The sequence below is a fragment of the Trachypithecus francoisi genome, unplaced genomic scaffold (assembly GCF_009764315.1).
Source record: "Trachypithecus francoisi isolate TF-2019V2 unplaced genomic scaffold, Tfra_2.0 Lachesis_group11, whole genome shotgun sequence".
Classification (NCBI taxonomy): domain Eukaryota; kingdom Metazoa; phylum Chordata; class Mammalia; order Primates; family Cercopithecidae; genus Trachypithecus; species Trachypithecus francoisi.
Genome location: NW_022681456.1, coordinates 1,374,623 through 1,517,224, shown reverse-complemented (window position 1 = coordinate 1,517,224; position 142,602 = coordinate 1,374,623). Strand labels below are relative to the sequence as shown.

The 142,602-nt window shown below is 48.6% G+C and overlaps 1 protein-coding gene and 1 non-coding gene across 6 annotated transcripts; one reads left to right on the top strand and one right to left on the bottom strand.

Moving 5' to 3' along the window:
* The first annotated feature begins 27,866 nt into the window (after positions 1–27,866).
* SFSWAP (splicing factor SWAP) lies at positions 27,867–126,673 on the top strand. 5 transcript variants are annotated; one of them, XM_033220082.1, is made up of 18 exons: positions 27,868–28,238; positions 30,852–31,021; positions 31,600–31,731; positions 37,791–37,876; positions 44,064–44,289; positions 45,599–45,711; positions 47,257–47,392; positions 72,574–72,814; positions 73,815–73,946; positions 74,838–74,931; positions 76,558–76,729; positions 84,530–84,760; positions 86,186–86,376; positions 98,718–98,983; positions 113,382–113,507; positions 124,023–124,196; positions 125,963–126,035; positions 126,360–126,673. In XM_033220082.1, exons 1-18 carry the CDS (start codon positions 28,021–28,023, stop codon positions 126,423–126,425), a joined length of 2,847 nt encoding a protein of 948 aa, XP_033075973.1. In that variant the 5' UTR covers positions 27,868–28,020; the 3' UTR covers positions 126,426–126,673. The 5 variants fall into 5 exon arrangements, 4 of the variants coding, with proteins under 4 accessions (XP_033075974.1, XP_033075975.1, XP_033075973.1 ...); XM_033220085.1 differs by having other exon boundaries at positions 27,871–28,238; positions 30,852–30,974; XR_004439484.1 differs by lacking the exons at positions 125,963–126,035; positions 126,360–126,673 and adding an exon at positions 124,462–124,949 and having other exon boundaries at positions 27,867–28,238; positions 124,023–124,301.
* Positions 126,674–140,622: 13,949 nt separating this feature from the next.
* Positions 140,623–140,728, bottom strand: LOC117091181. The gene has a single exon (XR_004440298.1). It is a non-coding gene; the product is annotated as a U6 spliceosomal RNA (small nuclear RNA).
* Positions 140,729–142,602: the final 1,874 nt, after the last annotated feature.

Genomic DNA, 142,602 nt, shown 5'->3' with positions numbered 1-142,602 from the left:
AGTCCAGCTGAGCTGGTGGGAGCTGGGTCACTGGGGAGCGGCCCCCAGCCTTGACTCTGACAGCCAACTGTGGCCGGGTGCGCCTGGGGCTGCCCGGACTTCTGGTTCTCCAGGAGGAGGTGGAAATCCAGGTTTTACCTGGAACATCCCGACTTTGATCTACTGGCAACAGACTCAGAATTTCACAGGACGACATATGGACCACATGGAGTGTCCCAGGCTGGGTGGAGCCCCCGCCCCACTGGCTTTCTCAGGACTAATGGTGGCAGCAGCTCACAGCCCTGAGGCAGGAGCCATCCATGCTCAGAGTTTTAAGCACTTTTTCTCATTTTGTGCTCCCTGGGAAGTGCAATTTAGAGGTGTTGGAAACCAACAGAATGGCTGACCTTAGGGGATTGGCCCAAGGTCACCTGGGCTCAGGGGCGGGGCCGGGATGGACTCTCCTGGACTCTGTGCTGCAGCTCCCCCAGCCCCTGCACTTCACTGGCTCCCTGCCTATTCATTCATAATGCTAATAATTATTAGCGTAGTCATCATCATTATCAGAAGCCACTGCTTCTTGCTGGAAGGTCTGAGGCTGTGCAGGGAGGAGAGAGAGGCCTCTGTCTTCCTCCCTTCCCCACCCGCCTCCCCTGGAGAGTAGGGAATGGAACAAAGTGTCCCTGGGACTGACTTGCACCTGCTCAGAAGCTGGGGATGAGCTTAAAACTTTCCTTGAGGAGCTTGAACCCGAACTTGTCCTGCCACGGTCAGCAAGGGGACCCTGCTGTCCACACCTCTGGGGACCCGTCCACACAGGCATCTTTCTCTCTGTTCCAGGGGGGCCGACACCCTGGGCCTCTCCTCTGGGGTCTCTCGCCACTTGGAGGAGAGGTGGGCTCGCCGCGAGCTCCCATCAGCCGCTGCTTTTGCTGGGCTGCCTGTGCCTTCCCTCTGAAGTTACAATTCACATTCATGGTGTCTGTGCACATTCCTGGTTCCAATGTCTTCTGCAGAAACTCCTCACCCTGTAGTCTCCCTGCCTTGCTATGCTGTGTTAGTGATCACCCACAACGACGGTGACAGGTTGCATTAAAGTCATGAAGAGCAGAGCTCCTTGTGAGTGGGTCCAGGATGCTCCACTTGGCCGGTGGATGGAGCAGCCACAGTGCAGGACTTCTGGGGACAGCTGTCTCTTCTCTCAAGGTCCTGGCTCAGTCTGGCTGCTGGATGCCCCATTTTCCAGTGTGTGTCCCCAAGGGGCCTCTTCCAGGACTGTCCCAGATGAGAAGGCCTCCTGGGCCTCTCCTCCCTGCTCCCCAGGGCGACTGCGAGCTCCGTGGGGCCCAGGACGGCCCCACAGGTTTCCCCGCAGAGAACTGGGCAGAGACGGACCTCCACAGGCACCCTGGGCCCCTGACCATTTGACGCTGCTCACTCTTCTCCAGACACTCATCCGACCTGAAGTCACGGGTGCTGGTGCCATGGCGACTGGTGCATAGCAACCCACACATTCTCCACGCCAGGGCAGGCGGCTTCATTGCTCTTAGGCTGGGTTAGTGACGGCAGCACCCGGGACAGTCACTGTCGAAGCCGCCTGGAACACAGGGCCTGATCGTCCAGGAGCAGCCATGAGAGGACAGCCCCGAGCTCTGCACAGAGGACATGAGGTCACACATGGAGACACGATGGCACCAGTGTCCCAGCTCTGCACAGAGGACATGAGGTCACACGTGGAGACACGATGGCACCAGTGTCCCGAGCTCTGCACAGAGGACATGAGGTCACACGTGGAGACATGATGGCACCAGTGTCCCAGCTCTGCACAGAGGACATACAGTTACATGAGGGGACACGATGGCACCCACACCCCGAACTCCGTACAGAGGACACACGCGTCACACATGGGAACACAATGTCACACATGCCCCATCTGTGATCACTGTCACCTCCCAGGCATGGCCTCACTGAGGACAACAGAGTGGCCTGGGAGGAACGTGCAGTCACGTCTGCACAGCCCGTGTGGCTGGCGGCCGGCACATGGGGTAGGTCAGGTGAGAGTCACCGTGGGACGCAAACCCCACAGGCCCCCCAGACCCAATCCCCAATCACATAGAACAAGCATGTGTCCCGGATGAGCCAACCGTGCTCTCCCCACTCGGGATGTGGCTGCCCCGCAGGGGTGGGTCCCAGGGGCTGACTTGAGTTGACCAGACAGACTCTGGAGCAGGGCAGCAGCTCCGTGCTGGATGGAGTTCAGGGTTTGGTTGGAAGAAGCGGGAGCCAAGAGATGACACTGGGAAGGGGGCTCCTGGGAGGGGCCGATGAGAGGGAGAGAAGCGGGAGGACACGTATTGCTGGGGTCCAGGAGCAGGGTCCTCACGGGACGCAGGTGGCCAGCTGGGTCAGGAGCAGGAGGTGGGGCGGCAGCTGAGGGGCCTCTGCTGTGGATGATGGGGGCCAAGGAAGAAGAAGGGAAACGTGGAGGGAAGCAGAGGTCAGTGTTGAACCCTGAGCAGGGGGTGGAGGCCAGGGAGGGGCAGGAGAGGTGGGTCTCATGGGAGGAAAAGGAAAGGGGAGGGGGAGGTGCGGGGTCTGGACTGTGGGACGTGGGCTGAGGGGCGGGAGCGTAGGGAGGGGACGCAGGGGTGCCTGACCTGGAGCTCCGTCCCTCCAGCTGGCCGGGCAACGGGGCTCCAGAACCCACCTCCTGCGTGTGTCTCAGGGCGGCTTTGCAGCAGCGGGGGAGATTTAGGATCGGGAAAAAGGGAAGATTCACAGCGGAGCTTCAAAACAATCAACAGAAACGTCCTGGGTGGGGTGAACAGCAGCTCCCAAGCCCACGTGGTTGTCTTATAGTAGCATTGCCCGTCATGACCCAGAGCTGTGATGTGTCCACGCCGTCTTCACAGGACTGCGTCCTTCACCCTCACGAGGCAATCATGTCAACACGACAGTCATCTGCATTTTACAGCTGGGTAAACTGAGGCCAGAGCCGCACGGCTGTGGTGTGGAATCCAGGCGCAGGCCTGCCTGACCTGGAGCGGAGCTCTTGCCTCTGACGGCTCACCTGGGCTCAGTCCCCGAGACACGGGTCGCGCGGCACCTGCCAGGGCTTCTGGGTTGAGATGGTTGCAGTGGGCACCAGGTCGGGGCGTCCTGCCCGCCTCTCCCAGGAAGCTCCAGCCCCCTTTCCCGAATCCCAGCCTGCAGGGCTTCCCTTCCAGACGCAGGCGCCCCGTTCGCGAAGCTGGGAGCAGCGCCGCCCGGCCCAGGCCCGTCTTGGTCTCTGCACCACGCTGTCAATCACAAGCAGGAAAACGGCCTCAGCATCAATCCCGGGCAATACACTGTGGCGGACGCACTGCAGGACACATCGGGGCCTGTCCGTCTCGGCTCTGGGGTTGGGGTCCTGAGTGATGGAGCAGACGGAAGCCCCCTCGGGAGTCCAGCGGCCTGGGTCGTTGCGACTGAAGTCCTCACGGATGAAAACACTGAAGTTTTCACTCAGGTGGGAAACAGACAAGGGCTTTCAGCCTTTCGTCTGCTGCGTGTGCCTGACGCACGCGGTCAGGTGTGCAGCAGACACGCTCCTGGGGGCTGACGGGACTCTGACCAGCCCAGAAAGGGTCCCTGGGGGAGTGAACAGAGACGGCAGCCCCTGAACACCAGGACGGACGGCTCTGCTGGGAAGGACCCGCCCCGCGGACACGAGGCCCCTCCCCAGCCCCGCCCCTCCCTCCCATGACGCTCTTGGCTCTCCCTGTGGGGCTGCCCCCCCCACATCCAGTCCCTGTGGGCCGGGTGGGGCCCTCGCCTTGCCATACACGTGAATCACGCGATCAGGGCGCATAGTAAAGGCCCAGCCTCCCGAGGACAGCACTCTGTGGGGTGGGGGTCACATGACCCCATCAGGGCCAAGCAGAGCAAGATCAGGACCACTGCAGAAGCTATTGGGGAAGGCGTGTGCTGCTTCCTCAGCACAGGTGAGCTGGGAGGTGCCTCAGCATTGATGGGGTCACAGTCAGAGGGGATTCTGGGGCTCCCAGGGGACAGCTTGTGGGACCTGAGATGGAAACAACACAGGAGGGAAGAGCTAAGGGCCAGAGAGAGTGCAGGAGAGAGCAGGGGGGAGAGAAAGAGAGCGAGAGCAAGAGAGAGAGCAGGAGAGAGGAGAGAGCAGGAGAGAAAGAGAAAAAAAGAGGCCGGGCGCGGTGGCTCATGCCTGTAATCCCAGCACTTTGGGAGGCCAAGGTGGGAGGATCACGAGGTCAGGAGATTGAGACCATCCTGGCTAACACGGTGAAACCCCGTCTCTACTAAAAATACAAAAAAAAAAAAAAAAAAAATTAGCTGGGCGCGGTGGCAGGCGCCTATAGTCCCAGCTACTTGAGAGGCTGAGGCAGGAGAATGGTGTGAACCCCGGAGGCGGAGCTGGCAGTGAGCGGAGAACGCACCACTGCACTCCAGCCTGGGAGAGAGAGCAAGACTGTCTCAAAAAAAAAAAAAAAAAAGAGAGAGAGCAGAGAGCAGGGAAGAGAGAGAGAAAGAGGGAGACCAGGAGAGAGAGAGAGAGAGCAAGGAAGAGCGGGGGAGAGACAGAGACAGAAACAGAGATGGAGCGATAGAGAGAGAGATGTCTCTAGAGGCCAGAATGCAGCCAAACCTGAAACCAGCTAGAATAACCTAGATTTCCTCACTATGTGAGCCAACACATTCCCAGGCATCTGCTGATTGGCATCAGGGTTTCTGATGCTTCGCAGAGAATTGCCCCCAGCTATTCACCCTCTCCTGACTGTGGACGGCCAAGCCAGGCATTTGTCCTGCCAGCTGTGACCCCAGCCCTCCTCTCTGGTGACACAGCGAGTTTGAATGCAGCAAAGGTGAAGTCACCCACCATCAATTACTCTAATGACCTTTCATTTATTAAAAAGTAAAACATTCCCAATCTGTGGCACTTGGGTATTTAGAAAAACATTACTTGTCACACCAAGAAAACCGCGGTGACACTATGGTGTGCTTCAGCGCTGTGGGGAAGAGCGGAGTGAACCCGGCTCTAGTGCTGGGCTCTGGTGCTGCCCGAGTGTGTTCTCACCACACGTCCTTGTCTTCTTCTCCGGGGAGAGCCCTGACTTCTCCAAGGGAGCCACATGCCCCTCTATCCTGCTGGTTAAGACATAAATGTCCCTGCTGCACCCGGGGCTGCCTCCATGGTAATGATGACGCCGGAACCTCGGGTGAGGGAGGGAGGCTCGGAAGGGCCTGTGTCTCGAAGCCTGGACCTCGCGGCGCCCTGCCTGTGGGTTAGTTTCTGCATCAGTTGCTGATGTCCGTCTCTGGCACTTCCCACCAAGGGCCTGAACCTGCACACCTGGGCTCAGTCCCCGAGACGCGGGTCACCCGGCACCTGCCAGGGCTTCTGGGTTGAGATGGTTGCAGTGGACACCAGGAGAGTTGTGGGTGATGATCGAGAACTGCCCAAGAACAATCTTAATCACACACTAAGAGCCTTGTCATTGAAAGAGGGTGACATCAGGTGGGAGTTCCCTTCCCCTCCCTGGGAAGGGATCGTGGAGCTCACTTGTGGGTGCTGGATCCTCGTGGCCTCCTCTGCTTCTAAAGGATGGGGGAGGCAGGAGAACAGGTGGGGCCCAGGCTGGGGTGGAAGGAAGGTGGAACAGACCCCATGACCTCCAGTGGGGATGGGGCAAGGGAAGAGGTGGGGCCCAGACTGGAGGAGGAGGAAGGTGGAGCAGACCCCATGGCTACCAGGGGATGGGGCAGGTGGCTCTGGGATCCCCACTCCCCCAGGCAGCCCCTGGACTAACACAGTCGAGGGGGTAGGGGGGGAAGGTGAGAAGGGGGAGGGGAGGGGAGAAGCGGGAGGGGAGGGGAGAAGGGGGAGGGGGGAGAGGAGAGGAGAGGAGAGGAGAGGAGGCCAGGCTCTGCAATCACTCACCCTCTTGTTTTCCACCCTTCCACCACAGGATGACCACACCAGAGGCCAGTGCCATGTGCATGGAGCCTCCAGAAACATAAGCAGAAGAAATGTCTCGTCTTTATAAATTACCATCTGTGATATTCTGTTACAGCAGCAGAGAACAGCCTAAGACACTCCATTTCTACTAACGGGCATTTGATGCAACAGCCGTCCTGAAAATTCATGGAGAAAGTCTGCTCCAAAACCAAATTTCTGCTCTGTAACATCTGTCTTTGGAGAATCTCATATAAATAAGGAATGAGGTGCAGATGTCAAAAGACAGTGGGTTCTGACCAGTGTCATTCCAAATGGAGAGGGGTGATAAACGCCCATTAGAATTCAAATAAAATATGAACTTCAGAGAAAGGGAAAATGTGATGTGACCCTGCACGCTCAGCTGAACGTGGTAGAAACTGTCCTGTAGAGAAATGGAACAGGGATAAAAAAAAGTCACTTTCGTTCATTTGCATGTATATATATTATAATTCATTTCCAGACATGAAAGTAAGACTGAGATTTCAGCTGCTGAATGATACATCTTGATTCTTGCATACAGAGGACTCAGAAACTTTCCCCCAAAGGCCTAAATAATGATGTCCAGCCTTATTTTTCCTTCGACATACCTCACACACAAATGAGGATGGGCCATCCTTTCTGGAACTCTGTCCCCAGGACATGCGGTGAAAGCCACAGATAAAGAACCAGGCTGAATAGCCAAGGGTGTGCAAAAGTGTAGGCTTGTGATTCAATTGTGCAGCCATGGAGAAGGACAGAGCCAGGGCAGCCGACAGCACCATTCCCTCTGGGCAGCACCACCAGCAGGGACCACTCTCACCATCTTTACTAGAGACAGGGATTGAGGCTCTGCATGGCGACTTCAAGGAGCACAGAATGGAAAAAGGAGCAGTCACTTTAGAGTGGAGAAACCCGGCAACCAGGCTCAGCCAGGAATCAAGGTCAATGTCAGCCATGATGTCCGATCCATGACAGGGGCCCTCAATACACCGTGAGAGACAGCCACCTTAGCTCTGTACACCCCAGGCGAATCAGGAGCAAAGCACTGGACAAATCCCAATGGAGCGACCATGCACGGAACACCTGGCCAGTCCTCCTCACAACTGTCAAGGTCATCAAAGCAAGGAAAGTCTGAGAAACGGTCACAGCCAAGAGCAGCCCAAGGAGACACAATGACTGAATGTCACATGGGATCCTGGGTGGGAGCCTGGGATAGTAAAAGGACATTGGGGAAACTAATAAAGTGTGACTGAAGTGTGGGCATGGGTTAAGAGTGATGTATCCATGCAAACTCATTAACTGTGACGAATGTACCGTGGTAATGAAAGAGGTTAGTGACGGGGAAATGGGACAGGAGCTGCAAGGACTCGGTACAGTCTTCACACCTTCTCAGAAAACCTAAAGAAAGCCAAGCTAAACTAGGAAAAGTTTCTTTTAAAACATAGGAAACAGTGGGTGCTGAGGCTGCAGAATCAGAGATGAAGAGCTGTAACCCTAAAAGCTTATTTCCCAGCTGAAATCAAATGTTTTACAAAAGAGGACACTGGGGCTGGTAGGGCTGGCATTTCCCCACCACGGCCAAAGTGCTTTCACCAGAGGACAGTGTCTGTCTGTGTGCACTGGGCTCTAGGGCCTTTTCAGTTTTTTTAGTTTTTTGCTTTTATGTCCCCAAAATAAGACATGCCTGTAGTTTAAAAGTGTAGAGTATAAAATACACAGTGGGGAGGAAAAGAAGTTTCTTCTTTGTCATTTTGGCCACAGTGTCTCCATGTTAGCCCTCAAAGGCTGCCGCAGTCACCTGCTCTAAAAGGTCTTTCCAAAGATAGTTTCCGCCGGGCATGGTGGTGTGTGCCTGTAACCCCTGCGTCTTGGAAGGCCAAGGTAGGAGGATCTCTTGAGCCCGGGAGGTCAAGGCTGCAGTGAGCCATGATCATACCACTGCACTCCAGCCTGGGAGACAGAGCTAGACTGTCCCAAAAAAAAAAAAAAAAAAAAATCAAAGATAGTCTATACAGGAACAAGTGCACGGGACCTTACAGAACCCTCATTTTTTTTTTTTTTTTTTTTTTGAGACAGACTCTGGCTCTGTCGCCCAGGCTGGAGTGCAGTGGCCAGATCTCAGCTCACTGCAAGCTCCGCCTCCCGGGTTCCCATCATTCTCCTGCCTCAGCCTCCCTAGTAGCTGGGACTACAGGCTCCCGCCACCGCACCCGGCTAGTTTTTTGTATTTTTTTAGTAGAGACGGGGTTTCACCGTATTAGCCAGGATGGTCTCGATCTCCTGACCTCGTGATCCGCCCGTCTCGGCCTCCCAAAGTGCTGGGATTACAGGCTTGAGCCACCGCGCCCGGCCTAACCCTCATTATTTTTAATGACTTCAGCCTGTGCTACTGTATAGAGGCCTCATAATTTGTTTAAGCAATTCGCTATCAACAGACATTTATCTTAGTCTTTTATCACAAATCACGCCGTAATGATATCTTCATTCAGACGTCCTTGCACACATTACAGCATTATTTTTAATGCCTGCTTGATATGCGATGAGAATGATGTACAATAACTTACATAAGGCATCCTCTATTTTAAACGTCTAGATTGTCTCCAATGTTTTCCACCATTACAAACAATGCTGTTACAATATAAATCTTCACACACACCTCTGATTGCTTTTCTTGGATGAATTTCTAGAAGGAAGTGCTGAGTGAAAACATTTTCACTTTAAGGTTGCTTCCAGTCCTTTTAAGAGGGCTGAGTCTGGGCTGTTCGCATGGTGGGGTGGGGAGGCGCCAAAGAAAGGGCAGGAGAAGGGTCTTGCGAAAGAGGGGAACGCCAAGCCGCTCTCCAGGGTCGGGGAGGGGAGGGCGGGTGCCCGGGAACCTGCTGGTTGTCCTCTCACAGTCCAGCTGGGCCCCATTTGGGGTCTTTTCCCTCACTTTTCAGGGTGGTGCCAGACACCAGAATTCCTAGAGCTTTGGCTGTTGTCAAGGAAGAAATGTCCGCAGAGGCTTCTTCTTTTTTATTTTTTTTGAGACAGAGTCTCGCTCTGTGGCCCAGGCTGGAGTGCAGTGGCTGGATCTCAGCTCACTGCAAGCTCCGCCTCCCGGGTTCATGCCATTCTCCTGCCTCAGCCTCCCGAGTAGCTGGGACTACAGGCGCCCGCCACCTCGCCCAGCTAGTTTTTTGTGTTTTTAGTAGAGACGGGGTTTCACCGTGTTAGCCAGGATGGTCTCGATCTCCTGACCTCGTGATCCGCCCGTCTCGGCCTCCCAAAGTGCTGGCTGCAGAGGCTTCTTTAAAGAGAACCCCCATATACTTGGGAGATGCAGTGACGCATCTGACCCCGCCGAGGAGGGGGCACCGACCTGCATCACTGAAGGTCGGCCTGAGGTGAGTTGGACCCAACACCTGCAGCTCAGGCCCTTGGGAGTGTCCTCCAGCTCTGGTGTGTGCGAAGCAGCACTGCCTGCACGATTCCACCAATGGCTTTCATCTCCACCTGCCCCAGTGGCACACACCGGATCTCAGCTCCCCCAGGCACGGCAGCTGAATCCCAGGGTCTATGATGTGCTGCAGAGGCGGGGAGGCGGACAGGAGGCCACCAGATCCCTGACGTCACCTGCCCATCCAGGACAGGAAAGGACATCATCGTGCAAGGGGCCTCCGTGGGGTGTGCTGGAGTTGCCCTGTGAGCTTGCAGAGCCAGTCATTAGAGCTCTGGGAGTGCACGAGCCGGGCGTTCAATGCTGCCTTTATCAGAATTGCATCAGATAAACTTACCATGAAGTAAACTCTATTAAAGCAAGGGTAATAGTTACAAGCCCTCAGCTCCCAGTTATTTTACTACTGTTGCAGTTAGCTGTTGAGTCTGTGGTGGCAGCGCCATGCGGTAGAGACCACCAGCATCTCCCCCAGCTCCACCCTCAGGGGCATTAGAGTGCAGTGGGAGGTCAGCCCTGGGCAGTGTTTGCACCACAGAAATTGGCAGATGCCACATATCCAGGCTGCTTTCTTTAGTTTACCTGAAGAGCTGGCTGTTACACACCTGCCCACGTCCACAGAGCCTCCGTTGTCCGTTGGGGTGGGGGCTCTGTGGGGTCACTTCTGCCCATCTCCCCGGGGCTCCTTCCCTCCAGAGGATCACTTGGCCTCCCTCTGCCACTCTTGGGGCATAGAATGACTTGCACTTGAGCCTGGGGGGCTCAGCCAGACACTCTCTGCCTGCACACTCAGCCTTCAGCTCCTTCCGGGTCTCGCTCCCTCCCTGGCCCTCCCCAGGGCTGAGTCCAGGTCCTCGCTGCTCTGATGCCCCTTGAGCCTCGCGGGGTATCCCCTTCCTCCTGCCTCCTGCAGGGCTCACACCAGGCAGCCAAGGCAGCCTCTGTCATGTGTCTTCCAGGGGCCCCTCACTCTGCAATACCACACTCCCCACCACGCACACCTCCCCATACTTGGAGAATCTCCTGGGTCCCAGCTGGGGCTGATTTCCCAGGAGCTGGAAGAGGGACCCCATGGGGCTAAGACCCAGACTCTGAGGGCCCCACACAGGAGGATGATGCAGTGAGGCTGGCCAGGGGTGGGCTGGGCTGAGCAGGCAGGAGTCCGGAGCTGCCTGCACTGTTGGTAGAAGTGTGGCTGCTGGGGGCAAACTGGAGGCCACCAGTGCTCTGTCATTCCACCGTAGGCAGGTGTGTGCAAGTCTACCCCAAAGTCTGAGGAAGCTGGCTGAAGAAAGAGGCCGACATGTTCAGTTTCTTTAAAAGAAACATCTAATAGTGACTTACGAACAGAAGCCAGGTCTGTGTCTCAGACGACAGCGAGACGAGATGGTGGATCCCTGTCCCATTACTCCCAGACCCAGGGCTCATAGACCATAGAGAGGGGTGACTCAGAAGAGACAACTGAAGGATGGTAACCTTAAGACTGTTTGATCCAGTGGCAGGATTTAGAGTAAGTACCTGCTCCTACACAAGGAACAATCAATAAACTGGAAATGTTAGAGGCCTTCCCAGAACAGGGGTTAATCAGAAGCCAACATGGCAGATTCATGTCCAACATGGAGCTGCTTTGACCTCCACAGCCCTCCAGTCTCACTGCCTCCCCCTACAGCCCCTAAGGCAGGGTCCAAGAGGGGTTTGCAGAGACCATGCCCCATGGTCACAGGCCAGCAGAGGACAGTCCCCAGCTGAGACACCACAGCCCAAAAACACACATGCCTACCTTATGGTCCTACATCCAGGGGAGAGACCAGGGGCCCACTGACCTGCCCGCCCTGCAGCAGACACACCCCCTTGAGGTTTCTGATCCCAGGACTGGGAAGTGAGGAGGGGGCACCTGCTGAAACCCTTTGACAATGACAGTAGGTGAGGCAGAACAGGACAGAGCAGGGCAGAAAGGATGCTGTAAAAAGGCCGTGCAGAGAGTCCACGGCCTGCACAAGGGAGCCCGTGCACAGAGGCTGCACACGGGCTGCAAACACAGGCTGCAAACAGAGGCTGCACAATGGAAGCTGCACAGAGAGGCTGCACACAAAAGCTGCACACAAAGACTTCTCACAGAAGCCGCACAGAAGCTGCACATAGAGGCTGCATACAGAGGCTTTACACGGAAGCTGCACACAGCTGCCCGTGCCTGGGGAGAGCCAATGAAGCCTCCACTGCGAGGGTGAGTGAAATAGTCCCTTCCCCGTGGAAGTCATTCCTACAAAGAGTGCCCGCTCCCTGCACGCAGACGGGATCATCGGAAGGGGCTGTGGGGCTTTTCCCAGTCTAAGTGCTGAGCTCTCCGTGGTCTCCTTGCCAGAGCTGGTTGCTTTAAACACAATTCTGTTGGTTCAAATCACGTTTTAAAATAATTGGAACAGAGATTGCAAAGTAGTGGCCTAGCAGGAAGGTATGTTTTCTTTGGGCTGCTATTCCAACCTTTTTCTTAATGGGGGATTTCACATAAAAATCCATACTCTGAGCTTCTCCTCAGGCATCCCCAGCTGGTGCTCCTGCAGGGTGCAACTGGTGCACCCACCCTGACTCTCACCACCTCCATCTCTGCAGCAGCCTCACCTACAGGCCTGGCCCCTGGCGGCACCTGAGCTTAACACTTCTGGTGTACGGAAAACACTGCGCTGGGACTCTTGAAGAATCAGGCTGTCTTCAGAAAGATGCAAACATTTTGAGGTTCAGAAAAGTGGAGGTTGAATGCAGAGCAGGCTGAATCGGGAACTCGGTTGCCAAGACCACCTGTTCCTCGTGGAAGGAAATCATGACGGAGTCGGGCTTGATGTCTTAGGGAAAGAAAACCCTTTCCCCCTTCGCTTCTGCCTCTGACATGGAAAAACATCTTCGGTGTGGGAAAGGATGTCCCTGAGTAACAAGGGCAGTTAGATGCCACCTTCCCAACATGGTCCTTTCACTCTGTTCAACCCACCACAAAGATGTAACTTGGCAACAGCAGTAAATACTGCATGGCCTCACACCAATTCCACAAGTCGCCAGGGTGCCCGCATACACGTGATTACACATGTGCCTAAGTTAAATCCCCCCCAATAGAGATTCCGAATGCTTTTGCAATGGTGTCGGCCACAGAGCTAGCACTAAACACCTTGGCTCACTTGTCCTGTGGTCGCCACTCCCTACCCCTGGTGTCCCTCCCTGGCCCTTGCCCCTTCCCTGGTCCTGGTTTCCAATCTTGACACTCACCTCTTCCTCCATCCCTTCTCGCTTCACTAGCCTAAAGACGACAACGTTGGCCACACTGATTAGCAACAGGGTCCCCCGGTGTGGCCCCCACGTGTGAAAATGCCCACGGTGCAGGTGCCTGTAATCCCAGCTACTTAGGAGGCAGAGACAGAAAAATCACTTGAACCCAGGAGATGGAGGCTGAAGTGAGCCAAGATCGCACCACTGCTCTCCAGCCTGGGCAACAAAAGCAAAACTCCATCTTAAAAAAAAAAAAAGACATGTGCGCACAAGCTCACAGCAGCACTATTTACAACTGCCCTAAAGTAAAATTACTCAAATGCCCACAGGCTACTAAATAAACGATGGTGCTGTCATAATGGGCCATTATTCAGCAATGAGAATGAATAAACTAGAAATAACTGTTAACCCAACAGGAAGAAACTGAGGCAAAATTAATACAAGTAGAGAGTTTATTTGGGCTAAACCTGAGGATTGTGGCCCAGGAGCACACATTCAAGTTTCCCGAATATACACTCTGATTAGCAACCATTACAAGTGGATTTTTAAAGGCAAAAGGGAACAAGGAGTGGGCTGATAAAAAGTTATATCAAGAATTATCTGGCCAGGCACAGTGGCTCATGCCTGTAATCCCAACACTTTGGGAGGCCGAGGCAGGTGGATCACCTGAGCTCAGGAGTTCAAGACAAGCCTGGGCAACATGGCGAAATCCTGCCTCTACAAAAAACTAGCTGGGCGTGGTGGCCCATGCCTATAATCCCAGCTACTCGGGAGGCTGAGGAAGGAGAATCGCTTGAACCTAGTAGGTAGAGGTTGCAGTGAGCCGAGATCGCACCACTGCACTCCAGCCTGGTGACAGCGAGACTCTGTCTCAAAAAAAGGAAAAAAGAATTCTCATTAGTCTACAGAAATAACATTGATTAGTGATTGGCTGTACCATGTCACAAGGTAGGGTGTGGGTCACAGTGTCCAGTGTGACGTTACTAGGTTAATTTACAGCTACTTGTGGCAACAGCCCACAGTTTGAAGAGTCGAGTACACAGTTCAAAGCAGGGAGGAGCATGTGGCTGCCACTCATTCTACGGTCTCTCTGGGAGTGATCATTAGAGGGACTTGCATTCCCCAGCCTAAAGTTCTTTACTTTTCTCATAACATACCATAATTTGGGAAAATCTCACAAATGTAAGTAAAAGACAACAGATTTAGAAGCATGTATACTATGTAATTCCATTTACATAAAATATAAAAACAGGCAAAATCAACTGACCATGGTAAAAGTCAGGGTAATAGTTACCTTTAAGAAAAAAATTAATCAGCATATCAGGTAATCAGCATATCAGGTAATCAGCATATCAGGATATATGAAAAGTCCATAACGTTGTTGTTGTTGTTTGTTTGTTTTGGAGACAGGGTCTCGCTCTGTCACCCAGGCTGGAGTGCAGTGGTGTGATCTCGGCTCACTGCAACCTCCAACTCCCAGGTTCAAGCAATTCTCCTGCCTCAGCCTCTCGAGTAGCCGGGATTATAGGCATGCGCCATTCGGATAATTTTTTGTATTTTTAGCAGAGACGGGGTTTTGCCATGTTGCCCAGGCTGGTCTCGAACTTCTGATCTCAGGTGATCTGCCCGCCTCAGCCTCCCAAAGTGCTGCGATTATAGGTGTCAGCCATCTCTCCCACAAGTCCATAGCTTTTAAATGGGTAAAAGATTTTATTTTATTTTTTTTTTATTTTTTTATTTTTTTGAGACGGAGTCTCGCTCTGCCGCAGGCTGGAGTGCAGTGGCGGGTCTCAGCTCACTGCAAGCTCCGCCTCCCGGGTTTACGCCATTCTCCTGCCTCAGCCTCCCAAGCAGCTGGGACTACAGGCGCCCGCCATGTCGCCGGCTAGTTTTTTTTTGTATTTTTAGTAGAGACGGGGTTTCACCATGTTAGCCAGGATGGTCTCGATCTCCTGACCTCGTGATCCGCCCGTCTCGGCCTCCCAAAGTGCTGGGATTACAGGCTGAGCCACCGCGCCCGGCCTAAATGGGTAAAAGATTTTAATAGACACTTTGCTGCAGAATATATCTGGATGGCTAATGACCACAGGACAAGATGCTCAACATCATCAGTCATTAGAGAAACGCAAACTAACACCACAGAGAGACACATAGCCACTAGAATGGCTACAGACCCAAGGACTGCCCACACCAAGTGGTGGTGGAGATGGCATGTGTTACAGCCAGCTGGAAAACAGTTTGGCTGTGTCTCAGAAGCTTCAGCATGGAGCTGCCGTACACATGGATTTCCCATCGCTGCTGTAACAACTGAAAACCATACAGCTTTGCTTTCTTCCCATTCGGAAGGACAGAAGTTCACAATGAAGACTCAGGTGCTGGCAGGGCTGGTTCCATCCAGAAGCTCTAGGGCAGGGGTCCCCAACCCCCGGGCCACAGACCGGTACCAGGCCTTTTAGGAACCAGGCTGCACAGCAGGAGGTGAGTGGCGGGCAAGCAAAGCTTCGTCTGTATTTACAGCCGCTCCCTGTCAATCACATTACCGTCTGAGCTCTGCCTCCTGTCGGATCAGCGGCATTAGATTGTCACAGGAGGCCGGGCGCGGTGTCTCATGCCTCTAATCCCAGCACTTAGAGAGGCTGAGGCAGGCGGATAACCTGAGGTCAGGAGTTCAAGACCAGCCTGGCCAACATGGTGAAACCCTGTCTCTACTAAAAATACAAAAATTAGGCAGGTGTGGTGGCCCATGCCTGTAATCCCACCTACTTGGGAGGCTGAGGCAGGAGAATCGCTGGAACCCGGAAGGCGGAGGTTGCAGTGAGCCGAGATCACGCCATTGCACTACAGCCTGTGCAACAGCATGAGACTCTGTCTCAAAAAAATTTAAAAAAAAAAGATGATCACAGGAGCATGAACCCTACTGCGAACTGCACACACAAGGGATCTGGGTTGTGAGCTCCCTATGGGAATCTAATGCCTGGTGATCCGTCACTGCTCCCATCACTCCCAGATAGGACCATCTACCTGCAGGGAAACGAGCTCAGGGCTCCCACTGATTCTACATTGTGGTGAGTTGTATAATTATTTCATTATATATGACCATATAATCATAGAAATAAAGTACACAATAAATGTAATGCACTTGAATCATCCTGAAACCATCCCTACCCCCATCCGTGGAAGAAAAGTCTTCCACAAAACCAGTTCCTGGTCCCAGAAAGGTTGGGACCACTGGTCTAGGGGAGAGTGCATTTCTGGCCTCTTCCAGCTCCCAGAGGTCACCCCGCAGCACTCCAACCTCCACTTCTGTATTCGCATCATTTTCTCCCAACACAGACACTCCTGCCTCCCTCTCATTAGCACCCATGTGATTATATTGGACACATACGAAGAATCCAGAATCATCTCCCATCTCAAGACCCTCAGCCACATCTGCAAGGTCCCTTCTGAGTGAATTCAGAGTGAATGTGTGTATTCTGGTTCACTAACGAGGCTAACAAGGAAAAGATGAAATGAGAATTCAAGACAGTAGAAGACGAAAGACAGTCCATGATCAACTGCCGATGGATTGTACAAATAGAACCGCATTCCTTCTTCTTAGTCCCACAGAGCACATCAGGCTCGAATGTTTCCAACCCCAAATGTATCATCATGACTCAACTGAGATTAAATAGTTCATGAATGGTGCTGCAGAGTTAAACTGGAATATAATGCCAATTAGTGAGAGAAATGATGACTGGGGACAATGTGGTGAGGAGTGAAATAGACACAGCTGCATTTTTAAAGGGCAAACTTGTGCAGTCAGTAAGGGAAGGGAGTGAGAACAGAGTCTCCGGCACAACTGGCTGAGTTAAACATCAAGGTCAATCGATTGATCTAGCCAGGGTACTGTTATCAGGAGTAAAAATTGCCAGTTATACATCTGAGTCAAGCCTTGGCCCAAGTGGGAAAGAAATATAAAGCTGTTTTCAAAAAGGCTTCATCATAACTGTTTACAAGCTTTCACTCTGAACACTGGATTTCAAAGAAACTTAGAAGAAAGGCTATAGGTGAAGAAACATGTTAGCTGTGAAACAGCCCAGGAAAATGGGAAAACTGGAGATGGTGCTACTCGTTTTGTCATCATGAAAGCAATAATCCCAAGAAACTTAAATACATAGGTTTTGGGGTTTACTGTGGGGCTTGACATCCATGGAGGGATGGACCCTGCAGGCCACTTTGCTATGCAGCTGTGACATGATTCCAAGCACATCGTGTGCTACATGAGTGGAACATGCTTTGCTGTGATGAGAAAATGGAGAATAAGCCCCAGCCCCACGAAGATCTTACATCACACCTTGTCAGACCACGTATGTGACTACTGGACCCGAAAACACATACACATCCATAATTTCAACAGACACATTGACAGCTCAGGCTGTGGCCGGGCTACTCTGTCAGCCTCTGATCTGTGCTTTGAAGCCTCGTCCACAAGCAACACCACTCACTAGTGTCAAGGGACCTGGAGAGTCACCCCAGATCTCTGCTGTGCTGGTCAAACCATCTCTTCCAAGAACTTCTCATAGAAAGGTACACCTCAAACTTCAGTTAGACTCTACATCCCCAGCAGCCTGCTTCCACCCTAAGCAACTGGACTTTAATAACTGAACCCTAACAAAATGTACCTCATCTGTTGAGTGTATTCCCTGAGAGATTTGTTCTCACCATCCTCCCCATCTTTGAGCATTGTGAAAAAAGGAGTCTCTTTGTGTAGCAATCACACCATGTGATTTGTGAAATCACACTTTGATCATGGCCTTCTTTTAACCACACAAAACACATACACATGGGTCAGAAGATGGTTGACTAGAAGCCCCTTGTGCTTGTCCCCTTGTGGAGAGAGCCAGAACAATGAACACACAACGGCATCGGAATGAAAGTAACTGAGAGAGAGCAAGCGGTAGAGTGCACCAGAAGAGTCCCAGAAACACTGGTGAGCACAGAAACTCAGGATGGCCGCATCGGGAAGGAAATGCTGGGCCTCCACCACCCTACCCCCAACTGGGACCAGCTGGGACCCACGAGGAGCTCCTCCCTGGGGTGGGGAGGAAAGCAAGAGGACCCCAGCAGCCCCCACCACCACCATGGACACCCACACCACTGGGGTCGCTATAGTCCCCACAGGCACCAAGCTCAGCAGAGGGAGCTGCCTGGAGTCTACGTGGCTGTGATCCCCCAGAGAAGGAAGCAACACGGTGCCCACCCTCATGGCCCACATGGCTACGGTGCTCCACCTTCTTGGAACTGGAAGCATGGCTGGAGTGTGTCATGGTCTGGAACAATAAGGGTGGCTCCCGTGGAACCACCCCAGCCCAATGGCCCAACATCCCCAAGCAGAACTGGAGCAGCTGTTATAGCCTTCCCGTGGGGCCACGCAGATGTGAAGCCACTCTGCCTACCCCTCCCTCTACCCCTTTGGGCCGGAGCTGAGAAGTGCCCTACATCCCAGGAAACAGGGCCTGGGCTGCCCAGAGCAGCCACGCTCCCCAGGCCTGAGGCAAAACAGCACAATGCTTCCTGAGGAGTCAGTGCCCTGGCCAAGCTGAACAGCTTCACATCCCGGAGCAGAGCTGAGATGGTGTTCCACATTCCAAGGAAACAGCAGTAGCTGAGCAGAGACACCCACCCTACAGACCAAACAACTTTAGTACCTGCTTCCCTGGAGCTAGACTAGCACTCTAGAGTCTCAGCAGCTGAGACAGCCCTCTACCTGGGAAGTGGAGGCATTGCTGTGTTATTCCCTACCCCTCAAGGGCCCAAATGACAACCTTATACCACCATTCTGGGGTCCTTGCCACCTCTGCACCTGGCCTCCCAGAGTCTGGGGTACTGCCAAGCCTCACCATCCCAGAGTCTAGAGTCACTACCACCTGGTGCCTCATCCCCTGGGACCCAAGTTGCCACTGAGCCCTATTGGCTGAGGTTATCGAATTGCAGTCATGCCCTGATCCTGAGGCCCAAACCCCAGGACAACCCTTCTTCCCCAGAGTTGGGCCAGTGCTGTGTCCTGTCCCCCAGGGGTAGAATCACAGCTACAACCCAGGCCCCAGGCCGGAGCTGCCAGGGAGTGTCTCAGAGTCACAGATCTATGGGCCACCAACATCGAACCCTGCCACAAAGAATGAACCTAGACACCAAAACCCAGGTGCCACAATAGGCTTATGAGACCCTGAGCCTAGGACCCTGGATTCATAGCTGCTGCAAGCATCTGCACCTGGAACCCAGCACCACTGGAGCTGCTTATAGGCCATGTCAGACTGACATCAAGAGAGATGCCCTGACATGAGTCCCCTACTGTGGGGAAAACAGGAATAGGAGGACTCCAAAAGCCTTTGATACCAAGCACATTAACAACCTATGCTGGTACCACTGCTCCCACAAACGTCTACAGCCTAGACAACTGAGGCACCTACAGTTACTGCTGACATTCAACACAGCTGAAGAAGCTGAGTGGGGACTATATCACTGCACTTATCTGGAAACAGAGTCACCACATCCTTTTTAACCAGCACGTTAAAACCAACCCAACTGCATGTGAACGTCTTTCTCTATGCAAGGCACTCTCAAAATCTGGAGGAGGCGGTTTTTCCACCAGATGCACAGACATCAATGCGGGGCATGAGAAACATGAAAAAGCAAGGAAATACGGGATCTAACAACTCTCTAGCAGCAGACCGAAATGAAAAGAAGATCAACAAATTGCTAGAAAAGGAATTCAAAATAATGATCTGAAGGAAACTCAACAATATACAAGAAAATACAGATAGACAATCCACCAAAATCAGGAAAACAATTCAGGATATGAACAAGAAATTCCAGAAAGTGATAGAAATCATAGAAAAAAAACCCAACTGAACAGAAATCCAGCAGCTGATGAATTCAATGAATAAAATAAAAACACAATAGAAAGCTTCAACAGCAGACCTGATCAAGCAGAAGAAAGAATTTCTGACTATGAAGATAGGTCATTTGAAATTACCTAGCAGAGGAAAAAAAAGAAGAATGAAAAATATTTAAAAACCTGTAAGACATGGGATACTATTACACAGTGCCTCACGCCTGTAATCCTATCACTTTGGGAGGACAAGGCAGGTGGATCACATGAGCCCAGAAGTTCAAGACCAGCCTGGGCAACATGGTGAATCCTCATCTCTACCAAAAATAATAATAATAATAATAATAATACACATACACACACACACACACACACAGAATTAGCGGGGCACTGTGGCATGTGCCTGCAATCCCAGCTACTCAGGAAGCTGAGGTCAGAGGATCACCTGAGCCTGGGAGGTCGAGGCTGCAGTAAGCTGAGATCGCCTCCAGCCTGGGTGACAGAGTAAAACCCTGTCTCAAAAGAATAAATAAAATAAAATGAATAAATAAAAATAAAAACATCAAGAGAAAAGCATCAAGTCACATATAAGGGAATCCCCACTAGACTAACAGCAGATTTCTTTGCAGAAATCTTACAGGCCAGATCCAGAGAACAGGATGATATATTTAAAGTGCTGAAAGAAAAAAAAAAACTTGTCAACCAACAATACTATATCCAGCAAAGCTATCCTTCAGGAATGAGAGAGAAATAAAGTATTTTGCAGACAAGCAAAAACTGAGGAAATGCATGACCACTAGAACAGCTTTATAAGAAATGATTGAGGGAGTCCTACATCTGGAAGTGAAAAGATAATCATCACTATTGTGAAAACATGCAAAAGTATAAAATTCGCTGGTAGACCAGATACACAAAGGAGAAATACAAAAGAAGAAAAACTTGGTTGGGCAGGGTGGTTCACACCTATAGTCCCAGCACTTTGGGAGGCCGAGGAAGGCAAATTGCTTGAGCCCAGTAGTTTGAGAGCATCCTGGGCAACATGGTGAAATCCCATCTCTACAAAAAATACAAAATTAACCGGGTGTGGTGGTGCATGCCTGTGGTCCCAGCTACCCAGGAGGCTGAGACAGGAGATTCGCTTGAGCCTGAGAAGTTGAGGCTGCAGTGAGCCATGGGCATGACACTGTACTCAGCCTGGGCAACAGAGTGAGACCCTGTCTCAAAAAAAAAGAAAGAATAAAAACTTGCTACTATAGAAATACACCAAACCAAAATAATACAAAAGAAGCAAGGAAGACAGGCACAAAGGATACATAAAACACCCAGAAAACAGTCAAAAAATGATAGAACTAAGTCCTTGCATATTAATAATAACCTTGAATTAAAACACGTTAAATTCTCCCACTAAAAAGACATAGACTGGCTGAAAGGATTATTTTTTTAAAATGACAAAACTATACGCTACGAACAAGAAATTCACTACACCCGGCCGGGCGCGGTGGCTCACGCCTGTAATCCCAGCACTTTGGGAGGCCGAGGCGGGCGAATCACAAGGTCAGGAGATCGAGACCACGGTGAAACCCCATCTCTACTAAAAATACAAAAAAAAATTAGCCGGGCGAGGTGGCGGGCGCCTGTAGTCCCAGCTACTCAGGAGGCTGAGGCAGGAGAATGGCTTGAACCCAGGAGGCGGAGCTTGCAGTGAGCTGAGATCCCGCCACTGCACTCCAGCCTGGGCGACAGAGCGAGACCCTGTCTCAAAAAAAAAAAAAAAAAAGAAATTCACTACACCCATAAAGACACATATAGACTGGAAGTGAAGGGATAGAAGATATTCCACGCAAACGAAAATCAAAAGCAAGCAGGATTAGCTGTATTGATATCAGATAAAACAGACTCTAAAGCAAAAATTGTAAAAAGAGACAAGGTCATTATGTTATAATAAAAGGATCAATTCAGCAAGAGGATATAATAAATATATATGCACGCAACACTAAAGCATCCAGATACATAAATACCAAGTATTATCAGATCTAAAGGGAGAGATGGACTCCAATACAGTAACAGTTGGGGACTTTAACACCCCACTCATAGCACTGGACAAGTCATTTAGACAGAAAATAACAAAGAAACATTAGATTTAAACTGTGCTTTATGCCAAATGGACCTAACAGACATTTATAGAATCTTTCATCTAACAGCTGAAGATTACATTTTCTTTTCATCAGTCCATGGAACATTCTCCAGGATAAAATTCTCCATCAACAAGTGAATGGATAAAGAACATGTGGTGTATATATACACAACGGAATTCCATTTAGCCACAAAAAAGGAATAAAGTTCTGGGCTGGGCACGGTGGCTCACACCTGTAATCCCAGCACTTGGGAGGCCGAGGCGGGCGAATCACAAGGTCAGGAGATCGAGACCATCCTGGCTAACACGGTGAAACCCCGTCTCTACTAAAAATACAAAAAAAATTAGCCGGGCGAGGTGGCGGGCGCCTGTAGTCCCAGCTACTCAGGAGGCTGAGGCAGGAGAATGGCTTGAACCCGGGAGGCGGAGCTTGCAGTGAGCTGAGATCCCGCCACTGCACTCCAGCCTGGGCGACAGAGCGAGACCCTGTCTCAAAAAAAAAAAAAAAAAGAAATTCACTACACCCATAAAGACACATATAGACTGGAAGTGAAGGGATAGAAGATATTCCACGCAAACGAAAATCAAAAGCAAGCAGGATTAGCTGTATTGATATCAGATAAAACAGACTCTAAAGCAAAAATTGTAAAAAGAGACAAGGTCATTATGTTATAATAAAAGGATCAATTCAGCAAGAGGATATAATAAATATATATGCACGCAACACTAAAGCATCCAGATACATAAATACCAAGTATTATCAGATCTAAAGGGAGAGATGGACTCCAATACAGTAACAGTTGGGGACTTTAACACCCCACTCATAGCACTGGACAAGTCATTTAGACAGAAAATAACAAAGAAACATTAGATTTAAACTGTGCTTTATGCCAAATGGACCTAACAGACATTTATAGAATCTTTCATCTAACAGCTGAAGATTACATTTTCTTTTCATCAGTCCATGGAACATTCTCCAGGATAAAATTCTCCATCAACAAGTGAATGGATAAAGAACATGTGGTGTATATATACACAACGGAATTCCATTTAGCCACAAAAAAGGAATAAAGTTCTGGGCTGGGCACGGTGGCTCACACCTGTAATCCCAGCACTTTGGGAGGCTGAGGCAGGTGGATCACCTGAGGTCGGGAGTTCAAGACCAGCCTGACCAACCTGGAGAAACCCTGTCTCTACTAAAAATACAAAATTAGCCAGCTGTGGTGGCTTATGCCTATAATCTCAGCTCCTCGGGAGGCTGAGGCAGGAGAATCGCTTGAACCCGGGAAGCGGAGGTTGCCGGGAGGCAGAGGTTGCCGTGAGCTGATATCGTGTCACTGCATTCCAGCCTGGGCAACAAGAGTAAAACTCTATGTAAAAAAAAAAAGAAGAAAGAAAGAAAGTTCTGTCATACCAGCAACATGGATGACCTTGGAGGTTATCAAGAGAAATAAGTCAGGCACAGAAAGATAAATTTTGTATGTTCTCACTCATATGTGGAGGCTAAAAAACTTGATCTTATAAAAGTAGAGAGTAAAATAGTGGCTGGGAAGTGTCAGGAGTAGGGGGCATAGCCAAAGGTTGATTAACAAATACAACACTAGTCAGCCAGGCACAGTGGCTCACACCTGTAATCCCAGCACTTTGGGAGGCTGAGGCAGGCAGATCACAAGGTCAAGAGAACAAGACCATCCTGGCCAACATGGTGAAACCCCACCTCTACTAAAAATACAATAATTAGCTGGGCATGGTGGCATGCGCCTGTAGCCCCAGCTACTCGGGAGGTTGAGGCGGAAGAATCGCTTGAAGCCGGGAGGCAGAGGTTGCAGTGAGACAAGATGGTGCCTGGGCGACAGAGCGAGACTCTGTCTCAGGTAAATAAATAAATAAATAAAAACAAATAAAAAAACAAATACAAAAGTACATCTAGTTAGGAGGGATGAGTCTAGTGTTCCATAGCATTGCAGGGTGACTATAATTAACAATTTATAGTATATTTCAAATAGCTAAACTAGCAGATTTTGAATGTTCTCAGCACAAAGAAATGATAAATGTTTGAGGCAACAGATAAGCTAATTATCCTGATTTGATCATTACACATTGTATACACACAATGGAAATATCACACTGTATTCATAAATATGTACAATTATTATGTGGCAACTTAAAATAATTTTACAAAACACACATTTGCATGTTGATTCTTAGGTTTTTACAGTTCTTTAATCTTACTTATTTACCTGGTTTTTTTTGAGACAAGGTCTTCACAGGGTCTTGCTTTGTCGCCCAGGCTAGAGTGCAGTGGCACAATCACAGCTCACTGCAGCCTCGACCTTCCAGGCTCAAACGATCCTAAATTTCACCTTTTGACGTACACAGCCTAATTTTATTAGATTTTAATGTAAAGTCTCCACCCTGAAGTGAACGTGGGACCATGTAACATAAATGTTCGTTTGCCACACATCCTCACAAGCCCCTTTCATGAATATTCATACTTCCTCCTATAACCTGTGAAATATGTATGTTTAGCCAACCTGTTTATCATAAAAGTCCTGTCCCACCCTTCTTCCTTCAAAGTGCCTCCTTTCTGTCTCAGCCAGAGGGTCTGCTTCCCAGGCTGTGGGTTGCAACCCTTCTCAAAAATAAAGTTCTCCTTTCCAAATTTAAGATATTGTGATCTCTTTACTTTGACACAGGAGATTTCCCTAGCCATTTTTTAGTCCATCCCTGAAAGACTGAACGGTTAGATCTTTGATATCTTTTTCAAGTACCTCCCATTTGGCCTCAGCCATCCATTTACAAGTATCACCAGTCCCAGTATCACATGAATAAATTGGGAAAGATCAAGGAACCATGGATCATATACTCCATGAGAATTTTTTACCTCTGAGAAAATTTCTGGGGGCTTTCCTTTGAAACCTTTTACTATTGCTCTGAACTCAAAAGATTTTTGAACAAGGCATAACAGTAATTAAAGAAGCAGACTTATTGATCTGAGGGCCTAACTATATAAGGCATTTGTTTAGCTTTCTTTTTGTCTTTGGGGTAGGAAGGTAACTGAGATAAGAAGTTAGGAGATTCTGAGTAGGCAGAGAAGGATAGAAAGACAGAAGGTACAGTGAGTTCAATCCACCAAAATACAAGTTTTTTCTCGTAAATTAGCTGCTTAAGTTTTTCATTTGCTTTTTGTAAGAAGTCATTTAGAAAGGCAATTTTTGGTTCATTTAACCTTTTAGAAGTCTCTGCATGTCAATCAAAATACATCCTGTTGTTTCTGAGCTGTTTTTTATCCTTTCTTAATATTTTATTTTATTCCTTTCAGACTTAGTCCTGCAAAGATCCTTTCTTTTCTAATGCCTTGCAAGTGAACAATTTTATCTAGGTTAAAACTTCCTCACTTTGACCACTGCTAACTCTTAGATAACCTTTGGTAGGTTCACCCACTTCTCTGCAAAAGTGCAGACTCTGGGTTGATAGGTTCTTACATATGAAATTGGCTGGAGTTCCAGGTGGAGGAGTTTCAGACTCCTTGGATCCAAATGAAGGCATCATTCCGTGTATTCTCATACCCTTTCCAACCATAAGCCTCCTACTGGACTCAGTCCTGTTCCCATAGGCCTTGTACTGGATCCAGTCCCAGTTTCTGTCATAACTTCTGGACCCAGCTCAGACAAAAAATGCTCAAATAAACTTTAAGAATTTTTTTTTTTTTTTTTTTTTTTGAGACGGAGTCTTGCCCTGTCGCCCAAGCTGGAGTGCAGTGGCCGGATCTCAGCTCACTGCAAGCTCCGCCTCCCGGGTTCACGACATTCTCCTGCCTCAGCCTCCCGTGTAGCTGGGACTACAGGCGCCCGCCACCTCGCCCGGCTAGTTTAAGAATTTGACACAAATTGTAGAGTTTGTATCCAAGCAGGGCCTACAAGTGGCAGCCTCCAAATGTGCAGTGAGAAGCCGTGAGCACTAACGGCTCCGTGTGTGAAGCAGAACCACTGGGCACTGGTTACCAGCCTGTTCTGAATTATCATAAGCAACAATTTACATGCCGTGCATTTCGGACCTATAGACAAGTGGTAGGGACGAAGGTTAGGACTCACTGTGAGGCAATCCCCCCAAAGCTCAGAAAGCTACCCAGGTGGATAAAGTCTCCACTGCACATTCCTCACTTACACCACAGATAAGAGATCGCAAAGAGCGGCCCACCCAGATGACACACCGCGTGTCACATGAATCACTGGGCTAAAGTGCTGATGGACCTTCTATTTCCAGGGGAGAACTGGAACAGAGCCTGGGCTACTTCGGCCAGTCCCTCCCTATCTCAGGATGTTGCATCCCAGCATGTTATGCAGTTACTTTTGAAAACTACAAAGCAAAAGGAGGGAGAACTGGGTAGGCCCAAGGCTATCCAGAAAACCGTCCTGCGCAATGAAGCACCTACATCCGTTTAGTCACTGTTCCCAGAGGTCATCACTGAGGGGATGGGGGGGCCTTCAGACCCCATTTCTGACACCAGAACTGTTAAAAGAAAAACTTTACACAAAACCAATTCAAGTTTATTTGAACAAAAAAACAATTCACAAACCAGGCAGCATGCAGAAACAGAAGAGGTTCAGAGAGTTCCACTCAGCAGCATCAGCAGCAAGTTTTTATAGACCCAACATGGAAAGAGAGAAATTACTTGATTGGGTTTTGGTTTGCTTGCACAGGAGCTGGTGCTACAGAGTTGATCTCAAGCTAATGGCCTCCTTATTTGCTTTAGCACCCCACACCTAAACCCAAGGGAAAGCTTGAAGGGAGCCCAGCACCCCAACAAACGAGTATATGCCTGGGGGCAACCAACAGTGTTTTTACCAAGTAACCATGACACGTACATCTTCCTCAGCAGTGGCAGAGCAGTCTTGTAGAGTCAGATAGAAGACGATGGCCTGGCCATGCATGCTTAGCTGCTGGCAAAGCTCATTCTACAGGTATTAAACGGTATTTGGCTCACAGTGTGCCAAGCACCATTCTAGGCACTGAGGATGCTAAGGTGACCCCCAACAATGTCCCTGATCTCTTAAAGCTAATTCTAGTGGGATGCTGAACACAGGATGTAACCTAAGGTGGTGATGAGTGGTACACACACAAATCGGAAGGCACAAGTTAGCCACCAGGGAGGGGAAACTCCAGACAACGTAGACACATAAGGCCAGGTGGAGAAATGGATGACTGAGTTAAACTCGGTTGCGGAGCCTGACAAATGAAAACACAGAAGCATGACCCAGTCAGGGGAAACCACAACAGAAGACTTTTGGTGGGAACTGCCTGTTTGTTAATTTCCAAAAGTCAGTTAAGGTTCATACACATTATCTCATTTCAACACCACTTGTAGAAAGATGCCATTTTTATGGAAAGGGGATCTGAGGCCCAAAAAGGAGATTATCTGTCATCGTTCTCCAGTCAAGGGCAAAGATGGGGATATCCCATCCTAAGATTTTGCACTCCAGCCCCTTTGACCTGAAATTACTGAGCTAAAAGGGACCGAAAGATCCTAAAGGAACCACCGATGGAAAAACTGCGGCCCAGGAGGAAACACACCAAGCAAAATCGCACCGTATCCGGGTGACCAGTCTCCAGACCCGCCAGACCACCTCCCCGCGACACGGGTCTCAGGTCTCCGAAATCTCGCCACCCGCGTGGCATCTGCGGCGCAGGGTCCTCTGCTGCCTCGGAAACCTTCAAAGGTGGGCGGGTGGGGGGCCAAGTCCCCCTAGGGATGAAGAAGGAAACGGGGCCAAGGAAAAGGACATCGCCGCCCTGGGCAGAGCACGCATGGCCCCAGCGACCCGGACATGGTGAGGGGCGCGGCAGCCCGGGCTGGACCCGAGGCCTCCACACGCGCGGCAGGCGGCAGCCACCCACAAGGGCTCGCCCAAGGCCTAGGGCGCGCGAGGCCCCTCCCTCCGACTCCGTCGCCGCCAGACTGGCCGCAGCGGAAGCCGGCACTCGATCCCACGCCGCGCTTTCGTCACGTTCCTGACGGCTGCCCGATAAAACGAACATTAAAATTGCACTTTGCACTGAATACAGCAGCACCTATTGTGGCGGCGCATCTGAATGCGAAAATTAACGCCAAAATATTTCCTAGCGGCCAAAAGAGCTTTGAGCCATGGCGAATCTGCCTGTCCGCTCGCCGGAAATGCGGGCCCTCCTGCCGGAAGCTGTCCCTCCACCATTTTGTGGCCCGCTATGGCGGCGGTGTTGAGGTTGGGTTCGGGTTGCGGGGCATTTGACTGAAGGGGTAGGCCAAGTGGAGGTATCAGGGACGTCGCGCGGCACAGAAGAGGACCAGCCTGGACGCCGGGGACGCTGTCATGTACGGCGCGGGCGGGGGCCGCGCCAAACCCGAGAGGAAAAGTGGCGCGAAGGAGGAGGCCGGGCCAGGCGGTGCCGGCGGTGGGGGCAGCCGAGTGGAGCTCTTGGTTTTCGGCTATGCCTGCAAGCTGTTCCGGGACGACGAGCGGGCCCTGGCTCAGGAACAGGGACAGCACCTCATCCCCTGGATGGGGGACCACAAGATCCTCATCGACAGGTCGGTTCCTCCTCCCACCCGTCGATCCTCCCCTTCCCTCACCCGCTTGATCTCGTCTGATGTTGACTTGACTGCAAGGACTGCAGAGGGTTTTCTGGAGCCAGCGGGGATCTGGGGGACACCCCCTCCCCTGTCCCCACCTCCTGCTGGTGTTCTGGTGGGGAGGGGGACGGTGAAACCTGCCCTAAGGCACTGGCTGGAATTGCGTGCCGCGTCCGTCTCCGGGGGAGATCGTCTTTGGTCCCGCAGCCCCCTCGACCCCTCACCCTGTCGCTGGGCTGCAGTTGGCGATTCCGCGCGGTGAAAGCTGCCAGTGCCGGGGGGTCTCTTTCTGAGCGCACCTGGGCCAGCCACCCGGCGATGCCATGGGGTCGTGCGCTGCTTTTCTACTCGCCGCGCTCCCACTGCTCGGTGTACTGGGAGGGTAGCCTGGGAGGCGTGCCTTTATTCTTCCGAACCGCCGCTCACTGAGACCGTGGCTAGAAGTCTCTTTTGGACCCTGTGAGTTAGCCTTAACCTGTTACGACCCCAGCGCCCTCAGTGGAGCGCCGGTCCTTTAACGGCATGACGTTTGACTTCCTGGTGATAATCCGACGAGTTCGACCGATTGAGGTAGTGAGCGAAGTTGCCCGTCAGTTGGCGGCCAATTGACTTCGTGCGGACCCTGGCCTTGCCCTTGGAAGAGATAGTGTTCTTAGGGCTGGTTTCACTGTCTCTTAAAACCAAAGGGTGGAGCTGGGATAGAGATGCGTTGTTTCTTTTCAAATCAAACCTGCTTTAGGTCGTCACTCGAGGGTGTCTAGCCGTTATGGGCAGTGGGGCCTGGGATTAGGGATTTCTGAAGGCGTTTGATTTGAAAAGGATGACATTACATGATGTAGGTGGTTTGCTCCCCTCTTTTTTTCCCATTTTTTCAACCCCCCTTCCCCTCGTCTCTGGGTTTTGGGGTTGTTGTGGGGTGGTTTTTTTTCTTTTTTGCCTGTTCGGCTACTTCTGGGGCCCGGACTGAAAAGCTAACCATGACCAACCATTAAACTGTGGAATAGTCTCTCCACGTGAAGAAAGCCTATCGTTTGAGACCATTAAAACTGGATTCTTCAAAGCCCTGGAACATGACCGTAGGGATGACCTCTGAGCTGGCCAGAATGGACACATTAATGACCAAATAGGCCTTTTTCCATTCCTGACGTTACTTGGAATTAGAGCTAGAAAACAAGAACTGGTGAAGGGGAGGGCCGCGGAATCAGATCATGTCTGGATCTGATGGCTCCGTGCTCTGCTCAAGCCTTCTGTGCCTTCACACCATGGTTTATATTGAATGTGTCACCTGAGTTATCAGGCTTGCTTTTCCAAAGTGTCACTTGTGATATTTATCATTAAAGTTTGGTAAGCAATGAAGTCTGAGCTCTTTGTACAGTTTTCCTGTCATTCTGTACATGATTTGAGTTAGGTCTTCCAAAACTGGTGGGGAGCAAACGCCGCACATGTACATGTATAATATTTTTAATAATAATCTACATTTGTAAGTTAAGGAGGTTTACATCAAAGTCCAATTAATTTTGAAATTTAATGAAATGCAGTAACCTGACTACCCTGGAATTTTGGGCCTTTTTCTTGTAAATGTCTTTTTTGGTCTACATTAATATTTTTGGTTCCCATTACAAAAGTCAGCATTTAAAAAATAAGCAGACTTTTGTTTGTTTCTCTACGTTTGTTTTTGAAACCCTAAATCTGAGTGTTTTAGGTAAAATTCACTAACTCACTCATTTATTATCTGACAGTTTTACACGTTGACAGCATCCTCATTGGATCCTTTATGTTCAAAAAGCATAGCAGAAAGTGCTCCCATTGTTTGTTTGGCTAAATGACTGATAGGTCCATGCAAGAGAAACGTGGAAGTGTCTTCATGTATGTCACTTCCTGCAGGTATAAAGTTCAGAAAGAAATATTGATACCGTATCTTCTAATAGTTTTGCTCTGTTGCCAGTGAACCTCCTTAAACTGCATGTATATGTCACTGTTCCGATGTATGTGTGTCTCTCTATCACGTAACCCAGCACTTATTTCCTCAGCCAAGTGGCTAGGGGGCGAGCCTAGCCAAGATTTTACCTCCAATGGACGCAAGTTTCTTTGGTGAAGATCTCTCCTGAGAGTTCGGGACTAGCAGAAAGAAGCGAGGAAATTTCGACCGTTTGGTTCTTACGGATAGGTATTTATGTATTTGGTTTGTGTGAATGTAAGCTATGATATTTAACTTTTCAGAAAAAAATGATAATTTTTTGCAAGTGGCATTGAATGGTTGACCAAACCATAATGGTAAGAACTGCCAGTGAAGTGGATACCATTTTTCCTAATAATGGATTGTTTGCCTTTAGTTATAAATGTTATCTTACTGTGGAAAGGAATTTAGACTTTGTTAAGATAACTTGAGTTTAAAAGTAGGTGAGATATGACTATCCAAATTAAATATAAACCTGGGAAGAGTTTTTATACTTGTTTTAATATTTTTATTTATTTTAATCGGTAAGTATGTGTGTATATATATAAAAAACACACACACACGCCAGTCTAGACGTTAATTTCCTTTTGTTGACCAGCTTGTTCACATTACAGATATGATGGACGTGGTCACCTGCATGACCTTTCTGAGTACGATGCTGAGTATTCCACGTGGAACAGAGATTATCAGCTGTCTGAAGAGGAGGCGCGAATAGAGGCCCTGTGTGATGAAGAGAGGTATTTAGCCTTGCATACGGACTTGCTTGAGGAGGAGGCAAGGCAAGGTACTGCTCAAGACAAACTTACTTCAGCAACAAACTTTTTAAAATTTTTAAGTATTTAAAAATTTACTCCCATTCATTTTTTTATACTCACTCTTTCTGATATTATCTTGACAGTACCCAGTGGATTGGAAAAACAGGAGTCTTTGCGTTCTGAGAGGACCTCAGGATAGTTTATAAATAGAGCCACAAAGAATTTTCCCAGCTTTTGAGGGCAGACTGGGATTTGAAAAAAACAAAAACCAAACTCTTTAACTGTTCTTCTTTAACAGTATCGTATAAATAAAATTGATGTTCTTGTCTTTGCCGTAACAATCTTTAATACAGTTCTTAATCCCAAGATTTTCTCAGCAGGAAGAAATTTTCCACAAAAGACGTGTATTCAGCTGTCTGTGGGTAAACATGTACTGATAAAAGTACATATTGATAGATATAAAGTGTGAATTTTAAAAAATATTTTACCTCAAAAGGAGGTTGTAAAAAGTATGTTGTATGCTTTACTGATAGCTACAACTTTAGAAATAAAAGTTTTTCTCAGTAATTTTCTATTTTTGTTGATAAAATTCTCATTTTTATTCAAGAGGAAGAATACAAGCGATTGAGTGAAGCACTAGCAGAGGATGGGAGCTACAATGCCGTGGGGTTCACTTACGGTAGCGACTATTATGACCCGTCAGAGCCGACGGAGGAGGAGGAGCCTTCCAAACAGAGAGGTGAGCGGGAAGCTGCCTGGACTGCTGGTGTGGGGCTCCATGTGTACACACAGGCTGCATGCACCATGGTCAAGTCTGCAGAACACATCTCTGGCACTCATGATAACACCGCTATGACCACAGGAGAAAACGGGAGTAAGTGGTATTCCTTCTTTTGGTAAAGCAAAGTTAAAAACTAGAACAGGAATGATTAGTGGAGGTAGAAAGTGAATGCATTGGATCATTTATTTCTCATTGATTCGGGTAACAGAATTACTCACTCCAGATTATTTGTTTCTATATTGTTAACGTGTTCATTAACATCCTCAGGGACTCATTCTTCAGGCAGTGAAAGAATAGGTGTGAGCTGGGATACATTAACCTCACCGCCCTCTCACTAATCTGCTTCTCCATATCCCTCCACAACTGAGACAGTGACACATGCCCAGTGGAAGGACACAGTAAGTGAGTTACTACTCCCCGGAAAACAACACAGCTCTCTGGTAGCCTTGGTGCCACCTAGGACATATACTTATCACAGTATTTTAAATTAAAGAATTGGAATTTATGCTTTTGTGGATTAACATGGGAAACTTTGAATATAAAAAATAGTGCTGCTGAAAAACCTGGGCTCATGTGGTGTAGACACAAATATCCTTAATCACTTCAGTAAGCGTTGAGAGCTCCACTACCACAGCACTGCATCATGGTCAGTCATTAGTTACCAATAATGGTAACATGAACCTGACACATTAAAGATGGATCACTATATTCAGGATGTTCTGTTTAAAAAGAAGGAGAACGTTAACTTAGAAACTGATTCAAACGTTTAGTAAAGTGGAATTACATCAAATGGAGATTTAGTTTTAGAGCTAATTTAATCTGTTATTCGGAACTTCATTGGTTTCTCCTTAAGTAACACTTTTTTGTTATCTTTTTAAATTTTTTTATTATAAAATACACAATAATTTTTAAAAAGAGATGGGGTCTCACTGTGTTGCCCAAGCTAGTCTCAAACTCCTGAGCTCAAGTGATCCTACTGCCTTGGCCTCCAAAGCACTGGGATTCCAGGCGTGAGCCACCACGTCCAGCCAAGTAACACATCTTTTAACAAGTGTGAAGCAATTATAGCATTTTAGTAGTAAAGCAAAATGATGTCTGCCACTCCGTGCTGTAACTGCACTAGGGTTCTACCCATCGGCACTCTGGAATGATAGAATGTGGGGCAAACACACACACAGGCTTTCCTTTTGCCCTGCCTTTAGTCCTGCTCCTTACTTTGTGGGCACAAGAATTACTGTTGCACAGCTCTATTTTATGAGCTTTTAGAGAAACTTTCAAGTGTAATTGTAATTATACCGAGTTAAAGGCTAGTTAAGGTACTTAAGACTTTTTGCATTAACTTTCAAACCTACCCATCCCTCAGAAGTTACGATGCACTGGAAATGTTCTATCAGGTCTAAAAAGTAAACACCCATTTATTTATCCAGCATAAGCTCTCCTTCCTAGGGTTCTGGATAGTTGTGATTTCGTTGTCTTATCTCTAAGCCACACACATGAGTTCGACTTTCTATCTGTGGTGTTTTTATCAGAAGGAGGGAATAGATACTATAACCACTTCACAAATAAAGAGTTGAAATACAGTCAGCTTATCGGGTCCACATCTGTGGATTCAACCAACCACAGATCTAAAATATTGGAAAGAAAATAAACAAGTAAAGTTTTATTGGAACACAGCAATGCTCATTTGTTTACATATTGTCTGTTGCCACTTCCGCACTTCAACAGCAGAGTTGAAGAAATGAAACAGACCATATGGCCCACAAAACCAAAAATATTTATTGATACTGGCCAGGCGCGGTGGCTCAAGCCTGTAATCCCAGCACTTTGGGAGGCCGAGGCGGGCGGATCACGAGGTCAGGAGATCGAGACCATGGTGAAACCCCGTCTCTACCAAAAATACAAAAAATTAGCCGGGCGCGGTGGCAGGCGCCTGTAGTCCCAGCTACTCAGGAGGCTGAGGCAGGAGAATGGCGTGAACCCGGGAGGCGGAGCTTGCAGTGAGCCGAGATCGGGCCACTGCACTCCAGCCTGGGCGACAGAGCGAGACTCTGCCTCAAAAAAAAAAAAAAAAATATTTATTGATACTGGCCAGGCGCGGTGGCTCAAGCCTGTAATCCCAGCACTTTGGGAGGCCGAGACGGGCGGACCACAAGGTCAGGAGTTCGAGACCATCCTGGCTAACACGGTGAAACCCTGTCTCTACTAAAAAATACAAAAAAAGCTAGCCGGGCGAGGTGGCTGGCGCCTGTAGTCCCAGCTACTTGGGAGGCTGAGGCAGGAGAATGGCGTAAACCCGGGGGGGCGGAGCTTGCAGTGAGCTGAGATCCAGCCACTGCACTCCAGCCCGGGCGACAAAGCGAGACTCCGTCTCAAAAAATATATATATATATATATAATTTATTGATACTATCTGGCATTTTATAGAGTTTGTCAGCCCCGGTTCTCGCTGGTGGACCGTTGTCTCGATGTAATTATTGGGCTAAATAGTGTTCAGTTTGTTACGATTACTGAATTTTGAGAACTTCAGCATGACTTAGTTTATCTTCTGAGTATTAGTTTGCTTTCCCCTTAAGATAAAATTCTCTTTAGTATTTTACAATGTTACTTCTTTTCTTTCTGTAATCATGTTCTCAGAACATTACCTTATATGCTGATTAATTTCCTTAGTGGAAATTGGGCCCACATAAAACTTAGAGCTTGACGTTTTATGTTTAACTTGCATTAATGTAAGTGAAACACCTAACACACACACACGCACACGCACATGCGCACGCGCGCACACACACACACACGTGCACATTGTGATAGAATCCAATACCACTAACAGCCACATTGAGTGTCACATTCTGTTAAAATACTTTTTTTTCCTGAGCCGTCAGTATGTCTACATATGTCTTGATTTTCAAAATTACTCTATTGTATTGTTTGTTAGTATTTTAAAGCCTTGTGATACTAGCCAAAAGCATTTGATGGTGCCTCCATCTCTGCCATCTTTACTATTTTCAGTCAAGTTTCTATCCTTTAGATGTTCATAATTTTTCATCATTATTCTATATCCATTTTTTTCCTCTTTTTTAGGGGAATAATGGGGCGGGGACAGGCCCTCACTGCTATATATCCATTTTTTAAACAAAAGATTATTTGAATTTATTTAAATCTGAGTTTTTATTGCAATGGTTGGTTTTTATTTTGTGCTACTAAAGCTGGGTTTTTTTGTAAATAAAGGTATATATAAGAATAGAACAAATCTGTTTAATCCATCCATCCCAAAAGGCTATTTCAATTAAAATGCCTTTATTTTTGTGAATAACTTAACATTAAGGAAAGGCTTTTTGCCTAGACAATGTTTTAATCATTTTTTTCATTTTAGGAAAATGTAGTAAAAGTTGTATTTTTAAATTTATTTTATTTTATTTTTTTGAGACAGAGTCTCGCTCTGTCACCCAGGCTGGAGTGCAGTGGTGCGATCTCAGCTCACTGCAACCTCTGCCTCCTGAGTTCAAGCAATTCTTATGCCTTAGCCTCCCGAATAGCTGGGATTGCAGGCGCCCGCCACCACACCTGGCTAAGTTTTCTATTTTTAGTAGAGAGAGGGTTTCACCATGTTGGCCAGACTGGTCTCAAACTCCTGACCTCAAGTGATCCACCTGCCTCGGCCTCCCAAAGTTCTGGGATTACAGGCATGAGCCACCGTGCCCAGCCTTACTTATTTTTTTTAAGGCAGTCTACCTTGGAATATAAAAAGTTGCATTTTTAAACACACACTCCTGCCTCATTCCCAAAGAGATTTTGAGAAAAAGGAAACATCTGCTGCTTGGCATTTTACCAATAGAAAATCGCTGCAGACCAGTGTTTCTGGTATTTTCTAATCTTACTGTGTCATTTGGTTACTGAAGCTGAACGACAGGGTTACTAATTACAGGGAGCTTTTTAAAAAGCAGTAGTAAATCTCTGCCCTCTCATTCATCTCTGATTCATTGATTGATCGATCGATTGAATTTTGAGACAGAGTCTCGCTCTGTGGCCCAGGCTGGAGTGCAGTGGTACAATCTCAGCTCACTGCAACCTCTACCTCCTGGATTCAAGCAGTTCTCCTGCCTCAGCCTCCCAAGTAGCTAGGATTACAGGCATGTGCCACCATGCCGGGCTAATTTTTTGTATTTTTAGTAGAGAAAAGGTTTCACCATGTTGGCCAGCCTGGTTTCGAACTCCTGACCTCAAGTGATCCACCTGTCTCGGCCTCCCAGAGTGCTGGGTTACAGGTGTGAGCCACCGCACCCGGCTTCGTCTCTGATTTTTGAAAGAACAGGGGACTCAAACAGAAATGGATGGGACAGTGTTAAATAACTGTAACTTAATGGGGGTTGTAATCAACTTGTATCTGGTCAGACTGGAATACCCAAGTTTTTATATACCAGGAAACCTGCTTAAAATTCCTCCTTGGTTTCACAGAATGAGGCTTGACAGGAGATCTTTGCAAATTATTGATCGCTTCAAGAGCCTTTACTGTGTATGATAGAAACATTTATTTTGATGAAGATTTAAGGTTTATTTCTTTAATATCATCTGTTTTGAAATAAGAACCTCAGTAGATCATTGAAATCCTTTAAAAAGTTAGCTTTTTAAAGTTTGCTGTGATATTTTTGTACATTTCAGTGTGTCTTTTTAAACTGGTAATCATCTGAGTTATTGAGATGTACTTAGAGTACCTTAGAATACAAAAAGATAATGTGTAGTACCTTGTCTACCACGTAGTAGACAAATATTTGTGTGTTTTTTTTTTTTTTTTTTTTTTTTTTTTTTTGGAGACGAAGTCTCGCTCTGTCGCCCAGGCTGGAGTGCAGTGGCCGGATCTCAGCTCACTGCAAGCTCCGCCTCCTGGGTTTACGCCATTCTCCCTCTCCTGCCTCAGCCTCCCGAGTAGCTAGGACTACAGGCGCCCGCCACCTCGCCCGGCTAGTTTTTTGTATTTTTTTAGTAGAGACGGGGTTTCACCGTGTTAGCCAGGATGGTCTCGATCTCCTGACCTCGTGATCCGCCCGTCTCGGCCTCCCAAAGTGCTGGGATTACAGGCTTGAGCCACCGCACCCGGCCAGTATTTGTTAAGTGAATGGTTAATGAATAAACAAATGGAAAAATAATTGATTATTTGTGAAAGAGGTAATTTGCTTGGGTGGAGGAATCTTGACAGTTACACCCAGGTAGTTTACAATTCAAAGATGAAAATCAGTTATCTAGGAATTGATTACCTTGTGTTGTGTCATGCTGCCAGGAATCCACAGAAATAATTGGAGAAAAATCTTAGCGATACCAATTAAATACTTACATACATACCTGAAAGAGATGTGGAGGGGAAAAGGAACATGGACTGAGCATCTGCTAAGTGCGGGGGATTATGGTAGAGATGTTCAGGTGGGCTATCTCACCTGAGCCCCACTTGGCCCTGAGAGTAGATGCGATGACTTCACAGCCTGTGAGGAAATAGAGAACAGCAGAATCCTGGAGCTAACAAGTGGCAGGGCAGGAGTTTAACTACAGTTACCCTTGACCACAGGTTTGAATTGCATAGGTCCGCTTATATGATGATTTTTTTCAGCCATACAGGGATCAGATTGAGGGATGTGAGACCCGCATATATGGAGGGTCAGCTTCTTTGTATATGTGGGTTCAAATGGACCAAAAGCGGAATTCGAGCACGTGTGGATTTTGGTGTCCGCAGGGGTCCTAGAACCCTGTGTATACCAAGGGAATGCCGTGCAGTCTGACCCTAGACACACTCCTTCTGCTGCACCATACCTCCCTGCCGCAACTGCCCCTGCCACCCCCCGCCCTGCCTCATTTGGAATTTTGTAAAGTGAGTTTCACTTGCGTTGTAAGTAGAAGAGAAAGCTGAAAATGACTTCTAGAAGTAAAACAGAAGGTCAAGAAGCAGGGACAGCCAGTCACATGCTTCCGTCTTGCTGCAGGTGCCTTCCTCCCTGCATTGTTCTGAATTTTTAAATTTTCTTTTTATGCAGAAAAAAATGAGGCTGAAAATTTAGAGGAAAATGAAGAGCCCTTCGTTGCCCCCTTAGGATTGAGCGTCCCGTCTGACGTGGAGCTGGTATGTGTCCTTCACGAGCACTAGTTGTCATCATTATTAATTATCCTGATTCAGTCCTGCTTGTGGGAAAGCTCAATGATGATTACAGCTGCTTTTGAGGCATGTAATGCTTTAAAATGGTTTGTGAGTTAATGGGTAAAAAGATCACACCCTCCTTATTTTCCTCAAAGAAAAAGGGAAGACTTAGAGCAACATTTGAACTAGACTGGAGCATTAGGGACTTGAGGACTTGGGTGTGCTTCAGCGGCCATGTAGTTGAATCCCCAAGTCAGAATCAGTGGCGAGTGGGCTGTTACCCACACATAGATCCAAAAGCACTCTTGCTCAGGACAGCGTTGATTTCAGTAACGTTGCTTTGTTCTGGCTTTTTAAAGTGTGATTTTTGGGGGCACTTCACGTTACATTTTCTTGGCAGTTTTCTGTGTTGTGATTAGGTCCCTGTGGCATCTCCATGTGCAGGCTGCCCTTCCACTGATGAAGGGGAATTCTACCCTGGTTTTCCTCATCTGAGGGCTTAGCAGCTGGTTACTGTCTGTTCAGCATTGACCTTTCCTGCTATTTCTGTTATGTCACATTAAATTAAGTTATAACAGGTGTTAAAGCCCAAACCAGGATTTTTTCCTTTTTTTCTGAATATCCATTGAGGGAGTTCCACATTCTAGTCACGTACTAAGCTGCTTTTTGCATATTAATCTTATTTAATGCTAACAGTCCTGTAAGTGAGCTGCTGTTTACTCTCCCTCTTGTGCCGATAAAGAAACAGAGACTTAGGAACGTCAAGAATTTAGCTAATAAATGGCAACTGGGAACCGTGGTCTTAACTATGATGCCATCTTCAGTCACCATGCTTTATGGGATTTTTATATGTTTACTAGGGAAGTTGAAAATCTTTTCTGTTGCGTGTGTATACTTGGGAAGAACTCTTAAGTGTTCGTGCCTAGCAGGAAGTTTTTTCTTGGACATTTTCGTAACTGGATTGCAAGTGGCATAGACGCAGGCATTCTCGATTCTTTTGTGTCCCACATCCTGAATCACCTGCACGGCAGATGCCAGGAAAGCTCGGCACAGAAAGAGCATCTCTCACCTCCCACTGCGATCACTTGCTGCCAGTCTCATTGAGTTCAGCGTGAATTTGATGGTTCTTACCCTTCATTATGTGATGAAGGGCAATGTAAAAATAGCCCTTTTAATTCCTGCCTCCAACACTTTCCTTCTCTTCCCTTATTCATTTACATATCCTCTCTCTCTCTTTTATTCCTGCAAATATGGGTAAAATAACTTTTTGGATTTTGCCTAGTGTAATTACTACTTGTATTGGTAGTAATTTCTCGCATGGCTATAAAAAAATCCCTGAGACTGGGTAATTTATAAAGAAGAGGGTTAATTGGCTCACGGTTCTGCAGACTGTACAGGAAGCCGGGCAGCATCTGCTTCTGGGGAGGCCTCAGGGAGCTTTAACTCATGGCGGAAGGTGAGGAGGGAGCAGGCATGTCTTAGCATGTCCAGAGCAGCAGGGAGGCAGGGAGGTGCTACATGCTTTCAAATGACCAGATCTCACCACAGCTCATTCACTGTCTGTCAGGGGAGCAGCCCTGAGGAGATGGTGTGAAACTGCTCATGAAGGATCCACCCCATGATCCATTCATCTCCCACCAGGCCCCACCTCCAACACTGGGCATGACAATTCGACAGGAGATTTGGGTGGGGACCTAGATCCAAACTCTATTACTACATCTGTGTCTTTCTCCATTTCTAGTATTGATGATTTTGCTATAGTTAAAGCTGAAATTACCCAAAGAGTTGATATCCTGAGACTTGTATTAATATATTTTCCATGTATTAGTATATGTCGTATTCCTGTTGGTTCTGAAATATGTTTATTATGCATGACACATTAACGTGAAGCTTTAAAAATCGGTTACTCCATTTTTATTAAATGCTAAGTGCTGCATCTAATATTTAATGCTAAAAAGTTTATGTGAAGTTGACTCTATGAAATTTTGTTTTTAGTGTTAAAGATTTTTAAAATTTTTATTCAAATTTAAATATAGAGGTACAATAGAATTTTGTTGCCTTAATTCCTATGAAAATATTTAATAGCTCTGTGTTCTCAGCCAAACTAAGCATCACTAAGCTCTTGATAGTCTGCCAGATCAAACACACTTGTCACTCATTGGAGAGCAAAGTAAGTCTTAGTGTGTAGCAACTTGCGATCTTATCATTAGAGTTTCTCCTAATGATATTATGAAAAGGCCTCTTGAATGTTGTTTTGACTGTGTGGAAACCGAGTGCTTGGTTGAGTCTCTCATCTGCATCTTTCATTTACTTTGTGGTAGTATCAGTATTTCCTTCTCATAAATATTATGATTTTCTGGCAGTAATTCATGGTGTAAATTATACACTATGGTGTCCATGTTGGTGCAGAAAATGCAGAAAACAGAAGTGTCTGAATTATAAGGTGTTTTGGTGACTAGGCCTCAGAATTGTTGAGTTGTGGTTAAGTAGACTACTGGTGCCTCAGGGGCAGGACATGGTTTGACTCACTGATGAGGTTGGAGTGACTGGGAAAAACAGCAGGTACTTTAGGAGGTTCTTGGTTTTTAAACTAACTTGATTTAGAACCTAATGATGACAGGATCCATGAGGCTTTTGGATGAAGAGTAAGAAGTAGTTAGAAATTATAGCACCCCAGGCTGGGAATAGTCACTCATACCTGTAATCCCAGCCCTTTGGGAGGCTAAGGTGGGAGGATCACTTGAGGCCAGGAGTTCGAGACTAGCATGGGCAACATAGTGAGATCCCATCTCTACAAACAAGTAAAAATAACAGGCCAGTGTGGTGGCGCATGCCTGTAGTCCCAGACCTGTTAGGGTATGGTTCCAAGGGAAGTGGGCTTGCTCCAACACACGTTACGGACAGAAGAAAAGCAGGGAAGGATTTGATAGTTGCTGTTATGTGCAACGTTTACTCTGTTAATGAATAATAACATAGAACCAGCCTTTATGGAGCACTTACTCTGTACCAGACACTGTACTAAGTGCTTCTTCAGGCGTATCTCTCAGTTAATACTCAAAGTAACTCTACAGGCCAGGTGCAGTGGCTCACGTCTGTGATCCCAGCACTTTGGGAGGCTGACGTGGGAGAATCGCTTGAGCCCAGGAGTTCAAGACCAGTCTGGGCAACATGGTGAAACTCCGCCTCTACAAAAAAGAAAAAAAGTTAGTCAGGCATGGTGGCACATGCCTGTAGTCCCAGCTCCTCAGGAGGCCGAGGTGGGAGGATGGTTTGAGCCCTGGAGGTGGAGGTTGTAGTGAGCTGATACGGTACTGCTGCACTCCAGCCTAGACAACAGAGCCAGATCCTGTCTCAAAAAAATAAAAATACAAAAATAACTCTACGAAGCAGATACAGTTGTTTCCAGATGTTAAGGTTTAGAACGTTAAGAGTAACTGCCCTAAGTTAGATATGTGAGAGTAAGGCCTGGGGTTCCAGCCAAGGGACCGACTGCAGAGCGCTGAACCACTGAAGTTAAGCTTTATCAAATCTGTGCAGATTAGAGTGTTATTTCATCATAATTTAGGTACTGTATTGTCACGGAAGGTGGGTGGGGAGGGAAAAAATGTTGATTTATTCTTGAATTGCTGTGGAGTGATTGGCCTTTTGTTTGGATTCGTAAGGACTCTTGACATCTGATGAGCAGTAACTCTTGGTCCCCAGTGTGTCTTCCAGGTGTTTTCTCCCCACGCTTTGTCTTGTAAGTGATTGTACGACTCTCTGTGCAGAATTTAAGTATAGAGTGATATATGTTCCTCTATTCCTTATGGCTTCAGAATTTTAAAGCTTATTTTGGAAGACTTTTCCCACTCGCAAGAGTTTGAAAATCTTTTCCTATATTTACTGCTAGTACTTCTGTATTTGTTTTTGTTTTGTTTTTGTTTTTGTTTTTGTTTTTTTGAGACGGAGTCTTGCTGTGTTGCCCAGGCTGCAGGGCAGTGGCGTGATCTCGGCTCACTGCAAGCTCCGCCTCCCGGGTTCACGCCATTCTCCTGCCTCAGCCTCCTGAGTAGCTGGGACTACAGGCGCCCGCCACCTCGCCCGGCTAATTTTTTGTGTTTTTAGTAGAGACAGGGTTTCACCATGTTAGCCAGGATGGTCTTCATCTCTTGACCTCGTGATCCGCCCGCCTCAGCCTCCCAAAGTGCTGGGATTACAGTTGTGAGCCACCGGGCCTGGCCGTACTTCTGTATTTGTATTTTTGCCTTTGAATTTTGACTCAATCTGATACTTATTTAGGGCTCTGGGCAAAGCAGGTATTTGATTTTTTTCTCCCCTAATCCCGTGAGGAGAGGGCTGGTCCTGCTGCCCATGGGGTTCCTTGCTAATTTCCCTGTCTTCGTGTCATGCCACCTCCTTCCTGGTTCCCCGATGGGTCTGAGCTCAAACCTTTTCCAAGGCTGTTGGGAAACCGTACATTTGTGTGGGTTTTCTGACCTGTAGATACCTCTCTCCCGTTTCCCATGCCTCCTCTGGAGTTTAAATTCACATTAATGGAATTTCCAGGGAGGGGGAGAGGAGGTGTTAGACCCTTTCTGGAGCTCCATCAGCTTCCTTAAACAGAAGGCTTCCCCACTGGATTTAAATTCGAAAAACAGTTTTCCTTTTCTCAGGCCATTGTAACATATGCATATTTATATGTTGACTGTATTTTTTAAATCTCATTGTGTAGTAGGAATGATCATGATATTCTTAAATGGAAAATGATTTACCTAAAGTCTGCATAATAAAGAAAGTAAAGAATTGCTTTTTCCAAACCAGGTACTTTTTAATCTCATTCAGTGTTGGTAGCCAACCTTGAAATATGTTCATAAGATGCTTTGTTTTTTGTAAAATTACCTACACGTTGCTTTTTAACCATGGTAGTAGTAATATTATATAACAAATAGGCCGACTTTTAAGAAATTTTAGATCAACAAGTTGGTTTGGTCAATAAAGCCTCAACTGGGAACATCATATTTTCCTTTAAGGGTGGTTATTATGAAGTGATCATTAATTATTGATGTGTTTATGGAATATTTTGTTTTAACAATGAATAGCCAAAGCTACTGAAAATCCAAGTCATGATCCATATGCACACAATGGGCCTTTAACATGGAATTTAAATTATTTGGGGATTAATAAATAACTCTAATTGTAGACATTTATCCTTTTTAAGTGTGAAGGATGTTATTAGTTCAAAAATTAAATTAGAGAACTAAGCCATTTATATTTTATGAAGGATGAAGCCCTGAATTCTTAACCATCCATTTTTTATGAGAATAATTGCCAGTTTTATTTGCAAGTAATTTCCTAGTGTTAATCTCTTTGTTGATATGAAAAGTATTTTAGATGTGTGGCTTTCAGCCTTTGGTCTAACAAGATCCTTTTGGGGGCAGGAAATGCTAAGAGCATGAGGGTGGTCGAAGTGACTCCTTAGCAGCACATGAAAGGATGAGGGAGGGCTTTGATGCTGGGAAGAAAGTCACCTGGAGTGTCTGGAGTGTCCTATCTGCTCTGGCCAGACAACACCTAGGTGGTCTTCAGCTTGGGATACTGCTTTTAAGTGGGAATGGCAGTGAGCCAGGAACTGTGCAGAGGCTGAGGAGAAGGGCTCAGGTGCAGAAGACAAGACATGGTATATGTACTCTTGTGGCTTTTGTTGGATGTCCAGAGGGCTGTTTTTTAAGAGGGAGCCTCCAAGCTGTGAGAACTAGTCCCCGCTAAGAAAAAGGAAAGAGCAGTGATTCTGATTATTGAGAACCATGGAATGTGTATCGTCTCCCTAGAAAAATGGTTGTTTGTAAAATTTGCATACACAAAGGATTCACAAACCCCCTGAATTCCATCATAGAACCAAACTTAAAGACCCCTGATATATAGAAAAATGTTGACTTGGTGCAAAAAGAGGTTGCCTCCCATGGGTCTGTACCACGGTGGGGTGGCCTGCCTCAGCTGGCGAGTTTTCTCCCCTGCAAAATCCTGATGAGATTTGGAGATGAGGAGTCTGAACAGCCTTGGCTCTTCCAGCGTCAAGTCTCGTATCTCTTAAAGTTGACAGTAAAGCTAGAGTCATTTCTTTGTTTTAATGAAATCATGTGGCCGGTGGACAAGAGCACAAATGGGTGATGTGAATATGTGTGTTTTCCCATAGCCACCAACTGCTAAAATGCACGCCATCATCGAGCGCACGGCCAGCTTCGTGTGCAGGCAGGGAGCGCAGTTTGAGATCATGCTGAAGGCCAAGCAGGCCCGGAACTCCCAGTTCGACTTCCTACGCTTCGACCACTACCTCAACCCCTACTATAAGTTCATCCAGAAAGCCATGAAAGAGGGACGTTACACCGTCCTGGCGGAAAACAAAAGTGATGAGAAAAAAAGTAGGTCCCACTGCGTCTGTTCCATCCAGACTTTGGGCCTCTGTTGTGGGGGTGGCAGGCAGGGAGTGGTTCTGGGAAAAGTTTGAAGACATACGTTCTTACAGATGCATGGTTGAAAGCCAGACTTGAATTTCTAGAATGTGTCTGAAATCCTGCAGCGAAGGCGTGGTCGTTACCCCTGCTGGTGGACCTTTATTAAATCCTTGGTTAATAGTTTATAGATAAATGAAATATAATGAAATATTGATGCTATCAGAACATAATCATCTGGGTGGGAAATTTTTGCCCTCATTTTGCCCACTTAACGTTTCAGAGAGAAAACAGTTATACCCTCTCTTGGATTATTCATGTACCACAGTGTTCAGGGCTGTATAGCTCAATTATATATGGCCACAAAAGTGAAAATTTTACTTGGATTATCTATTTTAAGCTATTACTTTTATAACAGTGTCTCTATTTTGGAGTTCTTACTACAAAAGCCAGTTAGCTGTATTTTGAATAAAGATGGTATTTTGACAAGTCTATTCACATATGTGTGTGTATATACACACACACACACACATATCTTCCATTGAATTTTTTTTTTTTAATTAGAGACAGAGTCTCACTTTTGTTGCCCAGGCTGGAGTGCAGTGGCACAAGCACGATCTTTGCTCACTACAACCTCTGCCTCCTGGGTTCAAGCAATTCTCATGCCTCAGCCTCCCGAGTAGCTGGGATCGTGGGCACGTGCCACCACGCCCAGCTAATTTTTGTATTTTTAGTGGAGACAGGGTTTCACCATGTTGGCCAGGCTGGTCTCGAACTCCTGACCTCAGGTGGTCCGTCCGCCTCAGCCTCCCAAAGTGCTGGGATTACAGGCGTAAGCCACTGTGCCTGGCCCTTCCACTGAATTTTGTTTTCTTCAGCCAAAATAAGTTTCAAATCAGTTGTGTAAATCTTAATGCAGATCTCATCTTCAGGTTTGTTGTAGTTTATTTCTGTTGCTGTTATTTTACTTTTCATAAATTAGTACAATTTTTGCCCTTTTTTAAAAAAGAAAAAAAAAAGAAAGAAAAAAGCATACAGAGCCCCAGACCAGCTGGTGTTCAGTGTTGGCAGGAGTCACCAAATGGCCAAAGGTCGCAGTCCTTTCTAGCTGGCCTTCGTCTCAACAACTTGGGTGACTCTAGGGAAAAGTTACGAATAGTGTTTTTTGGACAGATAACCAAGAAGCTCTACCTTTGGCTGCTTCTAATTTTTTGCATAATTAATTTGTGCTTCTTTTCTCACCAAACACCAAAATCTTGAAATGTGATTTTGATTTCAGAATCAGGAGTCAGCTCTGACAATGAAGATGATGATGATGAAGAAGATGGGAATTACCTGCATCCCTCTCTCTTTGCCTCCAAGAAGTGTAACCGCCTTGAAGAGCTGATGAAGGTTTTTATCTCATTGTTGAACTATATTTTTTATGCCACCACAAAACTGCTAACGTAATTTTGGAAAATTTGAAGCATGTCATTCTTGTGTGTTACAGTTGTATCTTATTTTATCATCATTGAGGTGTGATGCATTTTTGTTTTTAGCTGGGTGACAAAGCATCTGCTTCTTTGGTTTCTTACCTATCTAATAAAATTCATGAGCATTTGCTCATGATAATTTTATCATTTCATTACAGTTTTACTCTCTGAGATACTTAGAATAAGTAGAGTGTTAGTTAAGACTTGGAAATTGTTCTGTTGTCCGGGTGCGGTGGCTCACACATGTAATCCCAGCACTTTGGGAGGCTGAGGCGGGTGGATCACCTAAGGTCAGGAGTTCAAGACCAGCCTGGCCAGCATAGCAAAACCCCATCGCTACTAAAAATACAAAAATTAGCCAGGCATGGTGGGTGCACTTGTAATCCCAGCTACTCAGGAGGCTGAGGCATGAGAATTGCTTGAACCTGGGAGGTGGAGGTTGCAATGAGCCAAGATCACACTACTGCACTCAAACCTGGGAGATGGAGTGAGACTGTGTCTCAAAAAGAAAAAAAAGAAAATTGGCCGGGCGCGGTGGCTCAAGCCTGTAATCCCAGCACTTTGGGAGGCCGAGACGGGCGGATCACGAGGTCAGGAGATCGAGACCATCCTGGCTAACACGGTGAAACCCCGTCTCTACTAAAAAATACAAAACTAGCCGGGCGAGGTGGCGGGCGCCTGTAGTCCCAGCTACTCGGGAGGCTGAGGCAGGAGAATGGCGTGAACCCGGGAGGCGGAGCTTGCAGTGAGCTGAGATCTGGCCACTGCACTCCAGCCCGGGCGACAGAGCGAGACTCCGTCTCAAAAAAAAAAAAAAAAAAAAAAAAAAAAAAAAAGAAAATTGTTTAGTTGTGATTTCATCGTAGGATTAGATTTTATAGGATTAGAATATATGCATCTTCAAGTCCTCTGTTACCGTCATAGATTGTTTTTAAATAAATGTTTCCACTTCTAATTCTCCTCTCATCTGTGTGAAGAAACCACTCAGCAGTATCTTGTGGTTAATTCACACCACTCTGCCATTTGCGACATGAAAAACAGGAGTCTACTAGAGTTAAGCGTCTAATTTCAGCAGTTGTGCAGTGTGGGTGACCTGTTGTGGGAATGACTGCTGATTGATTTGACTGGAAAAGCTGTTGGTGATTAAAAATCAGAAACTCCTATAAGGAAAAACAGTTTGAAGTTTTGCATGGGGTTTAATTGGTGTCAAACTGGACTTAGTTGTTCACCTGTCCTTTTCTTGATAGTTATTTTGGAAATTGAAACCCTGTGTTTACTCAGTTCCTCTGAGACAGCCAGCTGGGGCATTTGGCCACAACTAGTTAGGACCTACATGGGTGCATGCGTGTGTGTGTGTTTTTTCTGAGGCATGTACACTGTGTCCTAGAGGTGAGCGTTTTGTAGCAGAAGAGTTCCATGTGGTTCGGAATACTGAATGCTAAGGCTGTGTCTTCTCTGTTTTCAGCCCTTGAAGGTGGTGGACCCAGATCATCCCCTTGCAGCGCTTGTTCGTAAGGCGCAGGCTGACAGCTCCACTCCCACCCCACACAACGCAGATGGTGTGCCTGTGCAGCCCTCCCAGGTGGAGTACACGGCAGACTGTGAGTACTCACTGTGTGTATCCTGACCTGTGTTCAGCTGCCTGTGACAGAGCCAGCTGCAGGGCTCTAAACCCCAAGTGTTCTGTCCTCCAAGTGTAGCAAGTTTGGAAGCAGGCAGCCCAGAGCCAGCGCGTGCCCCAAGGGGGAGTGCCATGAGGCTTTCCTTTGCTTGGCCCCGTGTCAGCAAGATGGCTGCCCTGTTCCAGCATTAGTTCTGCATTCCAGGAAGGACTGGCAAATGTAGTTGGCTGCCTCTTCTTTCTTTTATTTTTTTTTTTTTGAGACAGTTTCACTCTGTTGCCCAGGCTGAGGGATGCAAGCATGATTCACTGCATCCTTACCTCCCAGACTCAAACGATCTCCCCACCTCACTCTCCCTATTAGGTGGGACTACAGGCACTATAACTCTGGGCTAATTTTGATTTTTTGATAGGGATGGGGTCTTACTGTGTTGCCCAGGCTGGTCTCGAGCTCCTAGGCTTAAGCAATCCTCCTGCCTTGGCCTCCAAAAGTGCTAGGATTACAGGCGCAAGTCGCTGCTCCTGGTCCTGGCTCTGCCCTTCTTTAAATATCTCCCCCCAAGCCATACCTAGTGGCTTTCCTTACCTCTCAGTGGCTAGCGTGGTGTCCCGTGGTCTCCCCACCTGCAGCAGAGGCTGGGCAGTGGGGCCTCCGTTAAACACATTGCTGCCCTAAACAAAGTCAAATGCTGTTAAGAACAGGGAGAATGGGAGACACATAGTTTTGTCTAACACAGTTGCTTTCTTTAAAAAGGCCACGGCAGGCCAGGCATGGTGGCTGGTGCCTGTAATCCCAACACTTTGGGAGGCTGAGGTGGGAGGATCACTTAAGCGCAGGAGTTTGAGACCAGCCTGGACAACATACTAAAACCCCATCTCGACAACAAATAAAAAAAGTAGCTGGGCATGGTGGTCTGATCTGCTTGGGAGGCTGACGCAAGAGGATGGCTTGGCCCCAGGAGGTCAAGGCCGCAGGGAGCTGTGATTACACTGCCGTACTCCAGCCTGGGCGATAGAGCAGTACCCTGTCTCCAAAAAAAAGCCTTACAGTGTAAGACAGCATATTATATGCATATGTAAAGGAATTACATTTCTTTTTCTCGCTGATTGCAATTATTTTATGGTATTAATCGAAGGTAAGTCTTGAAGGTCCATGCAGGAGATCATTTGAAAGTGTTTGGCCTTGGTTCCAGCGTCATGTCTTTTTGTAATTGTTTATTCAGAGGTTAAATACAGAATGAGGAAGCTTTAGCAGAACCGAGGAACCACCTGCTGAGTCTGCTTCCCAGGCACATGTGGTGCCCTGACTCCATGTGTAAAGCTTATATTCTTCGGTTCAGCCAGAGATGAGTTGTTAAAACATGAGCTCCTCTTTATTTGGGACAATCTTTTGTAAACATCACAGCTGTGTTCTTCGCTTTTCCCTTTTAGCACTGGCATATACTAAACGTTTTTAGACTTTAAAAAATTAGTTATTTGAGTGAACTTTCTGCATGTGTCCCCCCAAAAAACCTTTAAAGCTGAGATTATCTTTAAATGATTAAATCAAGTCATATCAAATTTCATTGAATATTTATATCAAAGATCATCTCTACTGCTACAGAGGTGCGTGTTGAATGGTGTAGGCAGCCAGCTACTGAGGTGCTCTGTAGATCACTCCTAACGCCCAGTCCTCACTGCATGGATTTTTGGATAGACGACCGCACACCTTTAAGTCCTGAGCCCCACTTGGCAGCCTATGAAGCTCCTGCCCTGGCATCATGGGGCGCTGTGCTCTGCCTGGGATGCCTGCCCACTGAGGGACTATCCCTCTGCTTCCTCCTTCCTTTTTCCAAGCCTGCCGTTGAGTTTGCTTGAGCCACATGCATTGTCCGTGCACGTCCACTAGATCCCTGAAGCTGTTGCAAAGCAGAGGACTAGAAATTCAGGGCGGGCTGACCTTGATTATTTGCCGTGTTAATCACTAGTAGAAGAACAGCTATGTGCAGACCCCGCAGGGCCAGGCAGGATGGTGGAGCTGGCTGATAGTGGCCGTTCTGTGACACACAGCATCCCCTGGTCTAGTGGGAACGTGATCTGAACCAAGGCATGCTGGGGCCGCATTGTGAGCTGTCTGGGTCAGAAGGCTGGGCACATTCCCAAGGGTTCACCGCAGGGTGACCAGAGCCCACACACCTTGGTTTCTCCCCACCTGCTGTTGGCTCCCAAGACCACTGAGGAGCCATGACAGCCTCTGCAGGAGCCCCGGACTTCCTCTGTTCAGGCCCCCGACTACCACCACCCTGGGTACTGACGGCACCCCACCCCATCCTCCCAACTGCAGGTGCTCTAGTAGAGGGCGCCCTCTCCTGCCCCTCCATACAGTACAGTTGTTTTGAAACATTATCTCCCCTCAACACAGCGAGAGTAGTGGACACACACATGTGAGAGTAAGGCGGCTGGGTGCCTGGAGGCTGGGGAAAGCATGCGTGTCTGATGTTAGGGTCTGTGGGTTTTAGACACATGCTCCTGCATCAGCCATACGGGTCAGAGCCCTTAGCACAGCGCCTACAGCCTCCTCCATGAGCACTCGGGACCACTACCACAGCCCCACCCATCTTGGATCTGAGGGCTCAGAAGGTGGGGGAGGTGTCCTCATCCAGTTTCCAAGAAGAGCCAAGAGCTAGCACTTTGGCTCTAAATCACTGTAAAACCCAGCAGAAATCAGTACAAACCTGTACTCAGGCGCTCAGCCTTATGGGATGAGTGGCTGTGGCGTGGCAGTAGTAGGGTCCTCCAGCACCATGCAAGCCCGGGCTGTGTGGCTGCTGCGGAATCTGCAAAGGTTCCAGGGTGCCTCACTGACACATGCCTCCCTGCCCGCCATCTTCCTCTGCTACCCTTTGAGTATCTTGTTCTGCCTGCCTCATGCTTCTGTGTGCTGTTGAAGTTTCGTGGATGAAAGTCCCTCATGACCTTGTCTTCACCTTCCTGGGTTTTCAGTGAAGTTGTTGCGGAATTTGGGGTCCTGTGTGGTGGGTTGTTGGCAGTTGCAGGTGGAGACAGCAGTCATTGCTTTACCCAGGTTTGTCATGATTAGGGAACTACCTGTAATTCATGGACTGACTACTCTGTGGTTATTGGTTTGTAATCAGTCATTGGTAACAGCATTTATTTACAAATACAGTTCAAATAGAGGGAACACTGGTCATAGTTTTTGGGTTGAGTTCCGTCATGCTAAAGTTCAAGATAATATTTTTACATTCATTATATGTAGTTAGTTTCCAAAAGTATTAATGCAGTGGGATCTCAACTATGCTTAAAATAATAAACTGAAGAGAGCTGTGCAAAAAATACTATGAGGCTCAGAGCTACCTCTCAGATTGGCATTTGGTTGATTTTTTTTCTCTGCATACTTTTTTCATTTTCCTAACGTTTTTGGGTATGCATTGCTATTTTACTTTTTTTTTTTTTTTTTTTGAGATGGAGTCTCTGTCACCCAGGCTGGAGTGCAGTGGTGCAATCTCGGCTCGCTGCAACCTCCATCTCCTGGGTTCAAGCAAGTCTCCTGCCTCAGCCTCCCAAGTAGCTGGGATCACAGGCACTCGTCACTACACCCTGCTAATTTTTGTGCTTTTAGTAGAGACGGGGTTTCACCATGTTGTCCAGGGGGGTCTCAAACTCCTGACCTTAGGGGATCCGCCGGCCTCAGCCTCCCAAAGTGCTGGGATTACAAGCTGAGCCACTGCACCCAGCCATGTGGCCATTATACTTAAGAAACAAGGTAAAATACAAAGTTCATAGAATAACTGTAGTGTTTGAAATGCCGTGACAGTGAGGACAAGAGCAGCCTGTGCCTTGACCTGAGTTTGTGGCAAGCCCAGGCCTGTACAGATCTCCCGAAGTTGCTTCTCAGGCCTCTGAGCTGCTTGAAGAAAAGACCTGAACTCATGGGCTGTGTCTGACGAGCCTTTGTGAATGTAGTGTATGAAGTTGGTGGACTGTTTTGAAATTCCTGCTTCAGCCAGCACAGGGGAAGGTTTGAGGGGCCCCTTTCTGTCTTGGGCCCACCCAGCCCTGCTCAGGAGAGCTTGAGAAGCAGGTCTGCGGGTTATGCTGCCCTTGGCTGCTCTCGGCTTGCTCCTCGTCTCCCCCTGATGTACCCAGTGTGTTCATAGAAGTGCTGTCCCACGGGGTTTCGTATACAGCCTGTTATTCCTGTATCTCTAATGTGTGATTTTCCATGTTCTGGGCATGCATGGGTTTGTTTATTAAACAGCCAGCTTTCTACAGAGAAGGCACAACCGTCAGAGGCATTAAAGTAATTTTCAGAAGAGGACTTAAACTGTGGGCTTTGCACTTGGGGAAATAGTAGGATACTGGAGAGAAAGCTATCTGGAAAATTACTAACATTACTGATAACATTTTGGGAGACTCGCAGCTGGGGCAAACCTGAGGCCCCGTGGGGTCTGGAAAGGGGTGGGGCTAGTGTCCGTCGAGCACGTCAGCTTCCACAGCACCCAGTTACTTTTCCCGAGGACAGAGGAACTGCGTGTGAGGGAGGAGGCGTGGTTTAAAGCCTGCAGAGACTCATGCCCCACGATGAAAGCAGAGCTCTGTGACCCGCGTTTCAAACCACTGCCAACTGTGGACACCAAAGACAAGACAAAGGACGTTTTGGCCGTAGACTTGAAACATCAGCTCTATGAGAGTGGGCTGGGGATGGCGCGGTCTCCCTGAGACTTACCGGGAAGGTGCGTAGCGTCAGGAGCTCCTCACCCTGCCCTGCGAGAACTTTCTTGTGTGCATCTCTGCCATCTCCTCCTCCCATTCCTGACCTGTGGAGCCAGGAGTGGACTGGCAGGCCTATAAGGTGCCTTTCACATTGAGGGTCTTAGGATTTTCAGTCCAGCTTTGCAAGGAGCGGCAGTTTGTCGTTTGTAGGAGAAAATTTCACCATCATAAAGCACAGCATGCATCCTGAGATCCAGGCAGGGCCCTGCCTGCACTGCCCCAGTGCTCAGAGGGCCACAGGAGCAGGGCTTTCTCCTCGCCTCTGAGCGGTGGAGCCGAGGCTGGAGGTGGGCGCAGCTCCGTGTTCTCGGGAGATTTCTTCGCTGTGTTTCTTGGAGGCTCACAGACTGCAGCCGTATTCTTGGGGAGAGGAAGAGGCCTGTCACAGCGTCTGTGACAGCCCAGAAGGAAACAGCAGTCCATACAGTCTCCTCATGACAGGGACAGAGGACCCCGCCCTGGGGTCACAGGCTTGGTGAGGTAGGGGGACAGGCAGGGGTGGGCCCTGAGGTGTGCAGAATGTGTGTTCCGGCTTGTCTTCCTGCCACAGCGCAGTAGCCCTCCCAGGCCTTGATCCTGGCACCTGCCCCTCCACTCCCCATGCAGCTTCATCCTCCAGGGCATGGTCTCCAGATGACTTACCTCCTAGATACAAACAAGACCCTAAACACACACATGGGAGCAGCTCAGCGCCCTGTGCGTGGCTTGCCACCACCATTCAGGAACTTTGCTCCTGTCCTAGGTGAGTGCCCACCATGTGGCACTGAGGCCCGACAGCTCAGGGGACAGTGACACCTGCAGCAGAGGCTGGGGAAGCTCAGAGCCTCTGCCATGGTGGACACCAGGTGGCTCCTGGCACAGAGAGCATGTTCATCGCTGGCTCCTGCCGCCCTTGAGGACTTGAAGGCTGATGTTGGGCTGGGTGTGGCTCGTACATAGGACAGGCCACACGCTGGGTTCCTGTTTTTCCCACCACTTAGAATACAAAGTTACAGACTTTGGGTTCTTAGAAAGACAAGAATGAGTGTCTGGGCTAGCCATGATCTAAGCCAAGAGGACTTTAAAATGAATGTGCAGGGGAAATGAGAAGAGGACTTACGATCAAACAGAGAGTGACTAGGAGGTCAGAGAGGCAGCCACCCCGCCCCACCCACTCCCCGCTTATAAGCTGGGGCCCCGTTGTTGTGTTACCACACTTCTGTTGTAGAGCCTATTACGGTTTTGAGTTACACAGTCGTGTGTGCTTGTGCATGTGTGAATGCCCTGTGGACCTGGAGGTCTGTGAGGCAAAGGCTGGGACTGTCTTACTGGCCAGCATGCTCCCTACACCTCGATCCAAAGGGCCACGGGGACCCCAGGAACATTCACCGAGTAACTTCAGAAAAGTGAAGAGCAGGAGTTCCAAAAGCACCTGGTGCTTCCTGGGAGAAATCACCTGCACAGGTACCTTGGATCCAACTGACATGTGAGATGAACGAGCTCTCTGTCCGTGCGCACGTGTATGCACACATGTACGCTGAGGAGCAGGCATTCAGACATGACGAAGCTGCTGCCGCAGCCGCAGATACCACCTCAGCTGGCATGGCGCATGGGGGCGGGGTGGGGCAGTGAGGGGGCCTGCTCCGAGAGACGGACAGGTCAGGCCGGAAGCGACTGTCCATGAAGGTGACGCTCATACCATAACTTGAGCAGCGAGCTGTTGCCACACAGTCACAAAAGTGGGAGGCAGCAGTGGAGCCGCGTGGCCACAGGCACTCGGACTCTCCAGAGAGCTAGCGAGAGGCTTTCCTGGCTGGAAGCAGTGACGAGTATTTGGGTTTGAGGGACAAAGGAAACTTGAAAATGACAAAACTGAAAAATCAAGTCCCCACAACCTCCCCGAGCAAAGAAAGCCGTCGTAGCCATGGGCTGTGCCTCATTCCTGCACGCCCGCGACGGAATATTTGTGCGCGCTTTCCCGGGACAGCCTTTGCAGTCGGGCTTTGCTGTGGCTGGATGACGCTGAGCCCTTTGCTTTGCTTCTCTAGGCCTCAGTTTTCCCATTTGTACCATGAGGGTATTAATTTAAATAGCAGAAGCACTCTATCGTATTCTGAATGGGACACCAGTTAATTCTGGAATGTTTGGGAGGTTTCCCATTGCTCCTGTGAGCCCCAGGGAGAGTTTGAGAAACAAATGATAGAGGGTCGACATGATCATAAAGTGTTATGCGGCCACCCAGGGTCTCTCGAGCCTCGTAGTTGGCGCTTTAAGCAAAATAGGCGGTTAAAACAGGTCTACACATGCTGTGTGTGGACCCAAACCATGAACATATGCTGGGCCTCAGCTCGTGCTGTTCCCTTGGTCTTGGCGTCCTGTGGTCCTCACATGAGCTGCACCCAGCCAGCAGAGCCCTGACCTCCAGTCTGAGTTTCTGTAAAGTGATGCTGGACTTACAGTAGTTCAAGGACTTGATGGTTACTTCTCCCTCCTCAAGTTGCACTGTGGCTTTTTATTAAAGCAGGTGACTTTTTGTCCATCTTCTCCAAAGTATTCAGCTTCATTTTCACAGAAATGATCATTCTCATCTCTCACTCAAGTTTTACGTTTGCATAAATTTTCATCAAACGTAATTACGGTAAGTTTAACTGGAAAAAATAAGAGAAAGACTCTAATGTTAAAAGCAAAAAGGCCCAGGCTTCTGAAGAGACGCCCCTTCTACCCTGGTGTTTGTCATGGCACCGGCCAACCCAGCAAGATGAAGCTGTCAGTCCAGCCAGGAAGCTTCTGCATGTGTCTCAAACCAGGCGGCACCAGCACAGAAATCCACAGGCCCTGCAGTGGGAAGGGATGGATGAGTCCCCAGAAACAGATCCAAATAAAAATAAGGACGGAGAAAAGGAAATACCAAGCTAACAGGAAGGGATGTTCTAAGACATGAAGAGCTATTTGGAAAACATCACATTAAAGCCTCACTTTTACCCAGTACCAGAGTCACTTCCAGATGTAAATGCCAGTTGTGGAAATTCTTAGGAAAGGAAGGATGCTTCAGCAGAATGAAGAATCATCTATTTTCAGTCCGCAGTTATGTTCAACTAATTTTTAAAAATTTGAGGGAAAAAAAAAAAGCCTGTATGTCTAAACAGCTTTTACAATCAAATAGGAAAAAATTGTGATAGTCCAGTAGAAGAATGATCTTCAGTGTGAGTAAATCACAGAGGTAAAAATGCCCGTACAGTTTTACAGGCTCACCCTCACTGTCTCTCACAGACATTGTGTCTGTCGACCGCAGAGCCTGAAATCCGTAGTGACCACCACTCCCGCGCTTTGGTTCAGCTCAGCTGCAGCGAATGTGTTACGATGGGAGGCTTCGTATTACAGTAGAAAGGAGCGCACTCACAGGCACACAGAACACTCTGCAGGTCTAAGACTTAGGAGAAGACGAGGATTTCTAGGCTGTTAGAATGCTATTTTGTATATGCAAGTTTGGGTACCTTAATAATAGAGATTAAGTAAATGCAGAGGAAACCTACAATGACGTGCCATTTTTCAGCTGTCACTTAAGCAGAGAAAGAAAAGATGACAGACATTTATTCTTGTTGGGGGTGTAGATTTGTACCAGCGATGTGGTACATGTGGAGGGGCAGCGGGCAATCGGTCTAAAACACACAGGCCTCCAACCCCGGATGTCTGCTCTCATTTACTAACGTGTGGGTGAACATGGCTATGTAGCCACTAGATATTCATCAGAGTACGATTTTAGTAGTAGCAAAAGCCTGAGACGACCACGTCCTCGGTGGAGGACTAATGGAGTCCCTCTGGTGCACTCTCGCAGTGGGCTGCAGGGTTCTGGGGGGTGAGCCAGGACCCGAGTATAGCAGGGCTGCCCGCCGGAATGCCTCTTCCTGAGGATGGAGACGAGGTGACTCAAGGGGAAGGCAGCACGAGGTGGTCTGTTCACGTCAGAAGGGGAGGGAAGTGTCTGTACGTGCTTCTGTATCAGCACCTAAAAGGACAAGTAAGAAGGACCAGTGACCAGCACAGAGAGGGGAACTGGAAGGATGAGGTTGCAGTCTCACCTGCCCGTTTGTGCTGCTTGAATATTTTCAGCGTGACTCGTCACCTCAAAACATGCAGATTGACATGGTGCTTATTTTGAGACTAAACTAGTATCCTGAATTAATTCCTTACAATTCTGTACTTTAATAATACGTGCTTTTGTAATTTTGAGGTGTTTCATCTGCTCATTGTATTTAGTTCAGGCGGAAGCAGTCCCTGTAACATCCTTTTCCCCGTGAAGACTTGCATGCCCAGTACTGCTGTGTCTCGCGGGCGCTGTTGGGTCACTAAGCTTTTCTGGCTTTCATATGGCCTGGTGTTTAATAATTACCTTAGGATATACTTGGTCATTCTTTCTTATTTACTTCCTACTGATAGAGATTTTCCTACATTTTGGCAGCCTGGGAAGAAAAGCATCTATTTTTTTCCTTAAAGTCCAGCAGAATTTTACATATATATATGTATATAAAATGGTTTTTCTAGAAGCTCATTAAATATGGATGTGTAAAACTAACAATTTATTTCATGTATTAATTCGCCTGACAATGAACCACTTTTCATGCTCTTTATTTTGCATTACTTAGTTGTCTCCTGCTATTTACCTATAAATCCTTACAGAAGAGTATAAATAATAAAATTAATTATGCAGGCGGCAGTAATAGTGAAATACTGCCCACTGTGATAGCCTATGGTTTTTTAAGTAAAGTGCCAACTCAGTTTTTCTTAATATTTATTCTATAAATATCCACAGTGAAATTAAACCATTGCACTTGGCTACTATAGATACTTTCTAGCTTGGTCCTGGTTTTTTAAATGTGTCTTTGCTGTTAATGGTATATTTTTTCTGCAAATCATGACCTTGAAGTTCTTATTTTCCAAACTCATTTTTAAAAATGGTTTTATTGTATGTCAAGAGAAGAAGAAAGAAGCAAAAATATTACCCAAGATTCCACCATCCAGAAATAGCCATTAGTGAACATCATTAGCAAAGTGGAAAAGACTGAGGTAATCGTGCTAAATAAAAAGGAAAGAAAGAAGCTTGTTATCTGTGGAACACAAAGATCATCTTTATGCACGAATATCAATTAAAATGTTGGCTGTGTCTCTAGAAATACTTACGTTAAAGTGAAAATAAACTTAATTTTACTTAAACAGAAGAGCCTGCTATCTAAAAGTGAAGTAACTGTGGAACTTTGGATGAAAATTTCCTTTATGCCTAAAGAATTCAGTTCTGAAAAAAGGTCAGGAGAACATTGAGAGGTTGTCGTTGTAGATGTTTTTTAAAGCTGTATATTTTTCCTGATTTTTGTTAAGAGTTTTTCAACTTTTTCTTTGCATTTAATATCTATCGAACATCTTTGTATAACAGTGCATTAGATCTCTCTTTCCTCACTGTAGCAGCTGCCTAGTATCCTATCGTATAGATTTATTATGAAATAGCCCTCCATTAATTGGTAATTTGATAATGTATGATTTCCAGTTATTTCTGCTTTTTGAATACTGTAATGAACACTTAGTTTTGGGGGTTTTTTTTGTTTTTTTGGTTTTTTTTTTTTTTTTTTTTTTTGAAACAGAGTCTCATTCTTTCGCCTAGGCTGGGGTGCAGTAGCGTGATCTTGACTCACTGCAGCCTCAACCTCCCAGTCTCAAGCTATCCTCCCACCTCAGCCTCCTGAGTGGCTGGGACCACAGGCATGTGCCACCACACCTGGCTGATTTTTTAGATGAATTTTCTAGAGGGTCTTGCTATGTTGCCCAGGCTGATCTTAAACTCCTGGGCTTAAGTGATCCACCCACCTTGGCCTCCCAAAGTGCTGGGATTACAGGCATGAGCCACTGTGCCCTGCCAATTACTTACTGCTTTTAAGCACTAACACGGTATAATCCTATATGCAAGATAAAAATCTTAGAAAATAAACAGCTAGTTCAAAAAGTATATGCATTTGTTCAAAGGATTACCAGTGACCGAGCAGTTGCCTTCTGAAACATTGTGCCGTGTGTATTGCTGCATTGTCACCACAGGGATATGAGAGCTGCTTAGTTGTGTAGCCATTTAAAATGTAAGATTGATTTGAATATGCTGATACAGAAATATATTGAAGAGTGAATAGGACAGTTAATATGTTATATATATGACTTTGACTTTGGTTCCTTTATAGAAATATTCTTATATTATGAGAGTTTATAAATAGTATTTGCGTTCTGTTATTCCTCAGTTGCTTTTTTTTTTGAGATGGAGTCTCGCTCTGTCGCCCAGGCTGGAGTGCAATGGCACGATCTAGGCTCACTGCAAGCTCCGCCTCCTGGGTTCACACCATTCTCCTGCCTCAGCCTCCCAAGCAGCTGGGACTACAGGCTCCCAGCACCATGCCCAGCTAATTTTTTGTATTTTTATTAGAGACGAGGTTTCACTGTGCTAGCCAGGATGGTCTTGATCTCCTGACCTCGTGATCTCCCCGCCTTGGCCTCCCAAAGTGCTGGGATTACAGGCGTGAGCCACCATGCCTGGCCCCCAGTTGCTTAATTTTAGTTTTATGGTTGACTGGATTTGTTTTTTCCCCATAGCTTCTCCTTTTGAGTTATTTATTCAATTCATCTTTTCTTGGTCATTTGAATTTCATAAACAAGTACGTTTTTACAAGGGCTATAGTTCATGAATTTCTGCCTCTTGAAAAATACCTGTGTTTGACCTTTATGTGAACAGGACAGCTTGTCTGGGTATAAAACTCTCAGGTAATGCTGTGGGCCTCTCGGGTGTCTGGGAACTGGCATCTGATGCCGTTTCCACGGCACGGCAGGGTGGCCCAGGGCGGCTGGGTGGGTCATGACTGCTTATTTGGGTTTGTTCATTGGTTGGTTTGCATTCATTGCTCCTGTGCTGCTCTCTGAGTTTTTTCATGCTTGAACATCTTTCTCGGCTGCCTTGTAACATAAAGAGCAATTTGCAGGGAATGATGCACCGAGTCGCTTGCCTGGAATTCAGAAGTGGAACTGAACGCTGCTGTGGAAAGGGCGAGGCCAGCCCTGTGTTCCGCACCCTGCTCTGGGAGGCAGATGCTCTTTCTGACCCAACATCTGAGGAAGTCTCACTTTGCCCTTAAATTTTATTAATTTGATTTCCCATTTTTCAGGGACTATATTGTACACCTTTCAGTCAAAGATTCAGTTCTCATTTCCGGGTAGCTCCTTTCTGTTGTGCCTCGAGCACCTTTCCTGTCCCATGCATTGGTGCCTCTGCTTGAAGGACGCAGCCTCTTGGTTCGAGTCACCTTTCTTCTGTGTTTCTCTTTGGCACTCAGCAGGACTGTGTCCGTCTTCCCTGTCAGCGACTTTTTTCAGCCATGTCTATTTATTCCTTGTAGTTTAAATTCCATTGGTTCTGCAATGGTGTTGTTTGGATGCTTGGCTGGTTTTCTACGCTTTCCAGCAAAGCTCCATAGCCTTTCTGTATAAAGGTGCATGTCTTCAGCCCTGCAGCTGCCCAGCCTGTATGCAACCCCTGCTCTGTCCCGGGTGTGGAGGCAGCTGCAGGGGGTCGTAGACCCGTGTGTGTGGCAGGGCTTCACTGAAGCTTCATTGAGGGATATGAGGGTTTTCACTTTTTTTGTTGTTGTTTTTTCTTTTTTTTTTTTTTTTTTTTTTTTGAGATGGAGTCTCACTCTGTCTCCCAAGCTGAAGTGCAGTGGCACGATCTCAGCTCACTGCAACCTCCACCTCCCGGGTTCAAGCAGTTCTCTGCCTCAGCCTCTCGAGTAGCTGGGATTACAGGCGCCTGCCACCACACCCAGCTAATTTTTGTATTTATAGAGTAGAGATGGGGTTTCACTGTCTTGGCCAGGCTGGGAACTCCTGACCTCATGACCCACCCGCCTCAGCCCCTCAGAGTGCTGGGATTACAGGCATGAGCTACCGTGCCTCGCCTAGCGTTTTAATTTCATGTAATTTTGACATCATAAAATATTATTCTTTTGTTTGTATTTTTTCCAACCATTTAAATATGTAAAAACCAGGCCAGCCGTAGTGACTCACATCTATAGTCCCAGCACTTTGGGAGGCCAAGGTGAGTGGATCTCTTGAGCTCAGGAGGTCAAGACCAGGCTGGGCAACACAGTGAGACTGTCTCTACAAAAAAATTTAAATATTAGGTGACCATAATGGCACACACCTGTGGTCCCGGCTGCTGGGGAAAGTGAGGTGTGAGGGTTGGCAGCAGGGAGGGCATTGAGGAGTTCCAGGCTGCAGGGAGCAGTGGTTGTGCCACTGTGCTCCAGCCTGGGTGACAGAGCGAGACCCTGTCTGTCTCAAAAGAGAAAAAAGCCAGTAAATACCATTCTGCTGATGGCTGTACAGGAACAGGGAGGGCGCCTGCTGGACCCTGCCTCACAGCCTCCCCCTCTATTGCATGTGGTTGTGTTACCTTATTTTTGTGGCTTTGTTGAATTCCTGTTTTCCCAGATTCATCTGTGGCTCAGAGAGCTCAGAGGTTCCTCGGGTTACATGCTTCTTCAGCCTGAGTTGCCATTCACATGCCATGCTGTTTCCCTCTGCTGCTTTTCCTGGGGGCGTGTGCGGGGTCTCATGCCATCTGGCGCTCCTCCTTCCCTGGTGTGGGAGCCTGTGTGTTCTTGGTATGGGTGGATTCTCCTTGATGCTCTCTCACCTTCTCTTAGCTCCTTTGTCTTCCCTTCCAACAGCCTTCTTGGGAAGACCTGTCCTCTGCTGTCTTCTGTGAGATTCTAAAAATGTCCTAGAGTGGATTTCCTTCCCCCAGTGAGGGACCCGCAGGGAGAGGCGTTCCTGAGTATCACAGCATGTCTGTCAGGCAGGGCCTCCAGTCCACAAGCCCCCTTCTCCTCACCGGCAGGATCCCCACTGCAGGTCAATGGCATTTCTGCCTGCTTCTCTCCGTGGTGGGGCCCAGGTCCCACTTCACCCACTTGCTGTCTGTACCCACAACTATTTTTATGTAAGAAGTCTTCAAAACCTCAATATAGCATTAAAAATGGAAAACTTTTTACTTTGAGGGTCACTGATGAAAATGGTAAGTAATGTTTAGAGACAGGCCTTTTTTTTTTCTAGAGGAAAGTTTTATTTGCCAAAAAGAGGTGACTTTTAAGCACAGTGGGCTAAAATTCCAAATAACTGGTTAAATGCCCAAAACAGATTCATTTTGGTAGTTTCCCAACTTGACAAATGGAATAATCTTGCATCACTACAGAATTCATTCGGGTTTCCCAAATCCAATTCAGTGATGTCAAAACGAGTCTTCGCTTGTTGGGGGACTTTTTTTTTTTTAAGATACTAGGTCGTCTGAAAGTTGCAACAGAATACAGTGTGGTTGTGATGGACTGCATGTTAAGTGTTGATTTTCTCAAGTAGGTCTTGGCATATAAGAACCCATTAACAGATCATTGGCAACCATTCTGTTTTGTGATACGGATAGCCTTATGGTTTATATTAGTCTGTTTTCACACTGCTGATAAAGACATACCCGAGACTGAGAAGAAGAGGTTTAATGGACTTACAGTTCCACACGGCTGGGGAGGCCTCACAATCATGACAGAAGGCAAGGAGGAGCAAGTCATGTCTTAACATGGATGGTGGCTGGCAAAGAGTTTGCGCAGAGAAACTCATGTTTTTAAAACTATCAGATGTCATAAAACTCTAGGACAAGAATAACGCAGGAAAGACCTGCCCCCATAATTCACTCACTTCCCACCAGTTTCCTCCCACAGTATGTGGAATAGTGGGTATTAAAATTCAGATTGAGATTTGGGTGGGGACACAGCCAAACCATATCATTACCCCCTCCCTGACCCCTCCGAATTCTCACATCCTCACATTTCAAAAGCAGTCACGCCTTCCCAGCAGTCCCCTAAAGTCTTCACTCATTTCAGCATTAACTCAGAAGTCCACAGTCCAACATCTCACCTGAAACAAGACAAGTCCCTTCTGCCTGTCAGCCTATCAAATCAAAAGCAAGTTAGTTGTTTCCTAAATACAGTGGGGGTACAGGCATTGAGTAAATACAACCATCCATATGGGAGAAATTGGCCAAAACAAAGGGGCTGCACAGGCCCTGTACAAGTCCAAAATCTAACAAGGCTGTCAAATCGTAAAACCCCAAAATGACCTTTGACTCCATGTCTCACATCCAGGTCACGCTGATGCAAGAGGTGGGTTCCCATGGTCTTGGGCAGCTCCACCCCTGTGGTTCTGCAGGGTACAGCCTCCCTCCCAGCTGCTTTCACAGGCTGGTGTTGAGTGTCTGTGGCTTTTCCAGGCACATGGTGCAAGCTGTTGGTGGATCTACCATTCTAGGGTCTGGAGGATGGTGGCCCTCTTCTCACGGCTGCACTAGGCAGTACCCCAATAGGAACTCTCTTTGGGGGCTCCAACCCCACATTTCCCCTCCACACTGCCCTAGCGGAGGTTCTCCATGAGGGCGCTGCCCCTGCGGCAAACTTCTGCCTAGGCATCCAGGCATTTCCATACGTCCTTTGAAATCTAGACAGAGGTTCCCAAACCTCAGTTCTTGACTTCTGTGCACTCGCAGGCTCACCACATGGAAGCTGCCAAAGCTTAGGGCTTCCACCCTCTTGAAGCCACAGTCCGAGCTATGCATTGGCCCCTTTTAGTCATAGCTAGAGCAGCTGGGACACAGGGTACCAAGTCCCTTGGCAGCACACAGCACAGGGACCCGGGGCCTGGACCACGAAATCATTTTTTCCTCCTAGGCCTCCAGGCCTGTGATGGGAGGGGCTGCCGTGGAGACCTCTGACGTGTCCTAGAGACGTTTTCCGCGTTGTCTTGGGGATTCACATTTGGCTCCTGGTTACTTATGCAAATTCCTGCAGCCAGCCTGAATTTCTCCCCAGAAAATGGGATTTTCTTTTCTATTGTCAGACTACAAATTTTCTAGACCTTTATGCTCTGTTTCCTTATAAAACTGAATGCCTTTAACAGCACCCAAGTCACCTCTCGAGTGCTTTGCTGCTTAGAAATTTCTTTCACCAGATACCCTAAATTATCTCTCTCAAGTTTAAAGTTCCACACATCTCTAGGGCAGGGGCAGAATGCCACCAATGTCTTTGCCAAAACATAACAAGTCACCTTTGCCCTAGTTCCCAACAAGTTCCACATCTCCATCTCAGACCACCTCAGCCTGGACCTTATTGTTCCTATCACTGTCAGCATTTTGGGCAAAGCCATTCAACAAATATCTGGGAAGTTCCAAACTTTCCCGTTTTCTTCTGAGCCCTCCAAACTGTTCCAACCTCTGCCTCTTACCCAGTTTCAAAGTCACTTCCACATTTTGGGGTTATCTTTTCAGCAGTCCCCCACTTCTGGTAACAAATTACTGTATTAGTCCATTTTCACACTGCTGATAAAGACATACCTGAGACTGTAGAGAAAAAGAGGTTTCGGCCGGGCGCGGTGGCTCATGTCATCCCAGCACTTTGGGAGGCCGAGACGGGCGGATCATGAGGAGATCGAGACCATCCTGGCTAACATGGTGAAACCCTGTCTCTACTAAAAAATACAAAAAACTAGCCAGGCCAGGTGGCGGGCGCCTGTAGTCCCAGCTACTCGGGAGGCTGAGGCAGGAGAATGGCGTAAACCCGGGAGGCGGAGCTTGCAGTGAGCTGAGATCCGGCCACTGCACTCCAGCCTGGGCGACAGAGCCAGACTCCGTCTCAAAAAAAAAAAAGAAGAAGAAAAAAGAAAAAGAGGTTTAATGGACTTCACAGTTCCACATGGCTGGGGAGGCCTCACAATCATGGCAGAAGGCAAGGAGGAACAAGTTATATCTTCCGTGGATGGCGGCAAGCAAAGAGAGCCTGTACAGGGAAACTCCTGTTTTTGAAACTGTCAGATCTTGTGGGACTCATTCATTAACACGACAACAGCGCAGGAAAGACCCACCCCCATAATTCTGTCACCTCCCATCGGGCTCCTCCCACGACACATGGGAATTGTGCTAGTTACAAATCAAGATGAGATCTGGGTGGGGGCACGGCCAAACCATATCACTGTTTTATCTCAGTTGGAAAATATTTGGACACAATGTGTGATGAGCCAAATAATAAATGCTTTTAAGTATTTGGGAGTATGGGAAGGAAGTCATATTTTCTTAAAAACTGTGGGCTTACATCTTAAGGAGTTTTTGGTTTGTTTTACTATTTTTATTCTTGCAATATGAGATTTATGTTATAGAGAGCTAATAGGTAACCACCCTGCCTAAAACAAACAGTTGCCAGAAGGGGTCTTTTAGGAATTCTTGAAAATTATCTGACTTCAGGAGATGAAGTCAGAAGTCTTGAGAATGGAGATAACTGAGTAGAAAAGAGAAACTTGCAGAAGGAGAAAGAGTTTCTCAGCCCTGTTTTCTCTCATTCACTTCTAGAAGACCTTGAAGGTTTCTAACATCCCCTGGGTGTATTGGGCACTTTCCTCACTCTTGAGAATGCAGAATTCAGTAATAAAAACAATTATTCTTGAATTGTGTTGTCAATGCCTGACATTTCCATGCATAGAATTTGAACCTCTCCTGGGGTGCAGGTATTCACTGTGACTAAGGCAGCACTCTAACCGCAAGCAGAGTAAAAGTCTCAAATCAAGCAGGCTGCCACAGTCTGAAGGAACTAAAAATACCTCTTTCAGGGATCTGCATCTTCAGATGGTAATAAAACTTTTAGTAAGGCCTTTTTTTTTTTTTTGTCAAAAAAAAAAGTATTGTAGAATTTTACATTAAATAGTGGAATTGCCATGAAAACAATGTATTCTGACATTGATCCAGCAGCCGAATAAGCCTGCAGGGAACAGTGGCTCTTGGCAGTGGGTCAGGCTTTGGGCTTCAGAGCAGGCGGCTACCTGGCTCACCAGCACTGCTAGGGTTAATCCGCTCTCAGTGGTGTCCTCCTAGAATCCAGCTTGAAAATTAAATGGAAATAAACGAACATCGGTTATGGTCTGGGAAATTTACTGCATATTGCATGTTCTGTATGGCACACTAATACATGTACATGCATAGTATTACAGATGACTGCATATATTGGTGAACCATTAGCCTGAATTGGAGAGATCTCAGGTGAGTATTGGGAACGTGCACATCATCTTCGCAATGCAGCCCACTCTGTATATCTGAGAAGTCAGTGTGCGTGTGGACAAAGAACGGAAGGGAATGCAGGCAAGTCCAGATCACCCTTGAAAGGCAGTTCTCAGATGGAGCTGTGCTGACTTCCTTGCTGAGGACCTACAGCGCTGTTGTAGTGTAGACTCATGTAATGGTGCCATCTTTTAAGCAGGTCTTGACTTTTGATGCCTCATTTGCTGCTGCTAGATCCAGGTGCAGCCAGCTTCTCTGGTGTGTGGGTTGTTTGTTTGCAGTGTGCATTTGGTGAAATTGACAGCTGGGTTTCTGTGTCCCCCCCGGACCATCGGTGTTCTGTGCCTGTGGCCAGTACTTTTCTGTGACTTGTCTTTCTTTCCTGTGTTCGTTCCTGTTACTATTGTTAGTATGTTTACTTCTGTATTTTGCTGGAGCACATCCTGCAGTAGTTTGCCAAGGAAGGGTACATAGGAACACAAAGTTTTTTAAATTCTTGGATATCTGAAAATGCCTTAATGTTGCCCTCCCATTTGACAGCTAAAGTTTGGAAGGACCTTGAATTGCTGGATGGGTATGTCTTTCCCTAAGAATGTGGGTGCTGGGTGCCACCATCTGCAGTAGCCTTTATTGCCATGGAGAAGCTCATGCCGGCCAGATGCGGTGGCTCACGCCTGTAATCCCAGCACTTTGGGAAGCTGAGGCTGGCGGATCACGAGGTCAGGGGATTGAGACCATCCTGGCTAACACGGTGAAACCCCATCTCTACTAAAAATATAAAAAATTAGCCAGGTATGGTGGCAGGCGCCTGTAGTCCCAGCTGCTGGGGAGGCTGAGGCAAGAGAATGGCATCAGCCTGGGAGGCGAAGCTTGCAGTGAGCCGAGATTGCACCACTGCACTCCAGCCTGGGCAACAGAGCGAGGCTCCATCTAAAAAAAAAAAAAGCTCATGCCATGCTCATTCCCGTTCTCTGCTGTGTAACTTGTACAGGCATTGAGGGATTTGCATCATGCTCTGCCATGCCAGGAACACAGGGGACAAAGCTGCTTCTGCCGTGGAGCCTGTGTTCTGGAGGCAGAGCCAGACAGTGACAGTGGACACATGACCAAGAGCGATGGAGAAAGTGGCCGTGACAAGGGGACCAGGGTTCTGGGGAGGCCAGCAGTGCTGGCATCATGGGTCGGGGAGGCCTCCTGTGACCAGAGACCAGAGGAAGTGCAGGTGAGCCCAGCAATGACCATGTGCAGGGTCGGGGATGGGACAGCAACGGGACATGAGGTGGGAGAAGCGGGCAAGTAGGTTTGCAGGAGGGCTTCCCAGACAAGGGACTTAGCTTGACCCTGGTTGAGAGAGGTCACCGTGGGAGGGATTCAGGCAGAAACTGTGGAGGCAAGGGCGGAAAACCCCAGGGCAGGCAGCCACCAAGAGGCTGTGCACGTGGAGGGCAGGAGGTGCTGGAGCTGGAGGGCAGGACGCAGAGCTGAATCGCGGGGCATCAGCCGTGGGGTCTGACAGATGAACTGGATGGATGAGGGGTGTGGCCACCTCCTGTGTGGAGGGACTGCAGAAAAGAAGCATAGGAGAAATCAGGGGCTCTGTTCTGGACACATTCAACTTGAAATATGGATGAGATGTCCCAGTGGGAACATTGAGTAGGTGGTTAACGCACAAGCTCAAGTTCAGCTCAGGGCTGGAGATGTGAATTCTGCCGCCATCAAGTATAAATAGAATTTAAAGCCATTGAACTTAGAAGAGTCCCTGTCAACAGGATTTAGAGATCCAGGAAAGGAGATAGAGGCATGGCCAGTGCTGAGGAAGAGCCTGGGGCTGTGGGAGCAGCGAGGCCACCATCTGGCTCTGGATGCCTGGAGAGCCGGGAGACAGGAAGGCTGGCTTGTTGCTGTCTCTCAGATATGCTCAGCTAGTGACATTTGCCTGGCTAAAACACAGGGGCTTACTCAGGTGTGTTTTTTCAGAATATCTATACTTATCTCCATAGAACTCTTAACTATTTTAATTCTTTTTTTTTTTTTTTTTGGAGGCAGTTTGTCTCTGATCTCAGCTGACTGCAGCCTCCCTCTCCCGGGTTCAAGTGATTCTCCTGCCACAGCCTCCCAAGTAGCTAATTTTTTTGTGTCTTTTAGTAGAGATGGGGTTTCACCACGTTGGCCAGGCTGGTCTGGAACTCCTGGCCTCAAGTGATCCCTGCACCTTGGCCTCCCCAAGTGCTGGGATTTCAGGCGTGAGCCACCCTAGCCAGCCTATTTTCATTCTTTTTTTTTTTTTTTTTTTTTTTTTTGAGACGGAGTCTCGCTCTGTCGCCCGGGCTGGAGTGCAGTGGTCAGATCTCAGCTCACTGCAAGCTCCGCCTCCCAGGTTTATGCCATTCTCCTGCCTCAGCCTCCCGAGTAGCTGGGACTACAGGTGCCCGCCACCTCGCCCGGCTAGTTTTTTGTATTTTTTAGTAGAGACGGGGTTTCACCATGTTAGCCAGGATGGTCTCCATCTCCTGACCTCGTGATCCGCCCATCTCGGCCTCCCAAAGTGCTGGGATGACAGGCTTGAGCCACCGCGCCCGGCCCTGTTTTCATTCTTAATACACACATTGTTCATCCTCCCTGACTTAGTTCTTCCAGAAAGGTGGTTGCTTACCAGTCTCCTCCTCTCTAAGAACCTTCTCAGCACAGGAGTTCTGTTCTGTCTGTTGAATTTACACGAGATTAAGATCATGCAGAGATACCAGGAAACTGGCTCTGGTTTTTGCAAGAAGCCAGTTGAATAGAGGGGCCTTGGGAGATAATTAGGCAGATTTCTCTGACCTGTGTTAAGTAGCGCTGCTCGTTTCAGAGGAGGCAGCATTGGGGAAGAAGGACTTACAAATGTGCTTCCTGCTTTTAAGCAGCTTGGTTCTCATCATACAACTACACTTGCCTTTAGGGACTGTGTAGGTACCTGTTGGAATTTCTTTCTTGGATTTATTTGGAGTAGGCTTTCGTAGTACTCATAGTGTTTATTAGAGTAACATTACATCAGCATTTAACTTACTTTAAAACCTAGTCCTCTTTTGGGAAATTCAATATAAAATCCTGAGAACAGCAACAAACCTAACAAGATATATGTGGTCCCAGCTTACTGAGGGTTCAACTTGATGATGGGGCAAATGCAATTTGCATTCAGTAGAGCATCAGTAAATTACTTGAGATGCTAAAAACTTTATTATAAAATAGGCTTCGTGATAGATGATTTCATCCAGCCATCAGCTACTGTAGGTGCCCTGAGCACATTTAAGGCAGGTGAGGCTGTGCCATGATGTTTGGTAGGTTACAGGTGGATTCAGTGCATTTTCCATTTCACGGTGTTGTCAGTGTGTGGTGAGGTTGTTGGGAAGTAGCCTCACGATAAGCCCAGGAGATTCCCTGCATGTCGTGGCAGCCTGAGGACAGCAGGAGCCCCTTGGCACGCTGTGCCCGCCCCCATTTATGACTAGTGATGGCACAGTTATTGTAAAACTGATGTGACTTTTGCCAGCCCAGACTTCAGTTTGTAGACTACAGCCCAGCTTGTAGATTCTAATTCTGTTCTCACCCTATTCTAGTCCAGAAATTCTTCAAGTTTAGTGTTCATGAGAATTGCTGTATACAACATACAAGGGGCTGTGTACAAAATCCCTATGTCCTGTAGTTGCTAGTCAGTTTAGAGGGCTTCAGTCCAGTTAAAGGGTTCTGTGAGCTGTGTGGTGCTGCCACTGTGTGGGGCATGTGTCAAGCAGCTTCATGGTCACCGCAGGATATTTTAGCACTGAGGCATTTTAGAAGCAGCCCAGGCCGTGCCACCAGCTGGCATGAACTCACTCATTAAACACTTACTGAGGGCCTGCTCATGCCAGGAGCTGTACAAACTGCTGAGGTTTTGTGGTCACTATTTGGAGATGTGGAGTCCTTGGGGCCATAGCTGCACCCCAGTCCTGGTGGCGCAGGAGTCGCCTTAGGGCATTGTGCATGGGGTCCCACGTGAGGTCCCACATGAGCCCAGAGCAAAGGGCCCCTGTGTCTGCCAAGGAGGCAGAGGCTTCCCAAAAGAGGTGGCACTGGAGATAAGCTGAAAAGGTGCCTCTCGTGGCAGGCAGAGACCCTGTGAGGCCGTGCCAAGGACAGAGACCTGGGGACCAGAAACCAGGGCAAGGGGCGGGCTGGGCAAGCGGCAGAAGCCCTTCAGGAGACTGGCCTTGGGCTGCTCCAGATGCCTTGTGCCCGTCCTGCCTCCCACCAGAGCCATAGCATCTGGGGAAGGATGGATCTGATGTCCTCCCTCAGATCTTCACATCCCTGACACCCTACAAAATGGGAATCTGGGAGAGGCAACCAAAGAGCAGTGTAGCGGAATTCATGAACCCCTGCGGCGCTGGTTCCCGGGCCGCCTCGGAGCATGGCAGTGCCACAGGACACGCCCCGCGTTCCACCGTCTGCCAACAGATGAGTGTTTTCATCTCATTGAACAGCACATACTTTATTTCTCTTGGAGTCCTTTTGAGAAACAGGACGGTTTTCAAATTTGATTAAAACTTTGGAGAGAACCACAGGGAAGAGGTCACAGCAGCAGTGGCTAGTAGCAGCCTGGCTCACAGAGGCTGCATGTATCTCGGCTTCACAGCTCTGCTTCATAAGAATCTCCTGGGTCTGGGTCAAGAGTGTGCCCAGGGCACGGCCAGCCTGGGTGGGTTTGCGTGGAGCCTCTGAAGCCAGTTGTGGGCCCAGGCGAGGACGTCCCTGGCGGTGTTTGCAGATTTGGGATTTGTTTCCTTTTCACACCTAGAGACAGCCTTTTTTCCTTTTTGTGAGCTCAGCTCAGGGCTTCACTCCATTGCCCAGGCTGGAGCGTGGTGGTGCCATCACACCTCACTGCATCCCCGAACTCGGGCTCCAGCCATTCTCCTGCCACAGCGTCCCAGGTAACTGGGACGATAGGTGTGTACCATGCCCAGCTAGTTTATTTTATTTTTTGGAGTTGGGGTCTGATGATATTGCCCAGGCCTGAAGCATCCTCCCACCTCAGCCTCCCAAAGTGCCAGGATTATAAATGTGAACCACTGCACCCAGCCTAAATTTTTCATTATATTTTAGCCAACTTTTTGACGTTTGTAGTGGATGAGTCTCTGAGTAGTCTGCCATTTTGCCAGCACTGCTATTTTTTTTTAACACTTTGTTTTTATTTAACAAGATGGAATGTTCAGGAAGGTCATATAGTCTAACAGTCTGTGGGTTCTTTTAAAGAAATGGCGCTTAGCTTTGAAAATAACTTCTTCATCTCTGTTGTGTTCCAGGGTGATTGCACTTTACACAGTTACATAAAGAATGCAGGTATCAGGTTGGAGTTGCATAATATGTACTGCTAAGTGAAATAATTATAAACTGTTTTGTTTTGTTTGTTTTTATGAATTCAGATCCCTTCCTTTGTAGCCCCAGTTTAAAACATATTTGGGCTTCTTTTTAGGGATGAGACTGACTGTCCAGGGCAGAACATGGGGTTTCCGTCCTTCCTGCTGAGGTGTGAGGCTTGAGACCTGACAGTAGCCAGTCAGTAGTGGGGTCGGTTCCGCCCAGCCCTCCCCAGAGCCAAGCACACAGTGGGCTGCGCTGTCTCCCCTCGAGTGCTGGCTTCACCCTGGCCCATACATAGTAGCCTGATGGCTCCAGCAGGGAGTGGATAGAAGCAGCAGCTCCCCTCTTCCAGGGATGACGTTGTCTCTTACAGAAGCATGTGCTTATATTTGGATTCCTGATTTTGATAGGAAAGCCTGTGTTGGACTATCAGGTCAGTTCGTCAGTCCAGCACATACTCTGTGCTCAGTGCAGAGGCTACAGAGACAGTGAAGACAGGACCTGCCCCTACAGGAGCCTCAGAGACGGTGCCTGCCCTGCTGTAGCCTCGTCCCATTGACCTCCAAGGGTTTCATCCCTGCCCCCGGCCTTTTCTCAGAGATGGTACTCAGATATTTCTGTGTAGACAATAACGTGGAGTACATTGAGCCCACTTATCTTGTTTTGAAAATTTGGAGTATTGCTGTTTCTGTGTCCTGGTGGTTGGTATGTAACATGGAGCTAGAGAGCGACGGTTTAGGAGTTCATTATGTATAATTAATTTAAATAAGTCATTAGCAGCTGGAGAATATGCCTACAGATTGGAATTATGCTGCCTTGCCAATCTAAGATGGAAAGGTCAAGAGAGTCTAAGTTGTACTTCTGAAATGTTTCTCTGCGTAGCATACATTACTGGAAACCATGGTTAAGCTTTCACTGTTTTTCAGTGTTATCGTTTTAAGGTGAATTAATTGAAAATGAAGATAAAAGTTCTTAATTAGAAAAATATTTTTGCCATCTCCTAATAAAGAGGAAATTAAATCTGTGTGTAGTCAGAATTACTTGCTTATCTACAATAGGACTGGAAATTAAATTTCATAAGTAATCGTTGAATCTTGTGTGATTCATGGTTCTGAACATTTAGCCCCAAAAAGGATAAATGTGCAGGATTTTTAATTGTGAAGACGGCGTGCCATTGCCCTACAGATACCTGCATGTGTGCATAGAATAGGTGGGAAGATGGCGTACATCACTGTCTGTGATGGAAAGGGCCAGACACAGCCTCAGTGAGCCTGGGAACTTTTATTTACTGAATAAATTCCCGCATAGCATGTGTTGCTGGGGCCGGGGCCTGACGCCGGGGTTGCCAGGAGCACCTGCCTTACCGAGGGGGTGGTTTCCGGATTAACGTGTGAATGGAGGGAGCAGCGTGCCTGGAGAATGAAAGCTGATGTCAGTGCAGGGAGCTAGCCAGAGGCATTTCCTCACATGTGCATATAGGAGCATAGGTGGCCTTGGTGGGCCATGTGAACAAAGGGATGACTGGTTGCCGCTAGAGAGGAGACTGTTCCAAACCTGCATATTTTGAAGTTAAGGAGAACATTAATTTGTCTAGAGAATATTCACGTCTGGTGGCTTTGAACGTCCTCATGCCGTTCCCTTTCCATCTGTCTTTGGATGTGTATTGTGGCTTTGCCTGGTTCTTTTAAATTGCGTATTGCACAGACATTTTTGTATCAGAAAAATCTAGAAAACGGCATGGTTGGAAGTGAGCAGAAGCAAGGCTGCATCTTGCCGGGGGACGGGCTCTTGTGACTGTGTTGTGGACTCACGGACCAGTCTGTCGCTGGCCACGCTCACTCCCGGGCAATGTGTCTCCACAGCGACCGTGGCAGCCATGTATTACAGCTACTACATGCTACCGGATGGCACTTACTGCCTGGCGCCGCCCCCTCCCGGAATCGACGTGGCCACTTACTACAGCACCCTTCCTGCTGGTGTGACCGTGTCTAACTCCCCTGGAGTGACGACCACTGCCCCACCACCTCCCGGGACCACGCCACCGCCGCCCCCAACCACGGCAGAGACAAGCAGCGGGGCCACCTCCACAACCACCACCACAAGGTAGGCACAGCGTCCGCCGGCGCCTGCTGTGTGGGTCACTTAGCACTGCAGTCACTGGAGCCGTCTGTGTCTCCATGGGGGGCTTGTAATCTGGATCACATACAGGGGTCCCCATTATCTGAGTAGTTATTATTCCAAATCCCCAAGTTACAAAGTTGATAGGAAAACAGAAATGGTCGTAGCACAAACTTTTTAGCGTTGAAGTTAAACCTCTTATAAAGTTGAGTTCATTTCATGTCGCACGCGGATCCCAGATCTCCAGCATCTGTTCTTGCGCCTTGTGTCAGAGTCTCCGTTGAGCTGTGCTAGGCAAAATCAGTATGCAGTGAAACTGCAGTTGTTCGCAAAACATGCAGGTTCGCCAAGTTGAGGAAGGTGATGTTGGGGTGCTTCATGAGTCTCTCCCAAGCTGTTGGCCATTGCGGGGGCCTGGCAGCTACTTTGGTTAACCTGTGAAGCCATCGGCAGAGCCCTAGCTTCTCCAACAGCGAGGGCCCCCCGTGTTCGTGGGATAAGTAGGAGACAGGCGCTTTACCAGAGGGCCTGGAGTGCCCCACCTTGAAAGGAGGCTCTTGGGAAATGTAATGAAACATGGGAGTTTCTGTAAAAACGACTCTTTCTGGTCATGCTGAGCAGATCAAACAGGAAATGAAGGAAGCTGAATCATGCTTGCTGATTTTTTTTTTAATATAACAGCAACAACAAAAAAAACTTACTCTTGGTTATTTCTAAGAATTAGCTTGTGATTAGGGAGAAATGTTAATTAGTAGGAAAAATGCACCTTTTATCACTAAAATCCCCATTTTCACTCTTGACAATAATCTTGTCTAGTTGACTTTAGTTTCTGTCGTATGCATCATCTTCAACAAGAGCCTCCCCTATACACTGTTTGTAACTCACATGTCTCTGGACATCTGAGGCGGTGAGGACCTCCGAGCAGCCAGGACTGAGCTTGGCGAGCCCCTGAGGCCCAGGGCCCTCACAGACTCTTCTCCCACAGTGCACTTGCCCCCGTGGCCGCCATCATCCCCCCGCCCCCCGATGTCCAGCCTGTGATTGACAAGCTAGCCGAGTATGTCGCCAGGAACGGCCTGAAGTTCGAGACCAGTGTTCGTGCCAAGAATGATCAAAGGTCAGAAGAAGAATTTTATATGTTAGGTATATGGCATTTGGGGATTTTGTTTAGCCTTTTTTTAAAAATGTAGGTACAGAATGAATTTTTTTTTTTATGTATTTTTAATCCTTTTCTTGGCTCAAATGTCTTTTTTGAGATGGAATCTCACTGTGTCACCCAGGCTGGAGTGCAGTGGCGTGATCTCGGCTCACTGCAACCTTTACCTCCTGGGCCTAAACAATTCTCCTATCTCAGCCTCCCGAGTAGCTGGGACTACAGGCGCGCACCACCACGCCTAGCTAATTTTTGTATTTTAGTAGAGATGGGGTTTCACTGTGTTGGCCAGGCTGGTCTCAAACTCCTGACCTCAAGTGATCCACTTGCCTCGGCCTTCCAAAGTGCTAGGATTACAGGCATGAGCCACCACACCCAACCAATGTCTTTAGATAAATACATTTTTTAATTGGAATACATTTTTTAATTGGCTTGTTAAATTGCTTAGACTTGGGGTGGTGTTTTTAAATTATGTTACCTGTTTTTTGTTTGTTTCATTTTTTAAGTAAGAATTTTGAAGCTACCTAAAATAAAAGCCTTTAATTCATGGTTTTCAAGAATCTGCCTTAAAAATCTAGACGCAAACCCTTCTTTTTAAAAACCAAGTAATGTCCCATGCCTCAGTGCTAGTAAAGCCTAAAAATATGTTGTCAGTTTGCAGTGTGACCTGTGTAACCCCGGGCAAGCGATTTCGACCCCTTGTGTGCCGTCTCCCTCGTCTATGAGTAGCTGTAATAGTAACCACCTTGTAGGGTTGTGGAGATTACACAGTAAAGAGCTAGGAGAACAGGGCCTGTTGTTACGTCAGTGTGCTTATCTTGGTAAATGACCCAGTTTCTTTCTCTTTCTGCTCAGATTTGAATTCCTGCAGCCATGGCACCAGTATAATGCCTATTATGAGTTTAAGAAGCAGTTCTTCCTCCAGAAAGAAGGAGGCGATAGCACGCAGGTACGTGTCTGAACACAGGGAGGCTGTGAAGCTGTTACAAGTGGCTCTGCCTTCCGGATCAGAAGTCACTTTCTGTTTATTCTCCTACAGGTGAAAGGGCTAGGTGATTCTTCACCTTTCTTTAATGTATGTCTGGCATACTCCATCTTTCACGTCCCCCTTAGCTCTGGAACTTGATCTGTTGAAAGCATCTGCCCACATTCACAGTATTGATGATTGTTTGTCCAGCACATTCTTTTTTTTTTTTTTTTTTGAGACGGAGTCTCACTCTATTGCCCAGGCTGGAGAGCAGTGGCCGGATCTCAGCTCACTGCAAGCTCCGCCTCCCGGGTTCACACCATTCTCCTGCCTCAGCCTCCCAAGTAGCTGGGACTACAGGCGCCCGCCACCTTGCCCGGCTAGTTTTTTTGTATTTTTTAGTAGAGACGGGGTTTCACCATGTTAGCCAGGATGGTCTTGATCTCCTGACCTCGTGATCCACCCGTCTCGGCCTCCCAAAGTGCTGGGATTACAGGCTTGAGCCACCGCCCCCGGCCTGTCCAGCACATTCTAAACAAACAAAAAAAATCCTGCTCCTTCAGCTGTTCGATGTTTTGGCTGTCTACAGTTTTTAGCTACATTTCCTGACAGCCGGGTACCCTTCTTCTGTGTGTTAACATGTATGAAATATATAAAATGTGGCCAGGTGTGGTGGCTCATGCCCGTAATCCTAGTACTTTGGGAGGCTGAGGCAAGCGGATCATGAGGTCAGGAGATCGAGACCATCCTGGCTAACATGGTGAAACCCTGTCTCTGCTAAAAATACAAAAAATTAGCCAGGCATGGCAGCGGGCGCCTGCAGTCCCAGCTACTCTGGAGGCTGAGGCAGGAGAATGGCATGGACCCCGGGGGGCGGAGCTTGCAGTGAGCAGAGATCACGCCACCACACTCCAGCCTGGGCAACAGAGTGAGACTCTGTCTCAAAAAAATAAAAATAAAAAAAATATATATATATATGTGGGCGCCTCATACCTGGCCAGCTGGTGCTGGGGGTGTCCTGCAGCACAGCCTCTGCCTCCTCCTGCACGCCCTTCCCCCTCACCAGGTCCCTGGTGTGGTGCTGGTGCCCTTGGAAGTGCTTTTTGTCCCACAGCCCCATCTTCTGCCTTTGCTCTGCTCTTCTCAGTTATACAGACACCCTGACATTTTTGTAAAGCCAGTTTTGGTGAAGAGATCACATGGACCTTGCTTCTCAGGAGATTTCTTCAGACCTTTATCTCCGATGGCATGGCCCACACTGAAAGAAACTGACTCCTCTGTAGGTGATGGGGATAATTTGGTATTTTTAAAGAATTCTCAGTAATCAGCGTCCAAAGAAAAGGTACCGAAGATTGGTTCCCAAGGCAGTATTAGGGCTTCAAAGAGTATAGTGTTTTTTCAGACAGGAGGAAATCTGTTCCTCTTTGATACATTCTGTTGTAAGAAAAAATAGCAGATCTGGATTTGGAAGTCTGTTCCCAGTGCTGCTTGGGCAGTAATGTACAATTGCCATTGTCCAGTGAAACATACATACTGTATACATCTCTCTTTCTTGAAAATGTCTGTATAATTTATTGCTGACAGTTTATAGTGACGTTTCATCTCTAGGCTGTGTCCGCACCAGAAGAGGCTCCCACAGACTCTGCTCCTGAGAAGCCGAGTGACACTGGGGAGGACGGCGCGCCTGAAGACACGACCGAGGTGGGAGCACGGGCAGGCTCAGGCGGGAAGAAGGAGGCGTCGTCCAGTAAGACCGTCCCGGACGGGAAGCTGGTGAAAGGTATGCTGCCACTTGCATGTTGGCCTTGCACGTTCCACCGTAAGTCGGCAAGCGCAGGATCCTCGGCGACCTCACCTGCAGGCTGGGTTGGGGTTGGAGGCCCCCGCGGGTTCTGCGCGAAACCTCCGCCTTCTGCGCTGCGGCGTGCTTGCCTAGCGTGGCACTGGAGGTAACGTGGGTGTGAGCACCCCTTAGGTATGTGTCTAACAGTCTGTTCCGTGTACTGGACGATTGCAGAAAGTTTCAAATAATCCTTCGTACTCCCTGGGACTTCTGAAGCTGTTTATTTGCAAACTGTTGTACCAGTGAAATTCACTTATTTATTTGTCAAAGCAGGTTCCTTGAGAATCTCTGCCAGGCGATACTTCGCTCACTCGATTTCAGTTACTTTATTATGTTCTTGGAGGGAGACTTTCATGTCGCAGGACACACATGCACGTAAAAATAAAAAGCCAGTGCAATTAAAAAGCAGACAGAAGCAAAGGCCAGAGCAGGCCCCGTAGCCAGGAACCTCATGGAAGCCCGTGTGGAGCAGCAGTGGGCTCCCCCCGCGGGAGGGAGGTTCTGTGGAGGAGAGGCGTTCACCTGGTATTGCGAGAGGAACGGGAGGCACCGAGGCAGGGGCGCAGCCCTAGGCAGGAGCCCCGTGGTGCGAGCTGCCCGGCCCTGTGCTGAGATGTGGTAGGTAGTCAGCAGTGACTGGGGGGGTAGCTGGTGAAGGAGCCTTCGCCATCTTGTCCAGGCGTGCCCTGTGGGGGAGGGGCCAGCACATCTGACAGGTTTTAGGTCAGCAGAATAACCTTTATCCAGTCTGGTGACTTTGTGATGCAGTTAAGCTACTGGAGTGACTTCAGAGATTTCTGGTTGCATTGGTGGCCTGGAATGGAGTGTGACAGGTGTGGCAGTGAGGTGAGGTGACAACTGCTGGGTCAGAAGGAAAGGCAGAGTGGAGAGGAGAGATTGAGGAAGTAGGCTGGGGTGGTAAGAGGACCATCCTTTGCATAAAGATGCCTTGCTGTATGAGAATGGTGATCATTCAGCAAAACCAAATCCGTGCGGATGAACTGCTAACTAGGCAATTCACTATGTGTGTCTTTGGGCCTCTCATTCCGGGAGGTTACCTGAACACAAATGATCCATCTCTCACCCTTCCCGGCCACCCGCAGACTCTCATTGGAATAACAAAGGATTGTAATAAGTAGAGGATGAAAATGGTTATTGCTCTAGAAAGCAGGGGGGAGGTACTGTCTGTATGTCAGGGTAAGGCAGCACACCTGGAGCTCACAGAGAAGTGCCCTTGAGACTCAGGGCAGTGACCCCAGGGGAGTCGACCGTCAGCCACAGAGGGACGGTCAGGAGGCTGGAACAAGCTGGGAGCATCCCAGAGGCAGCAGTACCTCATCGCTTCTCACACCCCAGAAAGAAACCACAGCCCGAACCTGCCTCCTGCCCCAGGGTTTGTAAGCACAGGGAAGGTGCCTGACACAGCCAGCTATGGAGCGTGGAGAGGGGTTGTGAGCCCAGGGAAGGCGCCTGACCCCTGCCAGCTGTGGGGCTCGCAGAGGAGCAGCCCTGCGCACAAGGCTGCTGCCAACCAGCATGGCCTTCTCCACACCTCCCTGATTGTCCTGGCACCTGGCAGACAAAACAGCACACCCAGAAGTTTCCCGTCTCCATCCTCCCAAGCCTGAGACACTTGAACAGAGATCTACTCAGTATCTGACAAAACTCATGCTAACTCTCAGTTCTCAAAAGCACAGGCCAGCCTCTCTTTGAATAGATGCGGAGACAGAAATGTCATTGCGCCCACAGAGATTCCGAAGTTCGGGAGACACAGCTGAGCCTCCAGGCATATGGGCATCTCTGAAACAGACTTCTGTGTAACAGGAGAAAAATCTTTAAGTCTCTAATTTGTATTCTACAAAACTGAAAATATTATAAAACTTGCGCTACTTATAATCAGACGTGGAAAAGATTGCTTAGAAATAAATTGCTGTGGAGTGTGGTGGCTCACGCCCATAATCCCAGCACACTGAGAGGCCAGGGCAGGCAGATCGCTTGAGTCCAAGAGTTCGAGACCAGCCTGGGCAACATGACAAAACCCCGTCTCTGCTAAAATTACAAAAATGTAGCCAGGCATGGTGGCGCATGCCTGTAGCACCAGCTCCTCACAGAGGCTGTGAAGTGGGAGAATCACTTAAGCCTGGGAGGTAGAAACCAGCCTGCACGATATCATGAGGCCATGTCTCTACAAAAAAATTGAATTAGCCAGGCTTGGTGGCACACGTCTGTGCTCCCAGCTACTTGGAGGCTAAGATGGGAGGATTGTTTGAGCCTGGGAGACGGAGGTTGCAGTGAGCCAAGACCACACTACTGCGTTCCAGCGTGTGTGACAGAGGAAAAAAATTATAGGTATCTTTAAAGTATATGAAGAACATATATTCAAATTTGAATGAACTTGAAAATCAGTGAAAAATACTGTTTTCTAAGAAAACATGAGTTGCTGAAATTATTTCATAGATAAGGAACCGACATAGATCTATAGACCTGAAAGAATTTTGAAAATAATTGGTTAGTGAAATACCTCTAAACCCAGGCAGTCAGCCGAGACAAATTAAAGGTCAAGTTAATTCACCCTCAAGAAATAGAATGCCTACATCATTATAGCCACTCCAGAGCATTAAGAAAGATGGAAAAGAATGAAGCTCTCAAAGCGTGGCAATCTGTAGACCACGATCACTTACAAGTATAGATGTTAAGATATGAAACTGAATTCAGCTATGTATGAAAATAGTAATAAGTTATGAGCAAGTAGGATTGTTCCGGGAATCCCAGTGTGTCACAAAATGAGAAGATCTTCTAGTATAGTTTATCATATTAACAGATGAATGGCTTTCTCAGATGCCGAGAAAGCAGCAACATTCTCTCACGTTTTTATGATGAAACTTCTTTAGTATAACAGTAATTGATGTGGAAAAACAGGCTCTCCGTTTTGAAAAATAATAAGACATCACATATTTGACAACCATAATTCCATATAAATCCAGTATTTAAATGTAAAAAATAAAACTAGAAAAGTAGAAAAATATAAAGATAATTTTTTGAAATAATTTTGGAGCTGGAAAGAAGTGTCTAAGAACTGAAGCCGTAAATCATGGGGAAAGATTAGTAGGTCTAATGGGGGCTTGGCCTGAATAAAGTTAAAAGAGAAATACAGAAATGGCAGTAATTGCTAACACATAAAAATAAAGGTTAACATCCTTACTATAGAAAGAGCTTTTATAAATCAATAAGAAAAGAGAGTCACTGACCTAGAGAAATAGACAAAGGACATGAAAAGATGGTTCCAAAAAGAAGAAAAATCAGGCGGGGCGCGGTGGCTCAAGCCTGTAATCCCAGCACTTTGGGAGGCCGAGGCGGGCGGATCACGAGGTCAGGAGATCGAGACCATCCTGGCTAACACGGTGAAACCCCGTCTCTACTAAAAATACAAAAAACTAGCCGGGCGAGGTGGCGGGCGCCTGTAGTCCCAGCTACTCGGGAGGCTGAGGCAGGAGAATGGCGTGAACCCAGGAGGCGGAGCTTGCAGTGAGCTGAGATCCGGCCACTGCACTCCAGCCTGGGTGACAGAGCGAGACTCCGTCTCAAAAAAAAAAAAAGGAAGAAAAATCGATGGCCAGTAAATATATTTTTTCAATGTATCCTCATTAACAGATTTTTTATTTTTTGCCTCTCAAATTGATAAAGTTTTAAAAAAGTAACAATGATAGGCTGTGGGCAGTGGGAGTACTGTTTTTGAAGGAACAATGATAGAGAGGCTGTGGGCAGTGGGAGTACTGATTTTGAAGTGTAAGTTGATACAACCCAGTAATATGGACTGAATTTTAAATGAAAATGACCTTCTACTCCTAGAAACGTGTTTTACCAAGATGTCTATACATGGATATTCATTGTAGGGCATGTTTGTTTTTTAAAATAAAAAAAAAAAAACTTGGAAGCAGTTATGGTAAATTGTGAATTGGCATGTCCATACTACTTTTTGCTGTCTAAGTGGTCTGAGTTGACACGGAAACATGTCTACACAGTAAAGAAAGGAGTTGCTGGGGCCAGATGCAGTGGCTCATGCTGTAATCCCAGCACTTTGGGAGGCCGAAGGGGGCAGATCACGAAGTCAGGAGTTTGAGACCAGCCTGGCCAACATGGTGAAACCCTGTCTCTGCTAAAAATACAAAAATCAGCCAGGTGTGGTGGCAGGCACCTGTAATCCCAGCTAATTGGGAGGCTGAGGCAGGAGAATCGCTTGAAACTGTAGGGTGGAGGTTGCAGTGAGCCTAGATCGCGCCACTGCACTCCAGCCTGGGTGGAAGCGCGAAACTCCATCTCAAATAAAAAAAAAAAAAGGAGTTGCTTATTAAGTGAAAATAGCAGGTTATGAAACGAGGAGCTGTGCCCCTGGTTTTCACCCGTGCACCATTGTACACTTCGGCCGAGGATCCACCGATGATGTTCAGATGATTTTTTTCCGTATTGGGATTGCCGTTGATCTTTTCGCTCACATGTTTTCCAAATTTCCCATGGAAAATGTATATTACTTTTGAAGTCAGAAGTTAGCAGTAAGAGTTGTTAGCTAAAAAGCAGAAACCCATTTGCTGCGGAAGATGGAGGGTCACTCGGGTGCCCAATGCCATGTCAGCCGTGCGTCTGTCCCCGCTGGGTCCCGTCCTCTACCACCTGGGAGATAGTGGACTGTCATCGCCTGAATGCAAATCATAGTGAGTGGTGTGCAGGAAAGAGGGTGGGCAGCCCTGTCTGAGGAGGCATCGTAGGGGCTGATCCTTGAAGGGTGTGAAAGGGACAGGAGAAGAGCAGGCAGCTCTCAGGCAGAGGGCAGGCCAGCAGCAGAGGTGAGGGGCAGTGCAAACGTGGATCTATGGCCCCGGCCTCGCAGGGACATGGTAGCCGGGAAGGAGCTGGGTTTGTTTGGAATGCAGTGTGAGGCCACTCGCTGAAGCAGTAGGACATGCCTTCCATGTGCTGCCATCCAAGTGCTATCATGTGATCTGCAAGGAGGATGCTAGGCAGAAGCAACAATTTTGTGATTGAAAAATTCCACATAAAGAAGTAATTCCTGATTCCCTGCCCTGACCTGAGGTACCATGAGAAACTTACTTCATCTTTTCACCCTCTGTTTTCCCATCTGTAAAATGGGAAGCCTCTCGGTGTCCGTCCTGTGGAGCTGTAAAGGCTGAGTAAGGGAGGCCTGTGGGCCGTGTGCCATAGGCCACTCTTAGTGTGAGTAGCTGTGGTTTTGGCTTTGTGTTTGGTGTGTATATATACTAGCTTTAAAATGTCTACTTGAGAGGCCAGACAAGGTGGATCACCTGAGGTCAGGAGTTGGAGACCAGCCTGGCCAACATGGTGAAACCCATCTCTACTAAAAATACAAAAAATTAGCTGAGCATGGTGGCGAGCTCCTGTAATGCCAGCTACTCGGAAGGCTGAGGCAGGAGGATCGCTTGGAACCTGGGAGGCAGAGGTTGCAGTGAGCTGAGATCGTGCCTTTGCACTTCAGCCTGGGCGACAGAGTGAGACTCCGTCTCAAAAAAGCAAAAAAATGTCTACTTGAGGCTGGGCACAGTTGCTCATGCTTGTAATCCCAGGACTTCAGGAGGCTCAGGCAGGAGGATTGCTTGAGACCAGGAAGTCAAGACTGCAATAAGCTATGATTGCACCACTGCACTGCAGGCTGGGCAATACAGTGAAACCCTGTCTCAAAAAAAATTAAGAAAATAAAATGTAAAATGAAATAAGCATCACTAGAAAGTGTTCCAGAAGTTTCATCTTAATACTCTTATTTGTTGATTGCATATTTTTCTAATTTGGGGAGATGGTTTGGAAATAATTGTTATTAAATCATTTTGTGATATGTTTTAGTCTAGCCCCTTGTTTGTTTTGTTCTGTCTTTTGTTTTTCAAGACAGAATCTCACTCTGTCGCCCAGGCGGAGTAGTGCAGTGGTGTGATCTCAGCCCACTGTAACCTCTGCCTCCCAGGTTCAAGTGATTCTCCCGTCTCAGCCTCCCAAGTAGCTGGGATTACAGGCACCCGCCACCGCACCCAGCTAATTTGTATATTTTTAGTAGAGACAGGATTTCACAATGTTGACCAGGATGGTCTTGAACTCCTAACCTTGTGATCCACCCGCCTCAGCCTCCCAAAGTGCTGGAATTACAGGCATGAGCCACTGTGCCCGGCCAGTTTTTTTCTTTCTTATGGAAAATCTCAAACGTGTGGAAACAGAATATCACATAATGACCACTCATGCCCCACACACGCGCTCATCATCTGGCTTCAGCTGCCGGCCCTGCTCCTTTTTATTTTGACATTATAAAATACTGCTCTGCCGGTATTAGTATCTTGGTGTGTGCCCTGTCCCTTGAGGCAGTTGCTGATGAAAAGTGGTTATATTTCAGAGGGTCCGGGCTGTCACATACATAACTGTCTACTTCACATCACACACGGGTGTTTGAAGCTGTAAAATGCTAAAGCAAGAGGACCTCCTCCGGGGGCCAGCCAGGTGGCCCACCGTGTGCCGAAGAGGCGGCATCACAAACATAAGTTGCAGCCCTTCCAGAAGCTGCCTCTCAGTCACCTGGTTTGTGGTGCACTTAGCATCCCCTTCATTGTGGGTTACTTGAATATTCTTCATAAATAACAACTAATGGTTTTTTAAAATACTGTATCTTACTGCAGCCAGTTAGCTCTTGTCAAGAGCCATTTATCACAGCATCTGAAAGAGAAAGGGACTCTGTGTTCATTGAGTGGTGGGGCAGGGAAGAAGATTTTTTTCTTCAGGGCCTCCATATTTCCCTTAAATTAAACTGTCTGGATATTCTAGGAGGAGGGATTGCTTCTAAATTTTTGTTACGCTGGGTTTGAAATTTTCTTACAGGTATGGAAAATGGTCTAACATAATGCCTGTCACAAAGTAGGTAAAAATGTTTGCTGAATAAAGGCATGGATTCTGTAATTTTTGCTTTGTAAGAAAAGGCTATTTTATGTCATGGGGAATTTTTGAAAGAGACCTGTTGATAGTGGAGTCACATCATATGCCTCCTGAAGCAAATTTAGATATATGCTGAGCCGTGAGCTTTTTTTTTTTTTTTTTTTAAAGAAAAGTGAGGCCGGGCACAGTGGCTCACGCCTGTAATCCCAGCGCTTTGGGAGGCCGAGGCGGGTGGATCACAAGGCCAGGATATCAAGACCATCCTGGCTAACACGGTGAAACCCCGTCTCTACTAAAAAAACAAAAATTTAGCCGGGCGTGGTGGCGGGCGCCTGTAGTCCCAGCTACTCGGGAGGCTGAGGCAGGAGAATCGCTTGAACCTAGAGGGTAGAGGTTGCAGTGAGCCGAGATGGTGCCACTGCACTCCAGCCTGGGCAACAGAGTGAGTCTCCATCTCAAAAACAAAAAAAGAGAGAGAGAGCGAAATGACAAGAATTGGCCATTTAAAATTGCAGGTGACTGGCCCTGGCATCAGCAAGTGTGCCCTTGCCATGCAGTCCCCAGTCAGTGCCGTTCTCACAGCACAGTTCAGGGGCTTGCCCCAGCCCCGCGCCGTGCAGTGCATGTCTGTCCAGGTCTGCTTTGATGGCACGGCGTCCCCACCAGAGACCCTGTGTATGATGTGGCTCCATGCTGGTCATCCCCTTCCCAGCAGCCTATGCTCAGGTGGGTAGCAGGGCCTGCAAAGATTTCCACTCTGTAACATGTATCATAATTCTCACCTTTCCTCAATAGCTTCCTTTGCTCCAATAAGCTTTGCAATCAAGGCCAAAGAAAATGATCTGCTTCCCCTGGAAAAAAATCGTGTTAAGCTAGATGATGACAGTGATGATGATGAAGAAAGCAAAGAAGGCCAAGAAAGTTCTAGTAGTGCTGCAAACACTAACCCAGCAGTTGCCCCACCCTGTGTAGTTGTTGAGGAGAAGAAGCCTCAACTTACCCAGGAGGAGCTAGAAGCAAAGCAAGGTTTGTTGATAGCTTTTAAACTTCTTGAAAGAAAGGAAATACATAAATATAAGATTTATCTGCTAAGCCAAAAAATCTCGAGGCTGCCAACTAGAATCTGAAGCCTTTGGAAATCAGACCCATTTGGGAGTTGTGTAACGTGTCTGAGGTTTTGAAACGTTCTCTGTTAGAGGAATGAGCTCTGCTCTTCACTGAACCTCAAATGCAGTGCCGTTGGCAGTTTGTTTTCGAAGAAACTGAGTTGGCCGTCTTAGCCCTCATGCGCCACAGTGGAATGCATTAACGGAGGCTCACTTTGCGCTTGGCTGGCAGCCCCAGGGTCAAAGGCTCAGCCTTGCTTCCCAGCTCAGGAACCAAACTAGGAGATGCCCTTTCGTGAGGCTGCCTCCCGACAGAACCATTGGGCCCTTGAAGGTGGTGTGTACCCAGCTGGTTTTCGGGCTGCAGCTCATCTTCATGGGCCACAGCCAGCAGCATGGGGACAGCATATAGTCTTCCCATCCTGACTCCAAAATAAATTCTGTTCTGCATTAAAGCAGTCAAATAATGGTTGCTGCATTGTGGTTGTTACCTATTCTAACTGATTTTCTTAAATTGCTTTTCCTATGCACACACATTCAGATCAAGCAACATTTAAAAGAGGCCAATTTTCAGGCCGGGTGTGATGGCTCCTGCCTGTCATCCCAGCACTTTGGGAGGCTGAGGTGGGTGGATCACCTGAGGTCAGGAGTTAGAGACCAGCCTGGCCAACATGGTGAGACCCCGTCTCTACTAAAAACACAAAATTAGCCAGGCATGGTGGCGCACGCCTATAATCCCAGCTACTTGGGAGGCTGAGGCAGGAGAATCGCTTGAACCCAGGAGGCAGAAGTTGCAATGAGCCGAGATCGCGCCATTGCACTCCAGCCTGGGCAGCAAGAGCAAAACTCTGTCTCCAAAAAAAAAAAAAAAAAAAAAAAAAAAAAAGGCCATTTTTCAACCACAATCCACCATCAAGAACTTCCATTGTGCTGTGGTGTTCTCCCTAAGCAAACTTGTACTCATGCCTGTACATCTGAATCTGTACTTCCTGTGTGTAAACTAACCAACTGTCGGACCATTTGGAATAAAACACTTCTCATAGAGTATTCATTGCCTGGTGTGAATATTTTGGATATATGTTGAGAGCCATTCTGAGGTTTTCATTATTCCAGCTTTCGTTAGTATAGAGTCTCTCTCATCAGCCTTCTAACTCTAAAAGTAAAATATCCAGAAAAAGGCACGTTATAAACTAATTCTTTCAAAATTTGATTTGTCTGATGTATGTACCTATTCAGAAATTTTAACTGACTGCATCGTATGACGCTTTTGCAACCTGTGAAAATTAAGATGAGATAAAATACTGCTTGCTCTAAACTTCTCTTTTTTCTTTGTTTATTCCTTAAGCAAAGCAAAAGCTGGAAGATCGCCTCGCAGCTGCTGCCCGGGAAAAGCTGGCCCAGGCGTCTAAGGAGTCAAAAGAGAAACAGCTTCAAGCAGAACGTAAAAGGAAAGCGGCATTATTTTTACAGACCCTCAAAAATCCTCTGCCGGAAGCAGAAGCTGGGAAAATTGAGGAGAGTCCTTTCAGTGTTGAGGTATAGTAAAGAAATCCCACACTGGTATTTGCAGGGCTGTGTGGTACGTAGAAGCAGGGAGGATGTGTCTCCCTCCAGCTGCCCTAGTCTCTGGCCTGAGTGAGGGATGTGAGCCCCCAGCTCTTCCTTCCTGTGTGGGTTGGCTGGCTTTTGCTTTATAGCTGTGAATCTAAGAATTTGACAAGAGTTTCCCCCGTAAGTGCACGTTCACATAAACAGCAAATACTGCCTGCGATTTCGGGGGGGCCTCTGCTTCACGGCTGCCCTTAGGGGCGGGCAGGAGGGCCTGGGGAGTCACTCCCATGGGTCCTGCTGGGGAAATGTGGTGGACACACTTCCCTGGAGCCCCGCCTCTGCGACAGCACCAGTACTGAGCTCACACTTAGGGCAGAAATCCTTTTGCCACAGTCTGTATCAATGTCAGCACTTTAATTAAAGAGAAAAAGGAAGAGGGAGTTAAGAGAACAGACTCCGGGAGTACGTGGCTCCTTCCTCAGTGGTGTGAGCAGGGATATGGCCTTACGTGGGGGTTGTCACATGGCTGCCTTACAAGTCTCCTGCACCAAGGGAAGGTGCTCAGAACAGAGGCCTTCAGTAGACACTGGCTCCTGTGCCGGGGGATTGCTCACATGGGTGTCTGAGACCAGAGGCCTTCAGGAAACACTGATGCCTTCAGCAGCAGCAGTACAATAATTAATCATATTCAGCAAAAACGCTGCTTTTTTTTTTTTTTTAGTCACATCAATTTAGAATCTTTTAAGTTTAATTTTAGATTTTTTATAGCAGTTCTGTCTCTGAATTTCATTTTGTATTTAAACTACAAGAATATCCAGAAATTCTTTGGGGAGTTTGGGAGCATTTTGGAGACATAACTCTTTTAAAGTAAGAAAGATAATAGAGTAGGACACATCCTTTGAGGATTAAAGGAGGATTGTCTTTGTGTCAATAAACTGTGACAAAACTGGGCATTTTAATAATTAGTCCTATAATTGTAGATGAATTAAAAGCTGACTTAACATTTGAACTATAATATTAGAATAGGTTTAGATCTACAATTAGACAATAGCTAAAAAGTTGTGGTTTTATGTTATTTCAAGAGCACTTAAAAAATCTTTTTATAAAATCTTTCTCAACCTAATCTCTCTCCTAAAAAAAAATGAATGAACACAGGAACAGAAAATCAGACACCACATGTTCTCACTTATAAGTGGCAGCTAAACACTGAGGGCGCATGGACACAGAGAAGGGAACAGCAGACAGGAGGGCCCCATTGAGTGGGGAGGGAGGCAGTGAGGAAGGTGAAGATGAAAAACCTCCCTGTTAGCTACTGTGCTCACTGCCTGGGTGATGAAATAAATAAAAGTTGGAAAGAATAAAAAAGGTAGTAACTCCGGGAATTTTACTTTTTGAAAAGTTTTCGGCCGGGCGCGGTGGCTCAAGCCTGTAATCCCAGCACTTTGGGAGGCCGAGACGGGCGGATCACGAGGTCAGGAGATCGAGACCATCCTGGCTAACACGGTGAAACCCCGTCTCTACTAAAAAAATACAAAAAAAAAACTAGCCGGGCGAGGTGGCGGGCGCCTGTAGTCCCAGCTACTCGGGAGGCTGAGGCAGGAGAATGGCGTAAACCCGGGAGGCGGAGCTTGCAGTGAGCTGAGATCCGGCCACTGCACTCCAGCCCGGGCTAGAGCGAGACTCCGTCTCAAAAAAAAAAAAAAGAAAAGTTTTCAAACCTTCAAAAAATTGGAAAGAATGGAAAGATGCCCCCAGTGCCCAGGCAATTGCATGTGCATGCTCACTCATCTGTATGTGGGCACGTTGACCCACGCGTGCTCGCCCTCTCTGAGAGTCGTTCGCAGACGTGGTGACCGCTCTACCCTGAATACCCATGAAGGGGCTTCTCCCGGGAGACAGTGCCGCACGCAGAGTGCCCGCCGATGGCACGTCACTTCCTTGCAGGCCGCAGTCACATTGCTCAGAGTGCCCGCCGATGGCACAGCACTTCCTTGCAGGCCGCAGTCACATTGCTCCAAGTGGCACCACATGGCTTTTGTAGCTCTTTTCTTCCCATAGTATAGAATGAGCCTTTCACTTTCATTATGCTGACATTTCTAAGAGTCCAGGACCATTATTCAAAACTGATTCTCTGCTTGAAGTCACTCCGCTTGTTTTTCTGTGGAAACAACATTCTGGGCTCAGACTTTTGAAATGATGCGGAAGGCTGAATCAGCTTTCCTGTTTGGGGAGTCAGTCTGAAATCCCCTCACATCTGGCAGGAGGCCTCAGAAATAATATGAGCAGGGAGGGGAGAGTTAGATAAGAGGAGCAGAGAAGATGAGTCTGTGTGACCCTGTCGAGTCCCCGAGTGCCACAGGGTGGGCTCCTGCCCCTGATTCCTGAGTGCTCGGGCCACCCACTGTAGCCTCAGCTCCACAGGTCAGTGGTGCCCAGTCTTCTGAGCTGTTCAACTTGCCAGTCCCAGAAATGAACATTTTCAGGGAAGATGGGAACCCCCAGCAGCCCCGCAGGACACCATCTCACAGCCTTTCCACAGCTTTTCAGAGTCGGGGCTGCCTCCTGGCTCCTCACTTCAGCCAGTTATGGCAAAAGGATCTGTGGTCATTCCTTAGCTTTAATAGGATTTCTTGGCTGGGTGTAATGACTCACACCTGTAATCCCAGCTCTTTGAGAGGCCAAGGCAGGTGGATCGCCTGAGGGCCAGCAGTTCGAGCTTAGCCTGTCCAACATGGTGAAACCTCATCTCTACTAAAAATACAAAAAATTAGCTGGGCATAGTGGCGCATGCCTGTAACCCCGGCTACTCGGGAGGCTGAGGCAGGAGAATCTCTTGAACCTGGCAGGCAGAGGTTGCAGCGAGCCATGATCGGCCACTGTACTCCAGCCTGGGCAACAGAGCGAGACTCCATCTCCAAAAAAAAGGATGGCCAGGCATGGTGGCTCACGCCTGTAATCCCAGCACTTTGGGAGGCCAAGGCTGGTGAATCACAAGGTCAGGAGATTGAGACCATCCTGTCCTACATGTTAAAACTCCGTCCCTACTAAAATACAAAAAATTAGCCAGGCATGGTGTTGCGCGCCTGTAGTCCCAGCTACTCCAGATACTGAGGCAGGGGAATCGCTTGAACCCGGGAGATGGAGGTTGCAGTGAGTTGAGATCACGCCACTGTGCTCCAGCCTGGTGATAGAACAAGACTTTGTCTCAAAAAAAAAAAAAAGATATTCTGCAGCAATAAGGGGATGAAATACACAACAACAAAAATGATCATGAGGACGCTTGTAGCCACACAGAAAATGCTTCTGATGTGATAAGCAAGAGAAGCACAATATAAAATACATCCACTTCTGTGATTACAGCCATGAAAATATGCATGTGGCAAGAAGGGAAGGGAATTTAAGAAAGTAAGGAACCTGTTACAGTGGCGTATGGGTTATCATGTTTTGATATCATTTGTGCAGTGGATAAAGGGGTTCATCGAAAGACATTCGTGAGAATACTTTAACCAATTATATTACATGACTGTATCTGTATGTTGTAATAAAATTTCCAGTGAAATTCAGTCACAACTGTAATTTATCACTAACCCAGTTTTTCCCAGTCTGCTGTAGTTCCACATCACAGCAACCAGAATTATTTCCTTATAAACACAAGATACGTTACAGCTTAGGCCTTTGTCCTGTTTATTTATTTTATTTTATTTATTTGTTTTTTTGAGACGGAGTCTCACTCTGTCACCCAGGCTGGAGTGCAGTGGTACAGTCTCAGCTCACTGCAACCTCTGCCTCCTGGGTTCACGCCATTCTCCTGCCTCAGCCTCCTGAGTAGCTGGGACTACAGGCTCCCGCCACCCCGCCCGGCTAATTTTTTTGTATTTTTAGTAGAGACGAGGTTTCATCATGTTAGCCAAGATGGTCTCGATCTGTCCTATTTATTTTTATACGTACATTTCTCTCACCTCTCCTGTTTGCAAGCATTGGTTTTTGAATCTATAGAACATAGAAACGAGTGTTTAAATCACTAGAATGCTCTCCTGGATATATGTGTGTGTGTGTGTGTGTGTGTGTGTGTGTGTGCAGATTACAGCTACCAAGCCATTTCAACAAAAGTGTAATGGTTGTAGCAGATGATGATAAATGTCTTTAATTGCTTCTGAAACAAAAATACTTGTAATTAAATTGGCAGTTGTCGTAAATAAAATTCAAACTCAAAAATATTTTTAGCCTAAAACAACTTCTGGGACAGGTTACCCTGCACTAAGTATTCTAGCATCTACTTTACTCACTGATGTTGAGACATTTGACCCAGCTATGTAGTTGTGAAACTCTCGGAGTCCAGGAGGACTTGAGACAAAACCATGTTTGGCCACTGCACACCCTGGGTGAGGGAGCCAGCGTGGCTGAGGGCGCATCAGCACCAGGAGGCTCATGGCACCCCCAGGTCTGTTGGAGCCATGGCTAGCTCGGGCTGACTCTGCAGGGTGGCATGAGGACACTCCCTTATACAAGGCCTGGCGTAACATGGCAGGAATTTTACTGTCACCTTAAAGTTAACTAAAAACAGCCACAGTGCAGCTGTGTGCCTGAAGGACAGTCACTTCCCTGTCTTTACTTTGCTTTTTATAAAACTGATGTATACATATGATTTTTAAAGTTCAAATGCTACAGAAAGGTATAAAAGAGAAAAGGTCCTTTCCTTCTTGTGTATTTTTTTTAATTCCTGTGAAAATGGCACTTTTTAAAATTCCTCTCAACTCTCTCCCTTCTGTAGTTTGAGTTTTTAACATAAAGGTTACCATTTTACCTTTTTTAACTGTGCCGTTTATGCTGGCATTAAGTGTATTCACACTGTGCAACCGTTACCACCCATCCATTCCCAGAATGTCCATCTTCTAAAACCAAAACTCTTTAGCCATTAAATAGTAACTCCCCACTCTCCCCTCCCCCAGCCCTGACACCCACCTGCTTTCAGCCTCTGAACGGGACGCCTGGGGACCGCGTGTGAGCGGAATTCTGCGGTGTCTGTGCTTCTGTGCCTGGCTGACTTCACCTAGCGTGGTGTCCTCCGGTCCAGCCATGCGGCAGCCGCATTGGACCCGCTTCCTTTTTGCGGTTGAATGATGCTCCGTCGTGTGTATGCCCCCCTTTGTTTCCTGTGAATCCTTGAGGGGAAAAGCTCAATTCGATTCATGTATGTAGAGATGTAAAACCTCACAGTTACAGGATCGTACCCTACGTATTTTTCTGACATCATCTTTCACTTACAGTAGAGATCCTTCTGTTATCAATGCTTACAGTAGTGTTTGGTGTGTTACAGGCACTTGGTAGATATTTATTGACCGAATGACTGTAAGTAGTTTAATCACCCGCTCTGTGTGTGCCCCTCCCCTGCTGTGGAAAATGTGAGCCACGTCTCAGGTCTGTCTTTGTGAACAATGCCGATCACCCGATCTGTGTCCTGTGTCTTGTGTACTCCAGTGAGTGCACTCATGGGGGAAATCCTCACCATGGAATTCCTTTTTTAATTTGAGATACTGCTCAGTTGACCTCTGAAGGGATTGTAGCAGTTTTATTTGCCCCATGGAGTCTGAGAACTGTTTCTTCATGCCCCTGTCGGCATTGGTTACCATCAGCCTTTTGGTGGGAAAGCAGCATCTGCTTTAACTTACATATTTAATGATAAGTAATAGTGAGTCACTTTGCTAATGTCTTTTTTTTTTTTTTTTTTTTTTTTTTTTTTGAGACGGAGTCTCACTCTGTCGCCCAGGCTAGAGTGCGGTGGCGCGATCTCAGCTCAGTTGGCTCACTGCAACCTCTGCCTGCCGGATTCAAGTTATTCTCCTGCCTCAGCCTCCCCAGTAGCTGGGGCTCTAGGCGGGTGCCACCACGCCCAGCTAGTTTTTGTATTTTTAGTAGAGACAGGGTTTTACCATGTTGGCCAGGATGGTCTCGATCTCTTGACCTTGTGATCCACCCGCCTCAGCTTCTCAAAGTGCTGGGATTACAGGCCTGAGCCACTGCGCCCGGCCACTTTGCTGATGTTTCTTGGCATTGTCTGCTGCCTTTTGAACTGACTTTCCCTTAGCCTGGGCCTGTGTTTCTTCCGGGCCCAGGAAGGGCCCTTTCTTTGTCTGTGCTGCTTCATGTCAGCTGTTTGTCATCAGTGTCACAAACTTTTTTTGCTCTGGTACGTTTTTGACCTGCCACACTTGGAATTAATTTCAGTTTGAGGAGCATGTCACTAGATGCAACACATTCACTAAGTCATACATCTTTTCCTCAGTGACTCACAGAGCCTTCTTTAAGACGTGCTGAATTCCCATTTGTACTCGATCTTTCTGCGTATGTGTTCCTGTTCAGTCCCCTTGATCGTTAGGAGAGGTGATTTTACGTATTCAGATACAGTTGTAAATGATGTCCTAAAGTGTGCCTATTGGCATGGAAAGATATTGGCAGTACTCTAAATTTTTCAAGTGGAGTATAAAATTTATAAAAGCATATGCAAAAATAGTGCCTGTAAACCTGCATATGAGACTGGAGAGTTCCCTCAACCCCTTCCCAGGACTCGCAAAGGGGGTGGCTCGTTTACTCGGCCACCACTCAATCTCTTACAGGAGGGACCACATGAACGGACAGGTGCGGAAACCAGAGCAAAGGAACGCTCCTGTCTAGCGGGAGCAGGCTTGGCGCTGGCCTCACAGCATCCTCCAAGCACATTACAATGCTCTTTTAGCTTTGCCGTCCAGGAGGGGGTGTCTCTGACCCCTGGAGCCCCAGAAAGCGTGTGTTACAGTCAGCGTTGAGTGTTAATCAGCTCTGGAGGGCCAGGGTGACAGCCTTTACACCCTGCCCTCTTGGTACCTGAGTTCTTGTCCAGCGTCCAGCAAGAATCAGGTCACATGAACAAATTAAAGGATGATGAATGTGGAGGACTTTACTGAGCTGTGGAAGTGGTCTCAGCAGAAAGGGAAGCTGAGAAGGGGTTACAGCAGGAAGATAATTTTCCCCTGGAGTCTGGCCATCCTCAGCCAACTCCTCTCCGACATCCAGCTGCTTCGTATCCTCTCTTCGCTCAGACGCATCTCTCTTCTGTGTGTGTCCCCTGAGTCTGGAGTCTGGAGTTCTTATGGGCACAGGATAGGGGGCAGAACAGGCCAAAAGGCAACATTCAGGCGGGAAAACAGGGATAGTTCTCACTCTGGGCCATGGGTCCAGGCTTGAGTGTGAAGCCCTCGCCAGTATTTCCCTGCCTCCTGTCCATATCACATATATTCTCTCTTCATTCCTAGTGTGTGTTCTTAACCCAGGATGGAGAGAGGCAGAAGTCTTCATTGAGCCCCTTTTGTCAAGCAGTCATTTACATACTAGCAACAGGTTACAGGATGATTTCTTGGATTCCACAAATTGTTTTCTTTTTCTTTTTTGAGAGAGTCTCACTGTGTCGCCCAAGCTAGAATGCAGTGGTACCATCACAGCTCACTGCAGCCTTGACCTCCCGGCCTGAAGCAGTCCTCCTACCTCAGCCTTCAAAGTAGCTGGGACTTAATATGCACTTGCCAGCACGCCCAGCTAAATGTTTTTTGTATTTTTGGTAGAGATGGGATTTTGCTATATTGCCCAGACGGGTCTTGAACTCCTGGCCTCAAGCAGTTCTCCCGCCTTGGCCTCTCAAGATGCTAGGATGACAGGCATGAGCCACTGCACCCAGCCCATAGATGTCTTCAAGTTACAGATCCTGCCAAGTTTACGATTCCAGTAAGAGTTTGACAAGGAAATAGGAACTGAAACCCGCCTATGTTTGCTGAATCTGCTGTGTGCTAGGTGCTGAGGCACTTTGGGATATGCATTAGAAGCTTGCTTGTTCACCAGTGACCGTGACAGCATTTGAGCTGTTGCTGTTCACACATGGGCATTTCCATCAGGACAGCACAGCCAGGAGGAGAGTGGCAGCTCCGGGACCTAGGGCTCAGGCAAGGCCTTGAGGAGCTCACAGAATACTGAGGACCCACGAGGACCAAAGACCCACAAGTGGTAAAGGACAGGTGGCCCCACTCAGGAAGACACGTTCTCAGGCAGAACGGGTATGACAATGGGAGGCCCGTTGTAGAGAGCCTGGGACGCCAGAATAAGTGAGCATGAGCCCGAGAGCTGCATTTCCGCTGAAAGAGTGTGGCTGCGGGGCAGGGGGTGCTGGAGCAGAGTGGGGGCAGGGGTGGGAGGACGCACCTGGCCAGGAGACGGTAGGGCAGTGGGGCTGGGTGGAGGGATGGAGAGGACGCTTTAGTGTTCGCCATCCGTCCGTGGGATTGGCCCATTTCATAGTTAATGTAACGCCCTTCAGAAATAAGATTTCTTTTATTTTCCAATACAATCAGATACACAGTCGGTCTGCTTTTGAGCAATTGGTTTTGCCACAGTAGGAAATAATAGTTGCTAGTTCGTGTGCTAGTTTGTTGCCAAATACTTCATTGTGATAAAGGGGGACTAATCAATGTTGTTTTCCAATGTTACGAAAGTGGCAGGCAGTCAGCTTTTAATGCTCTCATAAATGACCATTTTTCAGAAGTTCTTTGCTTTGTCCTCGACTCTACCTGAACCAACGTATTGTCTGCCCCCCTACACTCAAACATGACTTCGCGTTTGATCATTTTTGCTGGAATATTAAAATTGCATCTCAAAGGCAGCTGTGGTTTCTGGGAAGCTGTGTTTGGCATCAGTCCTTGTGCACTTTTAGCACTTGAAGCTGGAAAAAGTGGCAATCCAGTCAGTCCTTTTTGTAATTATTATAAGAAAGAGGAGTGGATGTGGTAGCTCACACTTGTAAACCCAGCACTTTGGGAGGCTGAGGCAGGAGGATTGCTTGAACCTGGGAGTTTGAGACCAGCCTGGGCAACATAGTGAGACTCCATCTCTACAAAACATAAACAAAAAATTCGCCAGGTGCGGTGGTGCACAGCTACTTGGGAGGCTGAGGTGGGAGGATCACTTGAGCCCAAGAGGTGGAGGTTGCAGTGAGCTGAGATGGCAGCACTACATTCTAGCCTGAGCAATAACAGACTGAGACCCTGTCTCGAAAAAAATGAATAAAAATAAATAAAGGTTACATCCATGTAACCTTTTTTTTTTTTTTTTTTTTTTTTTTTTTTTTTTTTTTTTTTGAGACAGAGTCTTGCTCTGTCGCCCAGGCTGGAGTGCAGTGGCCAGATCTCAGCTCACTGCAAGCTCCGCCTCCCGGGTTTAGGCCATTCTCCTGCCTCAGCCTCCCGAGTAGCTGGGACTACAGGCGCCCGCCACCTCGCCCGGCTAGTTTTTTGTATTTTTTTAGTAGAGACGGGGTTTCACCGTGTTAGCCAGGATGGTCTCGATCTCCTGACCTCGTGATCCGCCCGTCTCGGCCTCCCAAAGTGCTGGTATTACAGGCTTGAGCCACCGCACCCGGCCAAGTATTATTAAAGACAGGCATTAGTTAGGATAAAGAAAAAAAAAAAAATTTAGAGGTTCAAATCATTGGCAGTAAAAATAGGAGTAGAAACTCAGCTGGAGAGTTGACTCCTCGCACTCCTATTTGTCTTGACTATGCCCCAGATGGCGTCTCGCGCCCGTTTGGTTTTGTCTTTCACAGACGTTTGCCAGGGACCGGGTTTTTCCATCTCCCCTGTTTTAACGCCGTGTGTTATCAGTCACACGCCAAAATAGTGCAGTGATTTTGTGAGAGGGAGTAAATGAGGAGAGTTCTTCACCAGAAAAAGACAGCAAAGACGTGTTTCCCTTCCTTCTCGCCACAGAACAGACTCCTCACTCGAGGGTGGAGTGTGTGTCTCAACTCTCCTCTGCAGCTTTCTCTTTGTTTTCCTGGGGAAATCCCAGACCTTATTAAAAGGACCTGCAGCAGCTCTGACGTCCCCAAACACTCACAGGTGCCCGTGCTGAGGTTCCCAGTGGCGTCTTTCATCCCTGGGGCTGACTTGCTTTCTCCTGGTTTAGAGTCCATGGATATTGGAATTTTTTTAGTGCCTCAGCTGATTTCTCTGGTCCCACCCAGGGCTCACCTCAGAGGATGTGCTCAGCTCACAAACCTTTGTTCTTTGCTGTTTGCAGAATGGAAGCCCTGTCAGTGTGTATGGGAGAGGCCACAGCTGGGATGTTGAGCCTCTGAAGTTGTAAAGCTTAGTGGCTTTTATTTATTGTCTTTTTAATTTAAAGGATCATTTAGCATTGCTTATGGGCAAATCCTGACTAATGCCAGAGTGGAGTGGGTGTTCTTGGATATAGAGCTTGGTTTCTCATTGGACGTTTGTGTGTTAGAATTATGTAAGCAATAAAATATTTTAGCTGAGTGCGGTGGTTCACGCCTGTAATCTCAGCATTTTGGGAGGCTGAGGCGTGCAGATCACTTGAGGTCAGGAGTTTGAGACCAGCCTGGCCAAAATAGCAAAATCCTTTCTCTACTAAAAATACAAACAAAAAAAAAAAATTAGCTGGACATGATGGCATATGCCTGTAATCCCACCTACTCAGGAGGCTGGGGCACGAGAATCACTTGAGGCCGGGAGGCGGAGGTTGTGGTGAGCTGAGATCACGCCACTGCACTCCAGCCCGGTGACAGAGCAAGACTCTGCCTCAAAACAAACCAAAAAACAATAAAGTATTTAAAAGTTAGACCTGAAAAATATTGTTACACTTACAGAATTTCAAATGAGAAAGACCTTTTTGATAAGAACTCTCCCACAGTAAAATGGACTTTTTTTACCAAAGTGTTCCTGGAGATAATTTAGGCAGAGCCGTGAAGATGAACTTGGTAGTGGTGAACTTGGCAGCAGCCAAATGGGAGGGCCATCAGATCCCGAATTCATCCCTGCCCTCCTGCCTGCAGCACGCTCACAACCAGGGAGGGGCATTAGAGAGCATGGTGTAAACGGAAACAGCAAGGAGGCTGAAGAGAGGACTGGGAAATCACAGTGCCATCATAAAGCAGCCAGCTCGAGTGGAATCTCATCTTAAATTGGGGCCTGCCCCACCAGGGCTCCACTGAATTGCTTTTGATCTCAAAACCAAAGTAAGAAGCATAACTGTAGAAGAATCATTTCTACAGTGTTTGTTTTCCCTCAGCCAGTTGGCCTTGCCACGGCAGACCTAGGGAGAGGAAAGAAGGAAGGGAAGCCCCCTTAGCACTTTGCCTTTCACAGACGCCGTCCTGCACACCCTGTGCCATCCGCACACTGTGCCACAGGCTGGGCTGGAGCTCTCTCCCTGGGGAGCAGCTGGGGGCAGCCTGGGAGACTAGGTCCCACCCCAGCACCTAACCTGAATTTCTTTGAGGCACTAAATGATGAATTGCAGATTTTTTCACTGTGTCTAAAGGTGTGAAATGTTTAATGGCTGTAGTTTAAAATTCACTTAATGTGAACTGAGGAGAGAGTGAGCTTTCTGGGGAAGAGGGCCAGGCTGCAGGCCCACACTGTTGAAGGGTGCTGTCTCCTGACCTGGTTCCGATGCGCTGTGGTGGAACTGTGTCAGGATGCATTGAAGATTCGTATGCTCTTCTGCATGTATGTGACACTCAGATGGAGAGGTTTTAAAACATCAAAGGGGAACCTAGACCTTCTTTAAGAATTATTGTCAGAGTAGTGCAGAGATTCATTTAAAAACCTAATATTGGCCGGGCGCGGTGGCTCAAGCCTGTAATCCCAGCACTTTGGGAGGCCGGGACGGGCGGATCACGAGGTCAGGAGATCGAGACCATCCTGGCTAACACGGTGAAACCCCGTCTCTACTAAAAAATACAAAAAAACTAGCCGGGCGAGGTGGCGGGCGCCTGTAGTCCCAGCTACTCGGGAGGCTGAGGCAGGAGAATGGCGTAAACCTGGGAGGCGGAGCTTGCAGTGAGCCAAGATCTGGTCACTGCACTCCAGCCTGGGCAACAGAGCGACACTCCGTCTCAAAAAAAAAAAAAAACCTAATATTGGAGGTTTGAGGAATCTCTCCTCTGGTAGTTAAAACTATTAAAAAGAAACATATTTTTTTCCAGCATGGCATCTCTAATACTGTGCTCCTCTTATTGGCTCCTGCTGTCCACAGCCTGGGGGCTGGGAAGGGAGTGCTGCCTGTGGAAAGGCTCGGGAACCAGAGGGGGTTTCCCTTTCTCCCTTTGCATCCTGGTAGGTGAAAAGGAGGTCACTCTGGATAGCTACAGGAGGAGACGGGCCTTTGGAAGGGATGGTTGCTGTGTTTGTTGGTGTGAGGGGCCCAAAGTTGAAATTTCATAAATATACATCTTCAGTGTTCTGTTTTCCCTGTTAACACCCAGATTTTCCTTTTATTCTTAGGAATCCAACACTACGCCCTGCCCTCTACTGACTGGAGGCAGATCTCTGCCTACTTTAGAAGTTAAACCACCCGATAGGCCTTCGAGCAAAAGCAAAGATCCACCGAGAGAAGAAGAGAAAGAAAAGAAAAAGAAAAAGCACAAAAAAAGATCTCGAACAAGATCGCGTTCTCCCAAGTACCATTCGTCATCCAAGTCCAGGTCTAGATCACACTCAAAAGCAAAGCATTCTCTTCCCAGTGCCTATCGGACAGTGCGGCGGTCGAGGTGGGTGTGCAGGGGGCAGCACCTCTGGTGCCTTCGTGACCCCCGTGTCCTTCACAGGATACCCAGTAGAGCTAGGTAGAAAGTTTAAAATCAGTGCCACTCTCATTGAGCAGACGTGTGTATGCGTGTGCTTGTGTGCCCTGCAAGTCCAAATAAGATCTTTTTCGGTTTTTTGTTTGTTTTGTACTTAACTTTTGTTTGTTTGTTTTTTGAGACAGAGTTTTGTTCTTGTTGCCCAGGCTGGAGTGCAACGGTGCGATCTTGGCTCACTGCAACCTCCGCCTCCTGGGTTCAAGTGATTCTTTTGCCTCAGCCTCCTGAGTAGCTGGTATTACAGGCGCCCACCACGACGCCAGGCTAATTTTTGTATTTTTAGTAAAGACGGGGTTTCACCATGTTGGCCAGGCTGGTCTTAAACTCCTGACCTCAGGTTACCCACCCATCTTGGCCTCCCAGAGTGCTGGGATTACAGGCCTGAGCCACTGCACAGGCCTATAGTTAACTACTGCCAGGTTTTTAAAAATTGGTTTGTTTAAATTCTAATGGGTCCTGGAAGTAAGCCTACCAGGACCTTGATTGACAGGGTGGTGTGCTGATTGTGTGAAAGATTCACGGGGTGGTGTGCTGGGGGGTCTTTTGTTTTATTTGTGTAAGTGAAGTTTCCCATGCTAATTTCTCTCAAATGTGTAAAGTTGCAAGACAGGAGAACTCTTTAACACTGGTTTGGATTCCCTGTTCTGCACATACACTCACCGGTGCCACACTCTGCACATACTTCATGTGGCACCGGTGAGCGTGTGTGCAGAGTGGGTGTGAAGAGGGTGGCGCGGGTGAGCGTGTGTGCAGAGTGGGTGTGAAAAGGATGGCGCAGGTGAGCATGTGTGAAGAGGGCGGCGCGGGTGAGCGTGTGTGCAGAGTGGGTGTGAAGAGGGTGGTGCGGGTGAGCGTGTGTGCAGAGTGGGTGTGAAGAGAGTGGCGCGGGTGAGCGTGTGTGCAGAGTGGGTGTGAAGAGGGTGGTGCGGGTGAGCGTGTGTGCAGAGTGGGTGTGAAGAGGGTGGCACGGGTGAGCGTGTGTGCAGAGTGGGTGTGAAGAGGGTGGCGCGGGTGAGCGTGTGTGAAGAGGGCCGGCGGGTGAGCGTGTGTGCAGAGTGGGTGTGAAGAGGGTGGCGCGGGTGAGCGTGTGTGCAGAGTGGGTGTGAAGAGGGTGGCGCGGGTGAGCGTGTGTGCAGAGTGGGTGTGAAGAGGGTGGCGCGGGTGAGCGTGTGTGAAGAGGGCGGCGCGGGTGAGCATGTGTGAAGAGGGCCGGCGGGTGAGCGTGTGTGCAGAGTGGGTGTGAAGAGGGTGGTGCGGGTGAGCGTGTGTGCAGAGTGGGTGTGAAGAGGGTGGCGCGGGTGAGCGTGTGTGAAGAGGGCGGCGCGGGTGAGCGTGTGTGCAGAGTGGGTGTGAAGAGGGCGGCGCGGGTGAGCGTGTGTGAAGAGGGCGGCGCGGGTGAGCGTGTGTGCAGAGTGTGTGTGAAGAGGGCGGCGCGGGTGCGGGTGTGTGTGTGAAGAGGGCGGCGTGGGTGAGTGTGTGTGAAGAGGGCCGGCGGGTGTGTGTGAAGAGGGCGGCGCGGGTGCGGGTGTGTGAAGAGGGCAGCGCGGGTGAGCGTGTGTGAAGAGGGCGGTGCGGGTGTGTGTGTGAAGAGGGCCGGCGGGTGTGTGTGAAGAGGGCAGCGTGGGTGAGTGTGTGTGAAGAGGGCCGGCGGTGTGTGTGAAGAGGGCAGCGTGGGTGAGTGTGTGTGAAGAGGGCAGCGTGGGTGAGTGTGTGTGAAGAGGGCAGCGTGGGTGAGTGTGTGTGAAGAGGGCAGCGTGGGTGAGTGTGTGTGAAGAGGGCGGCGTGGGTGAGTGTGTGTGAAGAGGGCGGCGCGGGTGCGGGTGTGTGAAGAGGGCCGGCGGGTGTGTGTGAAGAGGGCGGCGCGGGTGAGTGTGTGTGAAGAGGGCAGCGTGGGTGAGTGTGTGTGAAGAGGGCAGCGTGGGTGAGTGTGTGTGAAGAGGGCAGCGTGGGTGAGTGTGTGTGAAGAGGGCGGCGCGGGTGCAGGTGTGTGAAGAGGGCCGGCGGGTGTGTGTGAAGAGGGCGGCGCGGTGTGGGTGTGTGTGAAGAGGGCCGGCGGTTGTGTGTGAAGAGGGCGGCGCGGGTGAGTGTGTGTGAAGAGGGCAGCGTGGGTGAGTGTGTGTGAAGAGGGCAGCGTGGTGAGTGTGTGTGAAGAGGGCGGCGGGTGTGTGTGAAGAGGGCGGCGCGGGTGAGCGTGTGTGTGTGAAGAGGGCAGCGTGGGTGAGTGTGTGTGAAGAGGGCAGCGTGGGTGAGTGTGTGTGAAGAGGGCAGCGTGGGTGAGTGTGTGTGAAGAGGGCGGCGCGGGTGCGGGTGTGTGAAGAGGGCAGCGCGGGTGAGTGTGTGTGAAGAGGGCAGCGTGGGTGAGTGTGTGTGAAGAGGGCAGCGTGGGTGAGTGTGTGTGAAGAGGGCAGTGGGTGAGTGTGTGTGAAGAGGGCCGGGTGGGTGTGTGTGTGAAGAGGGCGGCGCGGTGCGGGTGTGTGAAGAGGGCCGGCGGGTGTGTGTGAAGAGGGCGGCGCGGGTGAGTGTGTGGAAGAGGGCAGCGTGGGTGAGTGTGTGTGAAGAGGGCAGCGTGGGTGAGTGTGTGGAAGAGGGCAGCGTGGGTGAGTGTGTGTGAAGAGGGCAGCGTGGGTGAGTGTGTGTGAAGAGGGCGGCGCGGGTGCAGGTGTGTGAAGAGGGCCGGCGGGTGTGTGTGAAGAGGCGGCGCGGGTGAGTGTGTGTGAAGAGGGCAGCGTGGGTGAGTGTGTGTGAAGAGGGGCGGGGTGTGTGTGAAGAGGGCGGCGCGGGTGTGGGTGTGTGAAGAGGGCCGGCGGGTGTGTGTGAAGAGGGCGGCGCGGGTGAGTGTGTGTGAAGAGGGCAGCGTGGGTGAGTGTGTGTGAAGAGGGCAGCGTGGGTGATGGTGTGTGAAGAGGGCCAGCGTGGGTGAGTGTGTGTGAAGAGGGCGCGTGGGTGAGTGTGTGTTGAAGAGGGCGGCGTGGGTGAGTGTGTGTGAAGAGGGCGGCGTGGTGAGTGTGTGTGAAGAGGGCAGCGTGCGTGATGTGCGGGTTTGTGTGAAGAGGGCAAGCGTGGTGTGGTGTGTGTGAAGAGGGCACGCGTGGGGGAGTGTGTGTGAAGAGGGCAGGTGGGTGAGTGTGTGTGAAGAGGGCAGCGTGGGTGAGTGTGTGTGAAGAGGGCAGCGTGGTGTGGAGTGTGTGTGAAAGCGGGCGCGTGGGTGAGTGTGTGTGAATGAGGGGGTGGGTGAAGAGGATGTGCGGGTGTGTGTGAAGAGGGCGCAGCGGGTGTGTGTGTGAAGAGGGCAGCGTGGGTGAGTGTGTGTGAAGAGGGCCAGCGTGGGTGAGTGGTGTGAACTGAAGAGGGCAGCGGGGTGAGTGTGTGTGAAGAGGGCAGCGTGGGTGAGTTGTTGTGAAGAGGGCAGCGTGGGTGAGTGTGTGTGAAGAGGGCGGGCGGTGTGCGGGTGTAGTGTGTGTGAGAGGGCCGGGTGAGTGTGTGTGAAGAGGGCGGCCGCGGGTGAGGTGTGTGAAGAGGGCAGCGTGGGTGAGTGTGTGTGAAGAGGGCAGCGTGGGTGAGGGTGTGAAGAGGGCAGCGTGGGGGAGTGTGTGATGTGGAGAGGGCCGTGCGCGGTGAGTGTGTGTGAAGAGGGACGGCGGGTTGGTGTGTGAAGAGAGGGCGGCGCGGGGTGAGGTGGTGTGAAGAGGGGCACAGAGTGGGTGTGTGTGTGTGAAGAGGGCGGGTGGGTGTGTGAATCGGAGGGCGGCTGCGGGTGTGGGTGTGTGAAGAGGGCCGGCGGGTGTGGTGAAGAGGGCGGCGCGGTGTGTGGGGTGTGTGAGTGTGTGTGAAGAGGGCAGCGTGGGTGAGTGTTGTGTGAAGAGGGCAGCGTGGGTGAGTGTGTGTGAAGAGGGCAGCGTGGGTGTGTGTGTGTGAAGAGAGGGCAGCGTGGGTGAGTGTGTGTGAAGAGGGCGGCGTGGGTGAGTGTGTGTGAAGAGGGCGGCGTGGGTGAGTGTGTGTGAAGAGGGGCGTGGGTGGTGGGTGAGTGGGTGGGAAGAGGGCGGACGTGGGTGAGTGTGGTGTGAAGAGGGCGGCGTGGTGTGTGTGTGTGGGGGGGGGTTGGTGTGTGTGAAGAGGGCGGCGGGGTGAGTGTGTGTGAAGAGGGCAGCGTGGGTGAGTGTGTGTGAAGAGGGCGGCGTGGGTGAGGTGTGTGAAGAGGGCAGCGTGGGTGAGTGTGTGTGAAGAGGGCAGCGCGGGTGAGTGTGTGTGAAGAGGGCGGCGCGGGTGCGGGGGTGTGAAGAGGGGGCCGCGGGTGTGTGTGAAGAGGGCGGAGCGGGTGAGTGTGTGTGAAGAGGGCAGCGTGGGTGAGTGTGTGTGAAGAGGGCAGCGTGGGTGAGTGGTGTGTGAAGAGGGCAGCGTGGTGAGTGTGTGTGAAGAGGGCGGCGTGGGGGTGTGTTGTGGAAGAGGGCGGCGCGGGTGCGGGTGTGTGAAGAGGGACGGCGGGTGTGTGTGAAGAGGGCGGCGCGGGTGAGTGTGTGTGAAGAGGGCAGCGTGGGTGAGTGTGTGTGAAGAGGGCAGCGTGGGTGAGTGTGTGTGTGTGAAGAGGGCAGCGTGGGTGAGTGTGTGTGAAGAGGGGCGGCGATGGGGGCAGGTGTGTGAAGAGGGCCGGCGGGTGTGTGTGAAGAGGCGGCGCGGGTGAGTGTGTGTGAAGGGGCAGCGTGGGTGAGTGTGTGTGAAGAGGGCCGGGGGTGTGTGTGAAGAGGGCGCGCGGTGTGTGGGTGGTGAAGAGGCCGGCGGGTGGGTGTGTGTGAAGAGGGCGGCGCGGGTGAGTGTGTGTGAAGAGGGCAGCGTGGTGAGTGTGTGTGAAGAGGGCAGCGTGGGTGAGTGTGTGTGAAGAGGGCAGCGTGGGTGAGTGTGTGTGAAGAGGGCGGCGTGGGTGAGTGTGTGTGAAGAGGGCGGCGTGGGTGAGGTGTGTGAAGAGGGCCGGCGGTGTGTGTGAAGAGGGCGGCGCGGGTTGAGTGTGTGGAAGAGGGCAGCGTTGGTGAGTGTGTGTGAAGAGGGCAGCGTGGGTGAGTGTGTGTGAAGAGGGCAGCGTGGGTGAGTGTGTGTGAAGAGGGCGGCGCGGGTGCAGGTGTGTGAAGAGGGCCGGCGGGTGTGTGTGAAGAGGGCGGCGCGGGTGAGTGTGTGTGAAGAGGGCAGCGTGGGTGAGTGTGTGTGAAGAGGGCCGGCGGGTGTGTGTGAAGAGGGCGGCGCGGGTGTGGGTGTGTGAAGAGGGCCGGCGGGTGTGTGTGAAGAGGGCGGCGCGGGTGAGTGTGTGTGAAGAGGGCAGCGTGGGTGAGTGTGTGTGAAGAGGGCAGCGTGGGTGAGTGTGTGTGAAGAGGGCCGGCGGGTGTGTGTGAAGAGGGCGGCGCGGGTGAGCGTGTGTGTGTGAAGAGGGCAGCGTGGGTGAGTGTGTGTGAAGAGGGCAGCGTGGGTGAGTGTGTGTGAAGAGGGCAGCGTGGGTGAGTGTGTGTGAAAGGGGCGGCGCGGGTGCGGGTGTGTGAAGAGGGCGGCGTGGGTGAGTGTGTGTGAAGAGGCGGCGCGGGTGCGGGTGTGTGAAGAGGGCAGCGTGGGTGAGTGTGTGTGAAGAGGGCCGGCGGGTGTGTGTGAAGAGGGCGGCGCGGGTGAGCGTGTGTGAAGAAGGCCGGCGGGTGTGTGTGAAGAGGGCGGCGCGGGTGCGGGTGTGTGAAGAGGGCAGCGTGGGTGAGTGTGTGTGAAGAGGGCCGGCGGGTGTGTGTGAAGAGGGCGGCGCGGGTGCGGGTGTGTGTGTGAAGAGGGCAGCGTGGGTGAGTGGTGTGTGAAGAGGGCGGGGGTGAGTGTGTGTGAAGAGGCAGCGTGGGTGAGTGTGTGTGAAGAGGGCGGCGTGGGTGAGTGTGTGTGAAGAGGGCGGCGCGGGTGCGGGTGTGTGAAGAGGGCCGGCGGTGTGTGTGAAGAGGGCGGCGCGGTGAGCGTGTGTGAAGAAGGCCGTGGGTGTGTGTGAAGAGGGCAGCGCGGTGAGCGTGTGTGAAGAGGCCGGTGGGTGTGTGTGAAGGGCGGCGCGGGTGCGGGTGTGTGTGTGAAGAGGGCGACGCGGGTGAGCGTGTGTGAAGAAGGCCGGCGGGTGTGTGTGAAGAGGGCGGCGCGGGTGCGGGTGTGTGAAGAGGGCGGCGCCGGTGCAGACTGTTTCCTCTCCACCCTCCTTCCAGAAGTCACTATTAAACCAAAGGCCTTCCTGGTGAGGAGCCAATTTTTCAGAAAGCAGGTTAACATTTCTGGGATCAGAAATTAAAAATAAAAACATTTAAGAGTCACAGAATTTACATCTTGGTGAAAACCATTTTTTAAAAACAAAACAGTGGCCAGCCTATGGGAGGCTGGCACAGCTTGCCCTGTTTTCAGGGCCCTGTTACACCTCGGGTTGTTGCTGTTGCTGAGCACTGACTGGCTTTCTCGGTTTCTGTAGCGCGGCACTGACTGTGCTGGTCTAGTTTTTCTTCTGGAATTGCTGTTAGCTCTTAACGTTTCCATGGGAAAAATACAGATGCCTTGGGCGCTCTATGGGCTTTTTAAGTATAATTTTACACATTTGCGTCTCTGAATATATCCTAAAAACAATATGCTTTATTTATTTATTTGTTTATTTATTTAGAGACGGAGTTTTTGCTCTTGTTGCCCAGGCTGGTCTGCAATGGCATGATCTCGGCTCACTGCAACCTCTGCCTCCCGGGGTTCAAGCGATTCTCCTGCCTCAGCCTCACAAGTAGCTGGGATTACAGGCGTGCGCCACCACGCCCGGCTAATTTTGTTTTTTTAGTAGAGATGGGGTTTTACCATGTTGTCCAGGCTGGTCTCTCTCTCCTGACCTCAGGTGATCCACCCATCTCGGCCTCCCACAGTGCTGGGGTTACAGATGTAAGCCACCACGCCCAGCCTGCTTTCCTTATTTTTACCCCAGCCAACACTTAAAGTTTGACAGGCATTTACACTGACTTCTCTGCAGTGAAATTGGATTTGACTCTATGACAAATCAGTTTGATCTTTCACTCTGCATTTTTGCGAGTGGTTTAAATGTTTCATCACTTCATACCCTTACACACACAAAAAAGAAACCTTGCTATTTTCTAATCAAATGAACAGTTTTGCTAACATATCTTCAATTTCTGAAGGCTCCCAGGAGCTTATATATCAAAGCTTTTTAAAAATTTCTCATTTGAGGCCGGGCGTGGTGGCTCACGCCTGTAATCCCAGCACTTTGGGAGGCCGAGGCGGGCGGATCACAAGGTCAGGAGATCGAGACCACAGTGAAACCCCGTCTCTACTAAAAATACAAAAAATTAGCCGGGCGCGGTGGCGGGCGCCTGTAGTCCCAGCTACTCAGGAGGCTGAGGCAGGAGAATGGCGTGAACCCAGGAGGCGGAGCTTGCAGTGAGCTGAGATCCGGCCACTGCACTCCAGCCCGGGCGACAGAGCGAGACTCAGTCCGTCTCAAAAAAAAAAAAAATTCTCATTTGAGGCTAGGCACAATGGCTCACACCTATAATTCCAGTGCTTTAGGAAGCCGAGATGAGAGGATTACTTTGAGGCCTGGAGTTCGAGACAAGCTTTGGCAACATAGTGAAGACCTATCTCTACAAAATTTTTTTTTTTTTTTTTTTTTAAGACGGAGTCTCACTCTGTCACCCAGGCTGGAGTGCAGTGGCCAGATCTCAGCTCACTGCAAGCTCTGCCTCCCGGGTTTAAGCCATTCTCCTGCCTCAGCCTCCCGAGTATACAAAATATTTTTTAAAATTAGGCAGGCGTGGCAGTGCATGCTTCGAACTCCTGAGCTCAGGCGTAGAGTCTGATGTGGGGGGATTGCTTGCGCTGAGCTCAGGAGTTTGAGGCTGCAGTGAGCTACGATCACACCGCTGCACTCCAGCCTGGATGACAGAGCGAGACCCTGCCTCTAAATGCAATTAAGTGAAGATTAAAATAAAATATTTCCCACTTGAAAATGTTTCTTATGACATTACATAGCTGAAGACAGGCATAAACAAGCCCTCCTAGTAGCCATATTCAGTCAAATTCTTCCCAGTTTTCCTTTTCTGCAGGCTCAAAAGAAAGCATAATTCCTTCCTAAATCCCAAGCCCTGGGGACCGATCATTGTAAGAGCTGTTCACAGCGTTTCTTTAGTGTAAGAAATTAGCTCAGCTTCCATGTGGGGAGTTTTTGCAGACACAGCGGATGCGGCATCTGATATTTCCGGGGCTCCTCCCATTCACTTCCAAGGACAGACGATGCCGTGGCTGCCAGCGCTTCCCACATTGGTATATTCAGAGCTGAGAGGCTTCACCTCACACTTGGAATTTCGGGTTTCTAGGCAGTGTATCCTTTTTGTTCATTCAGCTATAGGAGAAAAGGTCATTTTACATATTGCTTGAGTGATTTGTTTTAGAATAGATTTAGAGTTACATATTTTTGAATAATTTACTTTAGAATAGCTTTAGTTGCATATTACTTTATATAAAAATATATCTTTATATTATTTTTATGTATTCATTGCTGACAAGTCCAAGAAACCAAACCCTACTCATTTGTTTGTAACTTTCAGTTAAAAGAAAAAATTAAGGTAAAAATTACCTGAGTATGGTTTCTACTGTGATGGTAGGCTACCAATTTTAATTCGACCTACATTTAAAATATTTTACAGTGTCAACAGAGCAAAGTGTTTTCAGAACACCCAAATTTTTAATTAATCTCCATGGCTGAGGGGGTAGTATCTACATACTTTTAGTTAATTTTAGTTAAATAACTGATTAAAAAGCATTCGATTTTGCAACTGAGACAAAATATGAAGGCAAAGTGCAAGTTTATTATAAAATGAAAATAAGAGTATTATAAAACAAAACCTTCCAGATGTTGGATTGTTGAGCAAGTTCTACCGTGGGTGCTGGCCCCTGGCAGTTGTTCTCCCCCACAGGGCCAAGGGCATGGCTGGGTGCAGAGACCAGCAGTGCCGTGGGTTCTGGAGTCCGAGGACATGAGTTAAACAAGCTAGTCAAGCCCCAGATGCTTGGGAGGCAGAGGCAGGAGGATCCCTTGAGCCCAGGAGTTTGAATCTAGCCTGATCGACATGTTCTCTATGACAAAAGAAGAAGAAGAAGCAGCTGATGGTTTCTCACCATAACCTTTCCTTGTGGAATTCTGCCTCAGTTCTTCTGGGAACAGGGAGTGTGTGTTTTTTTGAGTAGGATTGCATTTTTCTAAACTGGCTAGAAACCTGCGTCCTCCATCCAAGCTCTGCCAGCAATAATCATTTCCAGGGATCCAAGTGGCCTTAAAAATGCAAGTTAGAAATGGGAGGGGTGAGGCCGGACGCAGTGGCTCAAGCGTGTAATCCCAGCACTTTGGGAGGCCGAGACGGGCGGATCACGAGGTCAGGAGATCGAGACCATCCTGGCTAACACGGTGAAACCCCGTCTCTACTAAAAATACAAAAAACTAGCTGGGCGAAGTGGCGGCGCCTGTAGTCCCAGCTACTCCGGAGGCTGAGGCAGGAGAATGGCCTAAACCCGGGAGGCGGAGCTTGCAGTGAGCTGAGATCCGGCCACTGCACTCCAGCCTGGGCGACAGAGCAAGACTCCGTCTCAAAAAAAAAAAAAAAAAGAAAGAAAGAAATGGGAGGGGTGGCCGGACGCGGTGGCTCAAGCCCGTAATCCCAACGCTTTGGGAGGCCGAGGCGGGCGGATCACAAGGTCAGGAGATCGAGACCATCTTGGCTAACACGGTGAAACCCCGTCTCTACTAAAAATACAAAAAAAAATTAGCCGGGCGTGGTGGCGGGCGCCTGTAGTCCCAGCTACTCGGAGGCTGAGGCGGGAGAATGGCATGAACCCGGGAGGCGGAGCTTGCAGTGAGCCCAGTTCACACCACTGCACTCCAGCCTGGGCGACACAGCCAGACTCCGCCTCAAAAAAAAAAAAAAAAAGAAAGAAATGGGAGGGGTGGTGGTCTCCTCAGTCATATGAATTATTGGAGTATAAAAGATAACTAAATTTTAACCAAAGTATTGAAAGTGTTAATGCTGCTGTTATCAGATAGAATAAACTGTTAACAAACACAGCCTCCACTCAGAATGGATCAGACTTGTCACCTGGGCCTGAACAGACCTAATTGATCATTTTTAATGACTGCTGCCAGCTCACAGTAGAATACCCCAGTTGTTAATATTTCTAATTGTAGTAGGATGCTATATGGAATATATTTTTTGTATATATTAAATTACTAAAGTTCTATGTAAAATACAGAAAGTTAAGATTAGAAAGCCTTCTTTTTTTTTTTTTTTGAGACAGAGTCTCGCTCTGTCGCCCAGGCTGGAGTGCAGTGGCCGGATCTCAGCTCACTGCAAGCTCCGCCTCCCGGGTTTAGGCCATTCTCCTGCCTCAGCCTCCGGAGTAGCTGGGACTACAGGCGCCCGCCACCTCGCCCGGCTAGTTTTTTGTATTTTTTTTTAGTAGAGACGGGGTTTCACCGTGTTAGCCAGGATGGTCTCGATCTCCTGACCTCGTGATCCGCCCGTCTCGGCCTCCCAAAGTGCTGGGATTACAGGCTTGAGCCACCGCGCCCGGCCTAGAAAGCCTTCTTACAGCACAATGAATATTTATTTAATGGCTATACTGTTCCTGTGGTTGAAGTCCTATTTATTTAGTATGTCTAAGTTACAGGTAACTTTGGATCTCCAAAGGCAAATTAGTCATGTAAAAATCTTTAGTTTTGGGAAATCACTATGTTACTTCTCAAAAAGTATACTAGTTATGACCAGGTAGTATTTAGTGTCTTTTATATCAGCATTGAGGTTGGCACAGTGACCCATGCCCATAATCCCATCTCTGTGGGAGGCCGATGCAGGTGGATCACCTGAGGTCAAGAGTTTAAGACCCCCCCTGGCCAACATGGTAAAACCCCACCACTACTAAAAATACAAAAAAACAGGTGTGGTGGCTGGCGCCTGTAATCCCAGCTACTCGGGAGGCTGAGGCAGGAGAATCGCTTGAACCCAGGAGGTGGAGGTTGCAGTGAGCCAAGATTGTGTCATTGCACTCCAGCCTGGGCAACAGAGCAAGACTCCGTCTTAAAAAAAAGATTAAAATACTTTTGTTGTCTTGTTTTCTGTTTTCATTTATATTTTGATATCGTATCTGGTTCTCTATCTTAATGGAATGAAGAAGTACTCATGCAGTTCATTTACAACCTAAAATTAAATTTTAATAAGTATCAGCTTGAAACTAAGTTTATTTTTAAAACTTTTGCTAAGATGGTCTCTTGTGTTCATTTACTTATCGGAATACACCTTCAGAGTTAGCCTAGGCTTCTGGGAGTTCTAGATAGATCTCTGCATGTTATCATTTTAAGATATCTTCTAGTGTAGAGACCTATATGATAAAAATATATTTCTGGCTGGGTACGGTGGCTCACGCCTGTAATCCCAGCACTTTGGGAGGCTGAGGTGAGCAGTTCACAAGGTCAAGAGATCGAGACCATCCTGGCGAACACTGTGAAACCCTGCCTCTACTAAAAATACAAAAAATTAGCCAGGTGTGGCAGCGTGTGCCTGTAGTCCCAGCTACTCAGGAGGCTGAGGCAGGAGAATGGCATGAACCCGGGAGGTGGAGCTTATAGTGAGCCGAGATTGCGCCACTGCACTCCAGCCTGGGTGACAGAGCGAGACTCTGTCTCAAAAAATATATGTAAATATATATATATATATTTCTTTGTAGAAATTAGCTCCCTAAATACTTGGGGTTGGTGAAGGAGATTGGGGATGGATTTGGAAGACTTTTCTTAGGAGTCTTGTTTAGCATTCAGAAGGGACTCAGGCGACATTGGGTTTCCACTTTAGGTTGAAAGTTGTGGCTCCTCATTGCCCTTTTTACCCACGATAAACTGCATAGCAAATCAGTCAACGTGATGACTCATCTCCTAATCCTGCTCCTTAAAGGAGGAAACCAGATGCTTGCAGTTTCGCAAGTGGTAGTGTTGATCATGCTGAGGTGAGGACCGTCTTCCCATCACTTGCAAAGTGAATCAAAGTGAATCATAGCCAGACACAGATAAGACCAGAGGGTGTCTGCACTGCGCAGTCCAGGAAGGAGGGGAGCTGCAGCGGCTGTCACTGGGCTGGGGACATGAGGAGGAATTGCATGTGAAATCAGATCCAGTTTCAACTTGAGAAAAATTAAGCCCCAGGAGCTGCTGGTAGAGCCCAGACCTTGCTGCTGAGTCATCTGCAGAGATTATTCCAGGAGCTGCTGGAAGTTCCATCTGTGGCAGAGCCAGACCCTTGCTGCTAAGTCATCTGCACAGATTATTCCATGACTGAAAAGCCGTGGGTAAGGACGCGAATGGAGGAAGTGGAGTAGATGAAATGGTTACATGTTGGAGAAAAGAGCCTACTTATAAATATGACCACTGTCATTCAGATAAAATTTCTGGAGTTTTATCATTGAAAAAAGTCTCATTATGTTTCTATTTGAAAGCAAACCATTATGCTTTTTTAAGAAAAAAAAACAAAACTGAGTCACGTTATGCTTGAAAGTGTTTAATTCAGACCATTTCATCTTTAAGAAGGCCTCTGGTCACATTATATGGATGATTTGCTTATAAAATGGAATTCCTGTTTCTTGCACTATGTTGTATTAAAGAAGTCTATTACTAATAGCCACTACAAAATGGTATTGTATTTCAAACTTATGAATTTGCAGGCCTTACAAACTAACTTATTTTTCCTGATTATTGAGTTTATTGTAGAATTCTACGTGTAAGCATTCCCTAGCCACTATAGCTTTGAATAAGCAGAGGTTTTTTCAGAGTTCTGGTAGCGCCCAGCCCAGCACGTTTTATTCTTAATGTGAAGTGTGTGCCTCCGTGTCCCAGAGCCTCAGCCTCCCCAGGGGTGCTGCGCTTGGAGCCCTGTCAGAGCGGCGTGTCGATGACAGCGGCAGCCCAGCCAGGAAGTTAACAGGCAGCCTCAGCCACCAGCAGATTTGACTCCGCGAGTTCTTTTGAGGGAAAACCTGGTAAAATGTCAGTGTCTAACTAACCTCGCCTTTATCATCTGTTCTGTAAATCTTAGGAAAGGTCTGGGAAAAAAATCAAAACCATTCTCTCAGTGAAAGGATAGCCAGTCCTGGCTCTCCAGGATGCCAGGGGCTGAGTGATCCCGAGCTGATCTGCGGAAGCATAGCATAGCCTGTGGCGTGTGCGGTTTATTGTCATGAAAATGATTCAATGTAGAACTTCTTCAAATGACAAAATCAGACCACTCTTCTTTATATTGTTTTGAATGAGTTGTCATGGAAACAAAATGGAAATAAATGGAGTTTTTTTTCCAGATTTGTGCTCATTGCAGATCTTCCCAAAATAGTAGCTTTCCTGAGTGAACAAAGAACAAAAACGAAGGTCCCAACTCATCGCTACGGGGCCTCCACTAAGGAGCATCACCCCGGAGGGGCGCGGGTCTCAGAGTCTCGTAGCCATGTGTGCATTGTGTCACCACAGGAGAGGAATGAGTCCTTTCCAGGCACATGAGGAGGAGGAGGAGTCAGTGTTCATAGGTGGCTTTGCATCTGTGAAATCTCATAAACTTGAGTTAGCCGAAACTGTCGTAAGACTGGCATTTCCGAATTGGATCGAAAGTTGCAGGCTTCATGCCAGTGCCCCACAGCCTGTTCCTGAGTGTCTGTACCGAGAGGCTGTAAGATTAGTGTGAACAGGAGAAATTTCCAGGTAGGCCTCTAGCTTTGTTACCGTTGAGTTTCTTCTTGCCGGTATTCAGACAGGTAGACCCGAGTCGCTAGAGTCTCATTTGCCTTTTCTTACCTCATGCTGGTGGAAACGTCAGTGAGCTGAAATGTATAGGGAGATAAAATGGGCATAGGCAGGAGGAAGGAAGAGAAAGCGGCAGCCTGAGGTGGTCGTAAATTGCATACTCAGACCGTGGCTTGTGAGGAATTGGTTGCCACTGCCCATTGGAAGCAGCTCCAGCTGCCACGCCAGTTGTATATTGGTTAAAAGTTTATCCTTGGTGTGGTAAGTGTGTGGAACGGGAGAGACCATCTCTGCCTCTGAGATGGGATTCGAGGTTTCAGTTCATTGTCGGTAGAGTGGTGGAGCTTGGCAGGGGTTCTCTGAAGCCTCAGGGTCTACACGAGCACCATCCTGAGGAACAGCCTCTGCAGACGGGGCCTGATCTCTGCCAAGGCAGTCGGAAGCATGACACGTCCCGCCAGCCAGGCCGCAGAACTGAACGCTGCCTCCTCCTCTGTCCAGGTCCCGCTCCCGGTCCCCTCGGAGGAGAGCCCACTCCCCTGAGAGACGGAGAGAAGAGAGGAGTGTGCCCACTGCCTACCGCGTGAGCAGCAGCCCTGGGGCCAGCAGGAAGCGGACCCGCTCCAGGTAGGCCACTGGGTGTGCACACAGGTGCCACATGCGGGCCAGGTTTCCCCGGGCGGAAAGGGCGTCTGAAGGTCGGGTATCTGTGAGCAGAGCTGTGACCAGAGGGAGGTGCTGAGTCCCTCCCCGTGGCGTGGCCGTCCCTGCTGACACTTGATCACACTGAGCTCCTGTGTCTGGTGGGCGGGGCTCACTTACCCCCTGGGGCTCTGCACGGCCTGGCTTCGTGTCCAGCTTTCCACTGTGCTGGTACCTTGACTGGGTCCACATGCAGCTGCTACCCCTCTACCTGCTGGTGGAGAGGACAGGAAGGCACAAACATAAGGAAAATGCAAGCTTCCAGTCCCAAAGCCTCCTGGTCTCAAAGACAGTCACCGTAGTTGCCTGGGTGCTGTGTGACTGTTACCACAGCCCAGGCTGGAGCTCCCAGGAGAGGCCACAGAGTCCTGTTGGGGCCTAGAGGGCAAGGAGCATCCATCCCTTACCTCTTGACCACTAAGGAGAACCTGTCTTGGTCGGAGCAGGCGATGGAGGGAGGTTGGCGTTCATGTTTATCAAGCAGAAGCCCCAGCCGTGGTACCTGGCAGGGCCTCTGACAACCCAGGGCGCCACGGGCTCACCTCCCACCCAGTGCCTGGCACTCAGTAGAGGTTCCACCTTTCACTTCAGGAGATACATCCACCATCTGTCCTCTCGCCCCGGCTTCCAGTAGCTGTGGACGGCCACCTCCATTGGTGCCGCCAGTGAGCACTACCCTCTCGAGCGTGAGGGTGCCATCTCACAAGCGCCTCCTCTGGTTCTCACCCACTGATGTCACCACCCAGTGCCCTGCATGGGCCAGCCCTGCATTTCCACTCTTTCCAAGCACAAGGAGCTTGTTTTGTGTCCCCACGTGGAGTTCGTGCAGCCTCCTGGCTGTGTGGGTGGACCGTGTCTGCGTCTGGAGCCACACAGAGAAGGATGGAGCGTTGCACGTCGTAGCCTTGAGTTTCTTAACACGGTTCTGCTAAGTGCATGGGGGTCAAGACACTCAGGGTCCCAGAGCCTTCCGGAGGACAAGCCTTACATTGCCAGGATCACTCACACACTGGGACCCTCCTGCTCCTGGGACAGATGGCCCCAGCCATCACCCACACCGCCCAGCCACAAGGCACACACCAGGCAGAGAGCCGCAGCAGGTCCTCCCCACAGCACCCTGGGCAAGAAGACGCTGCTGCAGTTGGCCTAGTACCACAGTTCCCTCCGTTGACAAGATATGATTTTTTCTTAAAACAGAAAAATTAGCAAAAGAACTGTAAAGCAGATAGATACTAGCAAATGTTTCATGTACAACTGGCTCTGTTTATAAATTACATTTTGTTCCTTAGTAATCCTACACTGAGCATTCATGTCTACTCTCATACAATCTGATGAAAATTAAAATGTTAGAATCCATCCCTTAAACAAGTAATTTCACATCAGAAATTCACCATCACCTTTGGTATATGTGAAGGGCATGGTTAGAAATTAATTCCTTCTGTCTCAACAGAAGAGGCCTTTCACATTAACCTTTGCTTTAAGAGAGATATTGTGGGAGCAAGTAGTGATCTTATCTGTAAGTGGCAGCGTCCTGATGGCCAGCCAGCACACTCAGACGCCAGACTCGCGTGAGCTGCTCACATTCTCACCGAGCGCTAACAGGTCACACAAGAGAAGCGAAGGGTTAGACTCAGTGCAGAGCTGAGCCCTGAGCTGCCCTGCCCAGATGGACGGAATTAAACCTGCAAACCTAACTCTGTGGAGTGTTAAACTGTGATTTACTAGGAACTCAATAGAGGTGAATACGTGGGTAAGGACTGGTCAGTTTTGTAGTCTTAATTATAAGCCCCCAGTTAGTCTATAAATCCAGAATATGGATTTGGTTTTGTTTTCTTTGGGGGGTGTTTTTGTTTTTTTGAGACAGGGTTTCACTCTGTTTTCCAGGCTGGAGTGCAGTGGTGTAATCACAGCTTCTGCTTCTGCTTCCTGGGCTCAAGCCATCCTCCCACCTCAGCCTCCTGAGTTGCTGGGACCACAGGCTCTCACCACCGTGCCTGGCTGGCTGCTCTCAAGCTCCTGGCCTCAAGTGATCACCCTGCCTCAACCTTCAGAAGTGTTGGGATTGCAGGCATGAGCCACCGTGCCTGGTACAGAATATGTTTTATTAGCAATCATGTTAATGCTGCAGCCAAGCTGTGTCCCTGTCTCAGAGTGGACATCCACTTCCTTGCCGCGGTGTAGTGCACGTAATCAGCTACCGAGTTGCTGTCACTTTAATGCTGGGACAGCACCAGACCAGACCCGGGGACATGCCCACTACCCAGATTTGAATTTTTTTCTTTTTATTTGAGATAGGGTCTCACTCCCATTGCCCAGGCTGGAGATTGCCCAGGCTAGAGTGCAGTGGCACGATCTCAGCTCACTGCGGCCTCAACCTCCTGGGTTCAACTGATCCTCCCACCTCAGCCTCCTGTGTAGCTGGGACTACAGGCACATGGAACCATGCCCAGCTAATTTTTTGTATTTTTGGTAGAGACAGGGTTTTGCCATGTTGCCCAGGATGGTCTCAAAATCCTGAGCTCAAACAGTCTGCCTGCCTCAGCCTCCCAAAGTGCTGGCATAAACCGCTGTGCCTGGCCCTGATGGGTCATTTCTGTAAACTGATGATAGGCTGATTCTTTCACTGACTTCTTTGAAAATGTTTTTAACTTACAGGAAAGTGTTTAAAATAGTACAATGGGGCCGGGCTCAGTAGCTCACACCTATAATCCCCGCACTTCAAGGCCAAGATAGGAGGATCACTTGAGCTCAGGAGCTGGAGGCTGTAGTATGCACTGTGATCGTGCCTGTGAATAGCCACTGCACCCCCTACCTGACCAACAGAGTGAAACCCTCTCTTTCAAAAACAGTTGTACAATAAACACCCATATGCATAAAATCTGTAGCTCAGTTCCTCAAGAGCTGACATTTTGCCACATTTGCTTTCTCTCTCTCACCCCTTCCCATCGCACCCATCCCATCCACTCCCATCCCTCCCTCCTTTGTTCGTATGTGTATTTCATGACCTTCACATTCCTGAAAATTCCAGGCCAGCTCTTCTATAGATGGTCCCACAATCGGGCTTCGTCTTGCTGTGCCCCGTGGCTGGGTTCAGGGCGAATGTTTTGGCTGCGTAGGCGACGTTGCGTAGCTTCCCATTGCACCACCGATCAGGAGACACAGGAGTGTCCACTCGTCCCATCATTCATGATGCTGAGTTTGATCACTTGATTAAGGCTGCATCTGCCCCTTCGTCTCCCCACCAGCGAGGAATCCAGGAGGTGACACTGTGAAGCAGCATGGCTCTGCTGCTCCCAGCAGCTCTCTCCTCATTTGTCTCAGCACACATCAGGCAGGGTGGCCCCTGCCTGAATCAGCTCTTACACTGCTGACTATAAAATAGTGACTTTCTCCCTCTGTTCTTCCTTCTGTGTTTATTAGCTGAAGACCCTGCCCCTTTGTTTAAATCTCACCATGGACTCAGGAGCGTTTTTGGTTTTGAGTTTTGATTTGTTGTGTGATAATCCCATTGCTATTATTATTCTATTAGATGGTGACATTGTCTCCGATTTGGCCAGTGGCAACCCTTTCAAGTCAGTTCTGTTCTTTTGACACCTCCCATAGTTCTTTGTGTTCTTGCTTTTGGTACAGGATATTCCAGGTTTACTGGGCGTTTTCCCTGTTCCAGCCCTGGAATCTGCCATTTCTTCAAGGACCTCTGGTTCCTTTTAGTGAATATTTGGAAAACCAGATGTGGACGTATTGAGGAATTTTTAGGAGTAAAATTTGGTACTGTGTGGATATATATAAAACAACATTCGTGAAAGTTACTTTGAGTACGTCACAGAAGTGTTTTCCAGCCAGGCACAATGGCGGGCACCCACAGCCGCAGCTACTTGGAGGGCTGAGTGGATCGCTTGAGCCTGGGAGTTCACACCCAGGGCTTTTCACGAGAATATTGACCAAATCTTACAGTAGCACACTTCAACAAGATGTCCCAGTTATCTTATTGTAGCAAATACAATGAATGATTAGTTACAGGTTTTTCCCATTGAGTTTCTAGTACTTAACACTGCATGAAGCACATGGACAGCTCTTTGCTGAGTGAGTGAATGGGAGTTTACTACTGCAGTAAACATCTTTCTTTATACATGAAATGTTAATTCAAGGTAGACTTTGCTAACTGAAGGATGCATAACTTAATTCCCTAGAGCAACCACTAAAAACAAAAATGTAGCTAAAAAGCCAGTAGAAGATATAAAGTAGGATTCTAGATGCTTTCTTAAATTCATGAAACAGCAGAAAAGGGCAGGTGGGGGAAAGAACAAATGGGACACAAAGAAAAGATTATAGGCTTAAAACCATTATAAAATAATTACATTATATGTAAGAAGACTAAAAGACTAGTTAAAAGGCAGTGATTGTAGAGTGCATTACAGAGCAAGCCCTGGCCTGGTGCAGTGGCTCACACCTGTAATCCCAGCACTTTGGGAGGCCGAGTGCACTTTGACCAGCCTGGCCAACATGGCAAAACCCCGTCTCTACTAAAAATATAAAAATTAGCCAGATGTGGTGGCACGTACCTGTAATCCCAGCTACTTGGGAGGCTGAGGCAGGAGAATTGCTTGAACCTGGGAGGCGGAGGCTGCAGTGAGCCAAGATGGCGCCATTGCACTCCAGCCTGGATGAAAAAGTGAGACTCTTACCTAAAAAAAAAAAAGCTTTCCCACCAAACTCCAAGCCCAGATGGCTTCACCAGTGAATTCTAACGTTCAAGAAAGAAGGGGCTGGGCATGGTGTTTCATGCCTGTAATCCCAGCACTTCGGGAAGCTGAGGCGGGCCTCCCGCCTCACAAAGTCAGGAGTTTGAGACCAGTCTGGCCAACATAGTGAAACTCCATCTCTACTAAAAGTACAAAAAATTAGCTGGGTGTGGTAGTGTGCGTCTGTAATCCTAGCTACTCGGGAGGCTGAAGCAGGAGAATCACTTGAACTTGGGAGGTGGAGGTTGCAGTGAGCCAAGATTGCGCTCCAGCCCAGGTGATAGTGCAAGACTCCGTCTCAGAAAAAAAAAAAAAGAAAGAAAGAAGGGGTACTCTATTTAAAAAAGTAGATGAGGGAACACTTCCCATCTCATCTCTTGAGTCCATCATGTCTCATACCTAAGACAGATAAAGATTCTGTGTTTGGGGAAAGGTGTGCACAGGCACCCATTTCTATTCACGACCAGTAGTGTGTGTGCTCCCGTGTGTGTTCACAGACCAGTGCTGCGTGTGCGCATGTGTGTATTCAGACCAGTACTGTCTGCGCGCATCTGTATTCACAGACCAGTACTGTGTGTGCACGCGTGTGTGTTCACAGACCAGTGCTGTGTGTGCACGCGTGTGTGTTCACAGACCAGTACTGTCTGCGCGCATCTGTATTCACAGACCAGTACTGTGTGTGCACGCGTGTGTGTTCACAGACCAGTGCTGTGTGTGTTCACAGATAGGTACTGTGTGCACGCACTTGTGTGTTGACAGAACAGTGCTGTGTGCACGTGTGTATTCACACATCAGTACTGGTGCGCATGCATGTGTGTTTACAGACCAGTGCTCTGTGTGTGCACACGTGTTCACAGATCGGTACTGTGTGTGCATGTGTGTGTTCACAGATCAGTACTGGTGCGCATGCATACATGTCCACAGACCAGTGCTGTGTGTACATGTGTGTCCACAGACCAGTGCTGTGTGTGCATGCGTGTGTGTTCACAGACCAGTATTGGGTGTGCACACGTGTGTGTTCACAGACCAGTGCTGTGTGTGTGCACGTGTGTGTTCACAGATCAGTACTGGTGCGCATGCATGCATGTCCACAGACCAGTGCTGTGTGTACATGTGTGTTCACAGACCAGTGCTGTGTGTACGCACACACGTATATGTTTCCAGACCGGGACTCTCAAGAACATAGATGCAAAAATACTTCATAAAATACTAGCCAACTAAGTATTACTGAGATGCCTGTTCTCCACAAGTTGATGCAGAGATGCAGTGCAGTCCCACTCAGAGCTCCCATGGCTTTTCTAGAAATTGGCACAAACTCCGAAGCATGTGTGGAAATGCAGATGACCTGGGAGAGCCAAAACAGCCTCCTTGACAAAGAGCAGGATTTCAAGACTTACCAGAAAGCTACAGTAACCAAGGCAGTGTGGCCTCAGCATGAGGATACAGCAGAACAGTGGGATGGAATAGAAAGTGCAGAAAAAATTCATCACCCAAAGGGCAGGGGGCTGGGGCCACAGCCACAGTGATTCAGTGATGGAAAAAAGAAAGGAAAGTCTTTTTTTTTTTTTTTTTTAAAGAGACAGGGTCTCACTCGGTTGCCCAAGCTGGAGTGCAGCAGTGGTGGGATCTTGGCTCAGCTTGGCTGACTGCAGCCTCCTGGGCTCAAGGAATCCGTCTGCCTCTGCTTGGGACCACAGGCACACGCCACCATGCCTGGCTAACTTTTTTTTTATTTTAGAGATGGGGTCTCGCTATGTTGCCCAGGCTGATGTTGAACCCCTAGGCTCAAGCAGTCCTCCTACCTTGGCCTCCCAAAATACTGTGACTGCAGGCATGAGCCACAGCACCCAGCCAGGAAAGTCTTTCCAACAAAACTTGCATGAACAGCTAGATATTGGAATGGGAAAAGGTGCAGCGCACATCATCTGCAAAATTTAATTCAGGTCGGGATCAGACTATTAACGCTTTTTGAAGAAAACACAGAGTATGTTCATGAATTTGAGGGTGGCAAAGATTCCTTAAGATGTGGAAAACCCTCTTGATAAGAGGAAAAAATCAATTAGACTTCATTGAAGTTTAAAAACTTCTCTCAAAAGGCACAGTTAAGAAGATAAATAGGCAGGCCGCAGGTTTTGCTGCATGTATCTCTTGACAAAAGCCTGTGTCAGTACCAAAGAGACAAAGGACCCAATTAAGAAAGGGGCAGATGACGCCAGCCGACTTCACAAAAGGATCTACTTAAATAGCCAGTAAGCACATGGAAAGATGTGGAACAGCATGAGTCACCAGTCAGGCCGTGCTGATGAAGCCAGTGAGACAGGACTGGATGGGAATCGCCCATGCCAGAAAACCAGGACGGGCTCTGGGGAGAGTGGTCACAGGCCCAGCGGCTGCACTCTCAGACACTGGGTTGGGAGAGATGTGCAGTTTCTTGTAAAGTTAAGTATACACCTACTCCCTGACCCAGCTGTCCTGTTCCTCGCTGTGAACTCTATAGTCAACATTTGACCAAAAACACTTTGATTGATAACTGCCGAAAACTGGAAACAACCAAATCTCTATTAACAGGAGAATGAGTCAGCAGATGACGGTAGCGTCCTGTCGTGTAATACTATTCATGGGTGAGAGAAACAAATGGAGGATCACCCTGCTTCATGGAGGACTCTCAGACACGCTTTGCTAAGCAAAAGAAGCCAGACACAGGCCAGGTGCGGTGGTTCACACCTGTAATCTCAGCACTTTGGGAGGCCCAGGCAGGAGGATTGCTTGAGCCCAGGATGTCCAGGCTTTTTTTTTTTTTTTTAAGTAGAGACCCCCATCTCTACTTAAAAAAAAAAAAACGTGGTGGCGTCTGCCTGTCGTCGCAGCTACTTGGGAGGCTGAGGCAAGAGGATCACTGGAGCCTGGGAGGTCAAGGCTACAGTGGACAGGGATTGTGCCCCTGCACTCCAGCTTGAGCAACAGGGAAACTGTGAGAAACAACAGAAAACCAAGAAGCCAAACCAACAAACAAATACATAGTGTGGGGTTCATTTCCATAGAGCTTTAAGCTGTGCCCTAGAAATCAGAGAAGTGGGGAACGCTCAGGGTGGAGAAGGGGTATAGACGAGCTTGAAGTGGCATTGAGGAACTTTCTGGAAGGAAGGGACACCCCTGTGTGGATAGGGCCCAGGTGTCAGGGTGTGCACACTTGCCAGCACCGAGGACATCGTTTCACCCAGTGGCACCTCAGCGCTTTAAAAAAATGAGTTACTCCATTCCTTCAGCAAGGGCTTAGATCAGATTGTAGCAGAATTGAACCAGTTTACAGTTAAGGATTAGTAACCTGCCCTTTGTTCATGATGCAGCCACATAAACTCAGCTGGATTTCGAGAGTAAGTCATTTCGGACACATGTCACATGCTGGTATATATTTTATTTATTTGCTGCTTCCTTTGAAATCCTGGCATGTGTTCGTAGACAAAAATTTCACAAAACATTTTGCAGTTTAGAAAAATGACTTGTGTGCAGATCCCACATGGGTGTATTGAACAGTAAGAGCAGCATCTCCATTTACAACATTTTGTCCTCACTGGGCACGTCATTCCAGAAGATGCCAGGTCATCTGTCCGGGCCCAGCTCACCAGGGACAGCCCCTCCAGCAACTGGATTTAAGCTGCCAGCCAGCACCGCCTCTGGCAGGACCTTCCTTGTTTGAATGGAGCTGGGTGGGAGTGCCCCAGGCCTGGCGCTGCTGCTTTAGGTCACTTCATTGGCACCAACACAGTCTGCTCATGCCCAGAACCACACAAGGGAGCCCGGACAGAAACGCTCAGTCCCCCTCTGCATATCGGGGCTGTCCCTACCATGGCATGTTGTGGCCCCTGGCTCCCACAGCTGTCCGAGCTCTGCAGGGCCATGCACTAGTGGGGTCCGAGAGATGGGTAGAGGGCATGGCCCCTTGATGGGGTCTGCACCCCAGACTGTGAGCACAGCCCCAACCGTTAAGCAAGAATGTTCCAGATCTTGGGGGTTGGCACAAAAGAAATGCATGAAGTCAGGAGACCCTGATGAGGGGTAGGGCTTGGGGTGACTGGGCCTGTGCACAGGCCCTGGGGGTCTCCCTGGAAGACAGAAGAGGCCAGGCTGGGAAGGGGCTTCGTGGCACGCAGAATCATAAGGGAGGCCAGACGCTTGCAAGCTGTGCAGATAGCAACCCCAGGAGAGTCAGACACCAGCAGAGAACCACGGTTCCACCTTCAGGTTGGCAGATTGAGCAGTTTGGGTCCACCTGGATAGCGAGGGTGAGGCTGAGCCAGGGAGGCCTCTGGCAGCTTCTGCAGCAGAGGACCCCGCAGCCCTATTCCTAGGATCTGCTCCTGTCCAGGCCCCAGCAAGCAGGACGGGAGGGAGGGAGGGAGGAGGGAGGAGGTGGAGGAAAGATAGGGGAGGGAAGGAAGGAAGGAAGGAAATCCTGTCCAGGCCCCAGCAAGCAGGACAGGAGGGAGGGAGGGAGGGGAAGGATGGGGAGGGAAGGAAGGACGGAAGGAAATCAGTGATACAAATGACCCATGCAAAGACTCTCCAAGAAACTCTGTACTCAGGGCCAGAAACGCAGGCTGCAGCGTCTATTACAGATGAATTCTGAAAGAAGATGCCAGGTAGGGCACCTCAGGGCTTGGAGGGCCTCATGGGAAGGGCTCGGGCCTGTCTGCCTTTACCAAGTCTGTGTTCTCTCTCTCAAGTGTTTGTAGGGGAGTGGCCAAGAGAGCCACGTGGCTCAGGTGTGGAATGGAGCTAGACCAGGTGGAAGCCAAAGGGTCGGCCTCTACAGGCAGGAGAGAAGGATGGGCAAAGGGCAAGTGCAGGCCGGCATATCTGGAAAGCATTTCTGGTACGGGATTGTCAGTTTGGTGATGTGGACTCTGGGAAGCAAGAGGACAGGGAACGACAGCAGTCAGAGCTGAGCTGCTGCCCACAGAGCAGGCTCCAGTGCCCAGAGGCTAAGCAGCATCACCAAGCGGCGGGCAACTGGCAGGTCAGAAAGAAGCACCACTCCAGCCTGGACAACAGAGTGAGACCCCATCTCTTCAGAAAAAGGAAGTAGCAGCACCAGAAGCTGCGCCCCCCTAGTCTCCACTGTCTGAGAGGCTGAGGCAGGAGGTTGCTTGAGGTCAGGAGGTGAAGGCTGCAGTGAGCTGTGATGGCAGCACTCTCTCCAGCCTGGATAGCAGCACGAAACCCTGTCTGTTTTTTTAAAAAAAGGAACGCTAAACTTTGATGTATTGATACTTTAATAATTTCCTGTATCATTTTGGAAATGTTTATTGATGAAACGTAGTGGCAAAGCGCTGTGAACTGCCTATGGTTGCTTATCTTACGTATTTTGCATGTGAATAAAATGCTGGTTGCATCTTAAATACCACAAGTATTTTAATTGAGGTCCTAAACTGGGACAAAGCTGCTTCCAGGGAGACCATACCATCTTGCGTGTGCTGGGTGGCTTTCGTTAAACCCATGGATCGATTTGCCACGTTGTCAGTTATCAGTTCAGTGAAATAAGTTGCTTTAAGAAAACTCCACGTGTTTGGAATGGTTCCATCCCTGAATTGTGCCTTGAGGAACTCTTACCCAAAACCTGGTTCAGGTCCGAGCTTCTCCTTTTGTGCACTGCCTTTAAACCAAAGGTGCATCTCTCACAGAAACACTTGCCTTTCAGAAGTCCCCACGAGAAGAAGAAGAAGAGGCGGTCCCGGTCACGGACCAAGTCCAAGGCCAGGTCTCAGTCGGTGTCACCCAGCAAGCAGGCAGCTCCCCGGCCCGCGGCCCCCGCAGCCCACTCGGCCAGCGTCTCCCCTGTGGAGAGTCGGGGCTCCAGCCAGGAGCGCTCCAGGTAACCCCTGTCCTCGAGCGGCTGTCTTTGGGGAAGGGCAAGGGGTGGTCAGCAGGACTCTCCCTCCCTCCCTGAGTCCCTGCCTGTGTCCTGGGGGCACCAGCCCCCATGGATCCTGACCTCATGATCCGCCTGCCTCGGCCTCCCAAAGTGCTGGGATTACAGGCGTGAGTCACCGCGCCCGTAATCCCAGCACTTTGGGAGGCCGAGGCAGGCGGATCATGAGGTCAGGAGATCAAGACCATCCTGGCTAACATGCCTGGCTACGAAGCCAAACCACACCCCCTGTAGCAAGGAAGTCCCCCAGATGTGGCTTCTCACAATCCATGAGCGCTCAGAGGAGTAGATCCTGTACTGGGGAGACCCTCCTGCAGAGCCCAGGGGTGGAGCAGTCCACTTCAAGCAGCCCGGGTGTCACACACGTCCCTGATGCTCACCAGGCACACTGGGCTCTGCAGTGACCAGTAGACCTGGAACTGTCAACAGCTCCCCAGGCTGCAACAGCCGGGGCCAGATGATGCCAACCTGTTGCCGGGCATCACACCTGGGCAGCAGCACAGATGTGGCGTCCCAGTCCCGGGCTAGGTGATAATGACTTCAAGTCAGACACTCTCTACTGCCCAGGCACCCACACCCTGGAGGGACCAGAGAGGGCGGCATCTGGGAACAGCTGCTCCCTTTAAACTGATTACTTCCATAAATGTGAATCATGGGATGCACGACTGTTCCATTCAGGTGGCAGAGGCCTCAGCTCATTTGAGATGGATCCGAATCTCTAAGAGGTGGCAACTTTAGAGCTACAATGTCAATCGGGCCGGGCACCGTGGCTCACACCTGTGATCCCAGCACTTTGGGAGGCCAGGGTGGGAATTCAAGACCAGTCTGGACACCATGGCAGGACCTTGTCTCTACTAAAAATAGGTGGCATGCCTCTGTAATCCCAGCTACTCAGGAGGCTAAGGCGAGAGGATTGCTTGAGCCCAGGAGGTGGAGGCTGCAGTGAGCCGTGACGGCTCCACTGCACGTCAGCCTGGGCGACAGAGAGAGACCCTGTCTCTGAAAATGTAATAATGGCCAAATGCACATCAGTGCGGGAGGCTGAGCATCGCTGGGGGGCAGGGGTGTTGGCTCCCCCACACAGACGCCTCATGGACAGGCCGAGGGCACCCACTCAAGGCCGTGGTTCTGGGAGGGCTCCACTGTTCTGCTGCATCTTTCCTTTCCTTGTTTCTTTTTTCCTTTGTGTTGTAATTTTATATGAAAATTGTTTTTCGTTAGATTGCAGTTTGTACACAGTTCAGATACGTGTAACACAGCATGTTTATGATGCCTGTTTTTATTGAAAGATATGCTCACGCCTATAATCCCAGCACTTTGGGAGGCCAAAGTGGGTGGATCACCTGAGGTCAGGAGCTGGAGACCAGCCTGGCCAATATGGTGAAACCCTGTCTCTACTAAAAATACAAAAATTAGCTGGGCGTGGTGGCGCACACCTGCAATCCCAGCTACTCGGGAGGCTGAGGCAGGAAAATGACTTGAATCCTGGAGGCAGAGGTTGCAGTGAGCTGAGAACGTACCATTGCACTCCAGCCTGGGCGACAGAGTGAAACTCTGGGGAAAAAAAAAAGGATACTGGAAGCAGATGCAGTGGGGCCTTCACAATTCTCGAGCTGGGGTTCGGAGGTGGAGATGCTGTTGGCTGGCCTTGGCTCAGCGTCCTCACACGGTTGTAAGCTCTGCTCTCTCTCTCTCTCTCTCTGCATCAGGGGGGTCTCTCAGGAAAAAGAAGCCCAGATCTCTTCAGCAATCGTTTCTTCCGTGCAGAGCAAAATCACTCAGGTCAGTGGGCGTGCCCCCTTCCCACTCCCAGCCTTTCATCAAGGGGCCTCGTGGTTTTTCTTTTGCTAATTTTCATTCCCTATCCCTCCTGTCATCGACACCGGCACGGGACAGGGATCTCAGGCAAAATGCCACAGGCCCTGGGTGAGGCCGAGGGCAAAGCCATGTGGCCCGCACCATGCACAGCCAGGCGCCTCCGCCACCCCCACGGTGCTAGAAGCACTGTCTTTGGTCTTGACCACCAGCTCGTTGATGAATTTCTTCACCACGTGGATTGTCTGGCCAGGTCTTCACAGGTTCTCCTCTGTGTCTCGCCCTGCACAGGATCTCATGGCCAAAGTCAGAGCAATGCTTGCAGCTTCCAAAAACCTGCAAACCAGCGCCTCCTGAGACAGGGCCAGCGGAGGCAGCGCTGGGAGGCTGCGTGGGCTTCTGGGCAGGCTCACGCAGACGTGGCTGCACCATCCACCTGGCTGCCTCCGTGGACCCTCGGTGGCTTTTGTAAATTAATTTTTGATGACATTTTCGGTTTTAAGATTTCCGACCAGCAGTCTCTTACCTGTATATTTGTAAATATATCATGTTTCTGTGAAATGTATTCGGAAATAAAATGGGAGGAAACGCCTTTTCTAGCTAGACCCTGGTGTGCTTTCTTACTTCTCTCCTTGGTTGGCTTCTGGGTCTGTTTGCCTGTTTGTCATCTGTTATACGTGTGGCCATGGAGGTGTGGCGAGGACAGATGAGCAGCGCTGGGCTTCCCTGTCCTGGGCCCCCAGCCCTCTGACAGCAGCCGCTGGGCTCCCCTTCCCCGTCCCATGCCTCCTGCGATCACCGCACGCTCCTTCCCAGGCCGTCAGCTCGCCGTGGGCGTGTGTCCCTGCTGGCACCCACGCTGCGGCTGCTGGACAGGCCCTCCCTGCAGCAGTGGCACACAGCAGGGGAGCAGCCCGGCCCCGCGTCACCGCGCTGAGCACCGCGTGTTGCCTAAGCGCTGGCTGCTTGCTCCTGGTGCCTCCCGGGACTCCACTGCAGCCTTTGGCCGCCCCAGTGGAAAGGCAATTTGTGTGTAGCTGAGGGCCCGGCCACTTGGAGTTGGGGCTCATAGGGTCCTTACACCAGAAATGAGGATTTGCTGCTTGTCTGTTGCAGTCGGGTCACAGTGACAGTTTCGTCCCCACAGGAAGGAAATGCCCTGGTGTTCACTTAACCCCTGCTGTGCCGAGGTCGTTCCATTTTCAGTTCTGCCAATTTACCAAAACCAAGAAAGGAAATTACACTTTTTCCTCCTTATGGCACTTGGGGTCCAGACACTGCCTGCCACAAAGGCCAGAGTGGATGAGGTGAGGCAGGTGGGCAAGCTGGAGCGGGTGGGTGGGGCCAGGCACACACAGGCACAGGCCCCACAGCTGCCCACGATGACGCGGAGATGCCACAGGCCCTGGACGAGGCAGAGAGCAAAGCCATGTGGCCTGCACCCTGCACAGCCAGGCTCCTCTGCCACCCCCACCCCCACGGTACCATATACCTGGTTCCTTTCACAAGCGGTGGCTGAATTTATGTAGCACTCGATGCATCTCCTGATGTGTTGGTTTCTGAGATGACGTCCCTCTGGGCCCCCCGCCCCCGCCCACGGCTTCCAGTGGCCGTCCATCCCACAAATGCTCATCGGCCCCTCTGCACCTGGACACGCCGCTGTCTCAGGGCAGACGCTGGCTTCCTCCCGCCGTGGCGCACTGCGGTTCAGTTCGGGCTCCCCAGTGGCTGCTCGGGGTCTCAGGTGGCCTTTGCTGCCGGGGCAGAGCTGTGGTGACCGTCCTCAGGCAGATGTTACCCACATCCTCCTGGTGCAGCGTCTGCAAACATTTTTATCTTTGCTAAATCAGAAAGATGGAAAGGGCTTGATTTTACTTGCATTTCTTTAGTGATGAGTCAAATGGCGCAGTTTCTCTTCTGTTTAAAAATGCGTTTATGTTGCTTTATGAACCCAACCACATCCATGCCTGTGTGTTGCTATGGAGTGTTCTTTTTCAGTCATAACCACTCTCTATATATTAAGGGACTTAGCCTTCTGGTATTATTTATTTTGTAAATGTTTGCCGCAATTTGTCATTGCTGTTTTGACTTTTTTCTTAAGGTTTTTTTACATGGAAAAATTTTTGTATGTAGTGGGTTTTTTGGTTTTTTTGTTTTTTTTTTTTTCCAAAAGCCTCCAGCACCTGGTATTCCCAGTTGGTCTCCCATCCAAGTACTAACCAGGCCCAACCCTGCTTAGCTTCCTCGATCAGACGCAACCAGGTGTGTTCAGGTGTGGCTGTTTGTGTTTGCTGTGGCTTCCGGGCGCTGCTCCTGAGATGGGCCCTCTGTGTGCAGAGGTAACCTTGCTTTGCCTCGGGTTTGCACCTCCGAGTTTTACACACACCCTCCTTGTTTTGCTGGGCCATTTTCCACTGTAAAGCATCGGGGATCATGAGCCAGAAATCGGTGTCTTGATGCAGGGAGATCGTTACGTGGGACCAGACGTCAGCAGGACCGTGGTTTTACCCATGGACTGTCAAGTCGACGTTTATGCCGGCGGCAGCTAGGATCGTCGGCGAGGGCAACACAGGTTTGGCCAGCGTCTGGAACATCGGGGAATCCTGAGGGGCCTGCCACGTCCTCATACAGTGATGTTTTTGTTTGGTGCGTTGGTGCTGGAAGGGTTGAGGCACTTCCCTGATAGATGGGAGCAGGCATCAGTGCCTGGAGCAAGGAAGGCCACCCACCCGGCCCTCCAACCACTCCAGTCTCCAGAGTCGCCATTCATGATGGCCAGTGTCCCCCGGAAATGAGTGCAATGGTGTCGCACTCTGCATAGACCCCCCGGTAAACTCAACAGCACACGTGCACTCTAAATACTGGAGCCAGGTGTGGTGCACGCAGTTGAGGTCCCACCTACTTGAGAGATGGAGGCAAGAGGATCACTTCAGCCCAGCAGGTCGAGACTAGTGAGCTGCGATCACACCACGGTACTGCCGCTTGGGTGACAGGGAGACCCCATGTGTTTTTTGTTTTTTGGTTTTTTTTGAGATGGAGTCTCCCTCTGTCACCCAGGCTGGAGTGCAGTAGCAGAATCTCAGGTCACTACAACCTCTGCCTCCTGGGTTCAGGAGGTTTTCCTGCCTCAGTCCCCTGAGTAGCTGAGACTATAGGCATGCACCACCACGCCCAGCTGACCCCATCTTTAAAGACAAAATACTGGGTCAGGCACAAGTGATTCGATCCCAGCACCTTGGGAGGCCAAGGCAGGAGGATCACGTGAGGCCAGGAGTTCAAGACCAGCCTGGGCAACAGAGCAAGACTCCGTATCTACAAAAAACACAAAAATTCGCCAGACGTGGTGATGCCTGTAGTCCCACCTACTCAGGAGGCTGAGGTGGGAAGATAGCTTCAGCCTGGGAGGTCGAGGCTGCAGTGAGCCATGAATGAACCACTGCACTCCAGCCTGGACAACAAAGTGAGACCCTGTCTCAAAAAAAAAAAAAAAAAACCTGTAAAATTAGACTTTGCATAGTGTATACAAGACACATTGTGTATGACAGTAATTCCGTACCATGGGCCAGGCACACAGTGGCTCACGCCTATAATCCCAGCACTTTGGGAGGCCAAGGCAGGAGGATCACTTGAAGCCAGGAGTTCAAGACCAGCCTGGGCAACATGGTGAAATTCTGTCTCTACTAAAATTACAAAAATTAGCCAGGCGTGGTGGTGGGCACCTGTAGTCCCAGCTACTCAGGAGGCTGAGACAGGAGAATTGCTTGAACCCAGGAGGCAGAGGTTGCAGTGAGCCAAGATCACGCCATTGCACTCCAGCCTGGGCGACAGAGTGAAACTCCAGTCTCCAAAAAAAAAAAAAAAGTCTTATCACGGCTAACGACTATCATGTTAAACCCCAAATGTCCTACTTTATGGGTGATTGAAGAAATTTCCAAGGGTGACTTTGGCTGGAACCCTCACCCATATGAGATGCAACCCCACCCTCCCCAGGCCTAACTCTCCTGCCATTGGACATCTAGACAGCTTCCTGCCTTACCATCGGCAAGGATGCTGCTGTGAAATTAGAGTTTTTCCCCTTTAAAAAGAGTCCTTCTGGGGCCGGGTGCAGTGGCTTGCCTGGAATCCCAGCACTTTGGAAGGCCAAGGTGGGCGGATCACTTGAGGCCAGGAGTTCGAGACCAGCCTGGGCAACAGTGAAACCCTGTCTCTACCAAAAAATATAAAAATTAGCTGGGCATGGTGGTGCACGCCTATAATCCCAGCTATTCGGGAGGCTGAGGCAGGAGAATCGCTTGAAACAGGAGGCAGAGCTTGCAGTGAGCTGAGATGGCACCACTGCACTCCACCCTGGGCAACAGAGCAAGACTCCGTCTCAACAACAACAACAAAAATATTCTTTCCTTCTTTAGGACAGATTTACAGTAGTTTTACTGTATCACTTCTAAGGTTCTTAAACTGTTAACAAAATTGTTCTCCAAAGAATGTCTCCTTTGCCTGTGTTTAGTAAGGCTGGCTTTTGTCAGAAGTCATTTGCTTTGATGTCCTGGTGCGTGGCTTGGATCACTGCCCCGTGTGTCCCTGGGTGTGAGCCGTGTCTGGATCGTTCAGCTCTCTGAGCCCTAATGCAAGCTGAGAGGGCTAGGCTGCTCTGCCAGATTCCCGGAGCCAGACAGGCACCGGGGGTTGTGAGCAAGAGCGGGCGAGGCAGGGAAAGGACTTGGGAAGGAGGAGCTGAGGAGGCCGGGCAGGCCTTTGAGGAGGACGCATCGCTAAGAATGCTGCAAACGTCCACCTCAGGGCCAACGTTTGGGCTTTTATTTGTCCGAATAAGTGATTCACTCACGTGGCTACATAGGAATTTCTTGTGAATCTTTCCAAGTTTCTTTGTATAAATACAAGCAAATATGCAAATATATTCTCCCCCTCCAGCCCCAATACACATCTTTATACACAGAAGTGTGTGTCGTTTCTGTTCTGTGCCAGCATCATCTTGCTTTTGCAGTTACTGTATGTCTTGGAGTCATTTTCTTATCCAAACATAAAGAGCTTCCCTATTTTTAAATAATAACCTTTTTTCCTTTTCTTTTTTTTTTTTTTTTTTGAGATGGAGTCTCACTCTCGCCCAGGCTGGAGTGCAGTGGTGCAATCTCGGCTCACTGCGATCTCTGCCTCCTGGGTTCAAGCGATTCTCTTGCCTTACCCTCCTGAGTAGCTGGGACTACAGGCACCCGCCACCGCGCCTAGCTAATTTTTATATTTTTATTCAGACTGGGTTTCACCATGTTGGCCAGGCTGGTCTCGAATTCCTGACCTCAAGTGATCTGCCCGCCTTGGCCTCCCAAAGAATAATAAACTTTTCTTTTTTTTTTTTTTTTTTTTTGAGATGGTGTCTCGCTCTGTTGCCCAGGCTGGAGTGCAGTGGCCGGATCTCGGCTCACTGCAAGCTCCGCCTCCTGGGTTCACGCCATTCTCCTGCCTCAGCCTCCCCAGCAGCTGGGACTACAGGCGCCTGCCACCTCACCCGGCTAATTTTTGTATTTTTAGTAGAGACGGAGTTTCACCATGTTAGCCAGGATGGTCTCAACCTACTGACCTCGTGATCCGTCCACTTCAGCCTCCCAAAGTGCTGGGATTACAGGCGTGAGCCACCGCTCCTGGCAACACCTTACATTAGGATGCTACATTTGTTATAATCAATGAACCAATATTGATACATTATTATTATTGAAAGTCCATACTTCAGATTCCCTTTGTTTCCCTAATGTCCTTGTTTTGTCCCAGGATCCCATCCAGGTTCCAACCTTGTATCGAGTCCTGTCTCCCTGGGCACCTCTGGGCTGGGGAAGTTCTTCACTCTTTTCATAGCTGTATAATATTCCATTTTATAAATGATGCATTGCTGATTAACCAGTCCTCTTCTGGAGCACATTTGGGTTGTTTCTGATCTTGCTGCTACAAATAACACTACTCTAAAAACCTTGTACCTAAGTCATTTCTCGTATCTGCACAAACATCTTTAGCATAAGCAAACGTTCAGCAAAAGCCAGATGGTAAACATCTTAGTATTTGCAGCGCATCCAGTTTCTGTTATTCAACTCTGATGTTGCATAAGAGCAGCCAGAGACTATATGTAAATGAGCAGGTGTGGCTGTGTTCCAATAAAATTTTATGAGTGAACCCTGAGATCTGAATTTCATAGAATTTTTGCATATCACAAAATATTCTTTTTCACAAATTTTTTTAAATAAATTTGTTTCAAAATTTAAAATGTATAACCTGGCCAGGTACAGTGGCTCACTCCTGTAATCCCAGCACTTTGGGAGGCTGAGGCAGGTGGATTACCTGAGGTCAGAAGTTCGGGACCAGCATGACCAACATGGTGAAACCCCATCTCTACTAAAAATATAAAAATTAACTAAGCATGGTGGCACGTGCCTGTAATCCCAGGTACTCGGGAGGCTGAGGCAGGAGAATCGTTTCAACCCAGGAGGCGGAGCAGAGATCACACCACTGCACTCCAGCCTGGGTGACACAGCAAGACTCCGTCTCAAAAAAATAAATAAATAAAAGCATTTGTACCCAGAATAGCCAAAACACTCATGAAAAAGAACAAAGTTGGAAGACTCACAATTCAGAGTTGGAAAACTTACTGGACGGCGCAGGGGCCCAGACCATGCAGAGCTAACTGATGGGGCAGAACTGAAAGCCGAGACAATTCAGGGGAGAAAAAAGTGCTCATCTCAACAAGTGCTGCTGGGAAAGGCGTGTGTCCACATGCAAAGAACGAAGCTGGATCCTTCCCTCACACCATGTGCAAAAGTGAACTCAAACTGGCTCAGAGGCCGACAGGTAAGAGTGGAAGCTGCGGACCAGCATTAGAAGCTAAACCTTTGCGACCATGGTGGCCGTGGTGTCTTCAACAGGACCACAGAAGCACGAGCAACAAGAGAAAAAATGACAGACTGGACTTCATCAAAACGTACAACTTTTGTGCATCAAAGGACACCATCAAGTGAAAAGCTCACAGAATGGAAGGAAAACTGCAAATCGTGTGTCTGGTAAGGGATTTGTATCTAGCATATGTAAGGAACTCTTAAAATTCAATAATAAAAAGAAAATAACCCAATTAAAACATGGTCAAAAGATCTGAATAGACATTCCTCCACATAACAGATACAGATGCTAGTCAGCACAGGAAAAGTGGCTCAACACCATTACTGTCAGGGAAGGGCAACGCAAACCGCAGTGAGGCGCCACCACACACCGGTTAGGACGGCTGGATCAAGAAGACGGCACAGGTGTTGGCAAGAGTCGGGGGTGTTGCAGAAATTGGAGCGCTCATACACTGCAGGTGGGATGTAAAATGGTACAGCACTTTGGAAAACAATCTGGCTCTTCCTCAAAAAGCTGAACATGCAACCTGGCAATCCCACTCCTCGGCATCTACCTAAGATCCCGTTTATGTGAAATGTCCAGAATAGGTACATCCATAAGCAGTAGTGGTTGCCTAGGGCTGGGGGGATTGGGGAGAAATAAGGAATGACTGCTGATGGCTGCAAGGTTCTTTTTGAAGTGCTAAAAATATTCTGAAATAGGCTGGTGATGGTTGCACAACTCTGAATACACTGAAAACCTTTTTTTTTTTTTTTTTTTGAGACACTTTCTTGCTCTTGTCGCCCAGGCTGGAGTGCAGTGGTGTGATCTCAGCTCACTGCAACCTCCACCTCCCAGGTTCGAGCAATTCTCCTGCCTCAGCCTCCTGAGTAGCTGGGACTACAGGCACACACCACCACATCCCACTAATTTTTGCATTTTTTGGTAGAGATGGGGTTTCACTGTGTTGGCTGGTCTCGAACTCCTGGTCTCAAGTGATCCACTCACCTTGGCCTCCCAAAGTGATGAGATTACAGGCATGAGCCACCAAACGGCCTAAATAAACTTTTTCTTTCTTCGTTTTTTGAGATGGAGTCTCACTGTATTGCCCAGGCTGGAGTGCAGTGGTGCAGTTTTGGCTCCCAGGTCCCAGCAATTCTTGCGCCTCAGCCTCCAGACAGAGAAGCTGGGATTACAGGCACGTGCCCCATGCCCAGCTAATTTTTTTTTTTTTTTGTACTTTTAGTAGCGATGGGGTTTCACCATGTTAACCAAGCTGGTCTCGAACTCCTGACCTGAAGTAATCCGCCCACCTCGGCTTCCCAAAGTGCTGGGATTACAGGCATGCACCACTGCGCCCGGCCCTAAATAAACTTTTTAAAGAGACTTTTGTGGCTGGGCACGATGGCTCACGCCTGTAATCCCAGCACTTCGGGAGGCCGAGGTGGCTGGATCGCCTGAGGTCAGGAGTTCAAGACCAGCCTGGCCAATATGGTGAAACCCCGTCTCTACTAAAAATACAAAAAATTAGCTGGGCATGATGGTGGGGCCTGTAAACCCAGCTACTCGGGAGGCCGAGGCAGGAGAATCACTTGAACCCGGGAGGTGGAGGTTGCAGTGAGCCGAGATCGCACCATTGTACTCCAGCCTGGGTGAGAGTGAAACCCTGTCTCAAAAAAAAAAAAAAAAAAGAGACATTTGTATTAGATCTTTGAACTGTTTCCAGCTGGCGTCTTAGAAACGCTACTCAACCCAGACAGACAGAGGAACCCTCTCCAGGGTAGAGCGCGCGCCGCGCTGGGACCTGGACCAGAAGGAACAGAAGGGCCTGCGGGTGGAGGGCGAGGCAGGCAGCGGACGACCCGCCCTGAGCTGCCGCTCCCCGCCCGGGCCTCTTCAGCCTCCGTTTCCTCAGCTGCAGGGAGCTGCCCGGAGAACCAGGCGCCTCCCGCGCTGTCTCGCCGCGGCTCCGTGTTGACTGGAGACTAAACGCTGCGTTCAGCTCCTTTCCCGTGAGCAGCAGCCGCCAGCTCTCCGCCCTGACGACGGGAACCACGCCGGGCAGCGGGCGGCTCCCCGCAGGGCAGGGAGGGCTGGGGCCGCGGCCGCTCCAGAGGGTCCCGGAGCAGGGGTGGCGCATGGACGACCCTCCCAGCGCCGGTGCAGCACGAGGCCCAGGCTGCCTCCGCCTTTTTCCAACTCCTTTCAGAATCCAGAGTGCAGGGAATTGGGCTTCCACTGAGCGCATACGGCCACTCATCCCCGGGCTGAAAGCAGCCAGCACCCTGGTGCACCTCGTGGGCCCGGTCAGCCCCCAGGAAGGTGCTCCCACAAGAAGGTGCACAGGGGCGGGGTCCTGGAGGGCCAGCCGCTCTACCCACGCCATAAACATGAGGGTCAGGGATGGCACACCTGCTGCGCCCGGCTGGGTTCCAGCCCCGGACTGAGAGCCCCAGCGGGTGGTGGAATGCGGCTTTTCACCATGTGAAAAGTTGCTTTAATTACAAGGTCATTAGCTATTCAGCGAGGGCAGCTTAGGGAAACATGAAAGTCAAATGTTGAAAAAGAATTTGAGAAAGCACTGCAGACGATTTTTCGTTGGTTCAGATCTCAAATTCTGCAGAGCTGAGCCACCTCTGTCTTCCCCTTGGACAGATTCTGCCCTGAGTTGCTAGACTACCATGGAAACAAGGCCAGCTGATGCCCCTACTAACCTGGAAATAACCCAGGTTTCTTTCTGAGTACAGCAGGTCCTGCCAGCTCTTGAAAAATTGTGCAGCTGGGTGCGGTGGCTCACGCCTGTAATCCCAACACTTTGGGAGGCCAAGGCAGGCGAATTACCTGAGGTCAGGAGTTTGAGACCAACCTGGCCAACATAGTGAAACCCCGCCTCTACTAAAAATACAAAAATTAGCCAGGCATAGTGGTGGGCGGCTGTAATCCCAGCTACTTGGGAGGCTGAGGCAGGAGAATCACTTGAACCCGTGGGCGGAGGTTGCGGTGAGCCGAGACTGCACCCCTGCACTCCAGCCTAGGCAAAGAGTGAGACTCCATCTCAAAATAAAATAAAAAATATTGTGCAAAAGCAGAAACAAGCTTGCAGTAGCCAGTGTCCCTTTTGGCCACCACCACCCAGGACCCACCAGCTTCTAGAGGGTGGCAGCTCTGCTTTCTTCGGAGTTTGGCCCCAGCTCCCAGGAAAGCAGAGAGCCTGGCACCCCACAGGGGCTCAGCATGCATGCAGATGAAGTGCCCTCTGGATGCCAGCCCTGCACCACCCGACCTCCATTCAGCTGACAGATGTGTCCCGAGCATATCCTTTCCCCAAGCAGTATCCTGGGAAGAAAGGGACGCAAACGAGGGCTCAGTCTCAGGCCTGCTTCAGAGAGCTCTCAGAATGTACTTTGGAGAGAGTAGTGCGGGGAGGCTGAAAGTAGAGAGTCAAGTCCACAGCAAGGGGGCCTGCGCGAGAGTGCACAGAGCCGCGGGAGGCCCCAGAGGACTGAGGAGGCTGCTTCCTGGGCTCCACGGTTGGGAAGAGAGAGAGACAAAGCGACTGCCAGGGTGACGGATGAGCAAGGGGAGAGGCTGGTGTGGTGCATGTGGCGATGGACGAGGGTTGGAGATGTCAGTGTGAACTCATGCAGCTGAACACAGCTACAGGTGGTTGCATAGGAAAATATTTGTGTATGTGTATGTGCAGGGCTTAGTACACACACATTTCTTTCAGCTGACCAGTGAGGCCCAAGCATCAATGAACAAACCTAGTGCCCAGATCTTGATTTCATGAAAGTTGTCAGAATCACTTCTGTTTTAAAAAACAAAATAGGCCGGGCGCGGTGGCTCAAGCCTGTCATCCCAGCACTTTGGGAGGCCGAGACGGGCGGATCACGAGGTCAGGAGATCGAGACCATCCTGGCTAACACGGTGAAACCCCGTCTCTACTAAAAATACAAAAACTAGCCGGGCGAGGTGCGGGCACCTGTAGTCCCAGCTACTCCGGAGGCTGAGGCAGGAGAATGGCGTAAACCCGGGAGGCGGAGCTTGCAGTGAGCTGAGATCCGGCCACTGCACTCCAGTCCGGGCGACAGAGCGAGACTCCGCCTCAAAAAAAAAAAAATAAAATAAAATAAAATAAAATAAAACAAAACACCCTGACAAACAGGCCTGAGGAAGGCCATGAAGATTTGAAAGGCTCTCATGCATCAATGCCTGAAAACAGAAACGATCAGAAAAGACTGCAAAAATGGACTCATATGGACTCATGAAAAAACGAAAAGAAAAAAATGAAAAAATAAAAATGCAAAAAAAAACAACATTGTACAAAGGCCATTGAAACCTACACAAAGCTACCGTGAAAACCTCTACCCAGCAACTGCCTGTCTAACCTTGGACTGGCATTGCCTTTGTTATTGATCTTTGTAGCCAAAGATAAATTTTTGGGTTTTTTTTGAGATGGATTTTTGCTCTTGTCGCTCAGGCTGGAGTGCAATGGTGCAATCTTGGCTCATCGAAACCTCCGCCTCCCAGGTTCAGCGATTCTCCTGCCTCTGCCTCCCAAGTAGCTGGGATTACAGGCACCTGCACCACCACACCTGGTGAATTTTGTATTTTTTAGTAGAGACGGGTTTCTCCATGTTGGTCAGGCTGGTCTCAAACTCCCAACCTCTGGTGATCTGCCTGCCTCGACCTTCTAAAGTGCTGGGATTACAGGTGTGAGCCACCATGCCCAGCCAGCCAAACAGAATTATCTCAAAACAATTATGTCATCTTCCTCATTCATTCTGTAAAGGCTTCATCTTCCTTCACCCCCACCCCCCACCCCCAGTAATGCACATAGTTCACTATGGCACATGTATTCCCACTGCAATTCCCCATTCCCAAATAAATACCATTTTCTTGCCAGGCACAGTGGCTCACGCCTGTAATCCCAGCACTTTGAGAGTCCAAGGTGGGTGGATCACCAGAGGTCGGGAGTTCAAGACCAGCCTGACCAACATGGAGAAACCCATCTTTACTAAAAATACAAAACTAGCCGGGCATGGTAGTGCATGCCTGTAATCCCAGCTCCTCGGGAAGCTGAGGCAGGAGAATCTCTTGAACCCAGGAGGCAGAGGTTGGAGTGAGCTGAGATCATGCCACTGTACTCCAGCCTGGGCAACAAGAGTGAAACTCCATCTTAAAAAAAAAATATATATATATATATATATATAATTTTCTTTTAAAGAGCCTCTCCCTGATATTTCAGTTGAGATAAATGGTGTCAGAGGTGGGACCTGAAAAGCAGTCACTGTTGGAAGGAAACCGTGGCTCTTAGAACTGGCGATTCCCACCTGCGCTGCTCACTCCTGCCTCCTGCCTTTTCTGCTCTGCTGAATCTTCTCTCAGGCCAGGACTCCCTCTTTTTAGGTAGAAGCTCTCCACTTTATTCAGGATGTGGTTTGGTTATAAGGTTGCCTTAATAAAAGCCCTTACCTTCCTCCTAGGATCAAAACAGAAAAACAAGTGTCTTCTGGTTTCTACAGAACTCAGATTCTGTCTGCAAGGTGTGTCTTTTCTGGTAAACTCACTGTTGATCACTGCTCCTAGCTGAATATTTCATTTGATCTACATGCCTGGGTCAAAATTTTTTGCAAATCCTGATTATAGTTTGGTTACACGCATGATTTGGCCATTTTCCCTTTTTTGTTTCTAAAAATCTCCCAAGAACAAAAATAAACATTCTAAATGGTGGACACAGGGTGGCTAATTAAAAACCACTGGGTTTCATGTTGAATTCATAATTGGAAAAAATATGTACTAGGAGATACAAAGAAAAAACTTTTTTAAAGCTGCTGGGCCAGTCACCACCATCTAAAAACACTGGTCAAACTCCTAACATTCTCTGACAGGATTTACAGAATTTTCTTTGCTCTAAAGATATTAATAAGAAACAGAATGGGATTCTTAAATATTAAGACATGCCAAGCTTTCTGGGACTCCAGCCACCTACATATTATAGCCCATTCTCATGCACATTTTTTTAACTGGTGGACAAATTACATCAAGAAAAATTAAGAGCTCACATTATCATTATTCAAACAGTCTCTTCAAAAAAGAAAAAGCCGGCCGGGCGCGGTGGCTCAAGCCTGTAATCCCAGCACTTTGGGAGGCCAAGACGGGCGGATCACGAGGTCAGGAGATCGAGACCATCCTGGCTAACACGGTGAAACCCCGTCTCTACTAAAAAATACAAAAAAACTAGCCGGGCGAGGTGGCGGGCGCCTGTAGTCCCAGCTACTCGGAGTCTGAGGCGAGAGAATGGCGTAAACCCGGGAGGCGGAGCTTGTAGTGAGCTGAGATCCGGCCACTGCACTCCAGCCCGGGCGACAGAGCGAGACTCCGTCTCAAAAAAAAAAAAAAAGAAAAGAAAAAGCCTTCAACTATAGAGCTAATGTGGAGAGCCTCTAAGTTCTCTATTTTTTTTCTGCTTACTTTGAATCTGCTGACTTTTCTAATGGGTTTGAGATAAAACTCACAGCTTTAGCATTCCAGTCAATACTTTTTGTAATTATTATAAGAAAGAGGAGTGGATGTGGTAGCTCACACTTGTAAACCCAGCACTTTGGGAGGCTGAGGCAGGAAGATTGCTTGAACCTGGGAGTTTGAGACCAGCCTGGGCAACATAGTGAGACTCCATCTCTACAAAACATAAACAAAAAATTCGCCAGGTGCGGTGGTGCACAGCTACTTGGGAGGCTGAGGTGGGAGGATCACTTGAGCCCAAGAGGTGGAGGTTGCAGTGAGCTGAGATTGCAGCACTACATTCTAGCCTGAGCAACAACAGATTGAGACCCTGCCTCGAAAAAAATGAATAAAAATAAATAAAGGTTACATTCATGTAACCTTTTTAAAAAAACTTTTTTTTTTTCTTTGAGACAAGTCTGGCTCTATTGCCCAGGCTGGAGTGCGGTGGAGTTTAGGACATTCACAGGGTGGCGTCTGCACAACATTTTTTTTTTTTTTTTGAGACGGAGTCTCCCTCTGTCGCCCAGGCTGGAGTGCAGTGGCGAGAGCTCGGCTCACTGCAAGCTCTGCCTCCCGGGTTTACACTATTCTCCTGCCTCAGCCTCCCGAGTAGCTGGGACTACAGGCTCCCACCACCTCGCCTGGCTAGTTTTTTGTATTTTTTAGTAGAGACGGGGTTTCACCGTGTTAGCCAGGATGGTCTCGATCTCCTGACCTCATGATCCGCCCGTCTCGGCCTCCCAAAGTGCTGGGATTACAGGATTGACGCACCGCGCCCGGCCTGCACAACTTTGTAAATGTCCTAAATGTATGGAAGTGTACACCCTGAAATGGTGACTTTTTTTTTTTTTTGAGATGGAATCTCGCACTGTTGCCCCAGCTGGAGAGGAGTGGCACAATCTCTGCTCGCTGTAACCTCTGCCTCCTGGGTTCAAGCAATTCTCCTGCCTCAGCCTCCTGAGTAGCTGGGATTACAGGCACCCACCACCACGCCCGGCTAATTTTTGTATTTTTTGGTAGAGACTGGGTTTTGCCATGTTGCCCAGGCTGGTCTCAAACTCCTGACCTCAGGTGATCCGCCCCCCTTGGCCTCCCAAAGTGCTGGGATTACAGGCATGAGCCACCACACTTGGCCAAAAAATAATTTTTTAATATTTATAATTTTATTATTTTAAAAAATAGGGAAGGCTTCACGAATTTGCATGTCATCCTTGCTCAAGGGCCCTGCTAACTCCTCTGTGTCACTCCAATTTTAGTGTCTGTGCTGCCGCAGCCAGTGCTGTGTAACTATCTCTGTCTTGCTTTCAAAGTCTTTTGATTATCACTTCAGTGAAACAAACGACTATTATTTCACAGTGACCTATGATCACGTTTCGTTCAATTGTTTTAAACCTTTTGACATCTTTAGCAGCTTCTCCAAGAACAAAATTCTAAATTAAGTTTTTCTGACCTAGGCTTAACTTTGGGATTTTCTAGTTGGGCCCTAGGAGAGCCTTAAAAACTTATCTCTCATTTTGTAGAGGCATTAAATGACTAGGCTTATTTAGTAAATTATGTGAGAGACACTATCAAATAATAAATTATATTAGACGTTCTTTCAGTTACATTTATGTTATTAACACAAATGTTTCATGGCTGGGCATGGGGGCTCACACCTGTAATTCCAGCATTTGGGGAGGCTGAAGCGGGCGGATCACTTGAGGTCAGGAGTTCAAGACCAGCCTGGCCAACATGGTGAAACCCCATCTCTACTAAAAATACAAAAATTAGCCAGGCTTGTTGGCATACACCTGTAATCCCGGCTATTCAGGAGACTGAGGCAGGAGAATCACTTTAACCCTGGAGGCGGAGGTTGCAGTGAACCGAGATCGCGCCACTGCACTCCAGCCTGGGCGACAGAGCGAGACTCTGTCTCAAAAATAAATAAATAAATAATGTTTCAAAATTGTATAAAACTTAAAATCTAATATCATTAGTCATAATTTTAGCTGTGATAGTAACTCTTCTTTAAAGTTATATTTATGTAAATATATTAATGTGAATATCCTACAGATTATGTACAGCTTATCAGTCTGATGGTCCACGTGAACCGCAGAGATTCGTCATTCCACACTCTTCATTTACAGCGATCTGCAGTGTTGAGAGGCTCCAGCCATCACACTCACTCATAGGCAAGTCCCTTAAAACCTGATTTCCTGCCGGGCGCGGTGGCTCACGCCTGTGATCCCAGCACTTTGGGAGGCCAAGGCGGGTGGATCACTTGAGGTCAGGAGTTTGAGACCAGCCTGGCCAACATGGTGAAACCCTGTCTCTACTAAAAATACAAAAATGAGCCAGGTGTGGTGGCGGGCACCTGTAATCCCAGCTACTCAGGAGGCTGAGGCAGGAGAATCGCTTGAACCCAGGAGAGGGAGATTGTAGTCAGCTGAGATCACGCCACTGCACTCCAGCCTGGGCAATAGAGCAAGACTCCATCTGAAAAAAAAAAAAAAAAAAACCTGATTTCCTGCAGCAAAAATGAAATGACTCAAGAAATTACCACTGGCAGAGAACAAAGAGGGTGGAGAAGTGGATATTTCACACAAGTCACACAAGGCCAGGCTCAACGTAGAAACATAAAAAATATAGTATCTGAGGCCAGACTAACCAGGAGCCAGTCCTAGCGACAGCACTCACTAGATACAAAACTATGAGCACGGCGCTTTTGTTATTATTCTGTGATAAGGAACCTCAGTGAGGCCAGGCACAGTGGCTCGCAACTGTGATTCCACTGCTTAGGAAGGCCAAGCTGGGAGGATGGCTCAAAGCTAAGAATTCAAGACCAGCCTGGGAAACATAGCAAGACCCCAACTCTAAAAATAAAATTTAATTTAAAATTTAAAAAAACAAAACAAAACAAAACTTGGCCAAGCATGATGGCTCACACCTGTTATCCCAGCACTTTGTGAGACTGAGATAGGTGGATAGCTTGAGCCCAGGAGTTTGAGACCAGCCTGGACAACGTGGCAAAATCCCATCACCATAAAATTTAAAAAAAAAAAAGAGCAGGATGTGGTGGTGTGCGCCTGTAGTCCCAGCTCCTTGGGAGGTTGAGGTGGGAGGATCGCCTGGGTGACAGAGCAAGACCCCATCTCAAAAAGAAAAAAAAAAAACT

What these genes read in the sequence shown, in the direction of transcription:
- SFSWAP (XM_033220082.1), top strand. Translation starts at nt 28,021, where the DNA reads ATGTACGGCGCGGGCGGGGGCCGCGCCAAACCCGAGAGGAAAAGTGGC. An exon ending in TCCACAACCACCACCACAAG is followed by an intron (nt 72,815 to 73,814) that starts GTAGGCACAGCG and finishes CTTCTCCCACAG; the next exon opens with TGCACTTGCCCCCGTGGCCG. An exon ending in AAGGAGGCGATAGCACGCAG is followed by an intron (nt 74,932 to 76,557) that starts GTACGTGTCTGA and finishes TTTCATCTCTAG; the next exon opens with GCTGTGTCCGCACCAGAAGA.